The 144,179-nt window shown below is 45.0% G+C and overlaps 1 protein-coding gene across 1 annotated transcript; it reads left to right on the forward strand.

The window, feature by feature from the left end:
• Window positions 1–106,081: 106,081 nt before the first annotated feature.
• Window positions 106,082–106,375, forward strand: LOC114237160 (60S ribosomal protein L37-like). The gene has a single exon (XM_057549077.1). It carries the CDS (start codon window positions 106,082–106,084, stop codon window positions 106,373–106,375), a length of 294 nt encoding a protein of 97 aa, XP_057405060.1.
• The last annotated feature ends 37,804 nt before the right edge of the window (window positions 106,376–144,179 follow it).

The following is a 144,179-nucleotide window of genomic DNA, read 5'->3' on the forward strand; positions in this document are numbered from 1 at the left end:
GCGAGCTTACGTAAGGAGTGCCCACAGAGCCAGCCAAGCTCCACTGGGGCGTAAGAGTATATGCACACACACTTTCTCTTTCTTTATGGGTTTAGGCAATAGATGAGTTCCAAAGAGTTGCATGAAATCACATGTTCATCAAGTCACTCAGTACATAGTTGTAACAGGGATAGTCTTTTGGGGAAAGATACATAATTGTCTTTTCTCCCCTCTGACTCCACACTTCTTTGTTCATGATCTTCCCTCTATTCACGTCCGTTCCTCTTCTGAAATATCTTTCTTGAACTACTGGCTCCTAAATTTCCTAGAATACAGGGTTATAGAAGAATAAAACAGAGGATTTTTAAGTTACCACATTCCTGGTTTAGAAAGTTTAACCAAGTTTACATACTCAGGAAGTCAATGTTTATAACGCCCTACTGAGATTCAGCCCAGAGAAAAGCATCACCCACAGAGCTCAAAGCTCATGGACAGTGGAGCTCAGGTGCCCCATATTCTGACCATCTAACCCAAATGGCAAAGTACATGGAAGATTCTGGAGGAACCTGCAGGAGAATGGGCTTACCAACAGCCCCTACGAACACTCCCTGTCCTCCTACTTCCCATACACCCCGTGCTCAAGGCTCAGGAGCAAGGACTAAGGAAAACAGTTTCAAAGCAGAAAAGGAAACGCCCACTCTTCCCCCAGGCTCATCTCATTGCTAAGGAGCATCACGCTGTAGGGTTGTGGATGGCCTGAGCCCCCAGCATTACTGAACCCTCCAGATGATGCCTGGAAATTTCAGAGTGAGTGTGGCATGGGGTTGAGGACATAGGCTCGAAGTTGAATCGCTTCAGTCTGAATTCTAGCTCCATCACTTATTAGCTGTTTGACCTTGAGAATAATAACAGTGTCAACCTCACTGTGAAGATTAAATGAATTAACCTGTGTAAAGTATTTGCAAGAGTCGTTTGACTCTTCATAGCGAGGACTTCATAAATGTGAGTGGAGTATGGTGGAGTGGCTCCAAGGAAGTTGGGATGGAACCCAAAGCTTTGTCTACTGGGAGTTTCCTCCTTGTCCCTCCCTCGAAGGCCCTGCCCCCAAACTGACTCTGCTCTTAGAAGACCCCCTCGCTTGGGTTAATCTACCACTAGGAAGTCCTTTGTGGGGGGTTGGGGGGATGACTCCTTAAGTCCCTGTTGTGTTTTCACCCTTGTAAATTCCCTCACCCCATATTCTACAGTTGACTGTGGCCTCCTTTTCCACTCCAGTCCCCTGATCCAACTTGACTGAGAACTCAATGTAGCTTTCTCCACTTTCCAGCCTGAAACTACTATCGTTTAATTTTCTTCAAATAGTCCAAGACTATGGTGATGAAAAAAAGAAGGCATTTCTATAATACTACACTTCTTTTTACTAAGAAAGACAACAAAATTCAACATGCACCCACTTGTCTTTATTTAAAATCTCTTCCATAGTATATCTGACATCTGTGACAGCTTTTCCTGCTCAATATTTAAAAACAGCTTAATCCCTCTTTTCAAAGAAAAGCTTCCCTAAGGACCAGCAATTCACTGCAGTGTCAAAATGAGGTGAAGTATGAAAATAGCTCCAACTGGCAACACATCCTCTCAACATACGTTTGCTACCCAGCAAAGTGTAGCAAAAAGAACATGGATTGAAAATCAAAAGACCTAGATTTTCAGATCATTGTTTCCTCTCTTTATGGTTTGCTATGTGACATTGGATATGGAATTTTCTCTCCCTGGATTCAGCTTTTCAATTTCAAAACAAGGGGCTTAAAGTAAAAACAGTGGCCCGCCTTCCCTTCCCTTCCCTTCCTTCCTTCCTTCTCTTCCTCTTCCTCTTCCTCTTTCCATCTTACTCTTCTCCCTTTCCTTCTCCTTTTTCTTCTTCTGTCTTTCTTCCTTTTTTTTTCTTTCAAGCAGTAGAAATCCCCTCCCTCCCATTAAATGAAGTCTCATCCACTTGATCAACATCTTAAACATAAAGATAGAGTTGCTCTTTGTGATGCTTTCCTTGTTGGTTTCCCTCTTGCCTTCAGGAGTGTATCTGGTAGCTAACTAGCAACATAGGTCTCCTTAGGACCTAGGCTTTTTGAGGAAAAAAAAAGAAAGAAAGGCACGGAATTTACAGGATGAGAAACCATACAGTACAGTGCAAAGTGCATGCGTTTCGGAATAAGACCTCAGTCCAAATCCCAACTCATGCCTGCTCTTACCAGGGCGTGACTATAGGAGAGTCATGTTGCATGAGTTACACCTTGAATGCTCATCATCTGTAAAATGGGACTAACACTATCTACTGAATAAGATTATTATGAGGATTCAAGGGAAGAATGTATTAAAGGATGAGTTAAATTCTTAGCATATTATAGGGGCTCAATAAATATTAACCTATTGTTATCACTGGGAAGCCCAATGTCCCATCCAACACCTGTAGTCCTGGAATAGTGATTAAGAGCACACTCTTTCATTCTCAAAAGGTTCTGGTTTGGGTAATAATCATATGATTATTTATTACCATCTATAGTCACCTCTCCAGTTTTGATTCTGGAGCTCTCAAAACATGCACGAGTCTATTGGTTGGGTCTTAGAATCCCACAAGGGACTGTAGACAAGTTTTTAATGTTAAGGCATAAGGATGTGGTTGGTGTCATGGCAGAGGTAGGTGAGCAGCTCACAGACATAGGAGAAACATTTATTTGATGCTTTGATACTTCACCAGGGGAGAGGTCCCCTCAACCCAGTAACTGGCAAGTTCCATGAGCATCCGCATTTGGAGTCAGAGTGGACAAGAGTTCTGAAGGAAGCCAGTTTTCCAGGATGTGTTTGGAGTCAGCAATTCGTCATTCATTTCATGTCTCCTGCAATCCTGGTGTTTCCCTTCCTAGGTGAACACAGACACGCACTCTTCACTCATACTGTTGGGATTCAAGTGAAATAAAACACTTGAATTGTAAACTCGGAGCTGGGACTAAGTGAACACTGACCTTAAGAGTGTATAAAGAAAATGTGTGTGGGGGTGGGGATTGTGTGTGATTGTGTGTGTTTTGCTGTTATAAGCAAGTAAATCCGTTACAAGCCAACAAACACTTGTGGACTTTTTTTTAGTGTTAGTGATTCTGTTCCCAAACCATTGGCTTATTTGTACAATTGATTAGTCTGTTCATGGAAAGTGAACCACTTCAAAACTGTGTTCTAGGCTTCTACAGCAGCCTTGAGAACAAGAGAGTAAACACAAGCATCACTTATCACTTGGGCAGGCTCAACAAACAGCATTTTGGAGTGTTAACAGCCCTTAATAAGGACTCTCACTGGTGTTAGTTAAACAAACAGGCATTAAGGTGAGGAAGGCACTCTGGGGCCCATCTCCACATTGACTGATTGTCATTGTGTTGGCCTTGGCTGACGCTCCTGCACATTCCCGCCCCAGAACCTTCTGATGAGAGCGGGTAGTATTCGCCACCTAGGAAATAGAGGTCTTATTGTTTAACACCCCCCCCCCTCCACCCAGTGAAAAAGGTGGCTGTCAAGAGACATTGTGCCACTTTCAAATGTTAGAGGTAATCTTGGAGATGGAATTTGGATGTTTAAATATTGGCATTTCTCGAATATTTTCATGACTTATAGCATCAGTGGGGCAGAAAGTTTAGAAAAATCAATGACCCTTAGTGACTGTATCTGTGAATAGCTACTCATCTCCTTGGGAGGGAGGAGAAGGGCTTATGTTGGTGGAAGCGTTGGGCAATATAAAGGTTTTTGTGCAAATGACTGCCATTTTAGAGTTGGGTCTACACTCAAAGCTGGGCTGCCTTTAGTTCCGTTTTAAATAACCTGGAATTTAAGCAGGGGTGATTTAAACTGTCTGTACTCCGTTTTTCCCACAATTGATAAAACCCCACCCATTCTCCCAGGTCCATCTCCAATAGCACTCACCTCCTCTGGGCAGTTTTTTTCTCACTCCTCTCTCCTCCGACCCCATCAGGGGAAATTATCTTTTCTTCTCTGAATTCCCACAATACAAACCTCAGCTGCACACAAGTCGTTAGAGTTGCTTGCAAACAATGCAGGTCCTCTACTCCGAAGACTGGAAATCCTGGCTACATATTTGAATCCCTTGGGGGCCTTTAAAAAATGCTCTCCAGGGACTTCCCTGGTGGCGCAGTGGTTAAGAATCCGCCCGCCAATGCAGGGCACACGGGTTCGAGCCCTGGTCCGGGAAGATCCCACACGCCGTGGAGCAACTAAGCCCATGTGCCACAACTACTGAGCCTGCGCTCTAGAGCCTGCGAGCCACAACTACTGAAGCCTGTGTGCCTAGAGCCCATGCTCCGCAATAAGACAAACCACCGCAATGAGAAGCCCGTGCACCGCAACAAAGAGTAGCCCCGGCTCGCCGAAACTGGAGAAAGCCAGCGCGCAGCAACGAAGACCCAACGTGGCCAAAAATAAATAACTAAACTAAAAAAAAAAAAAAAAAAAAAAAAAAAAGCTCTCCAAGTGATTCCTATATGCAGACAGAGTTGAGAACCACTGCTTTTCTCCAAAGAGATTCTGATTCCGTTTATCTGGAATAGGGTCCAGGAATTTTATTTCTTAACCAGCATCTTGGGGCTGGTTCCCAGTTCACATTTGAGAAATACTGCCATGGCCCTTGGGCTCTAAATGGGGCCTGATAACTAACAGCTTAACATTTGCTTTATAAGGAGTGTACATCCTGGAAACTGGAGGATAGTTTAACCTTCTAAGCATCACAATGCTGTTTACATATGCAAGAGTGGAGGTAAAAGCTGAGGCAGAGGTGAATTGTTCTATTCCTGAAAGAGAGAAGGCTGAATATGTGGGGTGGGGGAGGGGAATTGTTACTGGGATGGAGGAAACTGGGGTCAATAAAGCTGGGGAAAGCAGGAAACCCATGACTGGGGCCCATGACCATGTCCCAGAACGAACGTTGAGGAGTGGAAATATTTCAGGAGAATGTTGTAAATTGTTTGCTCCAAGATGTGCGAAGCAATCTCCCTCCTCCACCTCCCGTTAGAAATCTTGAGTAAAGAGGTGCTGGGAGCCTTTTCCACATTGGCAAAAGTGGAAACAGCGAGACCCTGGAAGAAACAGAGTACTAGGATGAAGCACAGCTCACATCTGGCTGACGTGTGTGGGCCTCGTAGCCTAACTCAGCCTGTTACACAAAACAGGTGTTCAACAAGTATTTGTGAAACAAATGAAATAACTACTGGGAAAAAGCTGAGAAGGAAGACCATGGTTCCTACCACCACAAAAGACTGACAAGGGTAGAAACAGAAATGCAGTGGCCTTTGCCTTAGTGGTTTGCAAAGGCAAATCCTGACCTCCTTAACTTCAAGCTAACACAATACATGCGTGTCTGCTGAGAAAGAGCAAGCAAGTTTAAAGCTTCTAGAGCCAAAGAATGTGACATCCATGTGACATTAGTCTGGCTTTGGGTGTCTGACTATTGTTAGTGTTTTGGAAAGTTTGGGCAAAAAAAAAAAAAAAATTAAAGGAGGCAACTGAAAATACACAGAGAAAACTTCTCATGTACCACATATCCTGATGTGCACGGCACTGACCTAAAATCAAGTAGAGCAAGGGACATCCGTACGACCCAGCTGACTGAGTGAAATTTTGCCCTGAGTCCCGTCTGTTCTAAGCCAAAGTGACAGACATGGCCTGCGGTTTCTACTTACAGTTCAGATTCACACAGCTGAGCAGCAACTCTTCTTTCTTCTGCAAGTTATTTCACTTTGCTTGGAAGCTGTGTTTATCTCTAAACCAACAGAGTTCACCTTGATGACTTTAGATACAACTGTCCTAGGACTAGCACTGACTCAGAGGGAGACCTGAGGAAAAGCCAGGAGCAAGTATTTTCCTTCTCTAGGGCTATTGAGGTGGGGTAGACATCCTTTGTTTCTGTCTGTCCAGCACCCTTACTGCCTTTGGACAACTCTCTTCTTCATTCTGTGTCATCCCAGCAGAGCTACCAATCTCCACATGTACCAGCATCCCCTTCCTGACCACAGGGTAGGTCATGTGACTCCAGATTAGCCAATCTCAATGCTCTGGGCCTCCAGCAACAGTGACTGATTGGTCTTGCTTGGAATAGACAACTACACCTGGACCAAAGTCTTGCCTGGGTTGATAAATGGGCATTGGAACTTAATAAGCTGGAAAACATGTGAATCTGGAGCTGCAGGTGACCAGAGCCGCTCCATAGGCTAGAGCCAATACCTAGAAGGACACTGAGCTGAGGGGTAAAGAGAGGCTGGGCCCTGGCATCACTGTTGAAACCCCTGAACCCAGCTGTACCTGAAAGTAGGTCATCTTTGGATTTGCCAGTCTCATGAAATTTCATTTGTTTGTTTATGCTTAGGCTAGTTTTAAGTTGGGTTTCTGTAACTTACAATGGAAAATGTTGTAACGAACATAAATGAATATGTTTATTCATATAAATTATTATTCATAATAAATGTTTATATTCAAGTAAACTTCATGAAGCAAAATGGAATCATCTCTTTAGTTATTGGTTGAACACCCATTCAGAGCCAAGACCTGTACCAAGGCAGAAAGCGTATATCTCATTTGATGTCCCACTTAGCAAATGAAGACATCTGTGGCTTGGAGAGGTTGCTTGATGTTGACAAAAATCACTGAGCTCATCAGGGGAGAAGTGGGGATCCTAATCTACACTAGGTTTACCTTCACTTCCCTCTGTGCTCCCAAAGGGAGAACGGATAGGGCAGCCTAATTATTTGGGATTAGCAACTCTTCCATGCTTATTTAGTTAACAGAATGCCAGCACTTCCCTGTGAAGCTAAGCCCTCAGTGCAGCTCCTTCTGTCCTACACGAGGCTCTGAGCTTCCCAACCAGGCTCTTGAGGGAGACAAGTCCAACCTGGAAAGCCAGTGGCAACCCTGCTGGTCAGGTGGGCTGCCCATGCCACACGCCAGGTCATCAGAAGAGGGTTGCTCTGCAGTTAGCTCTTGCTGGCTGAGAGCTAGAGCGGGGGACGGTGAGTTTCATCCAGTACCAGCCACTTTCTTGGTCCGCAGCTCATCCAGCCTTCGCTGAAGTGGGGAACCAGAGGAGTGAGACGGCTCTGATACGTTACAAACAGGAAGTGAGCATATCCAGGTTCATCCCCATATTTGGCTAACCTTGCCCATCTTCCCTCTCCTACTTCCCCTTGGAAGCAGCAGGGGAATCATAGCCGAAGGAATACATTCCAAAGGCCCATTAATGAGGTTTTCTTTGGTTTGAATGTCGAATCCCATTCCCAGTTTTGAAAAACGCCTGGTTTCCCTTATTTAAATTCTCATTCGAGCTTTGAAAATGCATGAGCGTAGCCCTGCACCACCGTTCATGGCCTCTGTGACGAAGTTATCACAAAGTTATCACAAGAATTTAACAAGGAGATGTGCCACCCCTCCTCCTGATGCCTGACACGTGGCAGAGTCTCCATAGTGGTCAATATTGGCAGGGTTTCCCCAGAGTGTTCACAGGGACAAACTTAACGCGTGCCAGGCGCTGGCGCCTCTGCCTTATTTTGAGTTGCTACCTGTTAAATAGCCAATTTCTTCCACATGAGGCAGGAAGTGAGTGATGGCTTTTCCCGTTTGCCATATTTCATGACCCTAGAATCCCCACAAATAATCACTGGCCCAATAATTGTGTGGGATTAATACTGTCTGTCTTACAGTTGCTGCAAGGACTAAATGGCTTGTAAGAGGAGGTCAAGAAATGGTGGCTATTGACTATTATTTACATTTATTAACTTGAAGAGATAACAGGTTCTTCTCCTCCACGTAGAAGGAACAGGGGAGAAGTATTACTGGTACATCTATGTGCCAGACGCAGCAGAGCTATCCTAAGGCCGCAGAATCACTACCCCAGCTTAATAAACAATCGTGTGAATTACTATGATGCTAATGTTTACTGTGAGTTAATTGTGGGTGCTGTGATGATACAAGGAATATCCTGGAAAGCATGTGTGGAGGTCTCAGGCTTCAGGAACTGCTGTTTCACCTCCAGCTAAAGCCCCAGGACCATGAGTCAGGTGCAGCAAAGGAGAGGGAGATGAAAGTCCTCAAAAACTTTCTAAAGTTGCAGCCTTTTGGGAATGTAAATTGATACAGCCACTATGGAGAACAGTATGGAGGTTCCTTAAAAAACTAAAAATAGAACTACCATATGACCCAGCAATCCCACTACTGGGCATATACCCTGTGAAAACCATAATTCAAAAAGAGTCATGTACCACAATGTTCATTGCAGCTCTATTTACAATAGCCAGGACATGGAAGCAACCTAAGTGTCCATCGACAGATGAATGGATAAAGAAGATGTGGCACATATATACAATGGAATATTACTCAGCCATAAAAAGAAATGAAATTGAGTTATTTGTAGTGAGGTGGATGGACTTAGAGACTGTCATACAGAGTGAAGTAAGTCAGAAAGAGAAAAACAAATACTGTATGCTGACACATATATATGGAATCTAAAAAAAAAAGGTTCTTAAGAACCTAGGAGCAGGACAGGAATAAAGAGGCAGATGTAGAGAATGGACGTCAGGACACGGGGAGGGGGAAGGGTAATCTGGGACAAAGTGAGAGAGTGGCAGTGACATATATACACTACCACATGTAAAATAGATAGCTAGTGGGAAGCAGCCGCAAGGAGATCAGCTCGGTGCTTTGTGTTCACCTAGAGGGGTGGGATAGGGAGGGTAGGAGGGAGACACAAGAGGGAGGGGATATGGGGATATATGTATATGTATTGCTGATTCACTTTGTTATACAGCAGAAACTAACACACCATCGTAAAGCAATTATACTCCAATAAAGCTGTTAAAAAAAAAAAAGTTGCAGCCTTTTTGGCTACATCTCACATTCTGTTCAAGGCCCAGGGCGTACCCTACACGTCTACTTCTGGAGTGGATGGGTCACCCAGGTTCTAGACAATCACAGGGGCACTCGAGCTCAGGGAACAGCCTTTCCAGGACTGCCCCACTCTTCCTTATGTGGACTAGGAAGGCAGGGGTCCTGGGAAGAGAGGTCCCCTCTGAAAATGTTTCTGCCCAGGTGGAAGCATCAAGGATAGTGATTTCCAATCCCTAGTGTGTGCTATGGTTAAAATGCAGATTCCCATTCAGTAGGTTGGGGGTGGCCCTGAGGGTCTACATTTCTAACACACTCCCAGGTGATGCTGATGCTTGCAGCCCAGGAATCACGTTTTGAACAGCAACGCTCTGGGACATAGGAAGTTCCTAGTAGATGTTTGCTAATGAATTAGTCGTAGATAAATTGATGAATGAACATACAAATGAATAAAACGGGGGGACTATGCTTCTAGACTCTCATACTTGATATTCATCCCCCCATGTGTTCCTTCGGATTCCTCCTTCTCTTTTATCTCTCTCCCTTTCTTCAATGACAGGGCAGTAGAAATATCAAAGTCACTATCTCCAACGTACAATCTGAGCCTCAATGTCCAAATCTATAAATGGGAATAATACCGTGTCTTACAGTTGCTGCAAGGACTAAATGGCTCGTAAGAGGAGATCAAGAAATGGTGGCTATTGACCATTATTCACATTAATTAACTTGAAGAGATAACAGATTCCTTTCCTCCGTGTAGAAGGAACAAGGGAGGAAATATGACTTGTACATTTATGTGCTAGCATTGTCCTAGAGCATCTGAGGCCCATAGTGTTATGCCAATCTCACAGATGGTGAAACTGAGCCCAAGGAAGAATAAGCAACTTTCACCCAAAGTCACAAAGCTGAGTAAGTGACACGGACCAGTTGTATCTGATTCCAAAGCCACATTCTTTCCCCACCATCCTGCCCCTCCCCTGTGCCCTGATTATGGGCAACATACCCCATCCAAACACAGTACTGCACAGTCAGAGGCTCTGGATATCAGCTGTCAAGGCTCCAGTTCCAACCCATGTCCAGGCTCACTCCTTGGCTGTGAAGCAGACAGCCTGTTTACAGGACACAGGTCTGGGCTGGCAAAGCCCTCAATGCCTGTTTGTCTGCTTTTGCCTTCTCCTCTCATTCAGACCTTTAGTGAGTCAGTTATGGTCAAATCCACAGACAGTTTGTGCTGAGCTCACTGCAGCTTATGGGGAAGGTGTCTGAAGCCCTGAAGGTCACTGGGTGAAAGTGCCAAAGCAGACAGATGACCTCTTGCCTCCCTGCGGGAGGGAGCTGTTTGTTGAGTAGGGAGTTCAAGAGTATCCTCTCCAAGTCCCAAACAGTCCTGAATCACCACCCCCGCTTTCCAACCACAGATGTTTTCTTGCTCACAGCCAGGTTCCAAATGGGGCAGGCCCTACCGGATGGAGCCCTAGAAGAGACCAAGAGGGAAGAAATGTGAATCTGACACATTGTTTTCACCACTCTAAACCCGACTTCCTGGCCCCTAGCCTAATCATGCCTCAGTGTTCCCCCTCCTATGGCAGAGACGGCTACATGCTCCCCAGAGAGTCCCGCCCCCACTTCCATAGAGTGAAATTGCCACTGGGACATGGCTGTCCTTTCAGTGATCCCATTTCCCAGCACCCCTTGCTCCTGGGGGGGGGATCAGGTGACCACTTCTCACCAATGAGCGGGAGTGATGTGTGTCCCTCCTGGACCACGGCGTGCCTTCTCCACCCTCGCTTATCTCATCCTAGACAGAAAGAAGCCACAGGAAGAAGGAGCTTGGGTCCCTGACTCACCATGTGGAAGATTTCCAAGACCAGGAACACCCACGTAGATAGGATGGTGAGTGAGAAATAAAGCTTTATTATTTTGAAGCCACTGAAACCTTCAGATTTGCTTGTTACAGCAACTAACATTACTCTTGTTAGCACCCCCAGGGTTAAGACAGCAGCATTAACTCTTATTGGACACTTGATCCCAATGACAAGTCTCATACTTCCTTGTGCACCTTCCTGCCATTTACTGCTTTTAACTGCCCTGATATACTCTTCCCTGTTCTAACTATCACAAGTTCAAACCTTATCCATCTTGTACTAATGTCAATACAACCACTTCTAGAAAGCCTTTCCTGATATCTACAACTGGTACTTCTGTCTCCCTCTTCTGAGCTCAGGCAGCAAGACTTCTTCCGCCCTGATAGCTTTGAAACTTGTTGATTCATTACTTGATCCCAACTTATCTCCCCTCCCAGTTCCTTAGAAAAAGAACTCCACCTGCTTCAACTATGCCTTCTCCATTTATAGTAGAATCATGCCTGGTACAAATGTGTATGTGGTAAGTTTACTAAGTTAATTCAAAATCATAAGTCAAGGAAAGACTCAGAAAAGGCAGCTGATAAGAGGGAGTATTTGAGTAAACCATGCTGCAGTAACAAGTAAACCCTGACACTCCTGGTGTAACACAACACAAGGTTACCTCTGGCTTTACTCACAGACCCTCATAGGTTAGGCAGCAGAGCTCCTCCAGTCAGTGATGCAGGATCCAGTCTCCTCGCATACCTCAAGCATCTCTGTATCCCAGGTCCTTTGCTTCTAACTGTGCAGATATGGTTGAGAGATTATGGACGTCTGCACAGGACATTTTACGGCCAGGCTGGAATTGGTGTACCTTCCCAATACTTGAACTGTTGTCTAAGAAACCAGCAGCACCGGCATTTTCTGAGAGCATGTTGAAATGCAGAATCATGGGCCCCTCCCCAAACCTAAGTCAATCTGCATTTTTATAAGATCCCTGGGTGATGGACATGTACATTACAGTGTGAAAAACACTAGTGAACATCATTTCTGCCCACATTCCATTGAGAGGAACTCAGTCACAAGACCCAAACCAACTGTGAGGAAGCCTGGAAAAATTTTCCTACCCTGAAAGAGGAAATGGACTTTAATATATGCTATATGGAATAGAAAAATGTAAGAAAGAATAGGTCCATTCCCACCTCCAGGTCAATTAAGTCATATAGTAACTGTACTTCAGTCACCTGCTCTGCAGTAGGCAGGGATGGATGGATGGATGGAGCTTCTATGCCTGTCTGAATAAGGGACAGGATGTTTCAAGATGGAGGAATCCAGCAGAAGGGCAGTTCCAACACGCTCTCTGAAAATGTCGGTGTTGCTGGTTTCATAGACAACAGCTCAAGTATTGGGAAGGTACACCAATTCCAGCCTGGCCATAAAATGTCCTATGCAGACATCCTTCTGCTGGATTCCGCCAACATATCTGTAGAGAGATGGAAGCCAAGTGAAAAGGCACATTAACGAAAACTCTCAGCTAATGATGTAGAAAGAACATTTAAACAGAAAAGAGCTCCCCAGTCCTCCCACCAGCAGTCATTCAACCAGTGCAAAGTCAGTAAGCAGGCACAGTAACAAACAGGAACAATCCATTGTTCATTTTCTGTGAAGTTTTGACCTGTTAGATGCAACTCTTCTCACTATTTCCACTGGTCATTGTTTCTCATTGTTCTTATTAGTTGAAATTTATTTTAATTATTCTGTGACTCTATTTTTTCCAGAACACAAAGATTTGAGGTCCACATACTTTCGTCTTTTCTTTATGATTGGTTAATTAACCAGCACTGAGTGGAGGGATGAGGAGTGGAGGAAACGTTTAAAAATCCTTTTTCATGTAAATATGTAGACCACTTAACAAGAAAATTCAGAGGTCCTTTGTAATATTTGTACTTGATGGTGTTTTACTTGGGAAATACTGGTAAGCCAGCTCTGATCTTAAGTCTTAAAGCACCTCATTAAAATTTAATAAAGAAAACAAAATTATTTCATAATACAAATTAGCTTCCATGTGCCAGACATGGAAAAAATCAACCTTGAAACAAGCAAAATTTCTCCATCAACACTGAGCGTATAACTTTTATAACAGATCATCTCTTGTCCAAATATACTTTTTAAATTCTTTTTGTGGATTCTTTTTTTTTCCCCAGGGAAGGTGACTTTTTTTAAATTAATTAATTAATTAATTTGGTTGTTCTGGGTGTCAGTTGTGGCAGGCGGGCTCCTTAGTTGCGGCTCGCCAGCTCCTTAGTCGCAGCACGGGCGCTTCTTAGTTGTGGCATGTGAACTCTTAGTTGCGGCATGCATGTGGGATCTAGTTCCCTGACCAGGGATCAAACCTGGGCCCCCCGCATTGGGAGCACAGAGTCTTATCGCTGCGCCACCAGGGAAGTCCCTGTCCAAATATATTGTATTTTTATTTTTAAGCCACAGGGAAATAAATGATTTAGGAACTCAATAGGAAAAGAAAATAAATCCTTAAAAAGTATGTATCATGGAAAGCATTTCTAGTGCTGAGTATAAATTAGCATTTCATGTTCACTCGTGATTTAACATTAGGAATCAATATGGTGTTACATAATTCACACGTGAGCTGCAAACGTGAATGGGTAATGTACATATGTATGCCATCAGTTATGGGAAAATGTCTGCACTGTTAAAGGGCCATATGTCTTTTCTTTTCCTTTTGCTTTCATTCGAGTCTAGACTGCCTCTTTTGACAAACCATCCCTCTCATGGCTTCAACAGTTGGGTTGATGACTTCCAAGTCCTCCTCTTGAATCCACCTTGCTCTTGAACTTCATACTTATCTGACCAATTCAGTGTTGGACACCTGTTTCCAGGTGACTTAGGCCACATGAAACCTCCTTGGTTGCCTATCTTGTCAATTTAACAATTAGGTAATTGACAGTGGACTTAGGTAAATACCTTAGTAAACACTTAAATTAACCCTTCCTTGATGAGTATCTGCAAAAGAGGAGGTGGGCAAAGAATTATCTTATCTCCACGGTCTTTTCTACTTCTCTGATTCTAGTGAGCATCCTAAAGTGAAATGTTAGTCCAGTATAATAAAATGATAAAACAAAAGCCAAAGATAAGTAAAATTTCTAAGTCAGGTTAGGAGGGGAAAGGAAAATATGGGAAAAATACCTCAGTGAATCCCCACAATACCTCTTGAAGGGGGTGTTACTATCCCAGTTTACAGTTAAGGAAACTGAGACTCATTGAGATTAGAAAATTCTAGCACAGGGATTTGTAGTCATGTCTATTTGGCTCCAAAGCCAACATTGTCCCCACTGTCCCCCAATAACACATACAAATGTTCTCTCTGCATCTAAGATCCTGAGGTTGCACTCAATTCTGAGAATACTTGAGGTTACGTTAATGCTGACCTCACAACGACCCTCAGCCTTCATCATCCCCCACTAAGAGTCTCTCCCAGTTACTGGGGGTCTCACTTGTGTTGAGCACATAATGTGCGCCAGGCCCTGGGGCCTTAATATCAATTCACCTTCACAATACTATTAAGTAGGTATTATTACCCCCCTTTTCCAGAGGAGGAAATGGACCCAGATGAAGTCACTCCTCAAGTCAGAGAGTTGGATGAGGTGGAGTTCAGATTTGAATCTAGAGCTGTCGGACCACAAAATGATTGCTATTTCTGATTGTAGGACTGCCATTTTAGAATGGTGACCCTATTAACAGAAAAAAAAAAATCTAGACTAACAGTTCAGTGGCTTCTTGCTGATGACCAGTGAGCTCTGTCTCAGGCTGCTTTCCCTCTCAGGGCCATAATCTTCACATCTATAAAAGAGAAACCTGTCTCAATGTCCCTTGACATGGGGTGATCAAACCATCAAATCCATTAGCAAGTAATCAAATCAACAGAGTCACACACAGATTAAAAAAAAGGAAAAGAAAAAAAAGAGTAAAGATGAGTATCGTTTCATGACAAACACACACCCATGTGCACACACACAAGCATACATAGGTGTGTGTGTGCATGTGTGTATGTGCACTAGGTCATGACATAAGGTCAATTTGCCACTCTGGGCTGCTGCCAAGAGGTTGAAAGTTACTGCTTTAAGGCACCTTTCAGACTAGGAACTTCAGGCTGAGTTAGTCCTGACAGTTTTCTAATGCAGACCCACTAGTTTCCTGGATACTCTGTAAACCAATAGACAAAGGAGAACCTTAGAATCAGACGGACATAGATTTGAATCTGAATTCTTCTACTTCTCACTTTGTGCCCTTGGGCAAGTCATTTCACCTCTTTGGGCTGCAGTTTCAACATCCTTAGGATTCAAGTAATAATGCCCATCTTATAAGATAACAATGAGACTTAAATGAGAAAATGCAAATACTTAGCAGAGTTCATAGCACCTAGTAATGCTCAAAAAATGTTAATTATAATCATTGTTATTAATCTGAATGTTATTATGACCATTATTTTCAAATTGCCTTGAAATTATGGGTTTACATGTCTCTTCCCAGATTAGATTTACAAAGAATTCCAAGGTATTCTTTGTCATTGCATTTCCAAAACACATTGTATTCAATGCAAATTGATTATTTGGACAGCATCTCTCAAGTTAGAACTCGGACTGGAAGATATAAAGACTACTCCACACACACTCCCACAAATTTATGAAAGGACTTTAATTCAGTTAAGAGCTCTTTGAAAAGAGAATGCACCGTCTTGAAAAGTAATAACAAAGATTAAGCATGGTAAGGCATTTTATCATGATGGGGTGAGATCACGCACATCATTTGATTTCAATCTCACAGCCTCACTCACTGCAGGGCAAATGTTATTTTCCTGCCCCATTCCGCAGATATGGATCCTAAAGTTCAAAGAGGCAGAATGACTTGCCCACACCGTAGAACCAGAATTACTGACTTCGAGCTATATGTTCTTTCTCTTGTATCAGTGATTTTTTCAGTTGAGTTATCATTGACATACAATATTATATTAGTTTCAGGTGTACAACATAGTGACTTGATATTTTTATACATCATGAAATGAGCACAGTTATAAGACCAGTTACCATCCGTCACCATACAAAGTTGTTACAGTATTATTGACTATATTCCCTGTGTGTACATTATATGCCCATGACTTCTTTATCTTATAGCTGGAAGTTTGTACCTCTTAATTCCCTTTACCGATTTCATTCATCTCCCCACCCCCTTCCCCTCTGGCAACCACCAGTTTGTTCTCTGTATCTATGAGTCTGTTTCTCTTTTGTTTAGTTTGTTCGTTTGTTTTGTTTTTTAGATTTCACATGTAAGTGAAATCATATGGTATTTGTTTTTTTCTGTCTAACTTATTTCACTTAGCGTAACACCCTCCAGGTGTATCCATGTTGCTGCAAATGGCAAGATTTCATTCTTTTTTGTGGTTGAGTAATATTCCATTGTATCTCTATACCACATCTTCTTAAATATTAGGATGTGTGCAAGAATAACCAGGGACCTGGTCAAAAACATATTACCAGCCCCACTCCCAGAGATTCTTAGTTCCTTCGTTGTGGACAAGAAGGGTTTGCTCTTTAACAAGCACCTGAAGATGATTCTAACCCAGGTGGTCAGAAAGAGGCTACTCCTTGCACCCACTGGGTCTCTTAAAGATACCCACTCACAAACAAGGGCCTTATTTCTGTAGCCTGGCGAACCCATTAGTACATTTGCCAAAGGCTGTTCTTAGTTGGATGGGCATGTAGGGAACTGGAATCAGGAAAACTCTGCTTTTATTTTGCTGATGGTATTCATTCTTGACCAAGACTTAGGCCTTAGTGCTGACAGTGGTGAGAGGGGCATCTTTGGGTTGCCTCTCTTTTCTAATCCACTCTGCATGGCCCAGGAGTGGGACCAGCCTATATCTACACTACACCATGATGGGGATGGTGTAGGTGCCAGAGTTCTGAAGGGCTTTGGGATAGTGAAGGTCCATCCTCTGAGAAGCCATCCTCAACTCCTTTAGCCAGAGGTGGTACCTCCAACCATGGCTCCCATATCCTTTGTGTACAGAGTAATATAATTGTTACTTTACAAGCCTGCCACCCAGAAAGAGAGGTGCAGGGGAGGGTGGGCAAGGAAATCACATTTTATTCATCTTTCTATCCCCAGTACCCAGTCCCAGGCACTCAGCAGATACTCACGGAATATGTGAACCAACGAACAAATGAGAAAATGCAGAACAAACAGAATCATGACTTATTATGATGTTTGATAAAAGTTTCCTAGATGCTTTTGTCTTTTTCTAGTCATTAGGTTTGAGCACCTCAAGACTTCAAAGGAGAAGATCTTTTTTTTCTTTTTGACCATGATAAAAACTTCCTTTATTTTTCTTGGAATACTTTAAAAACATAAAAAAGAATACTTCTCATGAAGCTATAAAAAATGATGCACAATAAACTCTGTGGTTTGTGAGACCTGAAACACCATAAACTGTTTTGAAAAGATAATTTTACTGGAAACAATATATTTGGAAACGAATTTGCCATCTCAATGGCCAAATGTTGGCCTGCTAATCCCCTAGAGAAATATGGGGTATGAGGCTTTGTGGTGCAACCAACAAGCAACATTTCACAGAAGGATTTTCCCAGGACAGGTCTTGTGCACACAGCATCTTGTCCAGTGTTCTAATGGCGTTCTCTCAGTCACCCTCTGACAAAGAGGGTACCATTCCCATTTCACAGCTGTAGTGACTAAGGTTCAGAAATCACATGGCTAGTAAGAAGTGGAGCTGCATTCAAACCCAGGTCCTTTTGAGTCTCAGTGTGTGGACTTCATGTAATACTGAGGCTAAAAGCACTTTCAATTAACTCTACTCTAATACAAATCAATGAAAATCCAGGCAGAAAAAACATCTTCCCTTCTCAAAGAACCCCCCTTGACTCCTTCCTCGGTCTCCCCTGCCACATGCTATGAGCTGTATAAAACATGTGAAATTTCCTGATAGCTGTTGCACCATTACCATGAAGGCCCCAAGTCATGTGGACCTTCAGAAAAATCAGGTTGCAACAAATAGACAAAATATAATTTAAAAATAAATGTTCATCAGATAAAGTTTGGAATGAATGGAAAATAAAATACAGTGCCCATAATATACCATCCAGACACTGTAAAGTATTTGATTAACATTTACTTGGAGAAATATACTACATCTTTTTGTTTTTCCATTTAACATTTCTTGAGGTATAGTTGATGTATGATATTAAATAAGTTTCAGGTGTACAACATAGTGATTCACAACTTTTAAAGGTTATATTCCTTTTATAATTATTATAAAATACTGGCTCTGTTCCCTGTGTTGTACTATATATCCTTGTAACTTATTTGTTTTATACATAGTAGTTTGTACCTCTTGATCCCCTACCTATCTTGCCCCTCCCCATTTTCCCTTTAACATTTATGCAGACACATTCTCCCATGCATTGAAGTAGTCTTCATGGGTTTTACTGGGTGCATAATACTCCATTAAGGAAATGCCTATTAGTTAATCATTCTTTTTTTATTACATGTTTAGGTCATACCTAGTTGTTCATTACTCTATGCAATTCTGTAATGAACAGCTTTGTAATCAAAGCTTTTTAGAAAACCTTATGATTATGACATTAGGTACATCCTCAGAAATGGAATTATAAGTCTATTAGGTATGAACATCCCACCAGTTGCCCAGCGTTTTCCGAAATCTTGTGCTGTTCTGTACCTTATCACCAGTGCAGTTCCTTTCGCTGGACCAGGGCAACCTTCCTTGGCGCCCCGCACTCAGAAGGGCTCGCTGTTGGGTTTAATGCTCAGTTAGCACCATCTTGAAATCAGTAATAATTTTATCTTTGAGTATGTGTTTGTGAGTAAAGCCTGATGGACCACGGGAAGAGTCAGGTGAGCAGAAGAGATACGGGTAACATGTGTGTCCACCATTCACGTATAGTGTCAGCCATGCCTCATGAGTAGAAAATTCCGGTGAATCCACAGTGTGTGGGAGTTCAGTGAGGCTCAGAGCAAGCGCAAGGTAAGTGTGTTGCTTCTACGACTGAATAAGCTGGGGGTGGCGGGGGGGACCGGGGCTCTGACCGTGCTAAGAGGCCAAGCTTTTTATTAGAACCAGAACTTGCTTCACACAAGCACCCAGCCCTGTCAGGTTCTAGCCAGCAACTTAGTTCAGTTTCTTTTTAGTCCATCCTTACTGCCAAAGGTAGGGAATGTTGATAGAATGTGCACATACCAAGAAGTGGATTAGAAACAGCTGAGTTAGTTTTGTGCGGCATTTTCGCTGTTCTGGTAAGAATGAAAGGTATCTGCATGGACAAAGGACAGAAGATGAATTTCAAATGTAACACAAACACAGAATGCATAATGTTGGTGATTCCACATACGAGTCTCCTCCTCTTTCTAATGAACCCAGTCACTTCGAGGCAGTCAGAGCGGGATTGTACTAAGAGCCACCTTCCTTCTTCTCCTCCCCACCGTCTGATAACTACAGGCCATTGATGGCTTTTCCCACAATCTAATCCGTGACCGAGTGACCAGCCGCCCAGGCCAGCTTCTCCAGATAGTGATGGGTTAATAGCAATGTTGGTTTGGGGACTAGTGTTTGGTAAAAGGCAACTGGGCTACTGTTTCTTTATTACCATGTTCCCTCTAACGCTTAGGTTCTTTATTTACTTGCTTGCTGGTAAATCTTTATAGCCTCGTTCTGCCGAATATTGCTCTCCTTTAGGTTAAGGCCTCATTTCTGAAATACAACTCTTGAACTTTGAACAGCTGTAAATTCACTCTTGCTCTTCTGAGTTGACTCTTCTTTGCAAAATTACCAAGTTTTCCTTCTAAGGACATTATTATAGCAAAGTCATGTTATATGTTTTATAGCCAGTGTGCAAAATCCCCTCAGCTGCTAACCTATAGCCCGGAGAAGAATACACCTACCTCTAGGGCCTTGGTTCTCAAATGAGGCCCATTAGGAGGTGCTGAGGAGCCTCACAAAGTAGGGATGCCTGGGTCTCACCCTCCACGATGCTGATTCAATCGATCTGGGGCACATCCTGGGCTCTGAGAGTTTTAAAGACTTTCCAGGTGATTCTCTATGCAGCCCCAGTTTGGGAACTGCTTAGGGCCACTGCTGTAAGATCTCATTTGTTTAAATTCCGAGGAGGAAATCCATCCAGCCGGCTTAGTCAGACCATCAGCCTGCATACCAGTAGGATTCAGCAGATCATTATGGAGGCCCTGCTGTCTGACAGGCCTGATCCTAGGCCCTTTAGCAATGATGAATAAAATAAGCTCCCAGCCCGGAGTAGCTTCCCAGATGGAGGACAGGTGAGAAGGTGAGCAACTAGGATGAGAGAAGCAGAGTGTCAGGAGAGCACCTAGAACAGAGATACAGCCAGGAGCCCATAGGACATGGTACACACATGCAGCCTCTGGCAGGGGACTTACAGGGCACTGTGCCAATGGTACATCAGGAGGAAAAGCAAAAAAGCCTGCACAGCAGTGAGCTCTATGGCAGGAACAATGCCTTGTTTGACTCTGTGTCCCAAAGGACCAACACAGGGCTGCCTCATAGTAGGTGGTCATCAACAAACGTTTGAAGACTAAACGAATGGCCCGATTTGTAGCATCAGATGCTTAAAGGACCAAAATCAAAAAGGTTGGAAAGCTATGTCTGAGCCAGATCATGCAATCCTGGAAAGTTCTTGAGCTGGGTAGCTCCATCATCTGAGCCGTTCAATGGAAAAGAAATCTGACAATAGATAAGGTGATGCTTCGTTTGGAGACTAAATCTAGAGATGGTTTAGGAAGCAAGAGCCCAGGACAGGGGCTAATGGGGACCTGAACTAGACCAGGAAAAGTGGAGATAAAGTGGAAAGTCGTGCTAAGAGATTGTCCACAGGTGTGTTTAGGAAAGAAGCCTTATTTTGCGATATCTCACCCATATCCTCTCCTACCCGGACAGCCCAGAGAACTTCAAACGCTACCACTGTCACCTAATCTGACTCTTTAGGCAGAATGCACACAGACGCGAGCATCTGCTCCCTGGCCCTTCCCCAGTCAGCCCCCTCTGCGTTCCCAGAGCCCACCTGTAGTAGTCATAGTACATGCCCTTTGTTGACTACCTGCCATGTGCCAGGCTGTAGAAGTAGACACATCTGGCGCGTCTGCTCAACTCTGATGATGCATCCACAGCCCCAGCTGAAAGGGTGAGTGATAGAAGAGATGCCCTGAATTTGAATCCTACCCCTTATTAGTTACTTACACAGTTACTTAGCCTTGCAAGGCCTTTACCGTCCATAAGAAGGAATAATAATAGTGTCTGCCCCCTAGGGCTGTTGGCAGAGCTAACTGAAGGGATACTTGGGAAGCCTGTAACAACACCCGGCCCGAAGAAAGTGCTGTATTCCATGTCAGCACTTTCCCCTCATTTCACTCCTCGCAGTCAGCCGAGGGGCACACCTACTCCCCCAGCGGAAAGAGAGCTGAACACAGCCTCCTCCAGGCCTCAGCTCAAAGAGTCAGAGCAGGAAGAGGGCTGAAGAGGTTCTGCTATCCCAGGCTTTCCAGGCTGGACGAGCCCTTCAAGGTCACGGAATCAAACCTCCCCTTTTATGTACTGGGGCACCAGGCCCAGAGAAGAGCAGCCATTAAGAACAGATCCAAGTGCCGACCTGGGAGGCTGTTTTGTTTCCCTCCTGCTTGAGGGGCAGAAGTGCCATAATCCTCCCTAGAAAACTCTCCTCCCAGGAGATTTTTTGCTACAACTAGGTCTGACCACCTCCTGTGGGTAGCCAAACCCACATCAAACCTTCTTCCCCATACAAATTAATCACCTCCACAAGACAGGAAATGTTCGATTCATTTTTTACTAGAAATGCACCTCTTTAACAGCTACTCAGTCATTGAATGTCACCACATACTAAGTAGAGAGAGAAGGAGGAGGGGATCAGGATTAGCAATGACTCTTTCCCAAGCAGATTAGATTAACCAAAAAGTCCCTATCTTCATCCAAATTGTCAATGATGGTTCGTTTTGTGTGTTAACTTGCATGGGCCATGGGGTGCCCAGACATTTGGTTAAACATTATCCTGGGTGTGTCTGCAAGGGTGTTTCTGGATGAAAGTAACATTTGAATTAGTGGACTGAGTAAAGCAGATTGCCCTCCCTGATGTGGATGGGCCTCATCTAATCTTTGAAGGCCTGAAAAGAACAGAAGGCTGACTATGGGAGAATTCATGCTCTCTGCCTGTCTTCAGGCTGGAATATCAGTCTCCTCCTGACTTTGGACTCAGAGCCAAGCTAGAATTTGCACCATGGGCTCTTCTGGTTCCCAGGCCTTTGGATTCAGACTGGAACTTACGCCAACAGCTCTGGGTCTCCAGCTTATCCCCTGCAGCTCTTGGGACTTCTTAGCTTTCATAACTGCATCAGACAGTTCTTAGAAACATATATATATATATATATATATGTTCTATTGGTTCTGCTTCCCTGGGGAACCCAGACCACTACATTATCATGAAGGGCTTTGCGTGCACATTCACATTTAATTCTCATGACAGTCCTCAGCAGAGGGAAAGGTAGTGACAGTAGAGGTCTTAGTCTGCTTGGGCTGCCATAACAAGATGCTACAGACAAGGTGATTTAAACAACAGAAAGTTATTCTTCACAGTTCTGGACAATGGGAAATTCAAGATCAACCTGCAGGCTGATAGTTCATTTTTCGAGCTTTCTTCCTGGCTTCCTGGCTTCTTGCTGTGTCCCCACACAGCAGAGAAAGAGCAAGTGGGCCAGCTCTCAGGTGTCTTTTCTTATAAGGGCACTAATCCCATCATGAGGGCCCCATCCTCATTACCTTGTCTAACCCTAACACCTCCCAAAGGCCCCATCCCCAAATACCATCACATTGAGGGTCAGGGCTTCAATATATGAATTTTGGAGGACACGAACATTCAGTTGAGAACAATATGTCTCCCATTTCACAAATGAGAACACAGAGACTTGGAAAAGTGAGGTAACTTGCCAAAAGTCACCAAGCTTATAAGTACAAGAGTCAGAACTTAAAATTTTTATGGACTTTTATGGAGGCAAGTGAAGCAACTAAGCCCGTGAGCCACAACTACTGAGCCTGCATGCCGCAACTACTGAAGCCCACGCGCCTAGATCCAGTGCTCTGCAACAAGAGAAGCCACCGCAATGAGAAGCCCGCACACCTCAACGAAGAGTAGCCCCCACTCGCTGCAACTAGAGAAAGCCCACGCGCAGCAACGAAGACCCAATGCAGCCAGAAATAAACAAAATTAAATCTTTAAAAAAAAGAACTTGGGGCAACATTTCTCCCGCAAATGCCATTCTTTCTACTATGACCATTGTTTTTATGTCAGCTATTCTAACACACAGCAAGGGCCTCACCTTTAGAAATAGCCAGTAAAGATAGGAAAAGTAAGTTGCTCTATCTCGTTGATTATCTGGGACTACTAATTAAAGTGACAGCAAGACTTCATCTTTCACTCATCAGATGAAAATTGACAAAAATTTAAAAACTAATAATACCTAGTGTCAGTGAGGGAGGGGGAAAGGAATGCTCTTAAATACTGCTTGCAGGAACACACATCAGTGGACTGTTTTGAGGGCAATTTAGCAGTATCCATACAAATTTTAAACATGCATGCTCTTTGATCAAGCAATTTGAGTTCTTGATACCTACCCCAGGGAAATACTTTCACATGGGTACAAAGAGGTATACACTGCATCTTCTGGGAACAATGAAACATTGGTAGCACCATGTTACCCATTGGAAGGGAATGGTTAAAAGACCTGGGGTGCATCCAAACTCTGGCATCTGTGAAACCAGCCAAAAGAATGTGGTTGATTTGTATATTCTGACATAGATTGTTTTATTCAGTTAAAAAAAAAAGTAAACTGTGGGATATGTATAGCATAATTCTATTTATGAGACCAAAAAAAAAAAAAAAAACACACCATAATGTCCACATTATATGTCTACAAGTATGTAATTTCATTTAAAAAATCAAGGACACATAGACATGAGGGAAAAGGGGAGCAAAAACTCTCTTTTGTTCTGAAAAATGTATTGATTGAGATTGCACAGACTACATTCACGTTATTGTTTGTATAATTGTAATAAAGAAATACATAAATAAAAGCACGGAAAAGAAGGTGCTTTCCTTCACAATGTTTCCTTTTTCCTTCTTCTAAGAATGATCTCGTGGGGTCGACAGGATAGGATGCTTGCCTCAACATTCTTTTTTTTAAAAAGTATTTATTTATTTGGCTGCTTGGGTCTTAGTTGTGGCATGCGGGATCTTTAGTTGCAGCATGTGGGATATTTCAGTTGCAGCGTGAGGGATCTAGTTCCCTGACCAGGGATCGAACTCAGGTCCCCTGCATTGGGAGCATGGAGTCTTAACCACTGGACCACCAGGGAAGTCCCGATTGCCTCAACATTCTAAATAAGAGATCAGAGAGCCTGAAGGAAGAGGAACTTAGTCTGAGTAACAAGATGTGTTAGTGACAAAGCTGGGACCAGGATCTGGGTCTCTGGACTCCAGTTCCAGTGTTCCAGGGATTACACCCTCTGCTTCATTCACCTTCCAAAGTCTTCACTCCACCTTGCCCACGATCAAAGGAAGCCATCTACCCATTCTTTCAAGAGAAACTCCAACTCTTAAAGAGTTAAAAGGCTTCAATACTTTTCTTCTCTCTCTCCTGTTTTTAAAGCACCACTGGGATTGAAGGCAGCATCCTCCAAATCTCTACTTGAAATCGGCAGGTTCAGTGTTGTGAAGGACTCGTCTGATGTTCCGTCCGATTTCCATCCAAGTAAATCTCGTTTTGCTGATGTCTGTAAAGTCTGACTTTACAGCAGAGAGCTCTCCCAGAACTCTGTCTTTAATAAAAGGGGAAAGAAGTGGAACTACTAATTTAGTTTCTTTAAAAGGCATGTATTTTCATGCACATTAAGTCCATCTGTTGGTGAAATGGATGCCTTTGCACAGTGTATAATTTGATAAAACCCAAAAGAACTCAGAGCTCCCAGCTTGAAGCAGAAATAGAGAAAGTGGCTGGGAACCTGACTAAAGTGGAGAAATCCACCAAACACTATTTTTAGAACTAAAAACTGATTTAAAAAAATACCCATCATGGAGACGGATTAGTGTTCTCCGTGTAAGTGTCTCTCAGCACATTTGAACTGCTTTAGGGACCAAGATCAAAGGGCCCACTGTCTCTGCAGCTCATTTACTGGGGATATCTTGTTCACGGCGCCGTGCAATGTCTGAGCCCCTCACTTCCTGCCTTCACACCGTCCAGTAGCTCCCCACTGGCTCTACAGAGCTCACAAACCAGCAGCCACGCTTTATTTTGCTAGTGCAGTGTTCTAAAATTTGAAATGTTGACAACATTTAAACCTTGGCATTTCACATTAATAATCAGAAATTTCACAGAAAAAAAAATCAGAAGACCTGGCCATGTTGGGTCCAAATTCCTGCCAAGTGTTAATGGGCTGAGGCTGAGTAGCAGAGGCATAATCTTAGACAGAATTCACTTCTTGCCACAATCCCTGTCTGTACCTGCCTGGCCCCTATGGACACTTGAAGTTGCAACACCTGGTCTTGAGGATTATTGTCTAAAGTTCTTAGAAGGACATTCAAGTTCCTTCACTATTGGCTTCTGGCCACCTCCTCCATCTTCATCCTCTCCCAGTTCTTTACCCATTTATTTAGTCAATAAACCTGCTTTGAGAGCTGCCATGCACTAGGCTGTGTGCTAAGTGGGTACGGAGATGAATGAAAAGCATGTATCAGTCAGGGTCCCAGCAGATCGCACACACAAACTAGAAGAGTTCAAGCAGGACTGGTTGAATAGTAGGGGAACCACAAGAAGAGTGTAGCACCCTGAGCTCAGAAACTCTGGGACTGGTGGTACCTCTAGGCCTGAAGTGGGGACTTGCTTACTGGGAGAGAAGCTATGACCTATTGCTAGGAACACAGCCAGCCCAAGATAACCCTGCAGAGCAAGAGCTCAGGGGAAGATTGTCTGCTCTCACTCTCCTCTCTACCCCCAGTCTTCTGTGGGGACTCCTCCCTTGGCCAGAGCCAGAAGCAAAGGGCAAGGAGGCCTCTTGATGCAGGTCAGCTTCCCTGGACAGAGAACAGGGCAGAGAATGGGCAGAGTAGATCCAAGGTGCAAACAGAAGACACTGAGCCAGCCCCGTTCTGTCCTTCAAGGAACTCAGTCTAGTGAGAAGAAAGACAAGACCAACAAACAATGCCAGTGAAATGGGGGCAGAACTTTGTTAATGAGAATCATGGCAGGCTATAAGAGCTCAGAGGGGATAACTGCCCAGGCAGAGGCAGTCAGGAAGCCTCCCAGAAACAGAGATAGAAATCACTGAAGAACAAGGATGTATTGATAGCCAGATAGAGGTGAGGAGGGAGAGGTGGGCTGTCCCAGGAGAGGGACATCCGATTGCTTAGGCTTCACAGCCATCGCATGCTCAGTCCCTGAGTCACCCAATGTTCCCCAAACATCTCTGGCTCTTTTGCACCTACGTGGCTGTGCATAGACCCTTCCGCGACTGGGAGAGCTTCCCCTCATCCTTTTTGGGAAGCTGTCTCATCCTCATCCTCTCTAAGCAATTCCACTTCTGTGTGTACCCAATAGAAATGTGAACAAACATGCACCAAAAGACACACATTAAAATGCTCACAACAGCACTATGCATAGTAGCCAAAGGTCCATCAACAGAGAATGGATCACTGAATTATGATATATCCATGGAATAGAATACTATACAGCAATGAGAATGTATGATCTATAATTATGTGCAAAAATATGAAACAATACACAAATATAACATTCAGTAATAGAAATCAGACATAAAAAGAGTACATCTCATAAGATTCCGGTGATAAAAAGTTCAAAAACAGGCAAAATCAATCTGTGGCGTTAGAATTCAGGATAGTAGTTACCCCTTAGGGGGTGGAAGTTACTGCAAGGTAGCACAAGATGGAGTGTCCTGTGTTGCTAGTAATGTTTCATGAGCTGGGTGCTGGTCACATGGATTCACAAAGATTCGTTGAGCTGTATACACTTATGATATGTATACATTTTTCATGTTATACTTTGTCACCTTCGCTGGGAAGTCTTCCCAAGTTATTGAATAACAAAGCCTTCATGTCCCAAGAGCTCAGAAAACCCTTCTATAAAACTCACCCAAGACTTCTGAAAACCATCGAGGAAAGAGAAATGACTCAGGAGCCCTGGACCTGCCTTGGACAGGTTCTGGATGAATCTTGTCCACTCTCTCGGCTCCACCTACTGCTTTAAAATGACGCAGTGGAGTAGATGTGCTTCCAGTGATCAGGAGTTTTACAGGCATCAGAGATCAATGGGTCATCCAGCGTTTTCTGAACTCCCTTGCCAATCCCGGACAGCCTCTGCTCGTAAAACAACTCGGAAATGGCTGCAGCTCTCAGCTGAGTGGTTCCCAACTTTCTCATCAAGGAGGAAGCCTGTCACTAATTTTCTCCCATGAGCCCCACATATTGAAAGAGGATGCAATTTTCAAAAGATGTTTATTGTAATGTTTATGTAATGACCCATTTGTTTTAATCAAGACATTTATATATAGCTGCCAACCTGACCTTGTGACCAGCGTTAGGTAACCAGTATACCTCCAATGGGCTGTGTAATTTCTGCTCAAAGCAGAATAATATGATAGTTTAGTTCACCCGGGAATACCCATAGCAGGGGCTCAAGGCAGGCTTTCCATGATTAAGTTTGTGCGATAGACATTCACTCGGAACCCTTATTTCTTTTTCTCAAACCTCCCAAGATGGCACCCCTGAGTCAGCACCACCACATTAGTTCCCCATCCACAGACGGAAGAGACTTTGGGTTTTGTCTATAGATATTTCTTGGTACTATTTCCTGACTTCTCTTCAATAAGGATCTTAGAATGATATGGCCTTTGTGATGCTACAGAAGCCAAGTGAAATGAAAGATGATGATTATTATTATTTTTTTTAAAAACGGCTCTGATGTCCTGCTAGCCATCTTTTTTTTTTTTTTTTTAATTTATTTTATTTATGGCTGTGTTGGGTCTTCGTTTCTGTGCGAGGGCTTTCTCCAGTTGTGGCAAGCAGGGGCCACTCTTCATCGCGGTGCGCGGGCCTCTCACCATCGCGGCCTCTCTTGTTGCGGAGCGCAGGCTCCAGACACGCAGGCTCAGTAATTGTGGCTCACGGGCCCAGCCGCTCCGCGGCATGTGGGATCTTCCCAGACCAGGGCTCGAACCCGTGTCCCCTGTATTGGCAGGCGGACTCTCAACCACTGCGCCACCAGGGAAGCCCGAAAGATGATTATTTTAATAATACCAATACTGGCTGCCATTTATGCTTCTTCTCTTATGCGCTGTTACTATCCTAGGCACCTTATATGGGTTCATGTGGGCTGTGAAGTCAGATAGCATGAGTTCAAATCCCACCTCTGATCCTTACTGGTCCAACGGACCTTAAGTGAGCAGGTACTTAACCTCTCTGAGTCCCCATATCCTTATCTATAAGATGGGACTCCTAACACAGGCCACTGAATTATTAGGAAGATCGAATGCATCTCATCCATGAGGACACATGGCCTAGTGCTTGGCAAATAAGGATGGCTCAAAGAAGTTAGTTACTGATAGAAATTCTACTTTCTTCACAACAGCCCTTTCAAGAGAGCATCATTATTCCCATTTTATAAAGGAAAAACTGAGGCTCAGAGACGTGCCCAAGATCACACAGCAATCGAATGGCAGATCCAGGATTTTTAACCCTGGTTGTGCTCGACACCAAGGCCTGCTCTCTTTCCGCTAGTCAACCTCAGCAGATGTGGCTGAATGCCTCAGTACTTGCTTCTAGTGCCTTATAAACACAGATTATTTTTAAGAGAAAGGATATATTATTTTACTTGATTATTTAAAAGAAAAACTATAAAAGTAGGTAAGACCTTTGCCCTTGTCGTCAAAACTTTTTTCCAAGTTCATTGTTTATGGACCCATTCAGGATTGTCAGCCCTAATTTTGTGACTGTTGCCAATCTTGTTTCAGGCTTTAGCAAAAGGCTCAGAGAGCCCTGGCCAAGCCATGTGACCTTGAACACCTCCTTCCCTCTCAGCTGGGCCTCGGTTTCCCATTATGTAGAACAAGAGAGGGGACGGAGGCTCCCCCAGTCCCTGCAGCCTTGGCAATGGAAACCTCTCTCCTGATACCATCTCAGGGCCTTTTAAGCAGCTGGGCTTCAAACTGCCCTATCTGTTTGATTCGTGCCCTGTCTTCCTGAACTATGTCAGAGGGGAAAGAAAAAAAAAAAAAAAAAAGAACCCAACATCTGTTTTCATACCATGGCTGGGAACTCATTCCTCAAACATTTTTCATACTTGACCAGAAGGGCATTTCGTCACGAGTAATAGGATCCGTCCCTTGCTTCCTGGCTTCCTCTGCACTTTGCTGATAAGACAGTAACGAATGTGCTGATGCGCATTTCCAGGAATCCACGCCTCTCCCTGGCCCAGCCCAGCACTGCTGCCTTCTCAGAGGCAGGTACCAGACCCCAGTGCCCACAAGGCCTTCCTGGGCAGGCCAGCCAAGCCAATGTCCTTGGGCTCCCTTCCCTCCCCACCAGCACCTCCTCAGGCCCCTGCAGGCAGGGATTGGCCACTGGTGCGGCCATCAATCAAACACCCTTCTCTCTGGCTTCCTTGGTCCCCGGTCCAGTTGGGGGAGAATCGACCCTCCCTGCTAATTTCTGCATTTCCTGGAGTGGAAAGAGCTAAGCACACCCTCAGTCCCACCAGGGGCCCAGGGGAAGCTCTGCCACTCACTCCCGGGGTGACCTGGGACAGGTCTCTTAACCCCTCTGGACCTCCATAATAGCTAATATTTATAGAACACTCACCATACTAGGCAGTGTTCTAGTGACTTTTTATGGGAATCAACTCATATTTAAACCGATCAACAACCTCACGTCATGTGTGATTGGTTTTATTGTTACCTGACTTCACAGGTGAGGAAACTAAGCCACTAAGAAGTCTTCACCTAAGACCAGACACAGTTGGGATTTGAACTCAGGCCCCCAGTTTCCTGGGAGCTCACTCTTACCAGTAAGCAAGGACTTGCTTCCCTCCAACACGGTGGTCTCGGGCAGGACTTCTTTACAGTTTTCAAAATCATTGAGGATCCCAGAGAGCTTTTGTTTCTGTGGGTTACATGAATCACCATATTAGAAATTAAAACTGGAAAAAATTTAAAGCCCAAGAATACACTGCACACATTCTATTAGTCATCAGAGCAACGAACTTCTCACACGCCGACTGATCTCCAAAATATTCTACTGTACGCCCATGACAGAATGGAGGTGAGAAAAGCAAATGACATCTTAGTATTATTACAAAATAGTTTTGACCTGGCAGACCCCCTGAAAGGCTGCTGGGGACTCCCAAGTATCCCCAGACCACACCTGAGAACTGACACACTACACTGCCTCCTTTACCTTATAGAACATGTGCCCAAGAATGTCTCCCCTCTCCCTCACAGGGTATTGATTCAGTCAATAAATATCAATGGAGCACCAACTGTGTGTGAAGCACGGTGCTAGGCACCGGGATGCAGGGATTAACAAGCACATCCCTGCTCTGTAAAGCTTTCAGTTCACTGGAGGAGACAGACATTAAGCAAAAAGTCCTTCCAATAAGTAATTTTAAACTATCAAAATTATTAGGAAAAAATGGGACACAATGGGACCATAAATCAGAGTCACGACGTAATTTGAGGCATCAGGGAAGAGTTTCCTGAGGAAGCAGCAGATCTTGCTGAGGACTTGGAAACTGGAACTCTGCTTTGCAGGAAGACCCTGCTGGCGGTCTCCCCGGCTGCGTCATAGCCTCCCTCTTCCCGCTCCTTCTGTTAAAGCTTTTCAGTCCAAAGACGCTCGCCCTTGGGCTCCTCCTCTCTATTTCAGCTCAGAAACCCCTCCCTCCCAGCATTGGGGACCAACACAACTGCTCCCAAGACTCCCGTGTAGTGGCAGAAAGCGGTGGCCAGGGAGAGAGGTGGTAACTCAGGGAGGGAAAAGATCTCTGGCTTTGGGCTCCGCTCCTGTCTCAGGCTCACCCCTTCCTATTCACGTGACCCCCGTCAAGCCCTGGCTCTGGAATCTCAGCATCCCCAGCTGTACCCACAAAGAATAATAACACCTCCATCACGTGGTCAGGGTGCTAACTTGGTGAGTCAGTGTGTGCAAAAACACCTTGTGAATGCACAACATATTCAGAAATTCGCAAACATAAAGTGCCATGTGAGCACAGCAATAATCATATTTAATTAGAATCTGACTGTCAGACACAGTGGACGAAGCAGCTTTATCTCTGTTGCGTGTTGAACGCCATGCTTAAATATAGAGCATTTCAAAGAAAGTCTATAATTCAAAATATATATTCTTTGAAGGACGCGTAGTGGTTTTTGTTCTTTTTCTAAATGTGGAGCCACAAATGCAAAAGAGCAGCTGTAATTTCTTCAAGACAAAAGTCTTGGTGATTCAGAGCTAGTCTTTGCTCATCTTATCTTTTAAAACCGAACTTTCTTACAAGATCCACTGGGGCTTTTGGTAGAAGGCACATCGAGTGGGGAGTCAGGCACTGAGTCTCACCCCAGCTCAACCACTGATCCATCACTGGTCTTTTTTTTTTTTTGGCCACACCTTGCAGCGTGCCGGATTTTAGTTCCCTGACCAGGGATGGAACCCACGCCCCCTGCAGTGGAAGCGTGGAACCTTAACCACTGGACCGCCAGGGAAGTCCCCACCGTAGGCTTTTGAACAAGTTTCTTCTCTTGTTTGAGCCACATTTTTCACATCCATGAAATAGGTGGGGAGGCGGTGGGAGACTTTGTATCAATATTTCTCAAATATTTCTTTGACTATGTCAGTACTTCTTCCCTACAGGGGTTGATTTTAGGAATTGTAGGCTTAAGAGAAAGTAACTTAGTGAAAAGAAGAATCACTTTTCAATTCTCGTTTTATCCTTCAGATTACAAGGCAAAGAGAAATTCTCATCTCGTTGCTTGTGTGTCCTCAACAGCTCTCTATACTTGCCACTTTCCTCTTTAACTGACAACATGCCTCAGGACCAGGTTTCAGCAGGAGAGAATGTTTAGCTAGAATTTAATTTCATTATTTGCTATCATCCTGCCTGTGCCTTGGTTAATGTCTACTTCAGCGAGTAACTCTGTTGGTTTTCATTTATCATCGTGATATAAAGTTTCCTTTGTAAATAAATTCATTTTAGCTTTAAAAAGTGAGTTATTAAAAAAATGTGGGGCTTCCCTGGTGGCGCATTGGTTGAGAATCTGCCTGCTAATGCAGGGGACACGGGTTCGAGCCCTGGTCTGGGAAGATCCCACATGCCGCCGAGCAACTAGGTCCGTGAGCCACAACTACTGAGCCTGCGCGTCTGGAGCCTGTGCTCCGCAACAAGAGAGGCCGCGATAGTGAGAGGCCCGCGCACCGCGATGAAGAGTGGCCCCCGCTTGTCGCAACTAGAGAAAGCCCTTGCACAGAAACGAAGACCCAACATAGGAATCAATCAATCAATCAGTCTAAAAAAAAATAAAAAATAAAAATAATTAAAAATTTAAAAAATTCAGTGGAGTAAATTTTAAAAAAAAAGTGGCAGAAAAAAAATAAAATAAAAAAATGTGGCAGATGTTACAGGAAGCACATGGCTACAGCAGTGATCATGGCCACGTTACCCAAGTTAGGGAACTCTGTGTGCTGATGCCTGAGGTTAGTTCCTTCACTAGGCTAATCACAGCTCCCACTTGGTGACTGTGAGTGGCTTGGTCATGGGATGTCCCCCCTGTCCCCCATTCCTCTATTATCCAGGCTCCCTGGGTACTGATCTTGTCCTAAACAGACTCTGGGTGAGGGGTAGAGAGATCCAGGTGGCTCAGAAATTTTGTTCCGTCACAAGTAGAAGAGCAGCAGGTAGATTCTCCAAGAATAACCCTGCTTACAGCGAGGGAGGGCTATGGCTGTGGTTTTAGCTGTATTCAGAAGAAATTACCATAATCTTGAGTTCTGCATGGTGTGAGCTTACAAGGTGCTTCCTTGCATCTCAGCTCAGGAATTTTCACCACAGTTTAGGTATTATTTCTGACTTCATTTTACAGGATAAGGAAACAGAGGCTCAGAAGCTGAAATGACTTAAGAAGTCACACACCTAGAAAGAAGTGGAGTGAGGACTTTACATCTGCCTCTTTTGTCACCAAAGTTCATGCTCTTTTGACTACAAATGATGCTAAAGAAGGTTTGGAAATAAGTCAGGAAGATGAACCCAGATATTTTATGGGTATAAATATCCTATTCTATGAATGTGCTGTGTAAATAGTCCCCTACTTTGGAACACATATTTTGAATCCAATGAAGAAAAAAACCTTGTGGCCAAACCCTGTGTACATCTATAATACATTTATAAGATAAATTTCTGAAATTCTAACTGCTATGTCAGAAACTATATGTACATCTTTAAGGCTCCTGACACATATTGACACGTATTGTCAAAGTACCCCTTGGAAGGGTTGCACCCATCAATTCACGGGGCCCCTCATGAATGAGGGTGCCCATTCTCTTGCTTACCCTAATTCTCAGTATTTTAATTAAATTTCTTAAAATTTGAGAGAAGTGGCACTCCAAGGTTTTAATTAGTATTTCTTTGATTATTAGTGAAGTTAAACAACCTTCCATCTCTTCATTGACCATTTGGATTTATGATGGGAAACTTTATGCTCAAGTTCATTGTTTACTTTTTCAACACTTTATACATTCGGGATAAGGGGGAAGTTCCCAGAAACTCTCTGGACCCCAGTTTTCCTAACTGTAAAAATGGGTTTTGGAGGAAATGCTCTCAAGATCCCTTCAACTCTAATCTTAACTTAAATCTGATCTTAACAACATCTTGACATCGATGTTGCTGAGAGCCTGAGCACACTTCCTAGGCTTGGGTCTTAGCCCCACAGTCCCTTCCCATTTATCCCAGTAAAGATGGTCCAGAGTGCCAAATGCACTGGGCAACCCCTGCCAGAATCAACACTATGACTCTGCTTCCCCACAGGGATGCCCCACTCATGATAATTTGTTGAGCCAATGACTGTCTTCTGCATCCATGTTAAACAAAATTATTTATAATTTAAGACGTGATTTGGTTCTTGTTACCTTCATTTTTAATAACTCCTCCCTCTCCTTACATGCCTGCCCACCCCGCCACGGATCCTATCCTTGGGAAAGCAGACATGCAGAAGACTTGACCATCTCCATGGCAACCAGAGGTGATGTTCCTGACATGTTTATAAAAGAACATATCCCCAGCTTATATGAAGAGAACTGCAAACCTTAAGAGAAACCTCATACTTGTCTTTACCAAAAAAAGTCACTGGAAGGATTACTTTCTTATTATAGACTCCCTTTCATGATGATTATTGTAAATTAGAAAAAAATCTTCATTTTTCCTCTTGGGTGGGTGTCTGGTTAAGATGAATTTCATTCAGCTGAAAATGAAGGAAGTTGAAATTCCTCCAAACTGATTATTGCATGAAAATGAATGTGTAAGAACAGAATGGCATTGAGGAAAAGTATTGGAAGTGCATGTCTTAATGCACTGGGGAGGCTCATATAATATGTTTTATATTTCACATGTCTTCCAGCAAAAGGAGGACTTGCACATTTTAAACTTGGCCTCCCTTTACGTCCCACGTCCCGTCCTTTCAGAAGGAATGACCCACCCACACATCATGCTCATGATGGTCAATGAAGGCTCGCTGCAGGCAGAGCTGATTTAAGAGTTCGTGGAGGAGCCCCAACCTCTGTGTGACCGCCACCCGCTCTCTGTCTTTCTGAACTCCGGGTCCCGTTCATGGCTCTACCCCGCTGGCCCTCACAGTTGGTGATGCCCTTCCTGACTGTCCACTGCATAGTTTCTAGCTTTACCAAGCCCCAGGTGCCGGCAGCTCTAGATGTCCCACCCCTCCTAATCCCCACTCCTCAACCCCACCCACACTCTCAGTACAGTGAGGATGGGTAGATGTCAACACGTGCCTAGTTCCATCTTTGGGAAATCCGGGGAAATCTGGCAGAGCTGCATGTGGGTGTTTCACTAAATCATTGCATATATGCATTTGAAGCAAATTGTTGTTTTGGCCCATGTCTGTTTCAGTTTCCTTCAGAACATTCCTGATCACAGAGAATTAAAAGTTAAAAACTATATTTCCCAAACACCCTTGCAACGTAGAGCCTGTCTTCTAGAACTTCCAACATTATTTTTTAAGCTTCTATTTCCCTACTTTAAACTCTTGCTCTGCTTAAACTAGCTAGAATGTTTTCCATTGCCTGCACTGAATCCTGGCCAATACACCTCCTCTCCAATAACTGACATTTAACGTGTCTTTTAGTTTTCTAAAGTACTGTCTCAGAATTTTTCTTTCTTCTTTCACTGGAGCTTCATAAGACCCCTAGGATGGACCATGCATGTCACTAGACCCATTTCTCCATATAATTAAGCTGAGGCTTGAGGTGGTAAAGGGACCCACTCAATATCCCATTGCTAGAAGCAATAGAACATTGCAAACCCAGATTCTCTGATTCCAGATCCCAAGGTCCTCCCTCCATATCCCACAATCTCAGAACCCGGCAGTCTCAGACAGGGTATCTTTGACGTAAAAGTTCTCCTTTAGATGGAACTGCAGACGCAATTAACATGTAACAGAGCTGGTTGGCAGCCGAGCCGGCACATGGACTGGAGCCAGGAAGGCCATCACGGAAGCCCCGGCCCTGCATTGCCCTGTACCTACTGTGGACCCCTGGTCTGTCCGACTCCAGAACCCAAGCCTGCCATCCACAGGGCCAAACGACCCGTTCCTCAGCCTCTTGCTCCATCAGCGCCCGGAGGCCTCACAGGACTTGGCTGCCCACAGGGCTCCATTCCATCCTTCCACGGACTTGAGGTCTTTCCACGGACTTGAGGTCCTTCCACGGACTTGAGGTCCTTCCACGGACTTGAGGCCTTTCCACGGACTTGAGGTCCTTCCACAGACTTGAGGTCCTTCCACGGACTTGAGGTCTTTCCACGGACTTGAGGTCTTTCCACGGACTTGAGGCTGCGTGGTCGGCGCAATTCATGCAGGAAGAAAACTGCTTCAGCCAAGGTGTGGATGAGGGGCAGTGGCCACAGGACAAAGGCCAGCCAGGAGCCCAGCACCTCCCGTCCCTTTGCCTTGCCTCCCACAATTGAACTGTCACCCGCACCCGCCCCAGGATCAGGGCAGGAAAGAAGATGCAGGAATTTTGCACATGCTTCTGTGTTGGCCCTGCAGGGAGACACGATTGATCCAGCCATTTGAACCCCAAGTGCATGTCACTTGGGCACCTCCTAAGTGTGGAGAGTTCATTCCTGCTGTTGAAAACATTGGAGGCCATCAAATGAAAGCTCCGAATTCAGAGTCCCTCTAAGAAAAGAAAATAATAGAAAACACTGATGCACAGACCTGGTAGAAGGAGAATGGAGAGGGAGAAAAGAACCAGATGCTTTTCTTTTCAAACTAAAAATCCCTCAGTAATTTTTTTTTTCCAGGTTTCCCATTCTATCTCCATGGAAAATCACCCGATGTTATCTTGGGGAAGTGACTTGACCTCTTCTGTAGAAGGGTGTTAATAACACCTATCAAAGGGTGTGGTGGGTTTAACACAGCACCCAGTATACAGTAGGTGCTCAATAAATGGTAGCTCCCTTCTCTGTGGAAACAAGGCCTTATAGGAGAGAAGTCACAAAGACTAAAGGAAGGCCTGGGGATGGGAAAGTGGGAGCCAAAAGGAGGTCGGGTGAGCAGGAGTCCTCTGAACCTGTAGCCACAACAATGCCAAGAATGGGGAAGATGATGAAGCGATGATACTGACGAGGCATCTCTGCCTGAAGCATCCCCGGACGGAAGGCGTCTGGCCTCTTCCCCCAGACATGGCTCTGTTGCCCGTTGTACTCGATGGGATGGAGGAGTCACCCCGGTGACAGGAGCGGGGTGCGAATGAGGAAGCAACCCCCCGTCAGTCCCAGCCTATAGCGTAGCAGTAAGAGGGAGGGCTCTGGAGTCAGACTGGATTCCCATCCCTGCTTTCCTGCCTCCTAAATTAGAACCTCTATAACCTCAGGCAAGTCAGCTCACGTCTCCAAGTCTTAGACGTCCCATCTGCAAAGGGTATAATAATAATCCCTATCTCAAACTGTCACTGAGATGATTAAATTGAATGAGAAAATTATCTAAAGTGCTGGGTGTGCTTCCTTAGAAAGCACTCAGAGGTTGCTTTGTTGCCCTTATTTATTTACTAACTTTTTTGGCCGCGCGGCATGTAGGATCTTAGCTCCCCTGCCAGGGATCGAACCCACGTCCCCTGCATTGGAAGTGCGGAGTCTTAACCACTGGACCGCCAGGGACATCCCCTGTTGCCCTTATTATGATTATTTTACGTTGAGAATTGTTACAGGGTCCCTGTATGCAACTCTTTTCACACTGTTTATAAAGTCTCTCCAACAGAATCCACTGTTGCCCAAATCCAGTGAATGCTGCCAAACATCCAGGTTGGGGTTGCAGTCGTTGCCACTCAGAGGACCACTCTGACCCTCGGTCTCCTCATCTGTGACCCAGGCATGCTCTGGACACTGCAGGGTTGTTGGGAGGGTTCCACAAGGCAGTGGGCGCAATGTGGCCAGCCCCAGGCTTGGCCCAGAGGAAGGTTTGAGAAATGGGAGTTCCCTTTCTTTTCCTGTTCCCCTCCCCCACAGGAAAGTGCAGAAAGCCAGGTTAAGGACCCCCTGGGGTTCCTCTGGGCAGCCGGGTGGAGAGCAGGAGGGGGTGGTGTGGTATGGAGCTTCTTTCCCCTCTGGGATCCAGCAATTTGGTTTTGTTTTTTTTTGTTTGGTTTTTTTTTAACATCTTTATTGGGGTATAATTGCTTTACAATGGCGTGTTAGTTTCTGCTGTATAACAAAGTGAATCAGCAATACATATACATATATCCCCATATCTTCTCCCTCTTGTGTCTCCCTCCCACCCTCCTTATCCCACCCCTCTAGGTGGTCACAAAGCACAGAGCTGATCTCCTTGTGCTATGCGGCTGCTTCCCACTAGCTATCTATTTTACATTTGGTAGTGTATATATGTCCATGCCACTCTCTCACTTCATCCCAGTTTACCCTTCCCCCTCCCCATATCCTTAAGCCCATTCTCTACATCTGCGTCTTTATTCCTGTCCTGCCCCTAGGTTCTTCAGAACCATTTTTTTTTTTTTTAGATTCCATATATATGTGTTAGCATACGGTATTTCTTCTTCTCTTTCTGACCTACTTCACCCTGTATGACAGACTCTAGGTCCATCCACCTCACTACAAATAACTCAATTTCATTTCTTTTTATGGCTGAGTAATATTCCATTGTATATATGTGCCACATCTTCTTTATCCATTCAACTGTCGATGGACACTTAGATTGCTTCCATGTCCTGGCTATTGTAAATAGAGCTGCAGTGAACATTGTGGTACATAACTCTTTTTGAATTTTGGTTTTCTCAGGGTATATGCCCAGTAGTGGGATTGCTGGGTCGTATGGTAGTTCTATTTTTAGTTTTTTAAGGAACCTCCATACTGTTCTCCATAGTGGCTGTATCAATTGACATTCCGACCAACAGTGCAAGAGGATGGGATCCAGCAATTTGGAAGAGGACTCCAATCGGTACAGTTCGGGGTGGCCCTTCCCAGGACAATGGCAGGATGCAGGCCTGTGCTCACCAGCAGGGGCGTGCAGGCCTTTGCACACGGAGGACCAGCAGCCTTGGCATCAAGTGAGGGAACCCCTGGTGCGGCCCCAGGAATGTGGGAGTCCCGGGCGACCTGGCCAAGAAACAGGAAAGGAGACTCCAGGCTCCCTGGAGCGTTGATTTGAGGAGCTTCATACCCACCAAGTTCCCTCCCTCACAAGCATGAGCTTGTGTTTGCCGTCCCGGAGTCCCCTCAAAGATCTTTGCCAGACTCTACGCTGATCCTGATGATAATATAATAAGCTGAAATTTTTTTTACTGAGCACCTACTGTGTGCCAGACCTACTGTGAAGGACCGTCAATCCTTGTTCCTGGATTCGTGTCTGCAAGTTAACCTACTCTGCTAAAATTTATTTGTAACCCCCCAAATCAATACTTGCAGGCTTTTTTGCACTTTCACCATCACTCACAGACGTGTGCAGAACAGCAAAAAATTTGAGTCGCCAAAGGACACACACGTTCCCAGCTGAGGTCCAACAAGACAAGCTCCGCCTTCTGGTCACAGCTCTCATGCTGCAGCAAGTATCCTTTTTGTGGTGTGGTCCACGTAGTGCAGTGTTTTTCACGTTTGGGGAGATTTTCCTTGATAGTTTTGCTGTTTGAAATGGCCTCTGAGCATAGTTCTGAAGTGCTAGCTGGTGTTCCCAAGCACAAGAAGCTATGTTGTGCCTTAGGGAGAAAATACATAGATTAGATAAGCTTTGCTCAAGCGCAAGTTATAGTGCTGCTGGCCTTGACTTCAATGTTAATGAATCAACACTGTATATTAAATGAGGTGTCTCTAAATAGAAGCATACATCCAACAAGGTTGTATGTTAACTGGCTGATGAAAATGTAACCAGAGGCTCACAAGGACCCTCACCCTGTATTTCTTCTGGGAGCAATGACTCAGTTTTCATGATTTGGTACCAGGCCCACCTGACTCTCAGCTTTTGCTCTTCCCTTTATCTGCCCCACTTCTAAGACGCCAAAAGGTTTACTCTCTGATGGCTGATGTGCAATGGAGAGCTATTAGGGGCTGGGCTACACAGTGCCTGCAGCCTTATGATCCTTACCATGAACTACATTTTTCTAGAAGCAGATTCCCGTGCTGCTTACTTGTTAGAGGAACCTGTATTAGTTATCTATTGCTCTGTAACAAATTGTCATAGAACTAGCAGCTTAAAGCAAACACACACATTTATCTGACAGTTTCTATGGGTCTCAGCATGACTCAGCTCTGCTCAGGGTCTTACAAGGCTTCAGTCAAGGAGCCGGCTGGGCTACATTCTCATCTGGAAGTTCGACTGGAGAAGATTCTACTTCCCAGCTCATTCAGGTTGTTGGCAGAATCCATTTCCTTGGGAGTGTATGACAGAGGACCCCAGCCTTCATCGGCCGGTGGCCAACACAGATCCCAGAAGCTGCCCACAGCTCCCTGGCACGTGGCCCTCTCCACAATACGGCAGTTCATAATATGACAGTTTGCTTCCTCAAGGCGGCAGAAGAATCTCTCCCTCCAGTCCACTAAGACAGAGTCATGTATATGCAACATAATCATGGGAGTGAAAACCCATCACCACTGACATATGATGGAGAGATTTGTTACTTGTATTTCCATTGCCATCATCATCTGTAATTAATATTATTGCTTATCGTAATTATCATAAATTCAGTATTAGTAGTGCTAAGTAAGTACTAAGATCCCACTTACCTTTTGCATTAAAACCTTCCGTTATTCCCAATGCCTATGGAGTAAAATCCAAGTTTCCAAGCCTGCCATTCATACCCCCTGTTATCTTCCTGGCTTCATCTCTGTCCACTCCAAGCTCTTCCCCAGTTGTGCCCAACTCTTCATCTCCTTTCAGCACATGCAGCCCTTCTGCCTGGCCTGCCCTTTGCTTTCCTCTCAGTCAAGTTCATGTGCACATCTTGCAGACCCATTGGGAAGATGATCTTGACTCTCCCAGGGCCCTCAGCCTCTCTCTTCTCTGGGCTCCAGAGCTCTGTGCTGTGCTTCTTTATACTGCTGGGCACCCTACATTGCATAATGTCGTCAGACTGGGTTCCAGTTCATCTCCGAATTCCAGGACTGGGTGCATATCAGTTCTCCATAAATCATGCTGAGTGAATACATAATCAGTATGATTAACAACAACTTTTCTTTGGTGGCCCCTTAGAGTGTGCAAAGTATATTAAGCTGATACAGAAAAGTCTGGCAGAGACAAGCAGCTGGGTGACCCAACTAGGCCCGGGGCAGTTCAGAACTGGGTGTCCTCTTCTTATAGGCTGACAACTCCAGAAAGAAGCCACAGCTCCTCTGAAGAGCCCTGGGCTCAGCACTTCCCATATTCACGGCTGCTATTCTCAGTGCTCCTCTTCCCCAGAGCCTGCTTCCATATTTTCAGGTCTTTGAATGTTGCAGCCAAACCACTGCTGTTTCTGAAAGCAGAACCAAAACACCCCACTGGCCACCGCTCCTCACTGACTTCCTGCTCCTGGGGCTCCAATCCTGGCTTCCCGCCTCCTTGGGGGCCCTCTGCTCCCTTGCCCTGGGAGCATGTCCCCTTTCTGTGCACTGGCCCTGCACCCCATGCCACCTCCGCCCTGCACCTCCGGCCTCCCGCCTCCTCCGGCCCGGCTCCTGGGGCCTCTGCCTGTGCCCAGAAGCCCTGCTCCCCTTCACTCCCCTTCTGCGGAACCACTTCCCCATTTGAATACTTTATGTCCTTCCTCCCTTTCTTCTGGGGAAGCCTGGTCCAAAAGCCAGTTGTGACTTCTGTGGGTTAAAGGCCAGGATGACAAAAACAGAAGGAGCTACCATTTCTGTCTCCGTAGCTCCTTAGCCAGGAAGGGGCAACAGAGGTAGCACAACTTGACCAAGCAAAGAGGCTGCTAGCAATGACCGTGCCAGCCAGGTCCCCGGGAGGCGCTGGTCAGGAAAAACCAAAGCCAAGGCCTGGAGGGTGGGCTTCAGTTTCTCAGGAAACTGAAGGGATATGAAATATGCCCATTTTATAGATGACGGCTCTCAATTTTGAATCTAATTGAAATCTAAAGGCAAGATTGAGTGAGGGAAAGGGGGACATGCTTGTGACCCAGGGCAAGCCAGGTGAAACTTTATAAGGTCAAGCTACTCCTAAAAATGAGGATACGGTCCTCCACTTGGGATGGGTGAGAAAATCAAATGAGATATTTTAAATGACTAGCACAGCATATAAGACAGAGAAGTCTCGCCAGGCAAAGCCAATGACCTTCTCCTTTAAAACTACCGTTGCTCCCTTTGGTGGAGGCCTGGGGTGAGGTTGTCTGGCTCTCGAGCTGCCCTGGCTGGAACGCAGTCAGTACCTTCAGGGCCCTGCCCTCAGAGGCCACGGCAGGCTGGCCGCCAGTCCAGCCGGCGTGGCGGTAAGTGGCCCTGAGCCAGCATCCTCAGCAACTGCAGGAGCTGCCAAGAAGGGGTGACTTTGATGGGAAGCCAAAAGAAGACATGTTTCAATTATCTAAATTACTCAAGGCCCCCACAAAACTCAAAGAGCTGCAGGTCACTTGCAAATTTAAAATTCCCTGCCTACTCTCCATCACACCAGCCAGATTTTCGGTTCCCCATCAAGTCCTGTCATCTCACGCCTCAGTGCCTTTGCACATGCTTGGGTCTCTGCCTAGAATTCTCTTCCCTCCTCTTGGTATCTGCCCAGAAAATTCCCCCTCATGCTTCAGGTCTCAGCTCCACAGTCCCCCTTCCTGGAAGCCATCTCTGCAGGTCCCTCCCTGGCTTTCTACATGTGACATTTATCGCTCTCTGCTAATATCGCCCATTGATGTGCCTGGGTCCCCAACAAACCGAGAGCTCATCCAGGGCAAGGAGAAAGCTTTGCTGTTATTCACACCTGGTGCTCATGCAGCATCTGCCACAGAGAGGTTCTCAACCAGTGTTTGTTGAAATGCACGTCTGAAATCATGAGGTAGTTGAAAGAACCAACCCTTTAAAACTAAAAGGCCTCTTTCTGAATTCTAGCTGTTCAGCTAAATAGCCCATGACATTGGCTTGAGTTCCTTAGCCTCTGTACCTCAGATTCCAGTTTGTAAAATAGGACCATGAGACAAGTCTTAGAGAATTATTTTGAGGAAACACACACACACACACTCACACACACTCACTCACACTCCAGAGGCCAGGTTTCCACAGTTAGAGGGAAATAGAGAGGGAACCATTTACACTGACACTCCAGGCCACAGCGAGATTGTCCATCACCACCACTCAGGGGTGTTGACCTTGGTACCTTGGCCTCAGCCTCTTGTACACGCAGGCACTAAGTCCTGGGAGTAGTCAGCTAGGCAGGGAGACCAGGCTTCCCTTTCAAGGACAGAGCAACCTTGACCCCCGGCCAAGGTCAGAGCCCTTCACACAGACCCTCAGCTAGATCTTAGCTCCCTGTACAGAGTCTGCAATGACACTGAAAGGGGCACTTCTGGTGGGCCCTCTCTTGGGCCAAAATGGACAGACGCCCTGGCTCCTAGACTCAGTTTCTGGCTGGCACTTTGAGAAACAGAAGGGCAGCTGGAACCCTCAAAATAAGACTTGTTTTCCCCAGAGCACAAGCCAGCATTTCAAGCCAGGACACTTTTCCTGTCATTAAGAAGATTCACACCATGGGTTGAGGATTAGTTAGGATAGATTGGGTGATGCTTCAGTAACAAACAGCCCCCCCCAGATCTCAGTGGCTTACAGTCACAATGGTTTCTCGCTCACAGTTCCAGTTTTATGGGTCCTGAAGACTCCCCGTGGCAGCTGCTCTCCATGTGATGGCTCAAAACGGCAATGCCATGTCAGCATGTGCTTCTGTATCCCCAGATCCAAGGAAGAGCAGCCACAGGCTCTCACTCAGCAGTGACACACCCCACCTGGTCTCACTTATCCGTGTTTACCTCTTCGACTGTAAGCTCCTTCCGATATAGAGCCATACGCCTTTTTTTCCCCTGCTGTATGCCTGCTTCAGAGGAGGCAATAAATATTTGTTGCATAAATGAACAAGGGAATGAATATACTTATGATTCATTTCTTTCTCACCTAGTACCCTAAACCATGCCAGGCTCTGGGCTGGGCGAAGGGGACACACCTGGAAACATGACTCTGCCTCTAACCCCCGGTGAGCTCCCAGTCTAATGAGGGAAGCTGATGTACAAAAACTCATTCAGTGCAGCATAATAAGGACCATCATTGAAATCCATGAAACCTGCTGTAGGAGCAAGTAAAGGGGAAAATCATCTTCCCGGGAGATCCAGGAAGGACTTAATGGGGAAGGGATATGTGAGCTGGCTCTAAAAACCTGGGTATTGCTGGGTAGAAGGGATGAGAAGGGTCGAGACGAGCAATAGCACAGACAAGGACATGGATGTAAGAACAAGCCTGGAGTGTTCAGGAAAGAGAGAGCCTCATTCTGCGTATTGCTGGAGGGTTGCGTGCAAGACGGGGATGGTGAGTGTACAGACGGAAAGAGAAGCAGGACCATGTCATGGAGAACCAGGGGGCTACCATGACTGTCAAGCTTAGGAGTCTGACTTGTATCCCATTGGAAATGAAAGTTTCCAGAGGTTCTTCAAGAGGGAAGTGATACAGTCTCCTACGAGGATCTGTAAGCGTGTCCTGCTTGCAGGGGAAGAGTGTTGACAGGGGAAAACCTAGAGCCATGGGGCTGATAAGAATGCTTTCCAGTGGACTGAGCCTGCCCAGTCTCTCTGAAAGACAGGCGCTCTTACTCCTGGGTCTGCAGCAAGGATGTCCTCTGACGTCAACAGGTATATCTTATCTGTGTATGTACATGTGGATACATATGCGTATCACAGGTATTTAAGGCACTTCAACATTGATTTATGTGTAAAACTTCTCTAGGGGCTTCCCTGGTGGCGCAGTGGTTGAGAGTCTGCCTGCCAAGGCAGGGGACACGGGTTCGAGCCCTGGTCTGGGAGGATCCCACATGCCGCGGAGCAACTGGGCCCGTGAGCCACAATTACTGAGCCTGCGTGTCTGGAGCCTGTGCTCTGCAACAAGAGAGGCCGCGATAATGAGGGGCCTGCGCACCGCGATGAAGAGTGACCCCCACTTGCCGCAACTAGAGGAAGCCCTCGCACAGAAACGAAGACCCAACACAGCCATAAATAAATACATAAATAAATAAATAAACCCAAAGTTTAAAAAAAAAACCTCTCCAAGGGTAGCAGATAATAAGTAAAACTGAGCTTACCCAGAGTTTAGTCTTAAAATTACAGATGACAATTGTCACTTTTTCTACAGAGAGCTAGAAGCATTGGAACCCATGGTCCGACACCTATGTGCCCAGGGTCTGGTGTATGGTCTTCTTAGGGATGTTTGATACTTTCTATTTCTGTGAGGAACTATGCCATGAGATGTCAAATATATCATGACAGTGTCAAAGTGAGATGAACTCCTAAGTTCCTCTCTGCTCTGGCATCTATAAAACTCGGGGGTAGAGGGGCTAAGTGACCCATCCGAGGTTGTACTGCAAGGTTGTCAGAAGCCCAAGACAGAGATATCTGGGGCAAAACATCTGAGGTTGGTTGCTTCAGTTTTTGTTTGTTTTGCCATTACGAGTCCCATCTCAGAAATCCACATAAGGGGCCACGCTGATTATTTTGCAGCAAAAATAACCAGTTATTTATTCAGAAATAATAGCATTTTTCAAATCATTAATATGAAAGCTGTTCTTTTTTTTTTTTTTTTTTGGTTGCATTGGGTCTTCGTTGCTGCGCGCAGGCTTTCTCTAGTTGCAGAGAGCGGGGGCTACTTTTTGTTGCGGTGCGCGGGCTTCTCACTGTGGTGGCTTCTCTTGTTGCGGAGCACGGGCTCTAGGCGCGCGGGCTTCAGTAGTTGTGGCTCGCGGGCTCTAGAGCACAGGCTCAGTAGTTGTGGCGCACGGGCTTAATCACTCCGTGGCAGGTGGGATCTTCCTGGACCAGGGCTGGGACCCGTGTCTGCTGCATTGGCAGGCGAATTCTTAACCACTGTGCCACCAGGGAACTCTGTGAAAGCTGTTCTTAAGAATTTTTTATTGACTTTATTTATAAAAGAGCAAAATATAAGACCATCAGGATGAGTCTAGTGCTGGTCACTGCTCAGTCTAAGTGGGTGAGGACTTTGGTGTTTTCAGACTGAATGGGTCAGGAGGGGGCAGGTGATCATGGAGGACCCCTCGATTTTGACTCCAAGCTACATCACAGAGAGTTGCCTTCAGCTATAGTTTTCATCTAATCATGAAAGAAGAGTGACTTTCACAGAAGCAGGTGGGTTTTAACCACAGTCGAGAGTTTGGCTCCAGGATTCAGTAGACAAACTATCACTGAGAACTTTCCATTAGTGTAGTTTTCAGCTTCATTCCTTTTCAATGGAGTCAGGCTTAGCAGGGCAGGTATTTGGTAATCAGACCTCCCTCAGGAGCCCACTCCAAGGACATTGTAGAAACTTAGAATAAGCTGGCCTCTGATCAAAATCTGTGAATTTCTTCTGGATTGTTTAATTTCATTTATACTATATGTATCAGTGAGGGTTCTCCAGAAAAATCATCTATCTATCTGTCTGTCTGTCTCTCTCTCTACCTAGCTATCCATCCATCCATCTACCCAGCCATCTATCCATCCATCTCTCTATCTATATGTGTGTATAGACACGTATGTGTATATAGTCTGAAATCCACAGGGCAGGCTAGAAATCAGGCAGAAATTGATGCTGTAGTCTTGAGTCAGAAGTTCTTCTTCTCCAGGAAACTTTAGTTCTTGCTCTTAAGGCCTTCAACTGATTGGACGAGGCCCGCCACATTATCAAGGGCAATCTCCTTTACACAAAGTGAACAGATTGCAGATGTTAACCACACCTACAAGATACCTTCACGGTAACACCTAGATTAGTGTTTGATTAAATAACGGGGTACTACAGCCTAGCCAAGTTGAAACCAAAAACTAAGCATCACACCCAGTTTCTGCCATTTCTCAAAATCTGTGGTTCCACCAGACTTGGGGCAAGTTAGCTACAGGAAAACCTCAGTTTTTCCAGTTGCCATAAGCTCAATCTATCTGTCCAAATCAGCCACACTCTTGTTTTCTTCCCTGGTAATTTTGAGCTCCGTGTGCCCAGATGTCTTGTCACATCCATTAGGAAACGCAAACCCATGAGTCATGGAGGGTCTGGCAGGATGAATTTTCAAATCCCTTGAACAGGTTTTTATAATCCGGCCATCTGATTGCCCTAAAATAAACCCAATTGCCATGCTCTGCTTCACCTCCTTCCAAATACCCCATGACCTGGAGATGACTCAGGGCCTGAGAATGAAGAAAATAGAATCCCAATCACTTCCTCTATCACATCTTCAGGGAGCCTGATTACAAAGCAGAAATTCTCCAGATGAGTGAGGAGAGTGGAAGCTGAACCCAGCAACCTTCTTTTGGACGTGAGTGAACGGTTGTAACATTCTTTCCCATCTGGGTCAAGGGAACTCAGTTTTTTTTGCTTTCAGCCTGCATTTCTCAGATGCCACATTGGCAGGTGGATAGCCCTGCTGTTTCTTGTGTGCTAGAAAACTGTATACAAGTCTCAGACACAGAATGAAAAGGACAGTAAATAGCAAGTTCAAAGGAGAATGTGGAAGGAGCAGCCATCAGACGCTGCTGATAAGCGTATAAACTGGTACAACCACTTTGAAAACCTGTGTGGCAACAGCTGCAAAAACTGAAAACACCTCATTCCCCCGCAGGTCCTCGCCTGAGTATACACCCAACAGAAATACACGCACTGGAATATTCACAGCAACGCTATTCATAATGCCCCAAAGCTGGAAACAACACAAATGTCTAGCAATGGTAGAATGAGTAAATAAACATATTCACACAATGGAACACAGCAATGAGAGTGATGATCTGTAGCTACAAGCAACATCAGGGAAGAATGCCATAAACATAATATGGAGCCAAAGAGACCAGACCCCAAAAAAGGGCATATTGTATGATTGATAGAAAGTATAAAACCAGACAGAACTAATCTATAGCATCGGAAGTCAGGAGAAAGGTTACCATTGGAGGGAACGCTGTGACAGGTAAGGGTCACCAGGAGGCTTCTGCAGTGATTGATAATGTTTGATTATCTACTGATGCCTAGTAAACTACCCCAAAAGCTTGAAAAAATAACCAATTCTTTATATCTCATGACTTTCTGGGTCAGGAATTCAAGCACGGCTCAGCTGGGTGATTCTTTGCACCATGTGCTTTTTCCTTTTCTTTTTGCCTTAAAAATGACTGCATTTTTAAAATTGAAATATAGCTGATTTACAAAGTTTCAGGTGTACAGCAAAGTGATTCAGTTATACATACTTTTTCAGGTTATTTTCCATTATAGGTTATTACAAGATATTGAATAGAGTTCCCTGTGCTATATAGTACGTCCTTGTTGGTTATCTATTTTATATATAGTAGTGTGTATATGTAATCCCAAACTCCTAATTTATCCCCCCCTCCCCACCTTTCCCCTTTGGTTTGTTTTCAATGTTTGTGAGTCTATTTCTGTTTTGTAAATAAGTTCGTTTGTGTCATTTTTTCAGATTCCACATATAGGTGATATCACATAATATTTGTCTTTCTCTGACTTCACTTAGTATGATCATCTCTAGATCCATCCATGTTGCTGCAAATGGCATTCTTTCATTCTTTTTTCATGGCTGATTAATATTCCATTGTGTGTATAGGTGTGTGTGTATGTGTGTGTGTGTATACACACCGCATCTTCTTTATCCATTTATCTGTCAATGGACATTTAAATTGCTTCCTGGTCCATGTGCTTTTGATGGAGGTCGCTCAGTGGTCTCAGGGGGCAGATGGACTTGTGTGAGGTCCAAGAAAGCTGTCCTAACAAGTTTCGTGCTTTGGCAAGGATCACAGGAAGTCTGGGCTCCACTGGAGCTGTAGACAGGAGGGTCTATCTGTGGCCTCTCCAACATGGCAATCTCAAGGTCTGTGGACTTCTTACGTGGTGGTTCAGAGCACCCAGAAAGAGATTCCAAGAGCTGCAGGTGGAAGCCCCAAGGTTTCTTTTTTTTTTTTTTTTTTTTTTTAATTTTATAGCTACTTTATTTATTTATTTATTTATTTTTGGCTGTGTTGGGTCTTCAGTTCGTGCGAGGGCTTTCTCTAGTTACGGCAAGTGGGGGCCACTCTTCATCGCGGTGCAGGGACCGCTCTTCATCGCGGTGCGCGGGCCTCTCACTATCGCGGCCTCTCTTGTTGCGGAGCACAGGCTCCAGATGCGCAGGCTTAGTAGTTGTGGCTCACGGGCCTAGTTGCTCCGTGGCATGTGGGATCTTCCCAGACCAGGGCTCGAACCCGTGTCCCCTGCATTAGCAGGCAGATTCTCAACCACTGCGCCACCAGGGAAGCCCCCCCAAGGTTTCTTATAACCTAGTCTTACAGTCATTTTCATTTTATTCTAGTGGTCAAAGAAGTCACTAAAGCCAGTCTAGACTCAAGGGAGGAGAAGAAGAGATTCCTCTTCTCTAGGAGAACAGCACACAAGTCCACGGAGGGCAAGGATTGATGGCCACCATTTTGGAAACAAGCTATCACAGGTAATGTTCTATTTCTCGATTTGGATGTTGGTTACAAGCTATATTCAGTTTGGGAAACTTTACCAAGCTGTATACTTATGATATGTGCCTTTTCTATATGTACATGTGCTATAGACTGAATAAGCATTCAGTCTGTGTCCCCCTCAGAAATCACCTGTTGAAACCTAATCCCCAATGTGATGCCATTTGCAGGTGGGGCCTTTGAGAGGTGACTGGGTTTAGTGCCCTTATGAAAGATACCCCCAAGAGCTCCCTCACCCCTTCCTCCATGTGAGGCCATCCACGAACCAGGATGGTTCACCAGACACCGAATCTGCCGGCACCTTGATCTTGGGCTTCCCAACCTCCAGAACTCTGAGAAATAAAATTCTGTTGTTTAAGCCACCCAGTCTATGGTATTCTGTTATAGCAGCTTCAGAGGACTATGACAACATGATTTTAATAAAAAATTTACATTTAAAAAGAATTATCAAGTAGAATCAATAGCCCCGGGAAAAGGCTGGTCCCACGTGAGCCCTTCTGTGCCACGATGGACACCCTTGTTTCATGGCGTCACACGGCCCCGCATTCTTGGGCTTTTTCCTGCAAGGTCCTCAGTTTCAATGAGGAAGAAGAGCAACAGGTACCTTCCTGGATGCCTAAGACCACCTAAGAGAAACTCCCAGCATGTCCTGATTCTTAGTCAGTTAACTTCATTTCATTGCAAACACTGCCTTGAACCCGTGACTCCTCAGCTGCAGAGGGAGTTAAGCAGCTAAGACTTCCTAGAAGACTGGTTACAGGTCCAGAGAGAGCTTCCCCTCCCTCCCCACGGTCCTCGCCTTGTGAGCAGAGGAAGGGGCGCATCTCAGGCACCTGCGCCCCACGGGGGCTGGGAGGGGAGCCCGGGTCTGAAGCCGATGGAAACACTGCAGGGCTGCTAAACAAGCCCAGAGTCCCCAAGCAGAGTGACAAGTGAATCACCTCGACTCATGCTTAGTCACTGCAAGGTACTTTCCACACGGACACATGGAGATGGTTACCAAAGAAATGTCTGCCGGCTGCTCACACATCAGCTCAAAGAAAATGTTGTTGTAACCTTTACTTTGGAGGGGAAAAAAAATAGCATCACTTTCCCTTTTCCTTTCCTTTCCTTTTTGGAGAGAGATTTGTTGGCAAAATAGTTGAAGTGGTTGTTTTTATTTACCCTGGAGAAAGTTTTTCCAGAAAGCTCTGAATCCCGAGCCTTGTGTATGTGGCAGGCCCTTCGAGTCCAAAGCACTTAGTGTCTAAGTGTGTAAACAGCTCCCTCAGAGGGAACTGTCCCATCACGCTCTCTGATCACCAGCGGAGTCATCCGGGCTTCACGGAATTAGGGAGCCGGGGTTCAAATCTTCACTGTGCCCTGTACTATCAGTATAAACGGGGGCGGGGCATTCCAACTTCCTGAGCCCCTATTTCCTCATTAATAATAATGAGGATTAGTCATGCTTACCCACACAGTGGTTATAAGTAAATGAGGTGACGTGTAGCAGCACCACAAAAACTGCTTGGCACCCACAAAGTAGTTGATGAGTTAAAATGAGTTCCCCCCTCCCTCCCTCTCTCCTGATCCCCCTCCCTTCTTTATTTCCCTTTCCACCTTTCTCTTTTTAAATTCCCTCCCTTCCTCTTCCTTCCCTTCACTCCAAACTTAATCAACCCTCAAGTCTCTCCTCCCCTCTCTGCTGTCTGCTTTTTTCTTTTTTTCCTGCCTTTTTTTTTTTTTTTTTTTTTTTGCCTTGTTTTCAAGTCTCAAACGCCCTCTGCGCTCACAGCCATCCCTCTGGCTGGTACAGCCTCGGCATGGTAGCTGCTGAACGCCAGCCAAATTCTGGTTTAAAAACACTGCGATTTTTGGCCAGACTTTCTCTCCTTACAAATGAGGGTGATGTTTCAGGCACGGGAAGTCTTCCCATCCATTGAGGCCCCAGGCAAAAAAAAAAATAGCAACGCCTCAGTGTGTGGCCTTAGGTGGACAGCAATATGAGACTCCGGGTACCGACAGAAATAAATCTGGTGTTTCTGAAAACTGTGAAACACGCGCAGTGGATGTGTCATCCTAGCAAAAGTGAGTCAGTCCCCAGGCCTGAGCCCAAATCTGGCTGCACTGGCTTTCTAAATAGAAAGTATATTCCTGGCCAGCCTAAGATTAGCAAATTGGCGGTCAACGCGAGTGGAAAGAGAGGCAGAAGAGGAGACGTGCAAATCTATACTTTGCAAGAAATTTTTACTGGAAAAATGAAGTTCTCTCTGTGATTTTTTTTTTAATTACTCCTTTTCTCTCTATCCTGCTGTCTGAGCCAAGCTTTTCCTCCCATCACTATCTTAGCACAAAGTTCTAAAGACGTCTTTGAAAATAGGACCACAGCATCCATGGATGAATGGATAAAGGAAATGTGGTGTATACATATACGTATACAATGGACTATTTATTCAACCATAAAAGAAGGACATCTTGTCATTTGCAACAGCATAGATGGAACTTGAAAGCAGTCTGCTAAGTGAAATAAGTCAGACAGAGAAAGACAAATGCTGTATGATCTCCCTTATATGTGAAATCTAAAAAAGAAAAAAAAAACAGCTCATGGATACAGAGTACAGATTGGGGGTTGCCAGAGGTACGGGGTAGGAGTGGGCAAAATGGGTGAAGGGGGTCAAAAGGCACAAACGCCCAGTTATAAAACAATTAAGTCCTGGGGCTGTAATGTACAACATGGTGACTACAGTTCATAAAACTGTATTGCGTGTTTGAAAGTTGCTAAGAAGTAAATCTTAGAAGTTCTCACCACTAGAAAAAAAAATGTATTGCTATGTATAATGACAGATGTTAACTAGACTGTGGTGATCATTTCATAATATATACAAATGTCACATTGTTATGTTGTACATCTGAAACTAGTATAAGTTATATGTCAATTACACCTCACTTAAATTTTTTTAAAATTATTGGATATTAAAGATTGTCAAAAGTTAAAAAAAAAAAAAAAAAGGAAGAAGAAAAAAGAAAAAAACAAAAAACAGGACCACATAGTTGCACTGAGGCAGCCTGGGATAACCGGATGCTGTAACCTTTAGAGTAAAACAGGCCGGGGTTCAAATTCTGGTCCCACCTCCAACCAGCTGTGCGGGTGGGTGTGCGCGCCAGAGAGAGACCTTGGGCAAATTTCTAACCTCTCTTGAGGCTTAGTATCACTTCACGCATATGGGAGGACCCTGCCTCTTTCCTCGTGAGGACGTCAGCAGAGCCTGGCCCACGGTAGGGGCCCGTCATATCTGGGCACCTTGCTCGTCCCCTCCCTGGGAGGGGAAGTGCCCGGATGCCAATGTCTCTTCATTCCCCGGTTCTCCGCGCATGCGGGCTGCCTCTTCTGGAGGCTGTGAGCGCTGAGCCTGCGCGAGCAGCAGTGACGGCAGCAGCTGCTGCATCGGCTTTGCCTCTCTGCTCCAGACAGATTCTGAAGAAAAGAAGCCACGCCGGGCCCGGGGCCTCCCGTGCCAGCATCCCTGGCAAACACAGACGCCTGAGTCACGTGGGCTCAGTGGTGCCAGAGGAAGTGATGCAACCACCCTCCGGCTTTGGGTCAGCCAGGAGGAAAGTGTCCTGTTACAGCCTGGGCATGGCTGGCTTCAGGGTTCCAGGCCGGCAGCCTGTCCCAGAGCCGCAGCAAAAGGGGCAGCAGGAGATCCCGTCTTGTGCACACACTGCCTGCTGTTTACCCTGCTTTGTGCACAACCACCCGGGACCCACAAAGGGCCCAGCCAAGCCAAGTCAGCTCTGGCCCTTGGCTTCTCCCGTCCCCTTGCTCCAGCTTACAAGTGGCTCTGACTACAAACACCTGTTTCCTTTTGCCCGGACCCTGTGGGGTCCAGCTGTTCTATTGACTTCATATGCATGGCAGGAATATAATTGAATTCAATCATAATAACTACATTCACTAAAAACCTATGTAATGTTCATTAAGCAGCCTAGGTAATATGCAGTTAATAGCATTAGCATATGAATTGTGCATTGGGTCACTAATATGCACATTATGTATGACGTTCAACGTATGTATTAATTATAGTACATGCCCCAAAAACACAGCATTCAAAGCTTCCAGGCCTGTCCCAGTTACGAACCCTTTTGATCTCATCCAAATCCCTTTTATGGAACAACTTTTTCATTCATTGGAACATTTGCTTTTCAGCTCTTTACACCAAGACGGCTGTTGGAGAGAAAGGCCTCGGAGAAGCTGGTCAGCGCCGGAGTTGAGGAAACCTGAGGAGTCCGTATTGGAGTTTATCCTGGAGGAGGGCCATGACCTTGAGGGCAGAGTCCAGACTTCTGGGTCCCATCCTGGCCTCTGCCAAGACCTCCCCTGCCAATCACTACCACCTCCAGTGGACATCCATTATCTGGGAAAGGGGCGTAATAGCACTTGACATCACCAGGACATTAAGGGGATTATCTCATTAGGGGGCTAACATGCAGTGGAAGTGCAGAATGGCACTAGCATTGGGCACCACTGCCAGGACGCTCCCAATGGAAAACTTCTCCACTAAGGAAATGTACCCGCTCCAACACGCCCAACCTGCCCTTGACATGAGTCCGACGGCACTCAGCTACAGCAAGCCGGCATCAGTGATGGCTGCCCTTTAAGTGGGGCTCTCTCCTCGTTTCTCCTCAAAGCACATTCTCGGCATTGCCTAGTGCCTGGCGTTACCATCTCCACTTTACAGAATTTGGAAAGTGAGGCCCTGGTGAATGAAGTGAGCTACCCAAAGTCAACCCAGAAGGCCTCCCTGGCATGAAGGAGGGGATAGAAGATGGACAGGAGGTGTGCATCCTAATTCCTTGTGATGGTTTCTGCCTCTGCACCTAGATTCCATCTCCTTGGCTGAAATGAGCCAATCCCTGAATGCTCGTACCACCTCATTCCGCTCCATGTTGCTGCCTATCAGGAACGCCCTGGGAATCCCAGCTGTAAAGGATCTGCCAACCCATATTGTGTTCCCCTCCAACACTCATTTGAGTATTTTTCTTTTAATATTTATTTATTTACTTACTTACTTATATTGGCTGCACCAGGTCTCAGCTGTGGCCTGCGAGATCTTAGTTGCAGCATGCATGTGGGATCTAGTTCCCCGACCAGGGATCGAACCCGGGCCCCCTGCATTGAGAGTGCGGAGTCTTACCCACTGGATACCACCAGGGAAGTCTCTCATTTGAGTATTCATTGATCACCTACTCTAAACCAGGCTCTGAGCTTGAGTACAAGTCATGGCCCTGCCTTCCAGGAGCTCAGTGACATGATCTTAGTTTGGGCAGTGGCTCCCTGTTCCAGGTCCACGGACCACCTACTGGATTCTTTGCTTTGAATCTCACCTCCTTCCAATCCAGCCTTCCCACAGGCATCAGAATGTGCTTTCTAAAATGGGAAGCTGGCCCTGTACTCACTCCCCTGCTTGAATTTCCCTATGGGCTACTGTCACTCACAGAATAAAGTTGAAACCTGTGGACTTGGCACTCAAGGCTCATCAGAATGCACCTCCATCTCTTCAGTCTCCTCTTCTCCATCACCTGATCTATGCACCAAGATCGCTGGATTTCCCACCTAAAAAATTCTTCCCATTCCTAAATCAGGGCTGATTTCTCTACCCCTTGAATCTCAGTTGTCCACGTGATTGCCATTGGCTAATAGGACATTAGCAAACATGACGCATATAAAGGCTTGAAAAGCGCTGTACTTTGGGTTTGCCCTTTCTTGCTGCTGGCCCTGTCAACTATCCTGTTTACAAGCCCCATCTAGACTCCTTGAGGATAAGGCCCACATGGAAAGAGATCCCAGCTGAAGAACCAGATATATGGGTAACACCATCCTAAATCATCCAGCTACAGTTAGGCTGGCTCAAACCAGAAGAATAACTCAATCAACCCACAAATCGTCTTTTAAAGATGATAAATGTTGGTTGTTTGAAGTCACGTTTTGGGCTGGTTTGTTATACAGCCAAAGCTAACTGATACAAATTCACAAATGCACAGGCTCTTTGTGCTCCTATGCTCTACCACATGCTGTTGGCTTTGACTGGAGTGCAGCTCGTCCTCCTGTGCCTGAACATACTTCTACTTTGCTCACAGGTTGATGGGATTTTACCAGGCAGAGAAAAGGAGAGATAGCCCCATAGAAAGAAGAGGATAAATTGAAGTTTACACGGGATGCACGTGTTGCTCTCAATACTCTTAGCCTCTCTTGTACTCATTCCCCACGCAGCAAAGAGCTCTCAATGGCACATGTTCTTTTCTTTCTCTCAACACCTGTGAAACACTGAGTGTCTCTCAGAGCACAGACTAAAACCCACCTAACACCTGACTCATTACTCTCAATCATCATCCTCACCCCTCACCCACTTTGTCTCATTCACCTTTGTTTTTCTCACTGGCCTAAAAGAGCACTTTACCCAGTGTAGGTACTTGGCTCACCACTAAGTTTCTTGAAAAGATCCAAATGAAGGTCACCTCCTCCATGAAGTCCTCCCCAACACCCCAAGCAAAGTTGCTTCCTCTCCCCACCCAGTGCCCCCACATCCGTTTGTGCTGAGGGCACTTCATAGGGATAATTTATTTACCCATCTATCCTCCAGTGCTTTCTCTCCCAGCACGCAATGTGACCCACCAGTGTGTCTTCTTTATTTCTGTGTCCCCAAGCAGGAGAATCATGAAGAATTGGTCAAACTCATTAACTAATTCATCACAAAGGGAGCTCAAGGGAGTCTTGTAGAAGAAAGAACAAGAAATTTGGAGTCAGACAGATCTGAACTCAATCCCTGCATTTACATTTTCAAAGTAGAGTGACCTTGGGCAAGTCACTTAGCCCTCTGAATCTTCAGTCATGGGTGAGTAGGGGAGGGAGGGAGGGAGGGCCATCTAAAGTGAAGACCATAATCTTTTCTTCACAGGATGGTTTGAGGATTCATGAGATATTGTACCTAAAAGCCCTGGCCCAGAGGCTGACACCTGGTAGACCCTCAAGCCAAGTTCTGGTCATCTTCTCCCTTCTCTCCAGCGACCCAATGAGTTCTCCTGGTCGCTCTGAGAAGGTGAGGTAGGGCAGGACTCCCAAGAGCCAAATGGGGTCCAGATCCCAGCCACCTCTTGGATCATAGGACCGTCTCTCCCACACCATGTGGGTGTCCTGAGCTGGAAGGAAAAGCACCTCCTGTTTGCCCAGTGCCCACTTTGTACCTGGGGCCTACAGACCTTATGTCACCGCCTTTCCCCTTTATGAAGGGAGATGAGATGGCCCTGCTGTGTGGTTTGTGAACTGTCAGTCAAGATGCAAATGGTCTTTGTTTCCCTTCTAAGAGGGAACAAAGGCCTCAGGTAAAGAACTCAGGGCTCACCCCTATTCCCCTCACCCACCCTCCCAGAGCCTGAACCTACAGATGGCAAAAGGCCCTGGCCGGGTTTGGTTCACACCCACACTCCCTTGGGCAAATCAGTTTATTTCTTTGAACCTCCAAAAGGGAAAGAGCAGCATTCATGAGTCTCCTCACCAAACAGTCGGGCCATATTTTAAGCAGTTATAGCTCAGGGGTTAAGCAGGCCGGCACAGGGGTCAGACTTAGTTGACACGCTACCTGTTATTTTGGGACCACTTAACCACTTGGATCCTCAGTTTTCCCATCTCTAAAATGGGTGTGATCATGTTTCCCTTGTGGTTGTGTGCATTAAAAAGGACGATGCATGTAGAAAGATGGCATAGTGCTGGCACACAGTAAGCACACCATCCATGACATTATTATTACTATCACTGCCTCTTTATTAATACCAGTAGGATCACTGCCTGACAGTTGGGACTCTACCCAAAATGCAAGCTCATTCCCTGTTTTTGCCTAACACACTCCCAAAGGTCTCAGGCCAAACTCCGAGTCCAGGCCCCCACAGGGCCCCCTCCCAGGGTTCCAATGCACGTTTTGAGAAGGAAGGAACTGCCAAAGAAAATCCAACTGCATGGTTTCTCTATCAAAGAGAAAAATAAAAAATGCAAAACACTTGCCGGAACCCACTGGTTTTTGTCCAGGGACTTCCTAAAACGTTGGCAGGCCTTCCCTCAGCGCTCGGGGCTGTGCCTGCCACCAGGATGGTTCCCCGCAGACACCAAGGGTGCCCCCAACCAGGCTCCGGGGAGAGCGCAGGGGGAAGGCCCTGCCAGGCACAGACACGCCCAAGGTCATGCCGTGCCCATCTTCCTGGCCTCGCGGCCTGCAGAGAAGGCAGAGCAGGCTTAGGGCTACATCCAGGGTTCTGAGGAAGAAGCCCATTCATCTCCAGAACAGTGACGCGCTCTTGGCACCCTTGGTCACCTGTTGCCACTCCTGGGGCACCGAGAGCATCCATTCCTTACCGTGGCTCCTGCCCCAATCTGCTCTCCCATTTGGGCAGAGCTGAGACTTCACCCAAAGTCCCTCTTGTGCCCTGGGGAAGGGTCCCGAAACCTCATGGTGCTGACAGGGGAGGAGGCTGGACCCAGCACCAGAAGTCCCTGAGGGCAGGAGTCACTCAGATTCACCACTGCGTGCTGGGAGCTGGCACCTGAGGACACAGTAGGCACTCCCCAAATGGTAGATAATTAAGCAACTTAGATTCCTGAGCAATTAGATGCTATATTATTTCATTTAATTCTCACGCTAACCCTACAAAGCAGGTCTTCTTAGCCCCACTGTGAATACTCTTTGTAGAACTGAGGCTCAAAGAGGCTGAATAAGTTGACTGTGGGCCCAGGGAGAGAAAGTGACAGTGCCGGGACTGGTATCAAGCCTGTCTGACTCCAAGGCTCTTTCCCGCTGCAGACCCTGCCTCTCCAAGTCGACCAGCCTTCAGCTTCCAGCCTTTGCTTCCAGACTCTGCCTGCACTGCTCCAGGTGCTGCGGGGGAGACTCAAACCCAACCACTGACATCTACAGCCCTGCATCTTGACCAGCAAGACAGCTCAGGGAGAAAATGCAGAACGGGGACGAAAGAAGTGGCATCAGTGGTGAGCTGGGGTGGTGGGGGGGGCAGAGGGCCCACCATGAATGGGATCAGTGAGTCAGCACATAAGGGCTTTGAACGTCCAGGATCACACAAATACCAGGCACTAATTCCCCTCATCTCAGCCTTGATCAGGAAGACTCCATGCAGGAGGGGCTTCTGAAATCCAGATCCAGGGAGTAAAGCAATAACACTAAAAATGAGAGCTGCCATTTATAACTGCCTACACCTGTCCAGATACTCTGTGGCACGGTATAGACGTAACTGTATCTAGTCCTCACAACAGATCCAAGAGGTGGGGGCTATGATCCCATTTTACAGATGAGAAAAACTGAGGCTCAGATTACACAAATGAGGAAAGGGTGGCGGGCATCATAGGAAGTGGTGGAGTCTGGGGAGAGCCAGAGAGCTCATGCTCTATCATTTGAGAACGTGCCCCACCGTGGTCAGATCTTCTCATTTGGAGACAAGCGAGATGTAATTTCTACTCCTGGGTGTAAATCCAATATTTAAATGTTGGGGATTAATTTTAGAAACATTTAAACACTTGGCAATCTAAACAAAGCCCATCTGAAAAACAGATATGGCCCACGGGTCACCATTTTGCAATCTCTGTACCGCAGTGTGAGTGGTAGAGCGCACCCCGTCACCAGAGGTATTCAAGCATATGCTGTACAACTGACCTCAGGGTGGTGAAGAAGCAATTGGAGGGCAAGTTGCTGAGGGTGGACTTTTACGATTCCAAGGCTGACACTCACTGCGTGATCCGTGAATTGGCAGAGTGGAAATGGTCAGGTCCCTGAGCAAGAAGAAAGTTCTAAGCAAAGGTACGGAGCCAGGAACTGTCCTCTCATCTTCACTCACTCCAACTCCAAAACCTTCTATGGCTCCCCATTGTCCCCTCTCCTTGGCATTCAGGGATAGCTCTGCCCTCAAGGTTTTGGAGTTGGATTTATACCCATTTGACATAGCATTTTTAGTTTGTTTGTTTTAGTGTTTTATTTGGAGAAAGCGCTTCTTACAAAAGGGCAGCTGCAAAATCCAGGGACCTCTGCGACAATGTCTTGTTTTCTCTGAAAGGACGAGCAGGATCCAAGGAATCAAAGCAGTACATGGACAAATCAGGAGCCTCTCCAAGTCATTATCAGGACACGGAGCAACAAGATACAAAGCTAAAATTTCTGATTAAGGAATTCTTTTTCTTTATAGGAATTGTTTACTATTTGATACAGTGTGATGCATTCATCCAACTTCAGGAGGTGTGTGCAATGGCACGAGGACAGGCCACCCTCCATGCCTCCTGGACCTGCCTGCAGGAACCCCACCTGCCCAAGCCTGCCTCTCCTCCTCTCCAGGCCACTTCTCCAAACTCTCATCACACTCATAATGTAACTCCCAACCTAGGTGACCACAAAGGATGGTCGCCTCTCATTTGCCTTTTCTCCCCAAACGGTCCATAAACCTCAGCTGTTCATTGCACCCCAGCTGCATGTGGAGCTCTCTGCTGGGCATTCAGGCCATCACCACGGACCAGATGTGCATTCATAGTTCATAGTTCCGTTGTCTAATCAGTCCTGGCTGTGGAGGAGATCCTCAGCAAAGACTTGCTAAATGCAAACGAATGTTGATGAAATGGCGATAGTTTGGACCACCCCATCTCTCTCTCTCCAAGCCCCTGTACCTCCTCTGCCCCTTAAACACCCAGCCCCAGTGATTCTTCCTGAATATCTCTTACAGGCAATAGAAGAGACACAGTTGTAATAAAAAAAAAAAAAAAAAAAAAAGCCTTGGGAACCTATAAAGAAAGTAGTCAAATGTGGCATCTTTTTTTTCCCCTAATGTTCTCACTCCCCCATCCACCATGGCAAAGGCCCACTTCCAGATACACTCCTCCTGAAGCTGGAAGCTGGCCCTGCCTCTGCTATGGCAGGCGGCCCTGCGTTGGCTGCCAGGGCCCGGGGGTGGAGTACAAATAGCCCCATCCCCCCTTCAAGGAGACCCGGAGCCAACGGCTCACCCCCTGGGAACCCAGCCAGGCTCCCTTCAAGCCAGGGCCTGAGCGCAGGGACCCTAATCAGCTAAAAACCCCACCCTTCCTTCTGCAAACACCCTCTCAGCCAGCCGCTGGGCGGGCCGACAGGCAGGGCTGATCTCCCCGACCTCCTCGCATGCTTCCAACGTAAGGAGCCGGCGCAGGACCCTCACCCCAGCCAACATCCGCTGGGTCATCCGAGAAGGGCTGCCAGCCGCCCCAGGGTGGAGGAGAGGTGCTGGATCAAAGAAGAATGCTCACTCTGCTGGACGCCCACCCTCGCTCCCCCCACTTCTCTGCCTAAAGCCACCGTATCAGGGAGGCCTGCCCTCACCTCCTACCCTTACACACAGCTCCCCACCGGGCTAGGCCCTTTACCAGGCTTTCTTCTTCTTTATAGGAATTATTGGCCATTTGACATAGCTTTTGTTTGTCTGTTTGTTTTACTGTTTTATTTGGGGAAAGTGCTCCTTACAAAAGGGCAGCTGCAAAATACAGGGACCTCTGTGACAATGACTTGTTTACTCCGAAAGGGTGAGTGGGATCCAAGGAATCCAAGCAGTAAAGGGACGAATCAGGAGCCTCTCCAAGTCATCTTCAGGACACGGAGCAACAAAACGCAAAGCTAATATTTCCAATCAAGAGATTCTTGTTCTTCATAGCAATTGTTTACCATTTGATACAGGGTGACGTCTTCACTTGCGGGAAATTCACTAGAAGGAAAGCTCTGTGAGGACAGGGAGCTTTTTGTTCTGTTTGCTACTATAGCCCACGTTCCTGGCTCCTCGTAGATGCTCCACAAATGAAGAAGGAAGGGAGGAAAGAAGAAAGGAAGGAAGGGAGGGAGGGAGGAGTTTTGGAGCGGGAAGGCCCTGGTTGGCCTCCTTTTCTTCCCAGTTGGCGTCTCTTCTTCAGAACTACCCCAGGCTGCTGGCCCATGGCCTTCCTTCCAAGAGAAACGACTTGAGCTACCACTTCTTAAACTGCCATTTAACCCAGGCCCGCTTGGCATCAGGCAGCACGGACACGTGACCACATTCATCTCACCAACCCCGAGGTCTGTGTCGTTGCTCTGACTTGGCTTCCTCAGCCTCGGCAATCATTTCGGGGCCACGTCATTCTTGGTTGTTGAGGACCTGCCCGTGTATCAAAGGATGTTCAGCACCGTCCCCGGCCTCTCTCCACCAGGTGCCAGGAGTGCCCCCTCACCTTGTGACAACCAAAAAATGTCCCCACGCATTGTTAGGTGTCCCCAGCGGGGGAGAACCTCTGTGTCCATCCTGCACATGAGGAAACCGAGGCCCCGAGAAACTGAGTTTGCTGTCGGCTGCTCTATCAGAGGTTGGAATTCACCCCAGGTCTGTCCTGCTTGGGGGCCAGCGTTCCCTGCATCCCCTGGCAGGGCTGGCCACGCGGAGAGCTGTCACTGGGAAGACCCAGAGCCTCTGCCTAGGCCCTGCTGGTGTCCCAGCGACAGCAGAGAAGAGCCAGGCCTCTGACGTATGGACAGAGCCTTCGCAAGCAGCCTGAAAAACACTTACTCGCTGGCCATGCCTGGGAAGCATCATCAATGATAAATCATATCTCTTAATTATGTGTGATTTCTAGGGCCAGCCAAGATTTCCTTTTCGTGACAAATATTTTCTCTGCAATTCCTTCCCTCCTCCCACTCCCCGGGCCCCCCCACCCCCGCCACCCAGAAAAGGAAGAACGAAGCACAAGGGGAGCCTGAGGCGGCTCTCCTCTGTGGGAGCCCAGACAGCTCCGGTCAGCGGGCCAGTCCGGCCCAGCCCTTCTAGAGCTGGGTGCTTGCCTGGGCCTGCCTCTTCCCTCCATGCCTCAAGCAGTGAAATCCCCAGGTTTCTGTTTTGGTTTTTGGTTTTTGGTTTTTGTTTTCTCAAAAAAGGTTTCTGAATGTTCAGTTACTCAGCCGAGTCCTGCTTGAAGTCACTGCCAGAGAGAAAGGAAGACAGAAAATGAAAGGAAATAGGGTCAGGGGTGAAAAGGGCAAGGTTCAAGTCCCCTGAACCTGCTGCAGAAAAAGCTACTCCACCCCTCTCAGGCCCCTTTGCACTGTAAAGAGAGTCTCCAGGCTTCACAGCCTCCGAAACTTCCAGCTCTCCACCCTCTGGGGCCTCATCTCCCCCTATTCCTCCCTATGCCCCAGTCAGGCTGAACATGATTTTGCATGTCAGTGTCTTTACAGTGAATGCTTTTCACTCTTCTCTTCTCAGAAAACTCCTATTTATGCTTTGAAACCCAATGTAAATATCCTTACCTTCTCCAACCTCCTGTCCCCAACCCAGACCAAGTTCACCCCTCCCTCTCTGGGATCCCTCAGCAGCTTATACAGACATCAGTTTAACTTGGTTTACACTCTTAGAGATATTTGTGTAACAGGATTCCAGAGGAAAAGCTGAGTCAGTAACCAGAGCAACCAGAGATTGTCAACAGAGACATGAAAGACATTCAGATTATTTTCCTCCAGGGACTTCCTTTCTACCCAGCATGGTTTTCCTAACATGTATGACTTTCATGGGTGCATCTTCCAGACTAAAAACTTGCAGAGACCCTTTCTAGTACTCAAAGACCTTCATCTATTTTGTTCTAGATTCTGAAGCAGATGACTCGGGCCACCACTTCCTAGGACGACAATCTGGGCTCTGGTTGCGGTGGGTGCCATTGTCATGGAGCTACGTTCATTGAAGGCACCTGACCCCAGTCACTGCCTTTCCTCTTGTTGTAAAAATGTGGAGGGCAGGGGAGTGGGGTACTTGGTCCAGGGTGACATGGAGAGCAGAAAGCTGCTGCCCGCCTCAGCCAGTCAGCCTCCAGCCATAAATCCTCACCTCCCCCTCAGGCCACCCGCAACCTTGCTGAGACGCAGGGACACCCCTCTTCTGCTCGGGTCCCGGTGGGGAAGGGAAGAACAGGTCAAAAGGTCTGCCTCGGGTGCCCAGAGCTAGCTGCCTGTCCAACAGTGACGCCCTGAAATGTCACACCCCATCCTGAGAGAGCGTCCCACACCTCCCTGAATTTGCGTGGCCAGTGATAACCACGTATGTGGTCCCCACAGAGGCTGGGTTTGCAGATCTGCAGTGTTCTGCTCAGCAGACATGTGGCTGGCATGCTGGGGAGAGCCCAGAGGGCAGCCCCTACTCCTTTGTCTCCCCCAAAACCCTGAATTTACTAAACAGCAAATATATTTCGAATGTTAGCCCAGCATCATCATTCAGAAGGTGGCCCCGAGCCCCACTCAGGGGGTCCCAGGCTGTTTTGGAGTAGAAAACCCAGAAACCTGTATTCGATGGTAGAGGATGGGACTAAGGATGAGGGTGGGTGTATAACGTAGGGTCAGATGGCCTAGGTATTGAATGACCAGTGCAGGAGTTTGGCCGTAATTCTTCAAACAGTTTGCAGCCAGAGGAGTGGCATGAGTCTAATCTGGTCTTAGAAAACCCAAAGGGGCTATGCCAGAAGCCAGGAAACCAGACAGAGGCTGCAGGTGCCAAAGGAAGAATTGTTGAGGACCTGGACCAGTGCAGAAACTCTGGAAATTAGGAGGAAGGGGCAAATTTGAAAAGTATAACATCAATCAGATCAGCAGGACTTGGTAATTTCTTGGGTCGGGTGGTTGAAGAGGGGAGTCAGTCATCAAGATGAGTGCCCTGAGTGAGGCAGCTGGGTGACTGGTGGTGCTATTAACCAAGACAAGGGCCAGAGCAGGAAGGACTGAATGTGGGAGCCTGGGAAGGTGGGGAGGATGGGGGAAGTAATGGACTTTGGTGTGGATTTACTGAGTTAGAAGTACCTGGGCAACAACCAAGTGAATGTGGCTATGTGAGCCTAAACCTCAGCGCAGAAGTCGAGGCTGGAAAGGCAGCGTAGAAATTGTTGCTAAATCCATAGGAGGGACTTCCCTGGTGGCGCAGTGGTTAAGAATCCTCCTGCCAATGCAGGGGACACGGGTTCAAGCCCTGCTCCGGGAAGATCTCACACGCTGCAGAGCAACTAAGCCCGTGCGCCACAACTACTGAGCCTCCACTCTAGAGCCCACGAGCCACAACTACTGAAGCCCGCACGCCTAGAGCCCGTGCTCCGCAACAAGAGAAGCCACCGCAACGAGAAACCTACGCACCACAACAAAGAGTAGCCCCCCGTCGCTGCAACTAGAGAAAGCCTGCGTGCAGCAACAAAGACCCAATGCAACCAAAAATAAATAAATAAAAATTAAATAAAAATTTAAAAAAAATCCATAGAAAAAGATGCATCTGCCCAGAGGGAGAGGAGAAAGAAAAGAAGAGTCCTGGAGCAGAGCCCTGCGACTTGAAGCCTGTGAGGGGACGTCAAGAGAAAAGAGATTTGTGTAAAAAAACAGGAGGACTCAGCAAGGTAAGAGAGCTAGCAGATGCGAGTGAGAGCATCATGAGGGGCACAGCACCTGGCCCCTAGAAGCTGTCCTCAGTATTGGCGATTTTCTACCCACTGGCGGTCACGCAAACGATAATAACTCTTACCAGACCAAACGCTAAGCACTCTCCCTAGAGGCTCACGCATTCTTCGTAGCCACTGGGAAGTTGGTACTATTATTATCTCCATTTTAAAGATAAGGGGGATGAAGCACGAAGATATTAATAAGCGCGGGTAATACCCTAGTTTATAGACAGAGAATCTGAGCGCAGGATGACAAGGCAGAGTCCATCTTAGGAAAGCAGGTACCTGAGCCATCAGCAAAGGAGTTAACCCGGTCCCCGGGCCCAAATCCCCATTACGCACCTACCAACTGCCGCTCCCTGCTGCGCAGACTGTCGCTTGCCCGATGGGGGTCCAGAGCACTCTGCAGCGTACAGCACAGCACATCTTGACTCCAAGTCAAAGGGCTGAAAAAAGTCTCCAAGATCCCCTGGCTGCCAGACTGTGATTGCAAAACGACTTCTGATGATTTAACTGTAAATGAATCTGAAACATACAGACTGAATTTCCCTTGAACTACATATTAAAATTTTCATTTAATAATAGTAATAAAAGCTCTGATGAAAAATTGTAAAGAAGAAAAACAAGGTAGTAATTATGAGGGGGTCAAAGGGTATGGAAAGCGAGGAGCTGGTAGAGAGAGAACACTTTTCACATCCCCCCAGTGCAAAGCAAGTGAGAGATTTTACAGAGGGCTGTGAATTTCTTCTGCCTCTCACGCGGGTGACTGGCCACCTGAAACTGACAGCCAGGGTCGGGGTGTCCAATGACTGCTGAGGAGCTCGGGAAAGAGGGAACCACGTATGCAAGGTGGGCTGGACGTGTGTGTGTGTGTGTGTGTGTGTGTGTGTGTGTACAAGTAAGTACTTGAAAAGAAGGGATATATATATAACACATATATACATATAAGTATATGAACCACCTTCTCTTTATATAGTTATAAATATATATATATAATGTAAATGATTTAAAGACTCATTCTATACATAAAAGTTAATTCATGTGCATGTATATATATATACTATTTAAATTTTATATATAGAATGTTTCCTTCTCAAGCACTTATTTGGAGATATATATATATACACTTACAGGTATATAAAGAGAAGATAGTTCATATACATATATATGCATGTGCATGTGTATGTATACACACATATATACGTGTACATATACATATATAAATACATATATGTACATATTATATACAAGTAAGGTAAAACTTTAATGTATCAGATATGCCCTAAATAGACATATTCTAAAAATATGTATTTTAAATCTGTATATTCTATCAATCAATATATATTTTTAAAAATATTTGTAGTGTAAATATGTATATTCTAGAACAAAACACAGAAGGAACAGAATCCTGTAGGAGAGCAGTAGAAGCTTAATAAACCCGACCAGCTCCCAATCTCAATCCGTGGGTGTTGGAAGTGTCAGGGACAGCTACTGGGATTTTAGGAGCTGAGCTTCTGGTGACCTCTGAGCCAGTTGATTTAACTCAAGATCATACAAGGGGCTTCCCTGGTGGCGCAGTGGTTGGGAATCTGCCTGCCAATGCAGGGGACACAGATTCGAGCCCTGGTCTGGGAAGATCCCACCTGCCGCGGAGCAGCTGGGCCCGTGAGCCACAAATTACTGAGCCTGCACGTCTGGAGCCTGTGCTCTGCAACAAGAGAGGCCACAACAGTGAGAGACCCGCGCACCGTGATGAAGAGTGGCCCCCGCTTGCCGCAACTAGAGAAAGCCCTCGCACAGAAACGAAGACCCAACACAGCCATAAATAAATAAATTAATAAATTAAAAAAAAAAAAAAAAGATCATATGAGAAGTGGGTTCCCTCATCAGAGCTGAGCTAGACAAGTGGGCAGGGAGCTGATTACCGTGCAGAATGAGGTGCTTCTCCCCTGGGACCCAGCAGTCCTCCACATCTTCACACCTGGCTTCTTCTATGAGTGGATATTTCCAAACCATCCACCGTGTACAGCTTCATCTCCTGGATGTCACAATTATTGGCTGAAACTTCCAACGAGGTGAAGACAATTTCCCTTACCTAAAGAAAAACAAAAATCACCTTTGCCAGTGAAAGACCACCAGCTCAGAAACTCTGGTTTCAAATCATGAAGAACCCAGCTACAGTCCAGCCTTTTTAGTGGTGGCAGTTGTTTAGTTTGTGTTTTTCCTCCCCAGTAAATTCTACAGTCCTGTTCTCTCCTCTCCGAACCCCTCAGTGCTGTTAAGAAATAATTTGGGGAAACACTTGTCCAGAACGCAACAGCAGAAAGTGGGTTAGCAGCCAATACATTTTTCAAGAGAACTGTTTGGCAGCACTGAAACAGATTACCACACTGGTACAAACCTCGGCTGCAGGGTTACAGATGTCAGAGTTGTGGGTATCCAGAAATATGCACAACAAATGGAGTCTCCATCATAACGCCTGGCCCTACCAACATTGCAAAATGCTGGCAAAGAGGAGGAAGACCATTCGTTCACAGGCTTTTCCCTGAGTGGAGGTGGGGCTCTGCAAGCTGCAATTCAGTTGTCAATAAGGACTGGAAATTCCTTGACTCAACCCAAATAAACCGGACCTTTCCATGAGTGTCTCTGTTGAAAACAACTTTCTTTTAGGAGAGCCCTGCCAACAAAAGGGTATGGGAACCTTTGCCAAGGCTGTGATGGGATGGATAGAAACTCTGCCAGGAATCTGCCAGTTCTTCTTCTGGCACAAGGCAAGAGTTAACCCTTGACAGGGTGCAGAAAGTGAGACAATCCACTGCTGCCGTTAAGAGCTCTGACTCAGGAGCCAGATTGCATCTATTCAAACCTCAGGTCTAAAACTTACTTGTTATGGCGCTTTGAACAAGTGATTTAACCTCTCAGCCTCAGTTGCCCCACCTGTAAAATGGGCATGATAATAACTGTAACTATATTTAAGGACAGTATGAGAATTAAATGTAATAAACATGACAAACAATTTAATTATGCCTAGTAGTTCTCAAAAGATAGTAGCTATTTTTGTTTCTTTGTTGTTATTATTAGTTTCAACTCACTAAAATTAAAAAGAAGGAAAAATCTGCTTTACCTAAATTGGCACTAGCAAAAATTTACTAAGAACTATGTATGTGAACCCCTTCTATTAAGCACCATGAGGATATGTCTTAACTATGGAGACTACGCCCAAAATCACACTATACTTATTTCATCTAATTACTAATTGATTGATTCATTCCTACCTCATTTAACATTAGCACTGAGGGACAGTCATTTGAATAAGATGCGGCTCCTACTGTAATAGGATTCATAGCCTGGTTAAAAGATAAGCATGGGGCTTCCCTGGTGGCGCAGTGGTTCAGAATCCGCCTGCCAATGCAGGGGACGCGGGTTCGAGCCCTGGTCCGGGAAGATCCCACATGCCGCGGAGCAGCTAAGCCTGTGCGCCACAACTACTGATCCCGCGTGCCGCAACTACTGAAGCCCGCGCGCCTAAACCCCGTGCTGCACAATGAGAGAAGCCACCGCAACGAGAAGCCCGCGCACCGCAGCGAAGAGCAGCCCCCGCTCACCACAACTAGAGAAAGCCCGCGAGCAGCAACGAAGACCCAACACAGCCAAAAATAAATAAAGTAAATAAATAAATTACCAAAAAAAAAGTTTTTTAATAATAAATTAATTTAAAAACTAGATAAGCATGGACAGAATGATGATACAAGCCACAGCCACCCCCATTCTAAATAGGAGGGTCCACGTACGGCAGAGGGAGGAGCACTGCATTCTGACTTGAGGAACCTGGGAAGGCTTCATGGCGGCAGGATTGAGTTCAGGCTTGGAGATGAGCAGGATATCCATAACCATGGAGAAAAAGCACTTCATGCAAGGAAAGCGATCAGAATAGAGGCTGGGAGACGTAAGACAGTCTCACAACCTTAGCAGAGAGCAAGTCTTCAGGGGCGTGCTTGGACCATGGTGTTTGTTACGAGCCATATGAGACTGGACATGGAAACAGGAGACAGATAATAGAAGAGTCTAATGTCCTGCTCAGGGGGTCTTCAGGACAAAAGAGGGAAGAAATACAGGTCAACTTGATTCCTACTTGTTGATTTTGGCTCAGCTCAAACATCACCTGTCGCAGGGCACCGTCCTGGACCCCTCCTCTCACCCTCAGCCTGTGATGCCCCTTCTTTGCTTTGGTGCTCACAGCACTCAGGTGGGCTCATCAGCCACCCTACCTTCTCCTCTAGATCGGGCTCCTTGAAGGCAGGGCTGACACCAGTCTCGAACATCATTTTACTCCCAGTGCTAGCGTATGACTGTCATTCAGAGCATGAATACGGCAATGGATGAGAGAGTGAAGGAATGAATGAACCAATCTGTCCATCCATCAACAAGGGAAGGTGAACTGAAGATGATAATTCTGAATTACCAGCAAGAGACCCATTGGGAGGCAGCAGGACTGGCCTGGGTAATTTCCTTGAACAATACTATCTAAATGGCAGAAAGACCTCAGCAGAGAAACAACTGTCTAAGCATATAATCAGTCTGTGTTCATCATGAAGATATGTGTCAGTGCTGAGATCTGAGGCTCCCCGGGGTGAAATAGCACTATTTTTGCCAGAGATCCACGGAGCTAGAGGTCAACTTGTACCATGTCAGAGTGACAAGAATATTGATGTAGTAACATAGTGTCAATTACGCATGGAAACGGGCCATGGGGAAACTTGCATAAGCAAAGCCCATGGAAAGTAGCCTCTTAGTCTTGTTTTTAGATCTCAACCTTTCAACAAGCAAGGACCCAAAGCAGAACGGAAAGGGAAAAGAACGCTGATTAGAATCCCATGATATTCCAGGGACTGTGCTAAGTCCTTTGCACAAAGTCTTAGAAGATAGGCAGTAGTATCTCCATTTTGCAACTAAGGCTCCTGAGGCTCAGAGAGGGCAAGCAATTTGTCCAAGCCACACAGCTAGTAAGAGTCAAGGATGGGAATTAAATCCGGTTTGCTGACTCCAAAGCCTGTGCTCTTGCTTTTAAATCACACTGTCCCTCTTCTCTTTCATGCTATCATGGGATCACTCCAACTCCCATCAAACACCCATTTATTTCTCAAAAGAGACCTTAAACTTTTTTTCACTCTCATTTGGCAACTGCACACAGTTCTTCAGGGAAATCAGGGAGCTCAGGATGAAAATCCTGCCCACAGATTAGCTGAAATTGCTTGCGTTTCCTTGAAAAATGCCTGGCACTGCCAATAACTCTGGTCTGGTTTCCAGCAGTGGCCAGGGCATTGTCCAACCAAGAGGCTCTGAGAATCAATTGGCTGTGGTCTCACTGACACTGACGCCAACAGATGCTATAAATCAGAAGTTGCCATCTGTCCATGACACTCAGCTTTAAGGGGGCTTCCAGAGCTCCCCAGCCTAAAGAATCAGCCCCAGACCCACTGGAGCACTGCCATGGCGAATCCCAGGCACCAGTAGAATGCTAGCTCTCTAGTGGGAAAACCTCAGTGGGCTTTGGGGTCCAGGGTGTTCTCAACCACAGCGTGGAAGATAAAGGGGGTGCAACACTCTTCTGGAGACCAAAGGCATGGCCACCCGCAAATGACAATAATGGTGTGGGAGAAGGGGGAATATGCAAGTTGGTCGAAGGAGAGTATTAGTGGGGAAAGCATCAGCCTTGACATCACTCGCAAGAACAGGGAAATGGGGATGCCATGTCCCAAGCACACCGTGCCACCCCTGGAGTAGAAAGGACACTGGATTTGGGATTGGGAACCTAGGTTCACCCCCACTGCCTCACCAAGTACGAGCTGGATTACCTTAAGCGATCACATATCCTCCTCCTCTGCCCTTCCCACCATCACTCACACCACCCCCCCCCATCACCATGGTATAGTACAGCTATCTGTTGGTGCTTCTACCTCCCAACTAGACTGTGAACTCTGTAAGGGCAAAGAGATCGTGCCTATCCATGCCTGCATCCCCAGTGCCCAGCACTGTGCCTGAAGCATACCTGGCATTCTGCAAGTATTAGCTGAATTGTGGAAAGAGAGCAAAAGATGTGATTTACCAACACTGCATGAAATGGAGTCCACGATCATGGACCCTCCATTCTGAGACTTTTTCAGAATAACCTCAGGAATCACTCCTTTTGATGGAAGACTCTGAAAAAGTGTCTTACACAAGAAATGGGGAGAACCAAGGAGGATGCAGGGAGGGACCACTAGCTGGAGGGCACAGAGGACGATCTTGAGCCGATGGCTGAAGGACCCCATGAGTATCAGGGGATCAGCATCACCCAATGGGAAGAGATAAAGCCACCAACTGGAAGGTCACAGGAGGCGCTAGCTCGGTTGGAGACTCTGCAGAAGTTCCCAACACCACCCCTGCCAGGGGAAGTAGGAAGGATGCTGTATCACTCCCCTAAACAGGAGCGTGAAGATGTGAAGCTTAGTCCACACACCCAGACGAGCGAGAAAGAGCACAATCCTGTGCACACATCAACTTAGTTTCGATTCTGAGCTCCCTCCTACCAGGATGAAAGAAATTCAGCCCGTCTTTCTTCACTGCATTTCCTGAGGCTGTATCAGTTACTCTAAGGCCTCACTTAGTACCCAGGCATTACGGAGGTCCTTCTGCGGTTATAAATGGTCTGTCCAGAGCACTCCCTCCTGAAACCAACCCCCATCGTCTAGCCCGCATGGTCCCACAGGTCTAAACCCCTGCCGTGTGTCATCAGGTTCTCTGGTTGGGTAGCCCCACGTGTACTGCCTGGTGAACCACAAAGCTATTTCCTCTGAGGTCTTGCCATACTCTTGGGGTGTTCAGGGATTCTGCTCAAAGAATCCATAGACACATCCCTCTCTGCCCACAGCCTGAGGGAATCTCTCTTTCATCTGGGGGAATCCTTCTCCCCCCAAACCCTGTACCCCATGGCTATACCAGAGGCCTGCCTTCAACTGTCAGGATGGCTTTTATCCAGCAGAATGTAGATGGGCACCTGTCTTAAAAAACTAAATTGAATTCACTGAGATTCAGAATTGTCTCTTCTTCAGAAAAGTGAGAAGATCTGGCATCTCTCAGGCCAGAGCTGGTAGCTGATCCCTTCTGAGTGACTAAGCCCTCTTCACTGTGCCTGGCTCTTCCACGACTACTAATTATATTTCCACCCAGCCTGTTTCCTCCATGTTTTGCTTTTGTCTCATCTACCTGAACCCTGCAAGAGTCTGGTTTTTCAACACGGAGCTTAGCCACGAACCTCCAGCTATAACCCTCTGAGATAAAGAAGCACAGGCTTTCTACCTACTTGAATGGGGGAAAGTGAAAGAGAAAGGAAAAGAGGAAAATCCAGGGAGATAAAAACAAATTAATACTTTAAATGACCCTGACCCGGAAGTATTAACTAGGATCATGCTAGGGGCCCAAAAAACATCTCTCTGGGCTTCTCAAATCTCTCAAAGGCCATTGAGGGAGCTAGAAAAACATTCATACCCCTACCACTCAATATGACAAAAGGGCTGACCATCTAACAGTGCCTGGGGGGCCACTTACTGCCGTGAGGGCGTGTGGGAGTAGGGGATCTCGGTGTCTAGAAAGTGCTAGGATAGGGCCTGGCACTCGCTGGGCAGCCAGACAATCAGTCAGTACGAGTCTTCATTACATTAAAAGTCAAAACACCAGAGCCTTATTTAATTCTCACCATAACCCTGCAGGACCAACAGAGATATCCCCGTGTTACAGGGGGAAAAACCAAGGCTTCAGGAGACAAAGTTAACTTGTTCAAGGTCCCGAAGCTCGTTGGGAGTGGGGACAGGAGGGGGTACAGAGAGAGGATTTAGATCGCAGAGTCTAGTTGGGACTCTGCATTATTTCCATCAAGTTAAAGAACCAATGACTCCAGTGGGCTTGGGGGTCCCAGATATTCTGAGCAGGGGGAGGGGAGTTTAGGCACCAGCCGGGGAGCCCCGGATGAGGAGAAGCAGCCGGCGAGCAGCCCAGAGTGGAGGTTTGGAGCACAGACTCGAGCTGGAGGGCTTGGGTTTAAATCCCTGTTCTGCTTCTTTTTACCTGTGTGACGTGGGGCAAGTTATTTCACTTCTACCTGCCTCAGTTTCCCCATCTGTGAAATGGGGTTGGCCACAGTACCATCCTCACAGAGGTGCTGAGTGTTTGGAAGGAGTTGGAATTTGTGATGCACGCAGGATAGTGCCCAGTATGTAGTAAGGGCTGCCCTCGTGAATGCTGGCTGTGTGTTTCCATGTCGTGGCAGCAGGCGAGGCCACACCTTGCACCTGGGGAGCATGGCTCAGCGCAGTTCTGGTGGCCTCCCGCGGGTCCTGGGCCTGGCATGCTCCTCGGGACAGAGCGTGTCTCTGGAGCGCTTCCCCCTGCAGGCCCTTCTGATGTGGCCAGGGCTCACCTATATCTTTCCCCACTCTCAGAAGTGCCAAGCCTCCAAGGGCAGACGCACCACAGGGACCAATCCTCGTTATTAATGCCAACACAGCATTCAGTTCCATTGACTCCTTTTCAGCTTTCATGGAGCAGGATGGCCTTAAGCAAAGGAGAAACACAGATAGGGCTTTTGAAGTGTGTGAAATTCAGCAGCTGGAGCGGCAGTGGGAGAGGCTGAGCTGGGGCGTGGGGGGCAGGGAAGAAGGAGCACCATGCTTAGGTGAGGTAGATGCGGGGCATCCTCGAAGGTGGGCATCCTCGCAGACGGGCATCAAGGGATGAGGGGATGGGTTTGCAGCAGGAGGAGACAGCGGGCGTTGGCATGGGGTTGGCGGGCATGACCAGGGAGCAAAGCCTTCTGGAAGCAGGTAAACTGCTATGGAGCAAATGACTCTGCAGAAAGCCTAGGAGACAGGTAAGCAGGGCTGCAGGAGCTAACTTATTGGCCAGGGTAGACTTGGAGGGGGAGGGGAGGGGGCAACCACTGGGGCAGGAGGGCGTAAACGGCCCTCTCTGCCCGTCCCTAATCTTCCCGTCTACCCAGATGCTCTGGTGGTTTAGACTTTAGAACACAGTTTTAGGCATCATAACTGAGACTCAGATCTTCCATGTGCTAGCTGTGTGACCTTGAGTAGGTAATCCCTGCCTTATAAGGTTGCTGTGAAAATTCAGTCAATTAATCTAAATTAAGCTCTTGGCAGCAAAGAGCAAATTATGCATAGAATATTACAGTTATTATGTAAGCAGATAAGGTAGGGGATCCCCGGAGGGGAACCAAGCATGGCTTTCTTGACATAAGAGAAGCAGTTTTTGGCCTAAGCCATTTTGTGATCTAAGTCAGGCCACAATGCTAGTCCTTGAACAGATTTCAGTAATCATGATCTTAAGGGAACAAAAGGACAAACAGTTATCAAGCAAGAGAAGTAACAATAGCAAAGATAACAATTCAGTTGTGAAGACTCCCAGTTCCGTTTCAATGGTAAAGACTAGCCTGAAGCACTTTCCTGAGCTGTTTTACAGAATTTGAACCCCCCAGGCACTCAGCCCTCAGATCTACTGGAACCTAAGGGATGATGATGTTGACCTTTTCTGACCCTTGTGACCTCAGTCAACACCCAAACCCCTTCATGAATATGCATGTACCCTTAGCTTAAAACTTCCTCACTTTCTCGAGGAGACACTGCTTTGGGAACGATCCCCGGTGTTCTCCTCACTTGCTGCAAGTGATAAATCCTTCCTTCTTCCGCTCTTTGACTTTGTTGTGTCTTTTGGTTCTGCACCCACCCAGAGGTGAACCCAGATTTCAGGTAAGAGTTACACACGCAAGGGCCTCCAATGTGGCCTTGATCGCTGACCTCCCTGACTCCAGTTTTCTCTCCTTCCAGTGGTTTCTCTGGGCTGCAGACTGGCTGCCTTCTCTCACTGGTCCTAGGACTCCTCTGCCTGAGATCTTCCAATGGCTTCCCAAAGGCACTGCATCTTGGCAAGACTTGGTGCCCTCTGTTCTCTCAGCAGGGAACACCTTCCTTAGCTGGCAGCCCAAAGACTTCCTGAGGAATCCAGACTCATCCTTCTAAGCCACTTCTGAGTTCTCTGCCTCCGTCAAATCTCCAGCGATAGTCCTTTGTGGAGTCCTGCTGGCCCAGAGCGTGCCTCGGTTAATGCATTTAACATACTCCTTCCAGGGTGGTTCCTACATCATAATCTCCCTCCAGGCGGAAGCTATGCCCTGGGGACTTCGTATCCCCAGCAGCAGCTTTACCAACATACAGTAAGTGCTCCGTGAATAACAGTTAAATGAATGCATGCATGAGTGAATGAGTGCATGAATGAATGAATGCATAAATGAAAGTGCATGAAGGGCTTACTACTCGGCTTCTCCCTAAACTCAGCCACATTTCTGGCTTCACAAGGACTCCTGAGTGTCCCTGCAGCCAGAACACAGGACTTGACTTTCTGGGGTCTTGGCTGTGCCTGACCCTAAAGACTATTGTGACTCCACTGGACTCTCATCATTTCCGGGGAAGGTGAATTTCCTTTACTTGTTTCCATGAAAAAATTGACAAAAGAGACGGGGGGTCTCTTTTGTAAAGATAGTATTTGAGAACATGGTATCTGATTTCTTTGTGATTAGAGGGAAGGGTGGGTTGTTTTTTAAAAGTCAGAAATGACCTTTAGACATTAAAAGAAGGTCCCCCTAATGTACGCCTACCTAGTGCCCAAAGGCATTCCCCTCCCCTGCCCCGCCCTGTCCCCTGCACCATGCTGCTGCCACTGTTTGTCTATAGCCCAACACAGCAGCTGCAAAACTTTGTCTTTGCAAACTGCAAAGCCCAGTACTTGAACCTGCGTTACATAGATTTGGAGCCTTGGGTCCCTGGCCTGGCCGGGGAGGTCATCTCTTCTCCAGGATGGAGCTGTGGCTGGTACGGGAATACAAGCAAGAAGCAAAAGCAAAGGAGACTCAACTCCTGGGCACCCGAGCCCTTACTACGTGCCAGTCACTTTATATACATGATCTTATTTTACCTTCACAAGTGGAAGGGCAACCTGATAAGACAAAGGGTCCGATCCCCACGTACCAGGAGAGAAAACCACGGCTCCGTAGGGACTCGCCTCAGGTCTCATCACTAGTGACGAGTGGACACACAATTTGAAACCACACAGTGTAGCTCTGAATCCTATGTTCTAGGCTCTTTCCTTGCAGTCTCTGGAGAATTTGATGAGCGCTATGTATCTGAAAAGTCTCAGATATTTACTGCCCCTTTTTCCGTTTTGAGTATCAAACGTGGATTGAGCTCTTCTGTGCCAAGCACTATTCTCAAATCACCCCAGGGGAGGTGGAATGTACCACTCGGTCTTACAGGGGAGAAAACCAACCAGCCAGGTGATAGACGTTGTCTCCTTGGCAAAGACCTCTGCCGGTCTGGACCACAAGCAAAACCACAGCCCCGAGAAAGGAGGTGGAAGAGCAAGGACTGAGTTTATCTACCACACACGCGTTTGCACTCTTTCCCTCCAGCTACCGTACTGGCGTCCTGTGTGTGGACAGAAGCACATTGGAGACAGCTTTCGGCTGCCTTCTCCAAATCCTGCACACCAAGAAGTTACATGCTCTTCTCCCATTTTCCCAGATAGAGAAACTGAGAGGGTGAGTGGGAGACCACACAGGAAGCAAAGCCCACAGCTTCCAAAAAGGGGCCCGCAATTCCAGGCTGAGGGACCTCCTCACGAGCTCGTGTGTCCCCCCACCCCGCCACTCAGGCTCCTGCTGCGACAGACACCACTGCCCACGAGAGAGGCAAGTAGGCACTTTTACTTACCACACTGAGAGGTGTGGACACAGCCTCAGTGAAGCAACTGGGGGCCCTTCACTGTGGACAGTTGAGATGATCGTCTACAGAGCTGAGTCAGATAAGATGGAAGTTTAGACCAGGGAGGCCCAGGAAGGTTGGAGCCCGGAGGGGCTCCTTCTTCTCCACCCAAGGAAAGATGTAGACCTTCATACATGCAGCTCCTTATCTGGCAAAAGTGAACTCTCAAAATCCAAATCTAACCAAGCAACTCCTTTCCTTAAGATCTTTGAAGGCTCCAACCCCAGTTACCACCAGGATTCTGTCCAAGCAGCTTAGCCAGATGCCAGGAGCTGTCCTCAGCCGGCCTCTTAAGCCTCCCCACCTCCACTCCTCCATGCGAGCACTGTGCTTCCACCGGGACAAATGGCTCTCCCGTCCCCAAACCCTCCATGCTGCACAGGGACTCAGTCTTTTTGCTCTTGTTTTTCTCCATCTTGGGAATTCATAGCCTTTCTTCTATAAACAGAGAACATGTCCTCAAGCCTCAAGACTGATGCTAGAGCATCCCCTCAATCCCCTGACACCATCCCTAACGCGCCACCCAACCACCATCATTACGACTCAACTAAATCCACACCCATTACCCTGGATGCTGCCCTGCCTCCCACTGGTCTCTCCACTCTGGCATTTCACACTGTAGTTTTTCTTCACTTGCCTATCTCCCCACCAGACTGTGAGCCCTCAGGGCCAGGGACTGGGTCCAATCAGACTCCAATTTCCCAACTGTTTGGGCCAATAGTCTTTTTCGCATGGGTAGACTGAGATCAAGGGTATGTTCATCTCTACTGAACCTGCAGGACGTGTGTTGAGAAGAGGGGGGGCAGAGAAGCAAGCAAAGAGCCTTGAATACAGTGGTCCTTTCACTTGGAATAAGATTCCTGATGTCTAACACTACAGTGTGATGTCCCGGTTAAAGAAAATAAGTGACTCAATGTTAGCACTGTCTAAAATATCCCCTTCTCTTGTCTGCTCTCACGCCCACCCCATATCCAATCTTGCATCGAGTCCTGTGGGGTCCACGGATACAACTACATCTTGAACCCAAATACTTCTCACTATTCCCGGCACTGCCACGCTGGTCCAGGCCACCCTGTCTTTCATGTGGTTTGCTGCAGTGGCCACCAAATTGTCCCCCCTGCTCTCGGCTTTGCCCTCCTACGGCCCATCCTCCACCCAGCAGCCAGAGGGTGGTTTTTTACAAACTGAAAATCAGATCATGTTTTTCTCTGGCTCAAAACCTTCCAGTGGCTTCTACTCCCATTTAGAATAAGATCCAAACGCTTTCCCATGGCCTGCAAGGCCCTTGTAATCCAGCTCCAGGCCCCTCTCTGACCTCAGGTCCCCTGCTCTCTCCCTGCCTCTCTGTGCTCCAGACACACTGGCTGCCTTGACATCCAGAACATGCCCCAGTCATTCCCGACACGGCCCCTCTGCGATTGCCCTCCTCTTTTCGCCTAGAAATCCAATGTCCCCTACTCCTCATTGGTCAAGACTGCTCTCGAATTTCCCTTCCTTACCGCAGCTTTCTCGGTCACCTTACCCCAAACGGTAGAGCCCATCCCTCCAGCCCCTTCCTCGGTGGTTGTTCTTCAGAGCAATTGTCCTCACCTGAAATTACACATTGGGTTTTCACTTCCATGGTCTGACTCACACTTGAATGAATGACAGCTTCATGAGAAGCAGGGACTTGGTCATATTTTAACTGAGGAAATCCTAGTCCCTAGACGAGTGCTTAGAACCTAGCAGGCATTCAATAAATATTTGTTGAATGAATGAACAAATGAGAAATTAAGAAAATGAATGTGATGTATGTTTTTGGACAAACTTCTGAATCAAAACATCACTCCTTACTGATCCAATGACATGTCACAGCTGACATAACTCTCTGAGACTTAGTTGCCTCACATGGATATTTTGAGGATTGAGAAAGGGTACTAGGGGGAGGGTGTGGTTATAAAGGGGCAACGAGAGCGATCCTTGTGGTGTTGGCTCCGTTGTGTGTCATGAAAACAGCGGCAGATACACAAACTACACGTGTGATAAAATTGCATGGAACCATACACACACAAATGAGTCCAAGTGAAACTGGAGAAATATGAATACAATCAGTAGATGGTATCAATGACAATATCCTATATATGTATATGTATAACTGATTCACTTTGCTGTACAGCAGAAACTAACACAACATTGTAAATCAACTATACTCCAATAAAAATTTAAAAAAAAAAAAAGAGAGAGAGACAACATCCTAGTTGTGATATCACACTACAGGTTTGTAAGACGATACCATTGGGGGAAACTGAGTATACAGGATCTCTCTGTATTTTTTTTTTGCAACTATATATAAATCTACAATGATCTCACATTTTTCAATTAAATATTAATTAAAGTGGTGTGCGGCTGTGTATTGAAGCACTCAGCTCACAGCCTGGCACATAGAAGTCATTAATAGTGAGTCCCTGCTCCTGAATATTTATTTTACCTTCTATTGGCTTCTTCCATGTCCTATCACTAAGTGATTTATGTCTAGCTGTTAGAGCTTGCTGGCCCGACCCATAGCCCTGACTGAGGGTATATCTTCAGGCTCCACCTTGCACTGGTGGAACATTTCTCATAAAGATGCACATTCCAACAGTAGGACTGCTGTTGCGTGTGTGTGTGTGTGTGTGTGTGTGTGTGTGTGTGTGTGTGTGTGTGTGTGTGTGTGTGTGGAGAGAGAGAGAGAGAGAAAGAGAGAGAGTTTGAGAGGTATATTGAGCTAGGTGGAGAATTAGGGATTAGTAACAGCTGAACAATTAGTGACCCCTGGCCACCCCTGTGCTTTTTCTTAACCATTGCCATTTCCTTTTTTTTTTTTTCTTATTGGTGTATAGTTGATTTACAATGTTGTGTTAGTTTCAGGTGTACAGCAAAGTGAATCAGTCATACCTATACATACATATCCCCATTTTTTTAAAGATTTTTTTTCCCATACAGGCCATTACAGAGTATTGAGTAGAGTTCCCTCAATACAGCAGGTTCTTATTAGTTATCTATTTTCTATATAGTAGTGTGTATACGTCAGTCCCAATCTCCCAATTTGTCCCTCCCCGCCTTATCCCCTGGTAACCATAAGTTTGTTTTCTACATCCATGACTCTACTTCTGTGTTGTAAATAAGTTCATTTGTACCCATTTTTTTTTTAGATTCCACATGTAAGTGATATCATATGATATTTGTCTTTCTGTGTCTGACTTACTTCACTCAGTATGACAATCTCTAGGTCCTTCTGTGTTGCTGCAAATGGCATTATTTTGTTCTTTTTTATGGCTGAGTAATATTCCACTGTATATATGTACCACATCTTCTTTATCCATTCCTCTGTTGATGGACATTTAGGTTGCTTCCATGTCCTGGCTATTGTAAATAGTGCTGCAATGAACATTGGGGTGCATGTGTCTTTTTGAATTATGATTTTCTCCAGGTATATGCCCAGGAGTGGGATTGCTGGGTCATATGGTAGTTCTATTTTTACCATTACCATTTCAAGAGACTTTTAGCTCATATTTTCTGCTTTGCAGTGGGAATCTTGGTACAGAAGCCACCATGGTTAGCCCGGCCCTGCTGTCCTGCAAAGCCCTGACATACTCCTCCTCCAGAAACAAAAGTCCCTTTCCCCCAGCACAGTCTGGACCCCACACCCAGAGTCTTGACCTGACCTCTCCCCTCCCCACCCAAACCTAAGACCCTTGAATCTGGGCAGCACCTGCCCCTTGGGAAGCTTGAATCAAGTTTGCATTTACCAGTGTCCATTTCGCCTGTATTTTACTCAGTTTGACACCGAGTCTGGGGAGCACTGTATCCCACAGTGAGGGCCCATCAGAAAGGCTGGTGAGTGCCCTCCTGCTATCTCTACCTGCTTCTATCTCTTCTCCTTCCCCACCATCCTGCCTGAGATTCCAACCTGCCCTGAGGTTAAAGTCCCAAAGGTTTCCTGTTGAGTCAGGCTATCTGATAAGTGCTAGGTGTTCAGAGAACAATAAAACACATTTCCTCTCTTGAGGCTCCTACAGCCTCATGCAGAACAGGGAGGAGAGACAGGTGACTCCAAAAACTGGGTATGGCAGTGTTACAAGGTGCTATGGGATGCTAAAAGAAGGAAGGAGAATCTAACTCTGACTAAAGATGTCAGGGGAAGGGAGTCTTTGAGCTGAGACCTGTGAGATGTTCAAGGACAAGGCGAGGAGACGAGGTGAGGAAGGGCTTTTTAAAGAAAGGGATCGGGACTTCCCTGATGGTCCAGTGGTTAAGATCCCAGGCTTCCAATGCAAGGGGCGTGATTCGATCCCTGGTCGGCCAACTAAGATCCCACATGCCAGCGGCACGGCCAAAACATTTTTTAAAAAAATAAGGAAAGGGATCAACAAGAGCAAAGGCCTGGATCGGCACGGCTGCTTCTGGAAACGCCAGGATGTTGGTACAGCTGGAGCATGAATTGCAAAGGATAAGTGTCTGGAGATGAGCTTGAGAGAAAGACAGGTCAAATCATGGACAACACAGAGGTGCCTTTAACAACAGCTTAGATTTGTAACTTGAAAACCAGTGAGGAAGAGGAATTAGTAGTGTAACTCTTAGACAGAAAGGAAAAAAAAAAAAACTTGGAAAACTTGGACACAGATCATCTGGAGATATTAGTAAGTCAATCTACGTGATCCCATAAACAGCTGAATTGTAGCTGGGTGCTGATTAACCTGGGTCATGTGACTTCCCGCAGGTTCCATATGTACCCGGAGGATACTGCTTAACAGAATTGCTCTCCTGGATTGCTAGGGCATATAAAGTAGGAGCCACAGGTGAATTTCTATGGCGCCTTAGCTGAATTCTCACAAAGAGAACAACAAAGTGACTCGTGGTGAAAGCACTTTGGCCATGGAGTACTTTCTCGAGATTGCCATCACCACCAAGAAAAAGCCATATTCCCATGGCATTCGGCCAGTGTACCCAGGCATCTGCTCAGCAAATGCTCTTGCCTCAGACTGGATACAACTGGCTTCATTGCTTCCTGGTTCACTGTGTGTAGAGAAGAAGACCCAGTGCAGGCATTGGGGTCGGGTACACCTGTGTTCACATCTCAAGTCTACCACAGACCAACTCTTCCATCAGGGGCAAAGGATTCCAAGCCTCAGTTTCCCCATCTGTAACACAGAAATAATCATCCTTGCCTCAAAGTCTTGCTAAATAATAGAAAACAAGGAAAACACTTGAAAAAGAAGAGATTCTCAAAGACAGAGATAGCTATGATTACTGTTGGAGGTCAAGTTCTGTTTTTAGCCTAGAGCTGGAGAGCGAGGCACTGAGGACCTCTGAGAGCCAAGCTTTCTCCCAGCCACGTGGCTATACCTCATTCCAGGACACACAGGGACTCAGCCAAGGGGGACCTGGCATATGGCTGGTCTTCCTGGCAGGAGCATCTGTCTTCCCCTGGCTGTTTGCGTCACCATTCAGCAATGGAGATGACTGCCCATCCCCTGGACGACACTTTTATCACTGCCAAGGAGCTTGCCAAGGGACCTGAGGTTGGAGGATTGAAGGGCAATCCTGGGAAGAAAATATTTGCCCGAATCCATTTAGAAGTCTGAAGTTCCAACCCTGACACTTCAGTGACAGACAGAAGCAAGTATCTCCCAAGTCCATTGTCAATGGGCTCAACCCAGCAGGAAAAAGCAGGGAATGGCAATGAAGCGCCTACTATATGTCAGTGTCTTGGGCCGGGATTGACTAAACAGCATTAGTCCTAAATTAATTTTGAGCCCAGGTGTCAGGGAATGTTAAGTTCATTACACAGGAAGTGTAGTAGGACTGCAAGGTGTCCTGCTCACACCTCAGTGGGGAGTGAGTCTTCCTGCCACCTGGGACTCAAATGCTCTTCCTAGGGTCACAGCAGAAAACAGTCACTCTGAAGCAGGACATATGCTTCCAGAAAGAGTGTAGACCAGAGTGTTCAAATTAGACAAAGGCAGCTCCTCACATCACTTGTCAGCAAGCAGAGGACATAGGCAGCGTTGTAGAGAGGACACGAGAGGGGAAATTCAGCTTCCATCAAAATCAACTGATAAACAGGAAGGGCTTTTAGACTCTCCTTTGAGTAAGTCCTCAGGTGAAGACTAAGGACCATCTAGGATTAGCGAGAAAGACTCTGAAGAAAGAAGCAGGCGTCTCAGTTCTCACTGCCTGGGATAGGATGGCATGGAACACACCAGGGGCCCCTGGGAGAAGAAGAATGAACATGGGATCAGAGCTGACTACTCACCCACACTGGGTAAGCTCCAGTTCCTGGAGGACCAAGAGAGAACCTACTAACAGTGCTGAATGCAGAGCCCTTATGCTTAGTTGACACTCCATTTATAGACTCTACATTACCTTCATAATTATCACTATTGTTGCTGCTGCTGCTGTTGTTATTAACATTATCACTGTAGAGTATGGATTCAATCACCAAGTCATTCTTTAAAAATTCTCTTTCACCTTCATAAAGTCCTAAGTCAAAGAACTACCCTAGGCACTAGTATAAAAAGATTCTTAGCTTAGAAAGACCTGACCTGACTCTTATAATCAAGACTCTGGTGCTTAGGGTGAATAAGACCAGATAAGCGATTCTTCAGAGTCATGGGTGGTGGCCATGCTTATTTCTCGCTAGGTGTGTTGCAGTTACACCAAGACTGTGCTCAGCCTTCTCAAATTGGAATAGATGTGGAGACACGCTGCTCAGATCTCCCTTCAAGAAAGAACTCAGCAGTCAGCTGCAAGGAACAAAGGTAGCTGGTGGCAGCTTCCAGCCATAACACTTTCAGGTTGTACTTAGCTTTCAAGCCAAGCCCACGGTCTTTCTGGGCACCCTCTAGCCAATGATCAAGTGTGATGGGGGCATTTCTACCCAACATGGGATTCCTTTGACAGGTAATCTTTGCTCTAGAGCAACCAACTGAGTTGGCAGACACTTAGTGCAATCTGAATGTGGTCCGAGACTTTCCTTATCTCGCTGTCCTTTCACGCATGTCAGATTTGCATTACAGTCTGAAGGTTTTTTCTGCCCAATTCTGCTTCCTACCCCTACCCCTTATCTGTCACAAGCAATAACTCCCACCCCGACCAATAAACTGCTTTACTCCTAATGCCATCTCATGGCTGCTTCACAGAAAATCCAGTTGAAAAACCTGTTACCATCTTTAACATTACTATCACCTCACAAAGTAGGTGGTAATATCCCTATTTTACAGATTAAGAGGGTGAGGGTCAGAGATGTAGATGGGGGAGCTGTCATTCAAACCCAAGTCTGCTTGACTAGGAAGGAGAAAAAACTAGGAGGCAACATTTGCTATTCAAATTGTCAGTCAAAAGGAAAGCATCACTAGTGTTAGCTTAGTCTGAGTGAAGAGAACACAAGAACCCAAAGTTGAGGTGAGGGTTCTTTTGCCCCTCGAGAGATCTGTCTGGGCAAAGGGGGGTTCCGGGCAGAGCTCTGGCCCCTGAGGCTTCTGAGGAGGAACTGCTACCATCACAACGAGCATGGATTTCTGCACATGAGCCCCTTTGGCAAACTGGTGACACCTACAGACCTCTTCTCAGAGTCATATTTTTAAATGCATCAAATGAAATATGTCAGGTTGCAAGGGAGGCCGATTATATTAAAATAAAGCTGTTAGAATATTTTTTAAACCTGCAATATGGTAATATACGTGCCTCTTTAGTAATGCATTACATAACAAGTTCTAGCAGCAGGTCTTATAAGTACCATAATTTTGAAGTAGTTTTGAACTTGAAAGATATTTTGACCTGTCTACAATGACTCCAGCGTGATGTGAAAAACCCATGGTTTGTATTGGCAACAAAGTCAAGGTCATGCTAATACCACTGTGATTTGTTGCTTACATTACAATTGGAAAACATGCCAAATTTCAGTTAGAGATTAGTGAAAATAAAGATGTACTTTATTCCCATGCAAGTTCACAAACCCTAGATTAGGAAGCCCTTCAGTAAATTCTGATTGTACCTGACAAACTGTGTGGCAAATTCTAACTCACTCAAAACTATAATCGTTCCCAAATAGGTAGTATGTAGACTCTTAGAGAGGGACCAATGAGCTCTAGGAGCCAGTACGGGATTCCCAAGAATAAATTACAGCAAGTAATCCTATTTGGTTTTTGTGATAGAATCAGAGACTAATAGGTTGGGAAGGCCTGTGGGTGACCATATTATGCCTGAAAGGCCTTTGACCCAAACCCTCATGATGTCTTTTTAACTGAGATAAAGAGATGTAAGTTGGACAATAACGCAGTTGGTTGACTGCCTAGTGAGTTCCGCCAGTCTCCAAAGGGTCAAAGCCAAGCTGGAGAGTGTGTTCCAATAGCACCCTAGAGGACTCAGCCCTAGGCCCTGGCTGACCCAACAGTTTCTTGCAGAGACTTGGATGAGAACCTAGAAAACCAGCTGAGCCGATTCTCAAAAGACATGAAACCCCAAGGCTTGGTGAATACTCTGGATAGCAGAGTCCAAATCCAAAGCAATGCTAGGGAGCCAGAAATAAAAATGAACAGAATTTCTCAAGAAGGAATTTAATAAAGATGGCTACATTGGGATCGACATATATACACTATTGATACTATGTCCAAAATAGATAACTAATGAGAACATACTGTATAGCACAGGGAACTACTTAATGCACTGCGGTGACCTACCTGGGAAGGAAATCCAAAAAAGAGTGGATATATGTATATGTAGAGCCGATTCATTTTGCGGTACGGTAGAAACTAACACAACATTGTAAAGCAACTATACTCCAATAAAAATTAATTTAAATAAATAAATAAAACCAGAATTGGAAAGTAAAAAACAAATAATAATAAAACAATGTTAGGATAATTGATGAAACATTGGTGAAAAGTGAAATTAGACCTCTATCTCACAAGGTATATTAAAAGAAACTCCAATTATATTAAAAAAAAAAAAAAGATGGATGCAAAGTCAGATCTGGAAATTTACAAGTGTCAATATAACTGCAGGTGCAGAGGATGAGGGCAAAGAGCTTACGAGCAGTACCTGTGGTGCTAAAGACCTAGGGATGCGACGTCTGTCACAGACGTAAGCCTGTGCCACCCTAGACTGAAAGCTGTTGTCCAGAGTAAGGGAGGTGCGACTCCTCCTCTTCTCAAAGCTGAATGGCCCAAATCTGGGGATGGGGGTGGGGTGGGGATGTGTGCTGCGCTAGGAGTCATACTCAAAGGACTTGTAATAAACAGGATTGCACTCAGAGGAGTGCTGAAAAATCCAAACTCTACGACATAGAAACAGTGGTTGAAGCCACCAACAGCATTTGGTCTGATAAAAAGCACTTTGGGAAGGAAAGGGACAGGGAGATAAGACCATTTTTCTCAAAGGCCATTATGTATAACCGGGATCTACAAACATTTTCTGTAACGGGCCAGATAGTAACCATTTTCTGCTTTGCGAACCTGTGGCACATCTGATTTCTGTCACAGCGACACACTCTGTCATTGGACACAAAAGCAGCCGTAGACAATATAGAAATGAATGGGCGTGGCTGTGTTCTAATAAAACTTTATTTACAAACACTGGTGGAGGGTCTGATTTAGCCTGCGAGACGTAGTTTGCCGACCCTGATATAGAAGGAGGAACGTAACATTTCCTTAGAGTCTACTCTGTGCCAAACATCTGCACATTATCTCGTTGATTCCTCATAGAACTCATAGAACCAAAGTAGGTACTATCTCCCCATTTTAACATATGGGAAAACTGAGACTCCGTATATTCCTATACTTGTATACTTCTATATGCGTTATTAAGCAAAAACACCCCAAACCCCACACCTAGCATGAGATGGCCCTAGAATTCTAATGAGCTTCCATCACAGCACTCACTCCCTGGAGAATTGGTGCCTGGCTGTGGGGGATCTACACGTGGAGCGAGTCATCACCCGAGTGATGGCAAATAATACATCTGGAAGGGCCACCAAGTCCCAGAAACATCCTGAGAAATGCAAAGACCGTGATTCCAGTCACGAGGAGGAGACCTGGGTCACTGAGTTGAAAGCTGTGATGAAGTGACCTATGGTAGCCACTCTTGATGGGAACAAATCAGCTAAAGGTTTTCTCATTGTTTTAAGTATTTTTTAAAATTAGATGATTCATTAGCCACAGAGGTATTTTCCATAGCACCACTTACCACAGCGCTTCCTGCCAAGAACAAGGTCAGAGGCAAGGGTCTCTGAAAAGCTACAGCATCAGGGTTAGAGCGAGGAAGTAACATCTCCTCCCTGTGTGGGCGGGATCGCCTTCCCCCTCTCCCCTCTCCCTTCTCTCCTCACAATACAGCCCTTGGAAGCCTCCAGCCAACCCCTAGGCAGTCACTCCCTGCTCTGCACTCTCTCCACACCTCCATCATCACACCTACCATCACTCTTATTTCTCAGAAGGACCATCAAAATGGCACAAGCTGCAAATTACGTGTCACCGAAACCCAGTGCTCAGAGGGTGTCTGATGCCTAGACTCGCTCAATAAAAGTCTGTTTTATTAAAGTTCACTTAAACAGGTCTCAAGCAAATGCACTCGCCTACATCTCACATTTAACTTCCATGGCAATCACTTAACAAATCACCCTCTGTCTTACTTGATAGATGAAAGAATAAGAGGCCCCTAGATTGAGGCAGAAAGAACCGTTGGTGCCCGTTGGAAACCAAACCTGCTCCTGCTGTGCTCCCTGAGCTCTGTGTCACTCCTCCACTTCAGGCCAGGAAGAACATTCACAAGGATGTCAGCCAGGATGCCAACCTGCATGGCTTTTCTTTAATGATTACTGGAGGACACTGATTTTTTTTCTAGTTCAAATCAACTTCTATAGCCCACTGCTAGAGCAAACTGAGAGTAAACTAACTGGATAAGCCAGTCCTGCCCTGGACCCACTCTGCTATTTTATTGCAAGAATCACCTTCCTCATGAGTGTTCATTGATCTGTGTCTACATATACCCAATACAGTATAAAGAAGAAAGAAAGGCTCCAACGTCAGACACACCTGAGATTAAATCCTGTTTCTGCCATTGATCGGCTCTGTGACCTTAAGCATATTGCTTAATCTGCCAGGGCCTTGATGTCCTCATCTGTAAAATGGGGTTAAGAATGCCTACTTTGTAGGCTTGTGAGATTAAGAGAAATAATGGGCCAGAAAAAGCATTTGTAAAGTGCTGATATAGATGAGATAGTTCAATGGTAGATTGATAGCTAGGTAGCAGCAGGTAAGCTTATTTTGTAACGAGAGAAATTGAGTGTTAAGAGTTTAGGAAAAGGAGTAACGATACCCTCATAAACACCTATCCTCTTTCTGGATGAGGGACCTGAGACTCAGAGATATGAGATAACTTGCCTAGTGGCACACTGCTAATAATTGACCTGGCCTCATCAAACATCCTGCGCTTGGACGGTGTCCAGCATGCATTAGGCACTCAGTGAGCATTTGCAGACTAATTAACTGAAGGAATGATAGGATATGGTCTAAAAACACGAGCAGCGTAATCCAGGAGTACAGTGCTCTGGTCTCCTTCAGGCAGAGCCATTCTTGTTGCATTTTTATTTATTTTTTTTATTTATTTATTTTTGGCTGCACTGGGTCTTCATTGCTGCGCACAGACTTTCTCTAGTTGCAGCAAGCCGGGGCTACTCTTCGTTGCAGTTCGCGGGCTTCTCATTGTGGTGGCTTCTCTTGTTGTGGAGCACGGGATCTAGGCATGCAGGCTTCAGTAGTTGTGGCGCACGGGCTCAGTAGTTGTGGCTCATGGGCTCTAGAGCGGAGGCTCAGTAGTTTTGGCGCACAGGCTTAGTTGCTCCGCAGCATGTGGGATCTTCCCAGACCAGGGCCCGAACCCGCGTCCCCTGCATTGGCAGGCGGATTCTTAACCCCTGCGCCACCAGGGAAGTCCTCTTGTTGCATCTTTTTGGGATGAATAGTCCTACATGAGTTCTAGTGTGTCCAATGGGTATTACCACCATAGCCTCGAGAACTAACTTAACTCACTGTCGACAATCCTCTAAGGAAGAGAAGCTGGGGTTCAAGAACACAGGAATTTTAACTGCTCATATCTAATGTTTATGATTAGTCTTAAGAAAATAAGGCCAAGTTCTCTTGCCCTGAGACTATTACAGAATTCAGTTTACTGATATTCAATGGACCATCAGTTCCCATTTATTTTAATATTATAGAACGAGGCTGAGTTCTATAAACATAGAGTCACGGTGGTATAATGGAAAGAGCACCGGACTAAATGTAAGGAGACATGGGTTCAAATCTCAGTCCCTATGAACTCTAGGCATGAATCTTAGCCTCTTTGCCTCTGATTCTTCATCTGTAAAATGGGAAAATAATACTAGCCCCTTTTCATTATAATAGTGAGGATTAAGTGGGATCATGTATGTTAAAGTGTCTGTCTTGATGCTTAGCACATAGAAAGTGCTTAATAAATATTTATCCATTTGATGGAATGCACATGTGGTATCTGGCATACTAAACACTCATAACGAGAGGCTATTTAGTCAGTTCATTCTTAGCATTAGACCTGGGTCCCTAGAAGGCACTTAATAAATGCTCTTTCACTCAGTGGAATACTTGCCCAATGACTGGCATAGTAGTTGCTTAATGAATGTTCATTCATTCAGTGGAATCTTAGCACAGTGCATAGCACATAGACAACACTTCATAAATGTTGGTCAAATCCAAGTAGGGAAAGCGGAACTTCATTCATTTAATGAGATTTTGCAATCCCATAAATATTGTATGTTGTTGCCAGGGCTTTACAAAGCAAATCAACCATTGTTGAAATGTTCTCAGCTTGTGCTGGTTAACAAACCGTTGTAAACTATTTTCCAAACATACAGCATTCCATGAATATGCCATAATAACACTGGTAATGCTAAGCACCCCCAGATCCTAAACAAGTGGTGGGAGAGTGCAGCATATGAATTAATTCAGAAGTCAACAAAGGATCCATCTTCACGGAGACGAACACAACTACACAATCCTTCCTAAGCTTGCCCAGAGCTCAGCTTGACAATCGTTCTGACAGATCCTAGAGACACTGAACCCCAAGGAAAAATTCCCAAGTGTAGGCAGAGTCTGTCAGGAACTAGGAATGCACATATGCAAATGTGTGCCTATAGGAGAGTATGTGTATATATAAAATCTTCTTTTAAAGGATTCGTCTTTGAAAGTTTTGCTGTATTTAAGTACTCTGCAACATGAAAGCATTTTTTTCCTTGGGAAAAAGGCGAGTGGCTTTCAATGGTGTAATTTCTCCTTTTAGAGACCAGATTCTCTAGAAAGACCATCAAGGATAGACTTTTAAGAAAGGAGGGAGAGATGCCTTCAACAGACACCTGGTTTTCCCAATCAGAAGTTCAAGAGGGAGAGACAAACTCTATATAATTCCTGCGCAGAGTAGGTGAGTGACACTGAAGTTTAGTTCTGAAGAATGTGCATGAATTCTTTAGGCATGAAAGGTGGAGGAAGAACATTCCAGTTCTGAAAGGGAAAGTGACATTTAAGGTATGGCAATGAGTTCGACATGGCTGGCGATCAAGTGTGTGGGGTCCAGGGGTTAGTAGCAGCAGGTGATGCTAAAGAGGTGGGCCAGGCTGGGAGACCTTTAAGCCAAGGTCCATGACCTGTGAGGAATGTTATACTTGCCTCTCTTTCATAACACTTATCTCCATCTGTCTTATTTTGAACTTGGTTGTTTATTAAGGGTTTTTTCTCTGTTTCCTTCTTCCAGTCTGGAATTCCTGGAGACCAGGATTGCATGTTTGTTACCTTTATTCACATCTCCAAGTCTAGCTTAGCACACTGCCCCTAATATGTACAAAACAAGTTTCAAAGTAAATAAAAAGCAAAGACACCGTTCCAGAAGTTAATATCTGTTGCCTACTGTCTAATCTTCCTTCATATACAAGGCCAGTGTGCCAGTTAGGAGTTAATACAGGAAAAAGAAGTCCCTCCAGGTATTTTAAACAGAAGGGCATTTAATACAAGGAATGAGGTGCTTATATAATCCTTGGAGGGCTAGAGGAGCCACTCTGGGGGGCTCCTGGCTCAAGTGCACAACTCCAAAGCTGAGATGCAGAGGTCAGTGAACCTCTGCTGCTGCTGCTTCTGACTTCAACTGCCAATATCTCTCATTCTCAAAAAGCCGGTGACTGCATTACATGCCTTAGACCTGAGTCAGTTCACAGACATGCGTGTGTCTATCACCTCACTGGCCAGCAGCAATGACAACAAGACTGTGGCTTCCAGCTCACTGTGAACTTCCCAGTCTCTTGGGATTTCATCTCAATGGTGGAATCGAATTTGCTTCCAGAACCCCAACTGCAAGGGAATCAGGGAAATGTAGTTTCTAGCCTTCCCGCCCCTGGGATAAAGAAAGACTCCTAAGAAGGGGGTAGGGATGGATGCCTGAGTCTAATCAAAGATATCCAGCACAGTCAAGAATAATTCTAATTGTCTGCTGAATACTTGAAGTACGGGCTCTTTTAAAAAACAAACAAACAAACAAAAAACCTTTTTATAGCCTGGATAACATTTCCTAAGAAATGAAGAATTTTTTCTAGCGCCTGCTTTTTTTTTTGGCAGTGCCACGTGGCATGTGGGATCTTAGTTCCCCAACCAGGGGTCGAACCTGCGCCCCCTGCATTGGAAGGGCAGAGTCTTAAACACTGGACCAACAGGGCAGTCCCTAGCAGTCTTATTTCTTAACTAAAATCAGAAGCACCTCCTTTTTCCCAGTCCCTTTCCTCTTCCTCTTTCTTTCTCTTCCTTTTTCTTTCTGAACAATTCTGTCCTGAATTGTGGACACGTGGATCTAGGTGGAGGTGGGAAGGCCATGGAGGTTAAGAGTAGGGTGTCAGAGCCCGGGAGGGAGGAGAGATCATCCTCACGGGGGGATGGCCCGAAACGGGAGTTAAAGTCCAAGAAAGGTGAGGAGAATATCCACGTGGGGGGATGGCCAGTGCGGGGTGTTAGCCTGACCTGGGGTGACGAAGTCATCTACTCAGGGGGAGGAATAGAGACAGCAATGGAAGATAGGTTACATGCAGGGGACTTAATAAGTAAATACATGAGGAATCGTGGAAGCCAGGTTTTTCACTGTGGAGAAAGGAGTCACAGCATGGAAAAGGAGAAGAGTAGGATGAATCCTGTGGTGTTAGTCTAGAATTAAAACTATAAGTTTTCAATGTCTGGAATTAAAACTATACGTTTTCAACTCATTGTTTTCAATGTATATGTAGACAGACAAATAGATATAGAGATAAATATAGATGTAAATGTGAATCTCTGTGTGTGTGTGTGTGTTTCCTGGCTCTGTCTACATAAAGGACCTGGGAACTGTGACACCCCAATGGCAATAATCACAACTAGCATGCAAATCTTGGCTTTCAAATAACATTTTGCATTAAAAGGAACCAGGGCTCCGTGGAGAAATGGCTGATTCCAGGACTAGGGCAGGGAAAGTACAAGATGAGCCTGGAACATCTTGTGCCATAAAGTAAGGAAGGACTCAGAGAATGACGGGGACAAGTCAAGAGGACACAGAATCCAGATTGAAAGGATTCCCACGGGCCAAATCTAGGACACTTCGAACATCAAAATAAATAATAACAGCAAAGGATGATAACTCATTGAATAAAATAGGAAGCCACGAGTGCAACTGATAAACTACTTAAAAAGCGAAAATTTGATCAAAAACAAGATATTTAAATAGTTTCGAAGTACATGCCCATAAAATTACAGAGGGAGTACCACAATGGTCATTGCAGCTCTATTTGTAATAGCCAGGACATGGAAGCAACCTAAGTGTCCATCGACAGATGAATGGATAAAGAAGATGTGGCACATATATACAATGGAATATTACTCAGCCATGAAAAGAAACAAAATTGACTTATTTGTAGTGAGGTGGATGGACCTAGAGTCTGTCATACAGAATGAAGTAAGTCAGAAAGAGAAAAACAAATACCGTATGCTAACACATATATATGGGATCTAAAAAAAAAGGTCATGAAGAACCTAGGGGCAAGATGGGAATAAAGACACAGACCTACTAGAGAATGGACTTCAGGACACAGGGAGGGGGAAGGGGAAGCTGGGACAAAGTGAGAGAGTGGCATGGACATATATACACTACCAAATGTAAAATAGATAGCTAGTGGGAAGCAGCCACATAGCATAGGGAGATCAGCTCCGTGCTTTGTGACCAACTAGAGGGGTGGGATAGGGAGGGTGGGAGGGAGGGAGACGGAAGAGGGAAGAGATATGGGGATATATGTATATGTATAACTGACTTTGTTATAAAGCAGAAACTAACACACCATTGTAAAGCAATTATACTCCAATAAAGATGTTAAAAAAAAATTACACAGGGAAAAAAAGAGTGTAACGTTAACAGTGAGAAGTTTGGCAGATGCCACCTTAGGAACTGAACATCGTCAGTGATGGAACAAACTGGAATTTCACACCTCGTGCCAGGATGCAATGAGAAGAACAGCATCACTTCTGGGATAGTCCTGCCAGAGCTGCACAACTGGGATAATGTCATGAAGAAACATCAGACAAACACAACTGAACTGGTGTTCTACGAAATAACTGGCCTGTAATCTTCAAAAGTGTCAAGGTCGTAAAAATAATGGAAGACTGAAAGACTGTCCCATGCTGAAGGAGACTAAAGAGCATTGACAACTGAGGCCAATGATTCTAGAGTGGAGTCTTCCAGCAGGACTAACAGGACATTATCGGGACCATGCAGGAAATGTGAACGGAGCCTGAGGATTACATAATAGTATTGGATAGATGTTAATTTCCTGAGTTTGACGGTTGCATTGTGGTTATATAGGAGAATATCCTTGTTTGTAGGAAATATCCACTTCACTATTTGGAGGTCACAGGACGTCAGGTTGGTAACTTATTTTCAAATAATTCAGAAGGAAAAAAAGTTATTTGCATTGTACTTGCCATTCTTTCTTAAGTTTGTGAATATTTCGAAATAAAATTTATTTGTAAAAAATGATAAGTACCCAAGCTCCAGGGGAATGCAGATTTATGAAATCAATAACCTAAAACCTCACCTGTCTTACAGCTTCAAAAAACTCTACTTCACCTTTCCAAACAGATGAGAGTCCTTCTTTTTTTTCACATTGGATCTGGGAAATATAAACTGAAGCTGTACAAGGTTTCTGGAACAAGCAGTATCCCTGGAGGCTTCGTTGGATATATACCCACCTCCAACCTTCCAATGTCTATCATAATGTATGGAAAGAAAACTTGGTGAAGAATAAGAAGACCCAGGATCTGAATGTCATTGTCACCACTTCCTAAATATGCTACTTTGGGCAACTGCTTACCCTCCCTAAGCCTGCGTTTCCTTAACTATAAAATGGAGATAATAATATTTACTTCACAGTATTGTTGGAAGAGTTAAATACAATAATGGGTGTGAACCTGCCTAAATAATGATTGGCATAGGAGCATAAGGGTTTCATTTTTAATTGCACAACAACTTAATTTTATATAACCCCAAAAGTTCCTTTGACTCTGCCATTTACTCACTCATTCTCACTCATTTATACACTTAATGTTTGACAAATACTTACCGAGAATCTACTATACACGGTTCTATGGTCCAAGTCAGAAATAATAAACCACAAGTTACCCTTATTTTTCCTACAAAGAAGAAGATGCAATGGAAAACAATGCTTTACATCCAGCTGTGAATTATGAATTTAAATCAGTTTAATAATCCAACCAAGGGTGTGTTTGCATTTCATTCCCTCTCTCTTATTGTAGCTATTGAATCCACCCACGTCTCCATCACATACATCTTTATTTTCCAGTGAGTTCTGAAAGATTTCCAAGGTAGAGCAAGACACAGGGAATGCAGCTGACGTCTGCCTCCCCCTGGGAATTATGTCACTCCATTTAATTCCTCCTGACATTTTCCCCATTGTACTTTCTGCTCTTCCTCAAAATACATCCTTCTCAGAAAACAAATGTACTTATTGACTACCCAGGACAATCTTGGAAACAGTTGCAATTGATCGTGTGTAGAGTTCAATAAAAAAACAAAACGACACACCAAATGCAGAAACCTGTTCCATAAGGTCTCCAAAGCACTAACAGGTTGTTTGGGACATCAAGAGTCCCAGGGGTTTCTCTGTAAACCCCACTTAGGCAGGCAGAGAGATTTCTTTTCCATTTTTAGGCCATTGGCAATTTCGTTTGCTTAGGCTTAATCGTTCCCGGATATTGAGAGGGTACAGAAGGTAATTGTATGTTTGATTTTAATGACTCTTTTGGCCTCGATTTAACATCCTCGCTGAAAAAATTACCAACGAACCCACACGCACAAGGGGTTTTTTGTTTGTTTTTCGGTATTCTTCTTCCTCAAGAAATTCGCCTTAAGGTGAAATACAGATAAAATCCATCTGTGCAGCCCCGCACCGTTTCTGTGAGTGGACGGGTCTCCGTCACTCAGAGCATCACAAGCGAGAGGCTAGAAAGGGCCCGGTTCCTGTGTCAGAGCCGGGCTGACAGTAGCTGTGCCCTCAGCCAGCCAGGGGAGAGTCCACACCCGTACTCTCGCGTCTCCCTCTGGCCCAGCAGCCCTCTGCAATCCGAACTTCTAAAACTGCTCTGGCTAAGTGGCGCCGTACTGGGGGCGCCTACCTCCCCGACTGCCCAAAGACAGAACAATTTTAACTGCCAGGAATGCGGCAGAACTGTCGGAAGGGCGTGAAATCAGCTACGCAAATTGTGAAATAGCTGTTGTGTGACAGCATCAAATCGTGCAGTCGAGGTCCCCTTGCGGAGAGGAGGTGACCCGACCTCCATCCCCCCAAGCGCCGGCCTTGCCATCCAGTCTGAGGGCCGCGCGCACCCAGAGCCCGCCCAGCCCCGGGACCAAACCCCTCGCCGAGGTCCTCTCCGCAGTACCTGGCACAGGTGGTCGCCCCCAGAAAACTCCTCCTCCCTGACTCCCCCTTGTCCTCTGCCCCTCCCCACCGCGCCTCTTTAGCCCCGCCCCCTTCCTTTCCCCTCCCACCCCACCCCACCCCGGCGCCTCGCCCGCCCCGCCCCCTCTCGTGTTTTCCTTTCAGTCTCCTCCTTCCCATTTCTCCCTTTAAAAATTGGTGTAACCCAGGCCTGGGGAGGAGAGGGGAGAGCAAAATGCCAGCCATATCAGAATCGCTAAGATAGGGTAAATAAATTTTGAAAAAGCATATTTAATAGTGTAACTTAATATTTAATAAAGGAAAGAGATGTCTGAGCTTTTTTTTTTAATGTATGGGTTTACATAACACTATGTAGGTTTCACGTGTACAGTATTGTATTTCGACTTCTGTGTACCAGAAAGAGTGCTCACCACCAAGAAGCGTAGTTTCCACCCCTCACCATACAGTTGACCCCCTTTACCCATTTCGACCCCCCACCCCTTCCCCTCTGGTAACCACTACTTTGTTCTTTGTATCTACCTGTTTTGAGATGTCTATTTTTTAATACAAATCTCTGAAGGTTAAGCTCAGCAAAATCTCCTTGGTGATGAACCACGATGCAGGGATTCTTAGCTGTACCCACGGGGTTCTATCAGTTTGTTTTTCTAGGTTTTTTGGGGGGTAGGGGGTGTATGTTTACCAAGACACTACATTCCCTTTGTTTAAGGTTGAGAAACGCTGTTCTCAATAACCTCATCCACTCCTACGGGGCTTCGATTATACCTCGAAGCCGAGACAGCTGCCAATGCTCTATCTCTAGCTCAGATCTCTCCTTGGAGCCTGCGATCCCGCAGGGACTGCTTACTGGATGTTTCCAATGGCGAGGCTCAAACCTAACAGGTCCGCAGGTGAGCTCACGGTCTTCCCCACACCCTGCTCCCTGTCTCTGCCCTGTGACCCGGGCCAGGCACTGGGGATGCCCCAACGTCCGGGCTCGACCCATGTTAGACTCAGCTCTAAACTATCTCATACGCCTGTCTTCTCCTCTCCACTGCAGACACTGCCTCAGCTCAGCCCTCCCTCCAGGGTGTTTTAGGAGATAACAGCCTCCCAACTGCGTTCCTTGGCTTTGAATTCTCCTCCCTCCACGCTGCTGGAAAATGACCCACCTAAAATATTCTAGTGGCTCCTTATTGCTTGTAGAATAAATTTTAATGTTCTCAGAACAACCACGGAAAGCTCATCACAGTAGGACTCCGTCCTACCTTCCCTGTTTCTTTTCTTGACAGCCCTCCTTCCAATTCCACTTTCCAGCCACCTGATTCCCCCAACCCTCCAGACTCCTTCCCACCTGCTGACTTTTATGCATTTAGTTCCCTCTGCCTAGAATTCCACCTCCCCGCCTGGTTACATAGTGAACTCCTCTTCTTCCTACAGAGCCCAACTGAGTGACACTTTCTATGTAGAGCTTTTCCACACTCCTCCAGGTATAAATAATTGTTCCCTTCATTGTTCTCCTGCCTCACTTCCTACAGTCTCCTTTAAGCCCTTATCAGTTTGTAAATTTAGTTATTTGGTTAGAGTCTATCTTCTCCTGTATGTTATGACCTCTTTGAGTGTAGAAGCTGAAGCAGCATCTACATCTATGTTTCCCCAGAATCTTACACAGAGCCTGGTACAGAGCAGGTACTGAATGAATGAATGATGACCCCATGGTGCCTGCTGCCTTTTCCCAGCATTACTGTGCTCTCAAGTCCTCTGTGACATAATAGGACCATCAGGACAGTAAAGGATTGCAATATCTTTACATTAGTTCCCTAATGCTGCATAGCAAATTACCCCAAACTTAGTGGCTTAGAAAATCAGTCATCACTTGTGATCTCTCTCTGGATAGGGCATTTGGACACTAATTCCTCCCTCATGATGTCTGAGGCCTCAAGTGGAAGATTCAAAGGCCAGGGGCCAGAACTATCTGAACCCTCATTTACTCACATGTTGACATTGACTGTCAGCTGGGGCTTAGCTAAGTGTCAGCCAAAACACTTCCATGTAGCTTCTCCGTGTGGCCTGAGCTTCCTTACAACAGGGTGTATGGATTTCAAGGACAAGTGTCCTAAGAGTGAGAAAAAGCAGGTGAGACCATATTGACTTTTAGACCTCGCCTTGGGGGTCGTGCACCCTCACTTCTGCCACATTCTGTTGATCGAGGCAGTTACAAAGGTCCATCCAGGTCCAAGGGGAGGGAACATAAAACCCACATTTTGAAGGAAAAGTGTTCATATCACATTGTAATAAGAACATCTGGGATGGCATATATATTGATACATTGGTGTGGCTGTATTTGGAAATTATCTGCTATGATGTTCAAGGAACACCGCCCTCTGCTACTGTGGGGACACTAGCCTCATGAAGCATTGGGAGCACATTAGACAAATAACCCTAAATGGCTACCTAACTTGGTCATGAACGTTTGTTATGAATCTCAGATGGAAGCTCTCCATCCAATTAGCAAGAGCCCCAAACTGTCAGGGACATACAACTGTGTGAAGAGGACTGAAGGAAATTATTTAGGATCTGTTTATTGAATTAACTCACCAAAGACTGACTACTCTGTACCAGGCCCTATAGATGAGCCAGATACATCCCCTGCCTACTAGAAACAAATATACTCAAAACCACTTTTCCTTGCTACGCTGAACCAACATCCTTGAACCAAGTTAGTACACTTCCATTTTCTGTTCCCTTGAGATAGAACCTTGGTTCCATATGCAAAATGAACTCTGAGAATACGCCCAATCATACCTGAGTACAGGGACAAAGAAAATTTAGGCTTCCAAGCTGAGTCTCTCTATTGCACAAGGAAGAATTAAATACCCACAATAAAGGTAAAACAGATTAAATATTATTAGTGACTAGAACGTATAGATATTATAGGACTCAGTCTCCTTGTGTGGGAAAACTACAACCCAGGAGCCAAATCCTGCCAGCAGCCTGTTGTTTTTTTTTTTTTCCTTAATTTATTTATTTTTAATTTTATTTTTGGCTGCACTCGGTCTTTGTTGCTGTGCGCGGGCTTTCTCTGGTTGTGGCGAGAGGGGGCTGTTCTTTGTTGCAGTGCACAGGCTTCTCATTGCAGTGGCTTCTCTTGTTGCGGAGCACAGGCTCTAGGTGTGTGGGCTTCAGTAGTTGTGGAACGCAGGCTCAGTAGTTGTGGCACGTGGGCTCTAGAGTGCAGGCTCAGTAGTTGTGGCGCACAGGCTTAGTTGCTCCACAGCATGTGGGATCTTCCCAGGCCAGGGCTCGAACCCGTGTCCCCTGCATTGGCAGGGTGGATCCTTAACCACTGTGCTGCCAGGGAAGCCCCCAGCAGCACGTTTTTATAAATAAAGTTTTATTAGAACACAGCTCTGCTCATTGATTTAAGAATGGCCTGTGGCCACTTTCATGTGGCAGAGTTGAGTAGTTGCCACAGTGACTGTCTGGTCCCATAGACCCTCAAATATTTACTGTCTGGCCCTTTACAGACAAAGTTTGCTGCCCTTCCTCTAAATATTTTGCTTGCTTGCATCAATCATAGTGCTGCCTTCTATCATGCTTCACCCATGCACCAGGCTCTATGCTAGGAATCCCTGTATGAATTACTTTCAGCTTTACCTGGAACCACCAGGGAAATATTATCCTCATCTTGCAGATGGAGAAAATCAAGACTTTAAGAGGTGAAAGATTTGCACAAAGCCACAACCCGTCAGTGGTGGAATTCAAACCCAGGTCAGTATAATTCCAAAGACCATGCTCTTATCTTCACACCTGTCAGTAAAAGTATGGGGTATAGACACTTCTGCCTTCTGGCTGTCTGGGTGAGAAACAACTGGAATCCAGGAGCTGCCGGACATGATTATTAGCCTAAGGAATCTGCACTCGAGCACAACCACTTTCCCCAAATGACTGATTGTCATGGAGATGATTCATCATCCAGGGAGGCGGGGATCACGGAGGTTGCCCCTAGAAGCCAACAGAATGAACAGAGAGGGTTGGGCCACAAAAGCCCTCAGCACACACAGCTGAGACCCAGGGCTTGGAGCTATAGACACAGAACCACGGAGACTCCACCACCTTCCTCAGAGCTCCTCAATCTGGAGTGTTGCCCAGGCCATCTGGAGGATCAGAAAGAGTCCAGTCGTGACAGGTAGTTTTATCTGGACAGCAGCCACTGCTGTAATGAGACTCCCCTTAGCACTTGCCAAATTCTGTACATCTCTGGTTCAGCTGGGAGCTGGTACCCCTCCGTGTAAGTCTGCATTTGCCGGCTCCAGACCGTTAGCATCCTTAAGAGACAGGAGGCCGAGATGTTTGGGGGCACAGGGCACTTGGGACCACAAGGAATCTACCCAGACATTCCCTGAGAACTCACCTATCACAGCCTTGTTGGTGCTGGGACCCAAGTCTGAGCTCTGCTAACAAAAAGGAGGGCATTGCCCATAGCATACTGAGGTTTTTTTTTTTTTTTTTTTTAGAAATTCGCGTTCTTTTATTTATTTATTTATTTATTTATTTATTTATTTATTTATGACTGTGTTGGGTCTTCGTTTCTGTGCGAGGGCTTTCTCTAGTTGTGGCAAGTGGGGAGCACTCTTCATCGCGGTGCGCAGGCCTCTCACCATCGCGGCCTCTCTTGTTGCGGAGCACAGGCTCCAGACGCGCAGGCTCAGTAATTGTGGCTCACGGGCCCAGTTGCTCCGTGGCATGTGGGATCTTCCCAGACCAGGGCTCGAACCCGTGTCCCCTGCATTGGCAGGCAGATTCTCAACCACTGCGCCACCAGGGAAGCCCCTGAGGTATTTTTTGATCGTTGCTGTTTCATTTTTAAATTCTCTCACATTCATTACACATGTTTTTATCGAGCATCCACCATGCTCGATAAATAAATGAAAGAAAATTCCCTGCCATCAATAATAATTATTGAGTGCTTACTCCATACCAGGAATTTCTCTAAAAGCTGTGCAGGCAGAAAGACATTTAAAACTCACAGCAACACTGCAAGGTAGGTACCAGCCTTGTCTCATTTCACAAAAGAAGAACCTGAGGCACAAGAATGTTCATTCATTCAACAAATGCATCACACACACACACACACACACACACACACACACACACACACACGTATATATATAAAGAGAGAGCAAACGTTCTATGCTAATACTCCCAATAACTAGCATGTTTACAATTGGAGCCCTAAAGTTTAAAAAACAAAAATCTTAACCATACACATTTACATCCATTTCTGCTCATTGTACCATCCCCGCTAAGAAAGCCATTTTTTAGATGGTGAAATCTCAGAGACGTTTAAGGGATTTGCACAAGGTCACACAGCCAGTCGTGGCCTGCCTATCAGGGAAAAGCTTTCTATAGAAGGACCAGAACAAGGTCCTCAAGGTACCTTTCAGCTTTAGAACCCAAGGGATCAATTGCAGGGGGCTTTCCTCTCCCACCCTGGCACCTTGTCCCCTCATTGGGAGTCTACCCGTCACTCCCAGGTCCCTTCTAGCAAAAATCGAGTGTTTTCACCAGTGCGAAGTAGATTTAGAAATCCCCCGCCATCAGGAAGTGAGAAGCAGCCACCTGGCTTCAGGGTCGCCTAACTTCGACTTAACCATCAGGGTAGAACGTCCGCATGAAAATCAACACAGTGGGGAGGCCGAGTGCTCCCCTGGGAGGGTCACAAAGGCAGAGCCACCACAAGAGCACGTTTGCGTCCCCTCCTGTGAGAGGCTGAGAGCCTCTGCCCGAGATCCCCAGCGGGAGCAAGTCATCCCTACAGGGAGGAAGGAGGACGGGCTTCCAGGGAGCTGAAAGCCATTTGGGAGTGAAGATGAGCAGATGGGAAGCTAGGGACAGGATACTTGGCCCCAAAGCCAGTGTGCATGAAAGCAGCAGGTCTGGCTTCTTGTGCTGCTTGTAAGTGCATTCTGGAAGCTTCTGAGAGGTTCTCAGAGTTGGTGAGGTCAGTCTTCCAGGGACTGGAAGGGATCTTCCAGGGATGGGCCTGGCTGCCCATCCCAGCCCTTCCAAGGGGTTTTACTGCCCTGGGTTAAACAGTGGTAATCATTTTAGGCCAGAAGCAAACATATTAATGCCAGATGCCAGCTGAGGGGACACTCCAAGTGTTGAGTGGGTGTCCTGGTGTAAGATTCAATGAACCCACCATGCTGATCAGTTGTGAAGACCAAATGGATTCAGCTTCAGACCTTCAAGAGGGGTTTGTCCAATCATTGGTTTATTCAGGAAATATTTGTTGAGTATCTACCTAGTGTCAAGCATCATTCCTTGTTGCTGGGGTTACCAAGGGGAATAAGGCATATCCCTGCTCAGATCTCTGGACAGACCAACAGATGCATGATGAACCACAGCACAGGGTGAGGACTGGGGCTGAGAATGAGCAGGAGAAAGAAACAACAACCCTGTTGGGACCAGGACTGGAATAAGAAGACGATCGATACTACCAAACCCTTGTTTGAGCCGTGTGACCATCACCCAGTTATTTAAACTCTTTCTGCCTCAGTTCCTTGTCTGTAAAATGGAAATAAAACCAGTTCTTTCCTTGGAAGTGTGTTGTGAGGATTAAATGTTAATCTATATATAGTACTTATAGCAGCACCCGGCACGTCCTGTACGCCTTTGGAGAGTTGTAATTATTAAATGCTCACTACGCTGGATGGACCTAGAGATTGTCATACAGAGTGAAGTAAGTCAGAAAGAGAAAAACAAACATCATATAAAATCGCTTATATGTGGAATCTAGAAAAATGGTACAGATGAACTTATTGGCAAAGCAGAAATAAAGTCACAGATGTAGAGAACAAACTTGTGGTTACCAAGGGGGGGTGGGACATATTGGGAGACTGGGATTGACATATATACACTACTATGTATAAAATAGATAGATAACTAATGAGAACCTTCTGTTCAGCAGAGGGAACCCAACTCAGTGCTCTGTGGTGACCCAAATGGGAAGGAAATCTAAAAAAGTGTGGATATGTGTATACGTATAACTGATTCACTTTGCTGTACAGCAAGAAACTAACACAACATTGTAAAGCAACTATACTACAATAAAAATTTTTTTAAAATGTTCACTATGCACTAGGTCCTGTTCTAAGTTTTACATGAATCCATACCTACATGGTTGGGACTCTTGTCAACCCTATCTTATCGGCGCACAAGGAGGCACAAGGAGGTTGTGGGAGGAGGTTGCATAGCTTATAAGCGCTGGGGCCGGGATTTGAACCCAAGCAGTCAGGCACACAGCTCTATGTGCTTGACCTAATACAGTTCTGCCTCAGGACCCCACCATGCTGACCCAGCACAGGAAGGGGACAGTTGAGTGGGAAGTCATTCCAGAAGACATAACATTGGAGCTGGTCTTTGGTGACAATTGGTATTTGTAAGGAGTTAGGGAGGTGGAATAGAGGTGTGTCACTTGACGTAGGGTTCAAGGGCATTGATTTGGGAGTTGGAATCCCCACTACACCATTTGCCAGCAGTATAACCTCCAGTGAGTTGCTAAGTATCTATGCCTTAGTTTTCTCATGTGTAAAACAGGAATCACTATTCCTACCTTGAGAGGCTGTTGTACAGATGAAATGGACTCAAGCACTTCGGATGTTCTCTGGCACATAACAAGTGTGCAGGAAATGGAGGCTATTTCCTCCCAGCTTCACTCATCTCCTGCTGCCTTGCATCCCTCTTATTTTCATCCTTTCTCCCTCCTGCCCCCCATGACCCACCCCCGTTCTCTTTATGGAACATTGGTAGTTAGTTTCACTCTTTCTGGCTTACTTTGTTCAGCAAATACTCTCTTAGTTTTCCTCATCCCCTCTGGGACCTCTTTCACCATTTCCTTTCTAAATACCTCTTCCTATGTCCATTCTGAAACACTGATGTTTCTGTGGGTACCACTGTTGGTCATCTCCTCTCTTCCCACTCTACATACCTGGGTAATCTGTGCATCCATATACTGACAAATCCCAAATCTGTATGTCTGGAGCAGATCACTCTTTTGAGCTCCTGACCCACATTTCTAGCTACCACCTCTGCTGGGATGTCACAGTGCTACGTGTCTAAATTGGAACCATCCTTTTTATCCCCAAAAGTGCTCTACCTCCTGGTAACCCAATCTTAGCAACTGGCACCACCACCCATCCAGTTGCCCAAGCTAGAAACCGGGAGTTGTTTTGGAATCCTCTTACCATTCCACCTCCACATCTAATTAGTCACCAGGTCTTGTTGATTTCACCTCCTTTGACACCTTCCCCTTCTCTCCAGCTCCACTGCTCCTGCCTGGTTCAGGCTCAGGCCATGTCTTTTATAGTCTTGGCAGGGCTTCCTAACAAAACTCCTTCTCACCAGCCTTTGCCCTCCTTTAATCCATCCTCTACATCACGGTTGACAAACTTTTTCTGTAAAGGAACAGATAGTAAATATCTTAGGCTTTGTGGCCATAGGATCTCTATCACAACTAAGGAATTCCGCCATTGTATGCAAAAGCAGCGGCAGACAATGCATAAATGAATGGGTATGACTCTGTTCCAATAAAATTTTATTTAGAAAAACACGAGCTGCATGGATTTGGCTCATGAGCCATAATTTGCCAGCTCTTGTCCTATATTGTGGCCAAAGTGGTCTAACAAACCTAAGGGCACATGTCATTCCTCTGTTGAAAATCTTTCATTGATCTCCAGATATTGTCAAGATAAAGTCTAAGACCCTTAATAAGGCTATTATGTCCTCTGTGATCTGGTCTCTTCTTCCTCTTCTTCTTCTTCTTCTCCTTCTCCTTCTTCTTCTTCCTCTTCTTCTTCTTCTTCTTCTCTTTCTTCTTCTTCTTCTTCTTCTCCTTCTCCTTCTCCTTCTCCTTCTCCTTCTTCTTCTTCTTCTTCTTCTTCTTCTCCTCCTCCTCTTCCTCCTCCTCCTCCTTCTCCTTCTTCTTCTTCTCCTTCTTTTCCTTCTTCTCCTTCTTCTTCTCCTATTTATCACACTACCCATGCTTCAACTTTTTCCAACTGCTACAGATCCTAGAGTATATTGTGAAATGTTTCCATCTCTGTGCTTTAAAGTTGCTGTTCCTTCTGCCCCCAGATGTTCCTTCCCTGCATTTATTTAGCACACTGGCACTCATACCCCCCAAATTCAAGTTAAGTCTCATCACCTGTTTGAAGTCTCCTATCCCACAACTGGAGAGAAAGAGTACTTCTTGTGAAATGTATTTCACTGACAAATTGGGAGGTCTTTGATGATAGAAACTATGTCTCATTCATTTCACATTTTTGATGGCTAAAGGAACCCTCATTTTCACTGTACATAGGAGGAAACTGAGGCACAGGAAACCCATGTTACAAACTCAAGGCCACATAGCAAAGAAGGCTCTGTACTGGAATTGAAACCTGGAAAACACGGATCCTGAGTCCAAAACCTATGCTCTCTCTACTTCACTTTAAAAGTCAGAAAGAAAGATCTTTGTCCAGTGTCTACTTATTTCATAGCCTGGAAATAATATCACTAGGTTTTCTCCATATCCAGGAAAGCCTTTAGCAGTAGAACAGGAGAAACAGGATTCTGTATGGCTCCTTCAGAATAAACTATGTGATCTTTCTCTTTTCTCTTACTTTCAAGTCTCTGGGCAAGCTGATGGATGCAACCCATAGGTTCCAAGTGTTGCTGCTGCCTCAACACTCTAAAGAGACTTCTTGGAGTTCTCTAACTAGTTGGGTGGGTCCTCTCCTTCTGTTGGCTCACTTTTCTGGTCCCTTCTGTGAGCATCCTTCACAAAGTAAGTCATTCTGCAAATAAATGAATTTTCCCACCCTATCAGGTGTGCTCACAACACAATGGGCAATGAAGTTCATGGTCTGCATGGTGATCCATTCTCATGTCTCACGCATTACTGTACAGGGAGTGCATACTGCACTTTGTGGTAAGAGTATGGAGTGATGTGAAAAGACTAAAAATGGAAACACAGAACCCAAATTTACCATTTCTTTCTGGAGAAATAACCCAGAACTGCCTTGATTCCCATTCAGCAATGGGATAAATGCTTTTTAAAAATCCTTCAAGTTTTGATGCATTTGCAAGAAGGAAGGCAACATCGTACTTTCAGGCACTTGTTTCTTAAATTCAAGCTTTCAAGGATGTGTGAGAACTGACCTTGATCTCTAGGCCTGTGGTTTTCTATCTGAGCTCTGCAGAGTTCTAGGATTGCTCTGAGATCTCCAGGAGTTCTACAGTGAAGTATTCTCCACTAATTGTTGAAGGTTTACACTATGTCCTCTTGAGTTCTATGTTGGGTTCCAGATAAAATTTCTGTTTTAAAAAGTCATTCTATCTTTGGTCTCAGCAGCAGAAGCTAGATGATGAAGGGAACGTCATCGTTTGGAAAGCGTCGGAATAAGACGCACGCGTTGTGCCGCCGCTGTGGCTCTAAGGCCTACCACCTTCAGAAGTCGACCTGTGGCAAATGTGGCTACACTGCCAAGCGAAAGAGAGAGCATAACTGGAGTGCTAAAGCTAAAAGACGAAATACCACCGGCACTGGTCGAATGAGGCACCTAGAAATTGTAGACCGCACATTCAGGCATGGATTCTGTGAAGGAACCACACCTAAACCCAAGAGGGCAGCTGTTGCAGCATCCAGTTCATCTTAATGATTAGTCATGCAATAAATGTTCTGGTTTAAAAATCAAACAAACAAAAAAGTCATTCTACTGCTTATTAGAAAAAATTAAAAATTAAAACTATAATATTCAAATTGACAGTTTAAATTAATGGCTCTGGAATGTACCTAGGGACCAATTTGTAATAGATCTGCTGATCACTAGTTTTGTCAAGAAATAACTGCAGAAGCAAATAAAAATCTGGAAATATTTTGCAAGATGATTGAGCAACAAACCCGCTTTTAGCTTTCTATGCCATCCATCAGGTACCACATGCCAGCCATCAGGAGCCTCAGCACTTTCCTCTTGGTCACCTCCTTGGTTCCGGACCCCTTGGCCTCACTCATCCTGGCACTATGCTCCACCCTCCCACTTCTCCCCTTTCTGCCTCTCGATGCTTACTCACATTTGAGAGTTGACATTTACACTTGATCTTGATACTCAGCTTAGTCTTCCCAGAGTCACAGCTTTGGCTCCCCTTAAACATGATGCAGGCTCTCTTGGCTGCCTCAGGCTGCCTTGGGTGACATGTATTCTGGGTCCACTTAACCCATAAACTTTACCCTATAAATTAACACTGGAGGGGTCCCATTCAGCATAGCAGCTCATGAGGAATAGTAGCCAAAATATAAATAAATCTCAAAACACATGACACCAAGCTCCTACTAAAGAGAGTTATGGAGTTAAAGTTATTAATTCAACAAAGATTAACTGTGTGCCTGTCATATGCCACACAATGAGCTGGGTCCTGAAGATTTAGAAGCTATGGCCTCTGCCTATAAGATGCTCACGGTGTAGTAGAAGAGACAGCATAGGGCATAAGTATCTGTGAGACACTCTGAAATGTGACAAAACAAGCCTTACAGAGACACAGTCCAAACAGTTTGCCGTCATTGTAGACAAACATTCACAGTCTGGTGCCTACTCTCCTAGCCTTATTTCTTCTCTCTTTCTCAGTGCTTCCTGAGCTCTAGCCACACAAAATCCCTCCCTTTCCATGACCTTTCACAAGTCTATGCATTTGCCCAGGCTCCTTTCTCTGCTGCAATTGCTTTCTCTGTATCCTTCCTCACTGCCAAGTTCTCTCTCGCCCATCATGTAACTCATACATGAATGTCTCTGACAGCTAGCAAGTCCTTAATAAATCTGAACAAATAAATTAAAGGCCCAACTCAATTGTCTACCTTTCCGTGAAACCCTCCCTGATTTTCAGAATTAGTCTGCCGCCTTCTCCGTAATCCCACAACCCTTTGTTCACATCTTTATCAAAGCTTTTAATAAGCTGTACTAAAGTTATTGATTTATGTGTCTCATGTCCCAACCAGCAGTTCCTTAAGAGTAAAGATAAAGTCTTAGATGTCTTTGTATAGATCACTCATTTCCCTAATGCCCTTACCCCTTCCCTGGAATTATCACTGCCTGATAATGTATTTTCTGCTCAATGACTGATTGATAAGGCAATAAATATAAAAACGAATGAATGAGTCATGGGTATAAAATATCACGCAGGCACAAAGAAGAAAGGATTCATTCTTACTAGGGATATCAGAAAAGGCTACATAGAAAAGATGGCATAAAAATTGAGCCTTGAGAAATTATTAGAAGTGTTCCTAAAAAACAAGAAAGAGGAGGACACTCCTAGGGAGGAAAGGGTGTGGGCAAAGGTAGGGAGGAATGAAAGAATGTGACAAATTTGGGGAATGATGACTCCATTGATCTGGCTGATGGCCCCTCTGAGGAGTATAGATTTTATCATGCGTCAGTGGAGAGCCACCACAGGGGACTGACACAGTCAGACGTGCAGTGTAGGAAGATAAGTGTGGACTAATAATAGGTGAGAGATTGGAAGCCAGGTGACCCTTCGGAGGCTGTTGCACTTATCCTTGTCTAGAGGATGGATGGAGAAGATCTGGACTAAGACCGTGAGTGTGGAGGTGGAGAGGAAGGATGGTTTAATAGATCTTTAGGAAATGACTCAACAGGAGCTCTAATTTTGCAGAAAAAAGAAAGAAGCCCAGACACAGAGAGAAAGGAACTGATGAGAATGTGAATTAGAAGAAGCAGAATCAGATCATCAAGTGATCTGAATGGCCAAGGCAGCAGCCTTCCCAAAGGAAATGGTACAAACTCAGAAGTCAAGGAAATGTTATCGTGAGCAGGGAACCCAACCAAGGAAAAATTCACTCCACATTTTACACGAGTTACGAGACTGGTGAGGAAAGCTGGGTTCTTGGCTGAGGTTTGTATTGAGCTGATCACCAAGAGCAACACGTGCATGACTAACAACCCCATAATAGGCCCTTCCTTACGAGCTGTAATGGGAGCTGTGCTGACAGATGTGACGGGTGTTCTCAGCAATCCTCGGGGAGTGACAACTGCAGAGCTCACACACAAAAACAGGTGAGACTCACTCTTGAAACATCCTAGCTGTTGGTGTGTAAGCACTCTGGGTTCCTCAAGCATCCTGAACGTTTTCTTTGCCCATTTGGAAGGGTGATCCTAATATCTTCTTAGCTGTGAGATCTTGTGAGAGCCTGACCCCCCTGCTGGGGCTCACTTTCCTTATCTGTAAAAGAGGGATAAGAGTACAAGCTCCTTTGAAAGGTGATAGTGAGAAATTGATGAGAAGCTAGCTTCTCAGTAAGCTAAGAAGCACGAATAAATGTTCGGGCTTAGTAATACGAGCCAAGAACTGTACCTGGAATTTATTTCTCCATATTTCTGAGAAAAATGTGGTCTGTTTCTGTATGATTTGCGCAAACCATCCAAAGGGTTAGCAAAAAAATGTTTTTCCTGATACAGAATAATTTCTTCTTTTAAAAGGGAAGTGATGCTCTGCTAACGGCAAATACATCAAAAAAGTTGAGTGTGGCCTTCCTGATGCCACTCAGAGACAAAGGAGAGCCACCGGCATCTGTGATGGCTCCGAATCAGCAGAAGACAAATGGAGCTGACCACGAGGCAAGGAGAGAAGGCTTCTGGAGCACATCCCCTCTCAACAGGTCCCAAAGGAATCCACCAATGGCTAGCTACATCTCTGCAAGAGCTTGGAAACTAAGATGGGAAAGAACAGCTCGGTGTCTCAAAATGTGCCACCTCTGATTAAAAACTGATACCTACGGGGAAGAATTCCAAAAATGTAGACTAGAGAGAGCTGGAGACTTTTTAAAAATTTATTCACCAAGTTGTTTTTTCTTTGTGACAGTATCTTACGTTTAAAGTTTTGTTTAGAAAACACTTTCACTCTCTTTGTTCTATTTAGTCCTCGCACTAAGCTGTGGAGATGGATTTTTTTTTTTAATTGTTTGCTTTTTTTTTAATTTATTTATTTTTTTATTTATGGCTGTGTTGGGTCTTCGTTTCTGTGCGAGGGCTTTCTCTAGTTGCGGCAAGCGGGGGCCACTCTTCATCGTGGTGCGCAAGCCTCTCACTATCGCGGCCTCTCTTGTTGTGGAGCACAGGCTCCAGACGTGCAGGCTCAGTAATTGTGGCTCACGGGCCCAGTTGCTCCGCGGCATGTGGGATCTTCCCAGACCAGGGCTCGAACCCGTGTCCCCTGCATTGGCAGGCAGATTCTCAACCACTGTGCCACCAGGGAAGCCCAAGATGGATATTATTGATAGTGTTATTATTCCCATGTGAGGGCTGAAGAAACTGAAGCTCAGAGTGACACACAGTCACCAGCAGGACTGTGACACCTGACTCTCAGCTCACCCTCTCCGTGTACACAACCCAACAGCAAGCTCCCCGAGTGCAGAACCATGGCTTCTATTTCCCTTAGTGCCTAACCTACTGCTCCAAATAGACACTCATGAGTGCTTCCTGATTAAACTATCTTATTTGTTTGTATATGTAGTCATTCCATGCATATGTAGTGGGCACCAAATAATGCTGCTGTGGATAATGAATAACTCATATGCAAACTAAACTCTGCTTGAAACCTGGTAGGGGAGGGCATGAGGAGAAGAAAAAGCAAGAGCCCACAACCACTTTGGATTCAACCTATAGGAAGAAACACAAGCAGAAAACAGTATTTGAAGAGACTGGCCTAGTAGCCAGTGAAGGAAGAATGTTTTGGGGATAACAGAGGGGGCCTTAGTCCACTTCCTCTAAGCCAGTGTTTCTCAAACTGGTGTGTAGCAGAATCACCTGGAGAGTGACTGAAAAATTCAGAGGCCCAGGGTCCTTGAAGTAGGATCAGGCCTGGACCTTGATATTTTACCAGAGTTCTCCAGGTGATTCTGACACTGGCCAAAGTTTGAGGACCACTGTTCTAAACAGACTTTTCTTAGGGATGAAGCTCAATAGCCGTGACTCTGAATTTTCTCTGCTTCTTCCCTTGTGTGATAAAGAGGATGAGGTTTCCGCTGGAGGTCAGTGGTTGACCTCTGCCCAGTAGGGGTACTGCCTATGTATGAATTCACAGGACTTAGTCAAGGTTGCCAGTCTCTAGGGAGGACTTGAAGAGGAGAAGCTGGCATGGGGTGAAGCTCTCTGGTACCCCATCACCAGTGGGAAGGATATTGTTCCAGCTACATGCTCATGACGCCTTCCCCAACACACATTTTTGCCCTTTAAACAAAGTTTCATTCAATGAACACTGACAAACCCATGTCCCAAGAACTGGGTCAGTCCCAGAGGGCAAGCAGGCAAGTTCCTACTTTCAAAGGCCTCTCTGATGGGAGAGACCAGAGCCCTGTGGAATAACATGGTAAATGCTGTAAGGAAGGTGAGAGCTTGTGGAGGGAAGGCTAACTCAGATGGGGCCAGGAAAAGTTCCCAGAGGAAGTGACATTTGAAAAGTACAAGTACACCAGGCGGGGAAAGGGAAGCAAGCTCTCAGGAGAGAAACCAGCTGGTGGCAAGGCCAGAGGGCTGCCCCAGGCCAAGCAGGGCTAACAGACTGGGTGGCTGGAGGCAGGGTGTGGAGGACAGAGAGGAGGAGAGGGGGGCCAGATGTGAAGGGCCTGGAAGGCCAAGCAAAAGAGTGGAGGCTTCATCTCAACAATCAAGAACCTTCCCTCTTTCTTACCTTCCCCTCCCACTGGTTCTGTCTGCCTTATGACTCCCCTGTAGGAGGCTAGAGAAGAGGGAAAAGCAAAGGAGGAAGGGAGGGGGTGCAAAGGGAAAAAGGAGAAAGGAGGAGAGGAAGAGAGACATTCCAGTTCCTTTTTGTTGACCCCACTTTGAAATGCTGTGGCTGTGTCTTATAAAGAACTAGAAATTTAATTTCTGGCTTCACAAGAGACATAGTGCTGAACTCAACCTAGGAGGGCTGGGCTCAGCTCTGGGTGGCACAGCTTAGGTAGAACCAGTAGAGCCTAGAGTAGTGGTTCCCAAACTCTTGACCTTAAGGGTCATCCCTTGCCCACCATGGTTTTATATAGGCTTGGAGCATCTGTTGATGGAGAAAATATAAAAGGAAAAAGAAAAATCTGTTAATTCAGGAGAACTCTAAGGTAAATTTTTATTCATTCTACACAATAGCATCCACATACTTGAGAGTTCATTAATTCATAATAACCTACAACAAAAGGCAAATAGCACACATAGAGAAATATCTGTAACATATACGATAGGCCAAGGGTTAATGCCTTAATATGTAAAGAGTTCTTACAAATTAATAAGAAAAAGACCAACAACCCAATAGGGAAAAAAAAAAAAAAAGGATAGCAAAGGACATTTGCAATGGTGTTTGCAGAAAAAGAAATACAACTACCTCAGGGGACTTCCCTGGCAGTCTGGTGGTTAAGACTTCACCTTCCAATGCAGGGGGTGTGGGTTCGATCCCTGGTCGAGGAGCTAAGATCCCATGTGCCTCGCGGCCAAAAAACCAAAACATAAAACAGAAGCAGTATTGTAACAAATTCAATAAAGACTTTAAAAATGGTCCACATCAAAAAAAAAAAAATCTTTAAAGAAAAAAAAGGAATTACAACCTTAATCTCTCTCATAATGAAAATATCTCTATATGAAATGCCATTTCTTTTTAACCTGGTAGAGTAGCAAAGACTAAAATGTTTGATACTTATAGAGTAAAAAGGATGTGTTGAGAAAACACCACTTTCATTCATCACTGGGAAAATGTAAATGGGAAAAAATTATTTGGAGGACAATTTGACTATATCTACCAAAATTTAAAATATACTCTTGTACAGAAATTCCACTTGTAGAAATGTATGCTACATATAAAATCACACATGTTCACAAAGTACATCGAATGAGCTGGACTCGGTAAAGGGCAGTGAGAATGCAACTTTATTTTTCTCACCCTGAGAATTCATTTCCCTGGTCCTTTCATTCACAGAAAGTCTCTGTCATTTCAAAGCACACTCCAGTGTGTTTATCAGAACTCTAAACAAATTTCATTTCAAATCCGTTGGCTCAGACCCCTCCTAAGCTCAGGTCTGTTTCTAGTGTGGATGCCACTTGCAGGGGAGAAAAGCAAGGTCATCTTTTGTCTTCCACCTTACTCCCTCCCCTCACCTCACTGCCTCCTCCGGATGGACCAGATAAAGAGGAAATAGGGAAGGGCGACCAGGAGCAACCAAATAAATAAGTAAATATTTAAAAAAAAAGAAACTGAGCCTAGGGCTTCCCTGGTGGCGCAGTGGTTGAGAATCTGCCTGCCAATGCAGGGGACACGGGTTCGAGCCCTGGTCTGGGAAGATCCCACATGCCGCGGAGCAACTGGGCCCGTGAGCCACAACTACTGAGCCTGCGCGTCTGGAGCCTGTGCTCCGCAACAAGAGAGGCCGCGATAGTGAGAGGCCCGTGCACCGCGATGAAGAGTGGCCCCCGCTCGCCGCAACTAGAGAAAGCCCTCGCACAGAAACGAAGACCCAACACAGGCATAAATAAATAAATAAATAAATTTATAAAAAAAAAAAAAAAAGAAACTGAGCCTAAAAGAGCCTCATTTTACCATATTGTTATATGTATATACTACATATATAATTTACAAAAATAACCTAAATTTCTGGTAAGTAAATCATGGAACAACCATATGATAATCTGCATATGTCATTATAGGAAAAATTCTACTAAGTTAAAAAAAACAAAACAAAACAGAGTGCAGAACACTGTAGGCTCCCATTTGTATGTGAGTGGTTTTAAAGGGACATGTTGGCATATACACAGTTGTATCTGCACAGAAATTCTGGGAAGTGGGGTGGTGAGCAGACCTATTATTCACTGTATAATATTTTATGCTTTTTAAGTTTTTACAATAATGTATTAGTTTTATAATTTTAAAACCTACTCTTAAGAAAAAAAATAAAGGCAAACGTAGTACATAGGGTTCCTTTTAGAAAGCTCTGGTATTTTTTACAAAAGCAATCCTCTTTCATTCAAACAATATAGAAACACACAAAGAAAACAAAAGCAGAGATCTACAGAAAATATCTAGAAGGAAAAAAATGGAAAATATATACCTCACAAAATTTTTAAAAAATCCGTCTCCCACCCTCTCTCTGCCCTGCAAGGTTAGCACTTTTAACAGTTAAGTGTACATCTTCTTCTAGGTGTTTCTTTATGACTCTACAACATATGTAATTTTCTTTACACCAAAAATGGAATTGCACTCTACAGAATGTTCTTAAGCCTGATTTTTGTTTTCACTTTAAAGTATACCTTGGACCACCTTCCAAGACAGTACACAGAGACCTACCCCACTCTTCCCAGCCTTTGAAACAATATACCTCTGTGTGTCCCCAACACACACATAGCTACTTGACCATGACTTAAGACTGCTGCTCTTTTAACAGCTGTAGTGATGGCTCTTCCACAGGTCTGTGCACTGTAACACCATCCCCACCCATCAGATCCCTTAGGTAGGGTTGCTGGGACTACAGTGTTGACAGACACAGCCAAAATTCCATACAACTACTCTCCTTGCCAGTCCCTCACCACACTCCCCCTCTTTGACAGCAGCTGTATGTGAGCCACCTTCCTTTTTTTTTTTTTTTTATAAATTTATTTATTATTTTTGGCTGTGTTGGGTCTTTGTTGCTGCACGCAGGCTTTCTCTAGTTGCAGTGAGAAGCGGCTACTCTTCATTGCGGTGCGAGGGCTTCTCATTGTGGTGGCTTGTCTTTGTTGTGGAACATGGGCTCTAGGCACACGGGCTTCAGTAGTTGTGGCATGCGGGCTCAGTAGTTGTGGCTCACGGGCTTAGTTGCTCCATGGCATGTGGGATCTTCCTGCACCAGGGCTCGAACCCGTGTCTCCTGCATTGGCAGGCGGATTCTTAACCACTGCACCACCAGGGAAGCCCCTGAGTTGCCTTCTTGACAGAATTATAAACCACACTGAGAGACTCAAGACCTACAGACTGGGACCCACAGACCTCATTAAAGCTTCTCCCTTGGGGCCTGACAATCCCTACAGCTATGTGGCAGAGGAAAATGGGAGAATGAAAAGGACTGTTGTATTTACATTACACAACCATAGCTTAAACTTGGAATAGAAGGCAAAGTCAGCCTCATCATTATTAGATAAAACACAAATCATCTATGACATGTCTTTCTTGCACCCAGCAGCTTTGAGCTGGGCCTCAGGCCCCTTGTAGAATCCCTGTCTATTCTCTTCTGTCCTTAGATAACCCTATTAAAATTCTCCAATCTTATGGAAAAGCGAAATCAGTAACTGGGTCCATGGAGATTCTGGACACCGTGTGAGAAAAGAGTGAAAGCCACTTGGTCTGGAGAAGAAAATGGCCTGGGAGTGATGAGGGTTGTCAACAAAAATCTTGAAGGGCTGGCCCAGGGATGCAGGAGCCAGATAAGTGAAGAACAGGAGCAAAAGTTTGGAGCAAAAGGCAGGCAGGTTTTCAAGTTAGACCAGACAGTTTTTTCTAACCATCAAAACTGTCCAGAGTTTTCAGGGGAAGCAGTAGCCAGGACTAGAGTCAGTGACTCCCTAGAAGCCAAGGCGAAGCTTCTAGAGGGCAATGTGCACGGTGCATCAGCAGTATTGCTGAACAAGTCCAACTGGCTGTCATCAATGAGCCACACAGTCTACATTTATGTTATTATTTTTGTGAAATCTGCCTATGTCAAGATTTGCCTATGCTTTTCCATCTCAGAAACCTGATTTTTTTAATGTTTGAATCAATTTCTTTTTTAAATTTTTATTTTATCTTGGGGTATAGTTGATTTACAATGTTGTGTTAGTTTCAGGTGTACAGAAAATGATTCAGTTATACGTATACATATATCTATTCTTTTTCAGATTCTTTTCCCATATAGGTTATTTCAGAATATTGAGTAGAGTTCCCTGTGCTATACAGTAGGTCCTTGTTGATTATCTATTTTGTATATAGCAGTGTGTATATGTTAATCCCAACCTCCTAATTTATCCCTCCCCTCACCTTTCCTCTTTGGTAACCATAAGTTTGTTTTCTATGTCTGTGAGTCTATTTCTGTTTTGTAAATAAGTTCATTTGTATCATTTTTTTGGATTCCACATATAAGTGATTTCATATATTTGTCTTTCTCTGTCTGACTTACTTCACTTATTGTGATAATCTCTAGGTCCATTGATGTTGCTGCAATCAGAAACCTGATTTGATTAGAAGAGAAAGAATAGATTAGTGTCTCACAGAAGATTCATATCAACCAAACACAAAGAGATGGATGTGTAAACTGGAGTAAGAGTGCATTCATTTACAAGGAGAGACAGCCATCAGGTCGACCAGAAACTCAAGTTATCCTCATCAAACATCTTTTTCTCCTTGGCAGATGGACTCAGTGGTGATAGCTGTGTCCATGGAGGTGTAATTCTCAAGGTCTATCGCCCGAGACTCTGGCTTGGATGATACCAGGATGAGCTCTGCCCAGTCACTGTGTGATTTCCTTTAATCCTCACAAACATAGATTGTGAAACCACCTTCATAGTGTTTCACTCCATCCTCTAATACATAGTTACCTCAATCCTGTCATTGACAAGTCCCGCTATTCGGGGAGACTCTTTTTAAAGTGACTTTATGGATTTTCACTCTGGCTTATCATATTTGAATTTCATGTCTCAATTTGCATAGGACAGATCCTGTTCTGGTAAGAGAACATCACTTGCATCAGGAAAGTAGAGGCTTACTGTGTCCTGTAGTGAGAAGCAGTGTGGAGTCCTAGTTAAGAACACAGACTCACCAGATTGAATCCCAGTTCACTTACTATATATGACCTTGGGCAAGTTACATAATCTCCCTCTGCTTCAGTTTCCTCTTCTGCAAAGTGAAGATAACGATAGTATCTGCTCATAGGGTTTGTGGTGAGGGTGAAATGAGTTAATAAACAAAGTCTGCAGCGCCAGGCTCTGATATAAACCTTGCCTCCTAGTCCTCACCATAAGACAAGTCATATTCTTGTCTCCAGTTCACCAAGGAGAAAGCAGAAGCTCAGCAAGTTCAGATTGAGAGCTGGAATTGAAACCTAGGTCTCTCTGACCATGAAGCCAAGATCTACTCTGTCACCCACATCCCACTGGATCCCTCCCACAGACATGGTGGAACCACTTCTCTTCTCTTCCCTGGGTTGGGGCGGGGTGGGGGAAAGTTATTTTCATCACCGCAGCTCATCCTTGAGCAAGAAAAGTGATAGTGTCTGCTGCCTATGGTCAGGCCAGAGCTAGCGGGTGAGAATCACGATTGCGTAACATGCGCAGCTGCTTCGGCAGATGTGTCCACAGCTAAACACGGCAGAAGTTTCATTTCCAGACTCAAGAAAGAATACCTATCTCAAAACATCCTCTACAACTTTACCAGAGGTGGAGGGGGTATGACCAACGGGCAGGATTGGGCACTCCTACAGGCGGACTTCATTCTTTCTCTGCTGTAATAACTGTTAAAAGTACAACTCTGGCAGGTCCCCATCCAGCCATTGGCTCCGATTACAAGGGTCCCCAGACCCTCTGTGTTAACTGAACATCCGACCATGGCCCATAGAACAGTCACCTATGAAAGAGAAAACAATAAGAGAAAGAGAGAGCTAGTGACCCTGAGATTGAGGAAGGTTCTGGAAGAAACTTTCATCCATTCTAAGCACTTACTACGGGGGAAGCCTGGTTAGCTGGACAGGCCTGGGTTTTAAGCTGTCCACATTAGTTTTATGACTTAGATTTAGCCACTCAACCACTTCGTCTTCAATGTGCTCTGTTTCAAAGTGGAAGAATATTCCTACCTTGCGGTTTTGCTGTGAGGAAGAGCAAACATATGTAAAATGCTGAAACTATTATTATGGAGATGTCAAGAACCACCATTAACCTAGGACAACCAAAATATAGGATGGATGGAAATTTTTTTAAGAGACCAAAAAAGCAAAACATTTACTTTTTTATATAAGTAAATCAGTTGCAAAGGAAAGAGAGAAAAGGAACAAATATTTTTAGTACCTACTATAGGCCAGATCTTATCAGGCCCTTTACCTGCATGGAATCTCACATATTCCATGTGACAAGTTTTATTATGTTTATTTTACAAATAATGAAACAGTTCATAGGAGAGGCTTTACAAGACCATGTAGCTAGACTGTGGCATGGTGAGGCCAAGAGCCAAGGGCTTTCAGACCCCATCCGCACCTCTCTCTGACGCATCATTCCACTTCTGCCTCCAAAGTGAAAATGCTAAAAACTCCTTGGAAAAAAATAGTGCAGAACGTTTATAGAGTACCCCAGAGCAGTGCTTCTCAAAGTGTCTTTGGGGGTAACCCATTGTGTTTTATTTTGTTTTAATTCACCAATCTACCACAGACTGTGACATTTGTAAAATATAATGAAAACAAATTACTAGAAATGTAAACATTTAAATGACATACAAAATACAAACTCAACTTTTTTATTAGATTCCACACATACAGCATTAGTCTGTCAAATTGTTATAAAAATTTCCAAGTGTTTGCTCTCAGTGTTTGTGCTTATCTCATCATGGACCAGCCTGTGGACCAGACTTTGGGTAGCATTGCCCGAGGGTTAAAGCGATCCTCATATCATGGAGAAAGATCTCAAAAAGTCATCTAAGTTTGCCTCCTGTTTCCAGGCAAGGATTGTGTGAAATTCCCAAGGCTGGGCTCTTTCCTTCTTCTTGAGAGCATCTCTCCAGAGCCTCACACCCGGCAGATATAGATCATCCCCATCTCCTAGTAGCCTCTGCCCAGACCGAACCAGAACATTTGCTTCCAAAGTTTATTTGAAGCTTTCCGGTTCAGACCTTATACCTTCCCTCCTCGTACCCACATCTCCCCATCTTTGGGTTTTCCTGCCATTGTCTTCTCTCCTCTGTAGACACCTGGCCATCTACAAAGTCCTGTCTAGCTGTGCAGAGGCAGAAGGTAGAGCTTCTTTGAGCAGGTTGGAGAGGTAGGCAGGTGGGGAAGAAAACCCCAGAGTCATGACTTATTGGTGCCAGCCCTGTACAGGTGCCAGCTTTACATATATTATCTCTCTTTATCTTCACAACTACCCTACAAGGCTGGTATTATGGTCCCAATTTTATAGATGAAGAGATTGAATAACAAAGAAATGTCAGACCCCGAATAGCCAAAGCAATCTTGAGAAAGAAAAACGGAGCTGGAGGAATCAGGCTCCCTGACTTCAGACTATACTACAAAGCTACAGTAATCAAGACAGTATGGTACTGGCACAAAAACAGAAATATAGATCAATGGAACAGGATAGAAAGCCAGAGATAAACCCATTCACATATGGTCACCTTATCTTTGATAAAGGAGGCAAGACTATACAATGGAGAAAAGACAGCCTCTTCAATGATTGGTGCTGGGAAAACTGGACAGCTACATGTAAAAGAATGAAATTAGAACACTCCCTAACACCATACACAAAAATAAACTCAAAATGGATTAAAGACCTAATGTAAGGCCAGACACTATTAAACTCTTAGAGGAAAACATAGGCAGAACACTCCATGACATAAATCACGGCAAGATCCTTTTTGACCCACCTCCTCGAGAAATGGAAATAAAAACAAAAATAAACAAATGGGACCTAATGAAACTTAAAAGCTTTTGCACAGCAAAGGAAACCATAAACAAGACGAAAAGACAACCCTCAGAATGGGAGAAAATATTTGCAAACGAAGCACCTGACAAAGGATTAATCTCCAAAATTTACAAGCAGCTCATGCAGCTCAATCCAAAAATGGGCAGAAGACCTAAATAGACATTTCTCCAAAGAAGATATACAGATTGCCAAAAAACACATGAAAGAATGTTTAACATCATTAATCATTAGAGAAATACAAATCAAAATTACAATGAGATATCATCTCACACCGGTCAGAATGGCCATCGTCAAAAAATCTACAAACAACAAATGCTGGAGAGGGTGTGGAGAAAAGGGAACCCTCTTGCACTGTTGGTGGGAATGTAAATTGATATAGCCACTATGGAGAACAGTATGGAGGTTCCTTAAAAAACTAAAAATAGAACTACCATATGACCAAGCAATCCCACTGCTGGGCATATACCCTGAGAAAACCATAATTCAAAAAGAGTCATGTACCACAATGTTCACTGCAGCTCTATTTACAATAGCCAGGATGTGGAAGCAACCTAAGTGTCCATCGACAGATGAATGGATAAAGATGTGGCACATATATACAATGGAATATTACTCAGCCATAAAAAGAAACGAAATTGAGTTATTTGTAGTGAGGTGGATGGACCTAGAGTCTGTCATACAGAGTGAAGTAAGTCAGAAAGAGAAAAACAAATACCGTATGCTAACACATATATATGGAATCTAAAAAAAAATTGGTTCTGAAGAACCTAGGGGCAGGACAGGAATAAAGACGCAGACATAGAGAATGGACTTGAGGATATGGGGAGGGGGAAGGGTAAGCTGGGACGAAGTGAGAGAGTGGCATGGACATATATACACTACCAAATGTAAAATAGATAGCTAGTGGGAAGCAGCCGCATAGCACAGGGAGATCAGCTCGGAGCTTTGTGATGACCTAGAGGGGTGGGATAGGGAGGGTGGGAGGGAGGGACAAGCAAGAGGGAAGAGATATGGGGACATATGTATATGTATAACTGATTGACTTTGTTATAAAGCAGAAACTAACATACCATTGTAAAGCAATTATACTCCAATAAAGATGTTTAAAAAAAAAAAAAACAACTTGGTCATCTACCTCCTAACATTGTCTTGAGTACCAGACTTTAAGAAACACTGATCATGACCTGTGGCCCCACATACAGACACAGACACAAACTGTAATGTTGGAAAAAGTTTTCAATTAATGTGAATGATGCACAAGCCCAGTTACAACTAAACATCTGTGCCTTTCAGCAGGGTTTTCTTTTTCTTTTTTTTTTTGGTAGTTGAAAAAACATTTCTTTTTTTATTTTTTATTTTTTTAACATCTTTATTGGAGTATAATTGCTTTACAGTGGTGTGTTAGTGTCTGCTTTATAACAAAGTGAATCAGTTATACATATACATATATCCCCATATCTCTTCAGCAGAGTTTTCTTAAATGTCCCTCATGAAGCCATTTGTGATTTCTAATAGATTCTAATTTAATCAATAAATAATTATGAAGAACCAAAAAAAAAAAAAAAGAAATGTCCGAGCAGGGACTGGGACACAAATCTGTCTGAGATTCCCGACTTAAGCCCTCAACTCCTACTTTGCAATCCTACTGGGAAGAACCCAAAGGCCCAAAGTCACTTCCACGGCCAACCTCAAGTTCCCTCTCCCACAGTGAGAAAGTCAAACCTGCAAGGCCTGTGGTGCTTATTCCTTCTTCCATGGCCAGATGTCAACAGATCTGCCAGTAGCACTTTCTCCCTGCCATCCCCTGCCGTCCCAGTGGGAAACGTGTCTTCCTGATGCTCCACATTGCATAACTAAAGCAGAGGCCCAGAGGACTCTTCGCAAGTCTCCCCCTTTGCCTGCTTACCCCAGCTTTCCCAGGCTCACCCGGGCTCCTCAGCCCCATACAGACACCACCCTGACCTCTTTCCCTCAGGCTGGACAGGGCTTCCTCCTCAGCAACAATGACTGCTACCATTTGCTGGGGACCTGCTCTGGGCCAGACTCTTATATGGACCTTATCTCACTTCATGTTTACAACAGCCCTTTAAGGAGGTATCATTACCCACATTGTCTACAGGAGATAACTGAGGCTCAGAGAAGTTTAGTAACATACACAAAGTCAAAGAGCTAGTAAAGAAGAGAGATGGGATCTGAGCGGGGGTCTCTGTCACTGGGCACTGCCTCCCATCATGATATATTTGCAGAAGATTCAGCACAAGGAAAGTACTCAATAAATAAGTTCCTGACACCAAACACAGTCAGAAGCAATGGGTGAAATAGGAAATGGGTTAAATTTTAACTGTATGTGCATATAATGAAATACTGCTCAACCAGGAAAATAACATTACAGAAGAGTAGCTACTGCCGTGGACAGATGTTCATTTTTTTATTTTATTTTATTTTATTTTTGGCTGCATTGGGTCTTCATTGCTGCACACGGGCTTTCTCTAGTTGTGGCTCGTGGGCTCTAGAGCGCAGGCTCAGTAGTTGTGGTGCACGGGCTTAGTTGCTCCGCAGCATGTGGGATCTTCCTGGACCAGGGCTCGAACCCGTGTCCCCTGCATTGGCAGGAGGATTCTTAACCACTGCACCACCAGGGAAGTCCCGACAAAGATTCTTGATGTTGATTAAGGCAGGCTACAAAAGAGTATGTGCAGGATTATCTTATTTAAATATATTTATTATCTTGTAGGTATGTGTACACACACACACTTACACCCTTTAAAGAAAAATACACCAAAATGTCAACAAAAGATAAGTCTTTGTGATGAGATTGAGTGGCCTTTGTGTTATTATTTTTGTATATCTGTATTTTCTGAAGTTTTTATAGTAACTATGGCCTCCCTGGCCTTGAAAGTTCATACCTGAACACGGAGGGACCACATGGGGAGAGGGTTTGTGACAACAACTAAAGGGGGTTGTTTTATTTTGCCTTTTTTTTTTTTAATATCCTGTGAGTGACATAAGTGTATCTCAGTCTTTTGTCACCACCAATCCAGAACTCTATTTGCTCCAAAAGGGCCTATTGGTTGAAATGTGGAAGGCATCAGGGCCTCCCAGAACCAGGATTTTTGGTCATCCAGATTGGATTTGCTCAGTGTCAGTTACTGCTTATTTCTGTTGGATGCTCCAAGGGCCTGCTTATTTATGGTGAATCTGTTTTCCTGATTAGCTGAGAATGTGAGGAAAGCAGAGAAATCGGCCATGAGCTCTGCGCGTTTTTATTATCCTTGATGCCACTACCTTGAAAGGCTTGAAAGGCTTTGGGGTCCAGAGGTGCTCAGACCCCAAGTGAAAGCAAAGAAAGTTATTCATTGAGTATAAGAGACCCCCCTGAGGCTGCGTAGTTGACCTCCCTGCCGTTAGCACCAGAGGAGGACTTGCAGGAGGGCTCTTGCTAAGCTTCCTGAGATTTTTACATGGTAACTGTGTTTTCTAAACCCCAAACTGGCAACCAGGGAAGCAGAATATGAGAAAGAACACAGCCAGTGGTGTCAGAAACACACAGACTCACATTCCACTCTCACTTTCTAGCTGTGTGACTCTAGACGAGCTTCTTATCCTCTTCTGACTTTGCTGTTCTCTCTGTAGGACGGGGACAATGCTGGCGGTTGAGACCGCTGACTGAATGAACCGATGTAAGCTGCTTCAGCCTCCCCAGCTGCAGCCTGATGTCAGGAGGTTCGCAATATGCATAAGCTGGTGTTAGATGAGCTAAATTAGAAATGCCTTTGGAATTCTTATTAACTGGGTTATAGTTATGGTGAAGATGCTGGAGCTTATCCCAGAATTCAGGGACAACTCACAAAACTGACCCCAGTTTTGAAATCTCTCTCTCTCTCTATATATATATATATCTTCCACGTCCTTGTTAACCAAGTAAAACATAGTTATATAAAGACTATGTGGCTAGACAAGAGAAACGTTCAACTTTTGTACCCTGCTTTATTCGGTCAACGTGAAGAACATCTTTCTGTATTGGTACCATCTCTTCTACGACACGGATCTGCCATACTTATCATCACACCCTCTCTCCACACAGCCCCTCTGTTGATGTTCAGGTGGAACCTTCCAAGCCTGGATGGATGGGAAGGGGGCTGTGCACAAACACCCCGAGAAAACACCTGCCCAGCTGCACACCCACCCTGCAGCCTCAGTCCCTCCTGGGGTCAAATCCTGAACCGCGCAGAGGGCTTTGGCCAAAGTTAGAGCGGCCGCCTGGGACCCTCCGGAGAAGGAGGCCGCGGGGTGCAGTGCAATCAGGTTCTCAGACACAGATGGCTTGTAGGGACCGCCCCGGGCAGGGTGGGGGCAGGGAGATGGGCTGGTCAGGAAATGCCAGTTTAAAGTTAGCTCTGACCTATTAATCAGCAGCGGAGACAATGATGCTGGAGGGGCGGGAAGGCCGGACATGTGCTCGCGCCAGATTTATGGGCCTAGAACAAAGGGTGGCCTGCTCGTTTAGAGAGTCTCTTTCCCTTTTCCTCTGGCAAAACGAGGACATTGTTTGAAAAGCCAAAAAGAACAAATATTCTAAAGACTGAGGTCATTTCCCGACATGCAACAGGTTCTGAAGGGGATCCGTAGGCAGGCGACGGGGAGCAGGACCCGGCAGGGCCGCTCCGCGCAGGGTGGAAGGATAGGGGCAGGGCTGGGGGTGGGAGTGGGGAGAGAGGCGCATGTCATGAAGCAGAGACCACAGATTTCCCCCCCCCCGTGCCCTTGGAGGAGCTGGGACCCCCCCCTGCCGGGTGCCACTGTGAAGGCATCTGACAAGCCCACCTGAAGCCCCTCAAGAGAAATCCAGAAGTCTTGGGGAGGCCTTCCATGCAAGCTGAAAATGAGCTCTGTCTCCTGCTGTGCTCTGCAAGCTTTTCTGGGAAGGTCTGCCCGGGGGGTGGGATGCCTAGGATGTCACTGGTCTCAGTTTCCTTCACGTCCGACCGGAAGGGAGTCTTGTTTCACTGCCTCGTTTCATCAGACCAGGAGAGACGGGGCAAGCGAGGAGAGTAGGAAGGGGGGAAAGGAGAAGACTGTCTTCCACAAAAGCCAACCTGCTGGAGACGAGAGGATACCTCTGACTCTCCCATCTTTCAATGTTTGGGGACCGACCAGCTGTGTCTTTACAGCCTCATCTTCCGCTGCTTTCAGTCAGGTGCTGGTTGCCCCTTACCTGGAGCCTCTAGAAGGGTCTCCTTTCCTCCCTTCTAACCTCCACCCAGGTGCTGGGATGAACTTTCTAGATTATATATCTGACCATCTCTTTCCTGGCTGAAAAGCATCTGGGTGATTGCATTTTCTGCAGAAAAAGGGTTCAGAAACCTCAGCCTGGTGACAGGATCCTTCATGTTATGGCTCTACCTTCCTTTCCAGCTCATCTGATGTCTCTCTCCAACCCCACCACGTCCTTTAGTCTCATAGAATTATTTTCTCTTCCTGGAACGTGGCATGGCCTCCTGGAAAAACTCTAGCCATTCTTTTGGACCTAAGCTTCAATGCTCTCTCCTCCAGGAAGGAAATCTCCCTTATGTTGAGAGCCTACACCATGTGCTGGCTGAAAGAACCACTGCTTTGCCTGGGTTCCCGTGCATATGTTCATACTGCTAATAATAATTATTATAATTATGATAATAAAATAGCATAGCACTTTTCATAGAGACTATACTACTTAACGTGAAGGCATGAACTCCATTGAATGACTGCCTGAATGAACGAATGATAACCTTCTAGAAAGGGTTACCCCTAGGATATGTGAAGGCCCATCCAAATATTTCTGTGGGTCCTCTGTATATATAAATAATGTGAGTCATCCCAAATCAGTGTTTCAGCATCATTCTGACAGTCCAATTTCATGTGATCCTACAAAAGAAATACTCTCTGGCCATCAGGAAAGATCCGTTCACCAGGCAGCCCTCCTGGAACTGGGGCCTGGTCACGGGTCCTTGGGGCAACTACTTAGGTGCAAGGCCTGAAGCTCCCCTGGGGCATCTATCAGTGCCATGCACTAGGCAGAAGATTGGTGGGTATGCCAAAGGGGAGAAATGGGGACCAGGGCCAAAGTGGGTCCAAGGTGGGCCCAGAGCACCCTGTCTGGATAGCTTTGCTGGCTCTGGCCAATCCTGATCAATGGGGGCCTTAGAAAATGTTGGGGATGGCTTTGCAAAATTCAGGGGCCTCTGAAGCCCAGGACCCAGGCAAATTCCCTGTTTGCCCAGGTGGTACTGCTCTAAGGTACCCATGTGATTAGACATTCTGTCATTCAACAAACATTTACTGAGCACGTGCTCTCCACCAGGCACTTCATTAGAAGCTGAAGTTACATATTCATTGGTCTTTATTACTATGAGTTAGCAAGCAATCTCTGCCTGGAAGGGAACTTAACAATAATGCAGCAAGACCTGCAGAGTGTGGGAGCAGAGGTATCATCTCGCCCATCAGGAAACTGGGCCGGAGAGGCGCTGTCACACGTTCCCTTAAAGGTCCCACCATGGCCTCTACTCTTGGGCGTGGTTAGAAACGCAGCAGAGAGGTTCCTGAAAGAAAGCAAACGGCATCGCTTCCAAAAATAAACCAAAACGTGAGGAGAGAGAGAATGATGACTGAGAGCCTATTCTGAGGTTCAACAGATGATGGAAATAATGACGAAAATACATTCAAATGGCTCCATACTGTGCTTTCAGAAATTCAGCAGCTAAGCCAGCTGGTCAAGCCCCTCGGAGCAGAGTGATGGCAAGTCTGGGGCCCTGAGGGCCGGGGGTGGGGTGGGGGGAACCCTGGTGTCCACTTCTCTCCCTGGGCCTCAGTCTCCTCATCTTCAGATCGGGAATCAGGACCCCCACGGGTTGTTGCAAGATTCAAATGAGACCAAAGGTCATGAACAACCTGTGTGCACTGAAAGCACCACCCCTGAGTTGTGCATTGTTAATTAAGGGGCAGAGGGGTGGTTTTGTGGCTTTCTCAGCTCACCAAACAAAAACACAAAAAGTGGGGAGTTTCCACAATGTGGCTCTTATTATTCCACAATGAGATAATCAAGGAAAGAAACAGATCGCTCCTCAGATGAACCCTGAAAAACCCTCAAGTGTGTAACTCCATGCTGTGCACACCACACACACACACGCACACACACACCAACACATATACACGCACACACACACACACACACACACACACACACACACTCCATAGTCTGACCTTTGAACATCCCTTCTCCCAAGTCTTTGTTCTCAACCTAGGGAAATTTTGTCCCTCACGGAACATTTGGCAAAGTCTGGAAACATTAGGTCGACACTGCTCAGGTCGGCAGAGGGTGGCTTTTTACTGGCGTCTAATGCGTAGAGACCAGGGGTGCTGTTAAACACCCTGCGATACGCAGGGCAGTCCTCACAACAAAGAAATACCCAGTCAAAAATGTCAGTCGTGCCAAGGTTAAGAAACAGCTCTGAGCCTTTATTTATGCTGTTCCTTCCATTGTAAGTGTTCCTTTTCCTCTTCTCTCCTTACTTAAATCTTACCTCTCCAGAGAGAAGAAAGTTCCCATCACATGTTGCTGGAGGTTTTGAACCAAGAAAAGCTTTTAGGCAATATGGTCAAAACTAAGAGAATTGTAAATACCCATACCCTTAGAACAAGCCATTCATTGCTCACTCCCACAAAGTCCTGTGCACGAGGATGTTTATTACAGCATTGTTAGTGATAAGGAAAAACTAAAGACAACCTAACTGATCCCTTCAGGAGAGATCAGTAGCTTTCAATTATACATTATAAACTATAAATTGCTTTCAATACAAAGCAATCATCCGCAGCCCTTAAAAGGAATGAGGTCATTTCCGAAGAAGCCGATGGAAAATGTCATTGAGACACATTGTTAAATAAGACATCAACGTCCAGGACAGCCTTTTTAATATGTTCCTTTTGTTAAATAACTAAAAGGACACTCATAATACATTGATGCATATCTGTAGAAAATATCTGTAAGCATGTATAAGAAACTGCTAATAGTGATTGCCTTTGGGGAGGAGGAGTTGGTCAGGACAGTTAAAAGATTTAGTTGTCATTTTATTATGCTTCAGGACTATTTGGATATTTTCAGCCATATGCAAGCATTTTTTTTTAGGAAAAAATAATTCATTAAAAAATCCTTAATTGGTTAATCTAACTGAAGGGCATACATGAATTATTTTACTATTCTCACAACTTTTCTGTTGGTTTGAAATTTTTTCAAAATAAAAACTTGTTAAAAGTAGATAAAGCTTTCTTAAACAGTACACACACACACACACACACACACACACACACAAACTAACCTTAAGAGGAAAAAAATGACATATTGTTTTTATTAAAATCGAGAACTTCTTTCATTAAAAGTGGTCATGAAGGGCTTCCCTGGTGGCGCAGTGGTTGAGAGTCTGCCTACCGATGCAGGGGACTCGGGTTCGAGCCCTGGTCTGGGAGGATCCCACGTGCCGCGGAGCAACTGGGCCCGTGAGCCACAACTACTGAGCCTGCGAGTCTGGAGCCTGTGCTCCGCAACGAGAGAGGCCGCGATAGTGAGAGGCCCGCGCACCGCAATGAAGAGTGGCCCCCACTTGCTGCAACTAGAAAAAGCCCTCACACAGAAACGAAGACCCAACACAGCCATAAATAAATAAATAAAATTAAAAAAAAAAAAAAAAAAGTGGTCATGAAGTGTAAAAGGACAAGTCACAGACTGGGAGAAGAGATTTGTGGTAGGTATAGCCCACAAAGGACTTGTATCCTTCATATATAATGAACTCCCCCAAATTGATAAGAAAAAGACAGCAAACACTTTTTTTTTTAATATATATATATATATATTTTTTAATTTATTTTTGGCTGCATTGGGTCTTCGTTGCTGTGCGCAGGCTTTCTCTAGTTGCAGCGAGCGGGGGCTACTCTTCCTTGCAGTGTGTGGGCTTCTCATTGTGGTGGCTTCTCTTGCTGCAGAGCACAGGCTCTAGGCGCGTGGGCTTCAGTAGTTGTGGCACACGGGCGTTGTTGCTCTGTGGCATGTGGGATCTTCCCGGACCAGGGCTCGAACCCGTGCCCCGTACATTGGCAGGCGGATTCTTAACCACTGCGCCACCAGGGAAGCCCAACAAGCACTTTTTTAAATGAGCAAAAGACTTGTACAGGCACTTCACAAAAAGGATATTCAAATGGCTAATAATCATATGAAAAGAAGCTCAAAATCATTAGTCATTAGGAAAGTGCAAGATAAAACCACAATGAAATAGCACTGCTCTCCCACCAGAGATGCTAAAATTTAAAAGACTGACAAGGGCTTCCCTGGTGGCGCAGTGGTCAAGAATCCACCTGCCAATGCAGGGGACACGGGTTCCAGCCTTGCTCCGGGAAGATCCCACATGCTGCAGAGCAACTAAGCCCATGCACCACAACTACTGAACCTGCGCTCTAGAGCCTGCAAGCCACAACTACTGAGCCTGCATGCCACAACTACTGAAGCCCGCGTGCCTAGAGCCCGTGCTCCGCAACAAGAGAAGCCACCGCAATGAGAAGCCCGCGCACCACAACGAAGAGCAGCCCCCGCTTGCTGCAACTAGAGAAAGCCCACGCAGCAACGAATACCCAACGCAGCCAAAATAAATAAATTAAATAAATAAATTTATTTTAAAAATAATAATAATAAAAAATAAAAGACTGACAACATCAAGCAAGGGTGTAGAATAACTGGATTTCTCATACATCACTGGTGGGAGTGTAAAATGGTACAACCGCTTTGAAAGTTCTTTGGCAGCACCTACGAAAGTGGAACATTCCAGACTTACCTCTATAAATCCAACCTGATCTACACAAATTTTCCTAGATAAGCCTTCTGATCTATACCATGTGTTTACTACCCTTTAAATTCTGCCCTAAGTTCTCAAACTTTCTTTGGTTCTTTTAGCTAGTATTCACTGCACACCTCAGTGAGGCACTTGGGAATCTTATCATTGGGAACGAGGAGATGACCTATTTTATAGATCCTATTTTATAGGCCCCGCAGGAACTCACGGACCAGATGGAGGTGGAGACAGACAGACATTGTAGAAGACAGACACCACTTTAGACTAGCCTTCTGTTCCTAACAAAATTCCAAGTTCAGATCTCTGCCTCATACTTCCTTCATCTTCTCACAGTGCCTGAATCCACAACGACCCAAAGTAGGAACTAGGAAAGTAAAAGCCTGCTGAATTCATCTAGTCGATGTGTGTCCACAGACAACAAGAAAGATTTGGGCTTGGTAAAAGAAATAGATTTTGGTCATTGACAATTTCAATAAGAGGCTTTAGGATATTTAAAATCTAGTCCCATGCTGGACAATTTTATATTAGCTCATCCTCAGAATAATCCTCAGAATTATTCTCAGCATAATCCTGTGAAGTAGGTATCATTATCACCGTTTGGCAGATGAGAAAATTGAAGTTAAGATAGATGAGTTGCCAAAGTCATACAGCCAGAAATTGGCAGGGCTGAGAGCCAAACACCTGATCCCTTATTTTAAATTTTGGTTCTATCCATTACATTACATTCATCGGAAGCATCCCTCTACAACTCGGGAGACATGTAAATTTAAATTTCTCTCTGGTTTTGGTCCCTTACACAAGCTTGTCTTTTCCCTGAAACGATTAGGTGCCCATCATCTTTTTTCTCTCCTCTGATCCTTCCTCCTCATAGCCAACTCCTCCTACTTTAAGTCTCTACTTTAACTTTGGTCTTTCCAGAAGGCCTTTGCTGATCTCCTGGACAAGTTCCAATGCTATGGCCATGAGCAACCAAAGCACCCAGTGCCTCAGACCTTTTACCACCCTACGTTGTCATTAATGGTTTATGGTTGTCTTTTCCTCTAGGCTGTGAGCTGCTATCTTTCCTGTTTCTTGCTGAATTCCCAATGCCTTGCACGTGGTAGGGGTTCATTACATACTGTTGAATGAATAAATGAGAAGTGAGAGCATTCTTCCAGGTCTAGGTTTAACACTAACTCTTGCCCACCAATTCTGTCTACCAGATAACAGTAACCCAAAATCAACAAGCAAAGACCACGTGGTGAGATGGATCAGGAAGCACCGATTCTCATTCTAGCCCAAGACTTATTTGCTGGGATATTCCCTCCCCTTTCTGTAACTCAGTTTCACCAATTATACAGTAGCAGCATCACACCAGATTGCTTCCATAACCCTGCCCGGCACCACCTTGCCCCGATGCTATCATAGGACGTAGCAAGGCCCGGGCTTGACCTGTGCCAGGAAGTCAGCTCTGCCTAAACCCATCTGCCTTCCCAGCTGTGGGAGATCAGCTATTACGGGCTTCATATGGTTTCATGAAAATTTCTGTGGCTGCAAGGTGATGCGTGGTAATGAGAGTAAAACTCACGAATGACAACCACATGACCCCTAACAGTCTCCTGGTGTGCTTTCTTATAATAATCAGTGGTTCGGAACTATTTCAACTTAGTGTTGCCAACTCTGCCGTATCAACTTTTGTCCAGTTGCTCTTGGAAAGCCTAAATTTTAGATGGTGTGACAGTTTTGAAAAAAAGTTCTCTGGGAAAAACGAGTAGAATTAAATTATTGTCATCCCATTCAAAAATCTGCCTTATAAATAATTAAGGACACCAGAAACCATCTGGCCTCATCCTGTACAGCATTACTGAGAGGTGGTCCTGGAATTTGTGCTTGAAATCCCCTAATTTGGGGAGATCTCATTACATTTGAGGCAGTGCATTCCACATTTGATAGTTCTCATTGGAAGAAAGTTGTTTATTATGTTTAGCTGAAGTCTGCCATGCTGCAACTTTTCTCCTGTTAGACTGGTCCTGTCTTCTTCATACCCTGAGTAAATGTCTAATCCACTTCCATATGACAACCATTAAAAATACTGAAGGATGGAAGAAATGAATTGAACTGGCTACATAAAAATTGAAAACTTTAGTAAGCAAAAACAATCAACCAGAACCAACAGGCCACCATAAAGAAGCTTAATTGGCACATTCAGGGGAAAATGTGTGTGTAACATGTATGAGAGATAAAATGTTATTATACCTACCAAGAATTCATACAAATTTATTCCCCAAAAATGAGCAAAGGATATTAACTGGCAATTCATAAAGTAAGAAATGTAATGGTACTAAACCTATGAAAGAATATTCAAATTTGCCAAAGTAACCTAAGAAATGTAAATAAAAACAAGATCATCGCAGAGTGTAAATTGGTTCAATCTTTCTGGAAGACAATTTAATAATATCAAAATGTTAACTGGGCAAACATAGCACAGGGAGATCAGCTCGGTGCTTTGTGTCCACCTAGAGCGGTGGGATAGGGAGGGTGGGAGGGAGACGCAAGAGGGAGGAGATATGGGGATATATGTATATGTATAGCTGATTCACTTTGTTATACAGCAGAAACTAACACACCATTGTAAAGCAATTATACTCTAATAAAGATGTTAAAAAAAACAAAAACAAACAAAACAAACAAAAAATGTTAACTGTGCAAATATTCTGACCCCAAAGTTTTACTTCTAGGAATTTATCCTAAGAAGATAATAAGCCAAATGGACAATAAGTCAAGAATATTGATTAAAATGTGTGCTGGGCTTCCCTGGTGGCGCAGTGGTTGAGAATCTGCCTGCTAATGCAGGGGACACGGGTTCGAGCCCTGGTCTGGGAAGATCCCACATGCCGCAGAGCAACTGGGCCCGTGAGCCACAGTTACTGAGCCTGCGCGTCTGGAGCCTGTGCTCCGCAACAAGAGAGGCCGCGACAGTGAGAGGCCCGCGCACCGCGATGAAGAGTGGCCCCCGCTTGCCGCAACTAGAGAAAGCCCTTGCACAGAAACAAAGACCCAACACAGCCATAAATAAATAAATAAATACTTTAAAAAAAAAATGCAAAAAAAAAATGTGTGCTTATAGCAGCAAAAATATTTAACAACTAAAATCCTACCAGTAGGAATTGGTTATATAAATTATGGTAGACATATACAATGAAATTCGAAATAGCCATTAAATATGATGACCTAGCTGACAGAGATATATGTATATTAAAATAGTGTTGAGTAAGAAAAAGATTAGTTTGATAACTTTCATGTAAAATTGTGTACATATTGCATGTGTATGGACTTGCAAAGTGCTGTCGAGAAGCATGTTCATCAAGATATTAATGACATTCCTCTTGGATAATACAATTCTGGGTGATTTTCCTTTCTTCTTTACCCTTTTTGGTTGTGTTCATTTTTTGTATTGAGAATATATGATTTTTAAAATAATAAATGAATATTTACTTTGAAAACACAAATACTGAAAAACACTTTTAATGTCCCTCCTCTCTTCTTTTCTACACTAAGCCTTCCCGACTCTTTCAGAATTTCTTCATCTGAAATGAACTGGAATCTCTTGCCATCCTGGTTTCCATTTTCAGAAGTCCCTACCGCAACAAGACCTAGATCCCTGGAAAATCCAGGAGTCAGAATGGAATGCAGTGATATGGATACGATCTCTCCCGCCCAGAGTAGAATGACATTCACCTCCAGAAACCATGCAGACAATGGTGAGATTAGCTTTGGCGGTACCACACCTCACTGCTGATCTACCTTGAGCTCCCTGGTCTCTTTCCCACACGGGAGGTTGTGAGCTCACTGGGTCTCCACCATGTATTAATACTATTGCTTACTTGAGCCCAGATGAGGGACTTGACATCGATCTCTATTGACATTTCATCAGCCTAGACTTGGCTCGTTATTGTAGCCTGTAAAGAGCTCTACTGAGTCCAAGTCATCCAAAAAGCACCTTTGCTATCCCCCTGCACAATTGAGAACTTTGAATGACATGGTCATTTTCTCCCAAGGTTACCCCAGTTCCTCCTTGTAGGACAAATGTAGATATATTCCTCTAGCTGCTTCCTCTATGCTCTAGTAGATGAAATGGTCTACTTTGCAAGTCAAAAGCACGTATTTTCTCTAATCCATTATTGGCAAGGATGTAAGTTGGTTCTGAGTTTCTGAAAAGCAACTGGAGGATGTTTATGTAAACATTAAATGTGGATAAACTTTGACACCAAAATTACACTTCTATAACAGTTTCTTTATATACTGTCTCAAGGATGAGTGCCTAGAAGTGTCTTATACACATATGTATGTTCATCATTAATCACAGCAGTGTCTAAAGTGCTGAAAAATTGGAGGCAAACTAAATATTAAAACAATGAGAAATCAGGTGTTAATATATGATAGACTTTATACAATTAAATACAATGTAGACATTGACAATAAAGATGTAGTACCATAATTATTATCATACAATTATGATATTAATATGTTATCAATATGTTGTATAATATAACATTAACAACATATTAAGTGAAAAAAGTATGATTACTTCAATTTCTTTTCAAGAGAAAAGATATATAGGGAAAGAGAAATGTTTGGAAGGATGTGTTCCAAAGCTGCAAGAAGGTTGTCTCTGAATGGTAAATGTACATGTGACTTTCACTCTCTTTTCCATACTGACTAAATTTTTTTATAGTGAGCATGTGTCATTTTTTAACAACTTGAAAATCAATAATATTCATTTAGGAATTCTTAAAATATGTACTTCTCTGCTTCTATTTGAGTGAAGTTTTATACTTGAAGCCCCATTTATTGCTACATCCTACATCAAATTTTTCTGTAAAGGGCCAAATAGTAAATATCTTAGCCTTTGCAGGCCAGACAGTCTATGCTTCAGCTTCTTAACTCTGCTACTGCAGAGCAAGAGTAGCTATAGATACTATGCAAACAAATGAGTTTGGGTGTGTTCTATTTTTTTTTCCCCCCCCCTTGGTGTCCATATGTCCATTCTCTACATCTGTGTCTCAACTTTTGCCCTGCAAACTGGCTCATCTGTACCATTTTTCTAGGTTCCACATACATGCATTAATATACGATATTTGTTTTTCTCTTTCTGACTTACTTCACTCTGTATGACAGTCTCTAGATCTATCCACGTCCCCACAAATGACTCAATTTCGTTCCTTTTTATGGCTGAGTAATATTCCATTGTATATATGTACCACAACTTCTTTATCCATTCGTCTGTTGATGGGCATTTAGGTTGCTTCCATGACCTGGCTATTGTAAATAGTGCTGCAATGAACATTCGGGTGCATGCGTCTTTTTGAATTACAGTTTTCTCTGGGTATATGCCCAGTAGTGGGATTGCTGGGTCATATGGTAATTCTATTTTTAGTTTTTTAAGGAACCTCCATATTGTTCTCCATAGTGGCTGTATCAATTTACATTCCCACCAACAGTGCAAGAGGGTTCCCTTTTCTCCACACCCTCTCCAGCATTTGTTGTTTGTAGATTTTCTGATGATGCCCATTCTAACAGGAGTGAGGTGATACCTCATTGTAGTTTTGATTTGCATTTCTCTAATAATTAGTTATGTTGAGCATCTTTTCATGTGCTTCGTGGCCGTCTGTATGTCTTCTTTGGAGAAATGTCTATTTAGGTCTTCTGCCCATTTTTGGATTGGGGTGTTTGTTTCTTTGATATTGAGCTGAATGAGCTGTTTATATATTTTGGAGATTAATCCTTTGTCCGTTGATTCATTTGCAAATATTTTCTCCCATTCTGAGGGTTGTCTTTTGGTCTTGTTTATGGTTTCCTTTGCTGTGCAAAAGCTTTGAAGTTTCATTAGGTCCCACTTGTTTATTTTTGTTTTTATTTCCATTACTCTAGGAGGTGGATCAAAAAAGATCTTGCTGTGATTTATGTCATAGAGTGTTCTGCCTATGTTTTCCTCTAAGAGTTTTATAGTGTCCAGTCTTATATTTAGGTCTCTAATCCATTTTGAGTTTATTTTTGTGTATGGTGTTAGGGAGTATTCTAATTTCATTCTTTTACATGTAGCTGTCCAGTTTTCCCAGCACCACTTATTGAAGAGACTGTCTTTTCTCCATTGTATATCTTTGCCTCCTTTGTCATAGATTAGTTGACCATAGGTGCGTGGGTTAATCTCTGGGCTTTCTATCTTGTTCCATTGATCTATGTTTCTGTTTTTGTGCCAGTACCATATTGTCTTGATTACTGTAGCTTTGTAGTATAGTCTGAAGTCAGGGAGTCTGATTCCTCCAGCTCCATTTTTTTGCCTCAAGACTGCTCTGGCTATTCGGGGTCTTTTGTGTCTCCATACAAATTTTAAGATGATTTGTTCTAGCTCCGTAAAAAATGCCATTGGTAATTTGATAGGGATTGCATTGAATCTGTAGATTGCTTTGGGTAGTATACTCATTTTCACAATGTTGATTCTTCCAATCCAAGAACATGGTATATCTCTCCATCTGTTGGTATCATCTTTAATTTCTTTCATCAGTGTCTTATAGTTTTCTGCATACAGGTCTTTTGTCTCCCTAGGTAGGTTTATTCCTAGGTATTTTATTCTTTTTGTTGCAATGGTAAATGGGAGTGTTTCCATAATTTCTCTTTCAGATTTTTCATCATTAGTGTATAGGAATGCAAGAGATTTCTGTGCATTAATTTTGTAACCTGCAACTTTACCATATTCATTAATTAGCTCTAGCAGTTTTCTGGTGGCAGTTTTAGGATTCTCTATGTATAGTATCATGTCATCCGCAAACAGTGACAGTTTTACTTCTTCTTTTCCAATTTGTATTCCTTTTATTTCTTTTTCTTCTCTGATTGCCGTGGCTAGGACTTCCAGAACTATGTTGAATAATAGTGGTGAGAGTGGACATCCTTGTCTCGTTCCTGATCTTAGAGGAAATGCTTTCAGTTTTTCACCATTGAGAATGATGTTTGCTGTGGGTTTGTCATATATGGCCTTTATTATGTTGAGGTAGGTTCCCTCTATGCCCACTTTCTGGAGAGTTTTTATCATAAATGGGTGTTGAATTTTGTCAAAAGCTTTTTCTGCATCTATTGAGATGATCATATGGTTTTTCTTCTTCAATTTGTTAATATGGTGTATCACATTGATTGATTTGCGTATATTGAAGAATCCTTGCATCCCTGGGATAAATCCCACTTGATCGTGGTGTATGATCCTTTTAATGTGTTGTTGGATTCTGTTTGCTAGTATTTTGTTGAGGATTTTTGCATCTATATTCATCAGTGATATTGGTCTGTAATTTTCTTTTTTTGCAGTGTCTTTGTCTGGTTTTGGTATCAGGGTGATGGTGGCCTCATAGAATGAGTTTGGGAGTGTTCCTTCCTCTGCAATTTTTTGGAAGAGTTTGAGAAGGATGGGTGTTAGCTCTTCTCTAAATGTTTGATAGAATTCACCTGTGAAGCCATCTGGTCCTGGACTTTTGTTTGTTGGAAGATTTTTAATCACAGTTTCAATTTCATTACTTGTGATTGGTCTGTTCATATTTTCTGTTTCTTCCTGATTCAGTCTTGGAAGGTTATACCTTTCTAAGAATTTGTCCATTTCTTCCAGGTTGTCCATTTTATTGGCATAGAGTTGCTTGTAGTAGTCTCTTAGGATGCTTTGTATTTCTGTGGTGTCTGTTGTAACTTCTCCTTTTTCATTTCTGATTTTATTAATTTGAGTCCTCTCCCTCTTTTTCTTGATGAGTCTGGCTAATGGCTTATCAATTTTGTTTATCTTCTCAAAGAACCAACTTTTAGTTTTATTGATCTTTGCTATTGTTTTCTTTGTTTCTGTTTCATTTATTTCTGCTCTGATCTTTATGATTTCTTTCCTTCTGCTAACTTTGGGTTTTGTTTGTTCTTCTTTCTCTAGTTTCTTTAGGTGTAAGGTAAGATTGTTTATTTGAGATTTTTCTTGTTTCTTGAGGTAGGCTTGTATAGCTATAAACTTCCCTCTTAGAACCGCTTTTGCTGCATCCCATAGGTTTTGGGTCGTCGTGTTTTCATTGTCATTTGTCTCTAGGTATTTTTTTATTTCCTGTTTGATTTCTTCAGTGATCTCTTGGTTATTTAGTAACGTATTGTTTAGCCTCCATGTGTTTGTCTTTTTTACGTTTTTTTCCCTGTAATTCATTTCTAATCTCATAGCGTTGTGGTCAGAAAAGATGCTTGATATGATTTCAATTTTCTTAAATTTACTGAGGCTTGATTTGTGACCCAAGATGTGATCTATCCTGGAGAATGTTCCGTGTGCACTTGAGAAGAACGTGTAATCTGCCGTTTTTGGATGGAATGTCCTATATATATCAATTAAATCTATCTGGTCTATTGTGTCATTTAAAGCTTCTGTTTCCTTATTTATTTTCATTTTGGATGATCTGTCCATTGGCGTAAGTGAGGTGTTAAAGTCCCCCACTATTATTGTGTTACTGTCGATTTCCTCTTTTATAGCTGTTAGCAGTTGCCTTATGTATTGAGGTGCTCCTATGTTGGGTGCATATATATTTATAATTGTTATATCTTCTTCTTGGATTGATCCCTGGATCATTATGTAGTGTCCTTCCTTGTCTCTTGTAACATTCTTTATTTTAAAGTCTATTTTATCTGATATGAGTATAGCTACTCCAGCTTTCTTTTGATTTCCATTTGCATGGAATATCTTTTTCCATCCCCTCACTTTCAGTCTGTATGTGTCCCTAGGTCTGAAGTGGGTCTCTTGTAGACAGCATATATATGGGTCTTGTTTTTGTATCCATTCAGCAAGCCTGTGTCTTTTGGTTGGAGCATTTAATCCATTCACGTTTAAGGTAATTATCGATATGTATGTTCCTATGACCATTTTCTTAATTGTTTTGGGTTTGTTTTTGTAGGTCCTTTTCTTCTCTTGTGTTTCCCACTTAGAGAAGTTCCTTTAGCATTTGTTGTAGAGCTGGTTTGGTGGTGCTGAATTCTCTTAGCTTTTGCTTGTCTGTAAAGCTTCTGATTTCTCCATCAAATCTGAATGAGATCCTTGCTGGGTAGAGTAATCTTGGTTGTAGGTTCTTCCCTTTCATCACTTTAAGTATATCATGCCACTCCCTTCTGGCTTGCAAAGTTTCTGCTGAGAAATCAGCTGTTAACCTTATGGGAGTTCCCTTGTATGTTATTTGTCGTTTTTCCCTTGCTGCTTTCAGTAATTTTTCTTTGTCCTTAATTTTTGCCACTTTGATTACTATGTGTCTCGGCGTGTTTCTCCTTGGGTTTATTCTGTATGGGACTCTCTGCGCTTCCTGGACTTGGGTGGCTATTTCCTTTCCCATGTTAGGGAAGTTTTCGACTATAATCTCTTCAAATATTTTCTCTGGTCCTTTCTCTCTTCTCCTTCTGGGACCCCTATAATGCGAATGTTGTTGCGTTTAATGTTGTCCCAGAGGTCTCTTAGGCTGTCTTCATTTCTTTTCATTCTTTTTTCTTTAGTCTGTTCCGCAGCAGTGAATTCCACCATTCTGTCTTCCAGGTCACTTATCCGTTCTTCTGCCTCAGTTATTCTGCTATTGATTCCTTCTAGTGTAGTTTTCATTTCAGTTATTGTATTGGTCATCTCTGTTTGTTTGTTCTTTAATTCTTCTAGGTCTTTGTTAATCATTTCTTGCATCTTCTCAATCTTTGCCTCCATTCTTATTCCGAGGTCCTGGATCATCTTCACTATCATTATTCTGATTTCTTTTTCTGGAAGGTTGCCTATCTCCACTTCATTTAGTTGTTTTTCTGGGGTTTTTTTCTTGTTCCTTCATCTGGTACATAGCCCTCTGCCTTTTCATCTTCTCTGTCTTTCTGTAACTGTGGTTTTTGGTCCACAGGCTGCAGGATTGTAGTTTTTCTTGCTTCTGCTGTCTGCTCTCTGGTGGTTGAGGCTATCTAAGAGGCTTGATGGGAGGCTCTGGTGGTGGGTCTGGGTGTGTTCTATTAAAACTTGATTTACCAAAATAGGTGGAGGACTGAATTTGGCTCATGGGCAGTAGCTTGGCAACCCCTGTTCTATACCCACATCAAAAGTGCATTTTCATTTTCCCAATTGGTGTTTGCAATCTGTTGCATATACCTTGTATGAGTTAGCTTTTGCTGCATAACAAATCATTCTAAAACTCTGCAGCTCAAAACAACAACCATTTATTTGCTTATGAATCTAAGGGTCAAAAGTTTGGGCTGAGACCAGCTGGGACAACTCATCTCTGCTCCATCTGGGATCAACTAGGCCCTCTCATTTGTCTGAGGTTCACTAGCCATCAACAGCTTCACACATGTCTGGCTGGCTGTAGGGAGGGATGGAAGTAACTGGACCATGTGTCTCTCATCATCCAGCAGGTGGCCTAGGCTTATTCATATCGTGGTAGTCACAGTGTAACCAAGAACAGTAGGAAGGGCTATCCCTATCTGAAGAATTTTTCCAGCCTCTGCCTGCATCACATTTGCTAGTATCTCACTGACCAATCAAGTCACATGGTCAAGTGCAGATTCCAGGGTTAGAGATCCCACCTCCTGATGAGAGAAACTGCAGTCACATGCAAAGGGATATGCATACAGGGTAGGGAATAATTCATGGCTGTTTTTTACAATCTGACAAACTTCCTCAACAATCCCACCTCTTGTCCTTATCTCCTTCCAGAAGCTCTTCCACTTCTCTCTGAGCAAAGCCATTGTATCTTTTGGCCAAGAAGCACAGTCTCAATGCATCTTTTCCAGATACAGGACCACAATTCTTCTTCTCACCTGCAGTCAATTGTTACTCACCCAGGAATAGTGAGTTGAGCAGCTATTTATAAATTAGCTCAAAATATTTCTCCATGCTCAGATTCCCCTCTTCCAAACTTGTATTTAAATCATTAGCCTGCATCACTTCCCATTCACTGAATCTTCCCTGCTTTCCATGTGTTCATATTCAGGCCTTTGAAAACTAAAGATTAGAAAACTGGGACAGTTCCCATGGTGACACATGGGTCTCTTTGATCCTCTTTACTCTCACATGGCTAGGGAACCACCCAGCCAGCTGAAGCTCATTATAATCCTTTCTGTGAAGAGGGATCACGCCTTCTTCATTCACCCTCCTTCCCCCAAAAGCGTATAAAACACTGCTAGCAACCTTTAAAAGAAAAGACTTTTAAATCTTGCTCAACAGCCATCACTGATGGAGACATTGAGTGACAGCTGAGCAGTAGAGGAAAGAGCACCAAATATGGAGTCAGAAGGTCCAAGTGGGTTCAGAGTCAGCCTCCACCACTATTGGTGTGAGCTGGGACAAGTAATTTTCATTTTTCTCATGTGAAAGCATCCAGCATAATACAGAGCACACAGAGTCCTCAATAAATGTTTGCTCGTTATGTTTGCTTGCAGTTGTGTGCAAAGCACTATGGGAAGGGGCCACGAAGGGTCCAGAGACCATTAAGACCCAGCCTGCCAGCGGGGAGCTCATAATATGGTGGTAAGTGAAAGCTCACAGCCCAAAGCTTCTTTTTTTTTTTTTTTTTAATTCACCATAAAAGGATGATGTAGGAAGAAAACTCTTTTAAACATTTGTCACCTTCCGAGCTTAATAGGGAGAAAATGCATAATAATGATAATGACATTCAGACTCATTTTGTCACCCCAGTCATCCCATCTTCAGCCCCAAGCCCTGAACTGTTTCCTATGGAAGTAACCCTCCAGTGTCAGCCCACTGCTGGTGCGGCTTCCCACATCCCATCCTTGAGAGGTGACATCTCAAAAAGAGTTTGGAAAGCTCAGTTCATCCAGAGAACTAGATAATGCGGTTAGAGAGCCACAAATGACCATTGATTTGGCAGGAGACTCTCCGGATAGAGAAGAATAAGACTGAAGACCAAAGGCAGCTATCTTTTTACAAGAAATAAAGGCGATTTCATTTTGGCTTATATCACTGGGTTACTTCCATTCGTAAAAAAGGACAAGAGAAAATCCAAAATAATGAGTCAGTTTAAATTAGAGCTGATTGCAAACCCAATCTGTTCTTTGGGTGACCGTGAGAAAATTACTTTAAACTCTCTGAACCTGAGAATATTCATCTATAAAACAAGGATAATTATCCTTATAATCTCTGATAACTTATCAACATTGAGTCGAGAACACTCCAAAAATAAATAGATAAATGACAAATATACTCTACACTATTTGGTCTTTGGTATACCCGAAGTGATCTTTACGGGGGAGAGAGAGAGAGAGAGAGAGGAAAAAAAAAATTGTGCACCTAAGAAGTGCCAGGAGCTTTCCATCCTCAGCTCTATTTATCTTCAGTTTTACAGGTCAGGAACCTGAGGCTCAGAGAAGTTAGGCAACTGCGCCAAGATCCCAGAGCTATTATTTGGATGCTGACTCCAAATCTAACACTCCTCCTCAGCCACTGTCCAAATCGTGGTGACCACAGCCACAAGCTAGAACAGAGTGTGGCCTTGGCACCCCATGGAAATGTTTCTCCTGCAGAGACTCTTGAGTTAGCGCTTGGCCAGGAGTCCCCAGGGAAGGTGATCTGGCCTGGCTGGTGGCAGTGTCTGGCAGGCACCCTGGGGAGCCATGCTGGGGCTGGCCTCATGCACAGTCTGCCACAATGAGCAGGAAGAGGGTGTAGCTCTGGCTCTGATGAAGTTCGCAGATGCTGGAGACATGTAAACACCAGTGGGTGTGGGCGATTAGCAGGGTGGAGAAGCAAGCAAGAGGTAATGAAGGAAAATCCATCCACTGGGGCTCGTTTGGGAACAGAGAGCAGCCCAGGGATACTCCCTGAACAAGAGGCAAGGGTCTATGGAGGTGACAGGGGGTCTAACGCCAGAGGGAGAACTGCCAGGGAAGATGACACCGAAACTTCGGGTTCCAAACTGACGGCCTCATCCTCCAGCAAGTGCTGGCCGAGCAGCTCCCAGTACATGACTCTGCAGTGAGGGTGTGCGTCTAAGACCTTGTCCCCACTCACCAAATAATAGTGCAATTAACATTAACTAACCTGAATCCTGACTCCCCCGCTCACTAGCTGGGTGCCTCAGCAAATCACTAACAACTTTAAGCTCTACTTTCCTCACCTGCAAAATGGGTATAATAATTAGTACCTTCCACATAAGGTCATTTTGAGGATGAAATGGTATAATGCATGTGAAAAAAAAGAAAAAACACTTGGCACAGTGCTTAGCCCAAGCTAAGCCCTTAATAAAGGGTGGCTGCTAATGTTACTATTAAGACTCTCTTACGTGCCCGGGCACCAGGTTTATCACTGTGCGGGTACTAGCAGGAAACAGATGACAGACTCACCTGGGACATTTAAAATAAATTTTATTAAAGGGACGATTTGTTGAGCAATGGATTTTGAAACACCCAGGAACTAACTACATTAGCAACCTATCCTCCATCCCTCAGCCTTTCTCGAAAGCCAGAGCCCAAGGACATTGGCCACCCCCCGTGGGAGCTGGAGCTGGAGTGTGGAGAGAGGGATGCGGCCATTGGCCAAGAACCAAGCAAAAGCCGGGGGAGTGGTTAGGGGAGCCTCTCTCTCCCCACGTGCCCCTCAATCTTCTGCCACTACCTCCCCTTGGCTGAACTCCAGAGGAAGGTGGAAAGCAAGAATTGCCATCTAGGTCAGCCTCCCGGGCACCAGCGAAGCAGGGCAGAGGCTGGTGGAGCACAGATCTGAGGATGGAGAGCAAACAGAACAACAGCCCAGGCTCCCAGACTCATTTATTAGTCTCATTAAACCCTAAGAAAGTTGGTGTTATTATCTTCCTTTTTCAGATGGGAGATGCAGCAACTCATTCAGAAACCCAGCTTGAAAAATGATGGAGCTCCCATTGGAATCCAAATCCATCTCCCCGTGCACCACCCCCCCATGGACTCAGTCATGCCAGTCACCAAGAGAGTAGATTTGGAGGCCCCTCATTACCCATAGAGACTGCATGGGAGGGTATTCCCACAGGAAACCAAAAAGTTGCATAGAATTTTAAATTAGTGTGGGTTAAGGGGTGGTTTGTAAAAACAAGCAGAATAAGAAAAGTGGACCCTGTGCGCCCAAGTGGGCTAGGAGTTCATGATCCCTTCAACAGACATGTCCTTGAGCGTCTTCAGCGCTCCCTGAGGGACTGGGAGAGAGAGGCCAGCTAGTAGGCATAGCCTTCATTTACACAGCACTTCCAAGGGAAGTGCTTGTTTGGGAACAGATTCCAAGTACATTATGAGCGTTTACACCTATTCCAAGTACATTATGTGCGTTTACACCTTTTAATAGTAGATTTAGTTCACTTAATCATCCTTATATCATTTAATCAAACATGGATACTGCCCCTGAAACACTGACGCAGTCTCATGTAGGAGTCTCATCATGTACAGATGATTTCAGCGATGTGACCAGGGACACAGTTGCTAAGTCAGAGGAGCAGCCAGATGTTTAAGAGCGGACGGAAGAGTTAGGCACCTGGGGGTGCACTGGAGGCGGCTCCTACTGGCTTCCTAACTAAGCATTCAGTGACCACAGGGCTGACTTGAAAACAGCCATGGTGGGAGTGATTGGTAATCACTGTAAATGAAGGTTGGGTTTGTTTTTTTGTTTGGGTTTTTTTTTCCTGAGGGATTGTTGCCTTGCCTGGAGGGCTTCCCAGAGGAGGAGTATTTAATGCAGATTATTCATAAGGAGATGGGAAGGTGCCCCAACTTCCTCCCTCCTACTTCTTTCCCACACCCCTTCCTCCAGCCTCATTTGGGCCAATCAAGGCACCCCACACACACTCCTGTGTGCTGCTCTGCACTCTGCACTCTGCCCTCTGCCCTCTGCCCTCCGCCCTCTGCCAGGAAGATACTTTTCATCTTACCTCCCGGAGAAGCTC

Source organism: Balaenoptera acutorostrata, chromosome 6 (genome assembly GCF_949987535.1).
Source record: "Balaenoptera acutorostrata chromosome 6, mBalAcu1.1, whole genome shotgun sequence".
Classification (NCBI taxonomy): domain Eukaryota; kingdom Metazoa; phylum Chordata; class Mammalia; order Artiodactyla; family Balaenopteridae; genus Balaenoptera; species Balaenoptera acutorostrata.

What these genes read in the sequence shown, in the direction of transcription:
- LOC114237160 (XM_057549077.1), top strand. Translation starts at nt 106,082, where the DNA reads ATGATGAAGGGAACGTCATCGTTTGGAAAGCGTCGGAATAAGACGCAC.